Consider the following 144,179-nt stretch of genomic DNA (forward strand, 5'->3'; position numbering starts at 1 on the left):
TTGATATGTTACAATCCAGCAGAGTCTGAATACGGAATATATCTCCCAGTTGAAACGATATTCCAGGGCTTGAATTTCCTATCATGATTTTTTTTATAGAGGATTGCTGCTCACAAGAAAGCCAATAAACCAAGAGTTCCAAGTAGTGAAGTTAAAATCGTCCCTTTGTAAATTTTACGGAAGCCATCACGTGTTGGTTGATCATTATGGAATATTCGTTTCACAAATGATAGCACAAAATGATGCACAAAAAAAAAAAGAAATTATAAACTAAGATTTTAAATTCAAAACATAATTGCATATTTTAAAATATATTAGTATACTCAAGCACTGACTTCTCGATGGTTCATATGCGAATAAACACAATTGTTACCAAGTCAGGAATATGACAGTTGTTATCAATTCGTTTGATGTGTTTAAGCTTCTGATTTTGCCATTTGATTAGGGACTTTCCGTTTTGAATTTTCCTCGGAGTTCAGTCTTTTAGTGATTTTACTTTTTGTTATATCCTACAAAGGGGACAATCGAAATGTACTTATAATACACATGAATATTGGATATGTGTCTGGAATAAAACTCAAAATATAACAATATCGGTACTATTTTTACCAAATTAGTAATAAAAAGTAAATTCTAATATGCTTCTTTCGCTTTATGAATAAAGCCATGCTCTAAATCCAATAATTGTTTTGGGCACATGCGTGTACTGAATACTGCAGAATAATGAATTTTATTAAATTGGCATGCATTTAATATATTTCATTAACTTAAAACACTACCAAACTCTTAAATGATGCACATGTTGTTACTAATTCATTTATTGTGACTGTAATGTGTTACATTCCGAAATTGACATATTTGACCTAGATACGACAACCGTTCATACTGGCTTTTCAAAAACTCCTTCCTCTGAAAAATCACAGTGCCAGCCCTTATGTTCTTTACAAACAAAAAAGGGAGGTTCTTGGAAGAGCCTACACAATCGCTTTACCCTAATACACATCGGACATAGACATTACCTTAATTGTCCTAATCAGAATCGAAATAATTGATGCAAGCTATACTTTATTGTAGTTTTAACATGGGTAGGCATTATATTCGTGTTATTTTAGTCCTCACTATCGCTCGGGCAAAAATAATCACGAATATAATGCCTACCCATGTTACAACTACAATAAAGTATAGCTTACATCAATTATTTCTTGAATAACAAAAATACCGAACTTCAATGAAAATTCAAATAGAAAGTCTGTTATCATTTGGCAAAATCAAGAGTTCAAACACATCAAATGGGTGGAAAACAACGGTGCTGTTCCTGACTTGTTAATACACGCTTTTTAGCCATTTGCATAAGTCTTTCTACCAGTACCAGCAATCTACCGATTTCGATTAAGAAATCAAGACGCTTATTTATGATAGATAGTCAGTCAGTTTATTTTCTTTTAAAACTATTGATATACATTTATTGCAAATATAATGTTTGTCATGTTGTACAAATGGTGTAATCAGTACTTATTTGGCTTGACGCAGGTACATCATATGTGACATTTGGCTTTTTTTTAAAGGTTTGAGTAACTTTACCTTTGATTCTATTTCACTTTTATTTTTTATGTGACAAAACTCACTATGCACAATTGCTATCACATGTTCTATACGTCAGAGATTACAATACATAGATTTTGTTTTATTCAATTATTCGTTGCTTTACTCATTGCTTAATGTTAGTCATCAAATTTAATAAGTATAGTGAAATCGGTTTAGTCGGCCATGCATGGTATTTCTGCCACAAATATTTGCCTTCAGTAAAAAATATATATTCAACGCTACACTTTGAGTATGTTAATAATTTTGATAAAGTATAATCATTGTGAATAAACATACGAATATGGTCGAACTTTTAATAAGTTTCTTGCAATTTGCACATCAAAATTGAATCATTTAACTAATGTCAATATGGAAGCACTTGCTACTGATCATGTTAATCAGTGGTCGTTGCCCTATCTCTTTGACTGATATTAATTCCACAATCTTTGGCACTCCCTCCTATTGATAGTAAAAAAGTAAATTATGTATATAAATTGTCGTGCGTAAAACACGTGTATCTTAATGATATGCATCAGACAGCCTCGTCACGAAAACATTTGTTTATGTTGATTAAAGCTAAAAGAAGATCTAATTAGAACAAATAAAACCGTTTAAGCAAAATTTTGCATATTTAAGTTTAATATAAATACTAAGATAAGCATTCTAGTTATACCTTTTAAAGCATGCCGGTCGCATACCATTTAAAAAAGTGGTTTCATTAAGATTAATATGAATCTAACTTGAGTCTCTGTTCTTTAAGATTGTCACATTCCAGCAGTGTATACTCTTGGAGGTGAAGAAATATTATCGATAAGTACCAGAATCAACAGATTGATATACCTGACATAACTTTTAGCGTGAAACCATAATTTCTATGATGTCAACGTACCCCTGTAATTGTAAGTTTTAGATTCACAACTGAGGCAACTGCATGCACTTGCCATATTCCCATATATATAATTATTGTGGTTGCGAAATGGGGAGTAGCTGTTGCTTGTTTATTCTTTATACCGCAATTAAAAATGTATCTCTAGGTATTTATCCTGGAGAGAAAATATTGCACATTTATTTGACAAAAAACTTATTATTGTCTTAGTATTGGGTCAACTCTAAAATTGTTCGCGCTTTCACTTTAATTCCTTATGTTGCTCATAATCTCGAAGCACGTAGATAGTAGCAAAACGTTTAAGCCATCAACAACAAATCAACATGAAACAAGAATGTGTCCCAAGTACACAGATGCCCCATCCGCACTATTATTTTTTTTTATGTTCAATGGACCGTGAAAATGGGATAAAATCTCTAATTTGGCATTAAAATTAGAAAGATCATATTGTAGGGATCATGTTAAGTAAGTTTGAAGTTGATCGGACTTCAACTTCATCAAAAACTACCTCGACCAAAAACTTGAACCAAAACTTGAACCTGAAACGGGACAGACGGACGAACGAACAGATGAACGAACAGACGAACGAACGAACGGACGCACAGACCAGAAAACATAATGCCCATAAATGGGGCATAAAAAGGATAAACTAGAAAGAAAATCATCAGAATTGAAAACCAATGCTGCCGCTTCCGTAATAGACAGCAAAGCAAGTATACATAGTACAAAAAAAAAAAAAAAAAACTCTCAACAAAACTGCTGTCGATAGAAAAAAGTCCTGATTTTTCGGATATCTTCTCAACGCCGTTGATTTATTGTTGGAACCAGTCTGTTTCTTGAAAAACCATCATTTGCTCTTACAATTAATTGTGAATGGTAAACACTAGTGTAAAGCTGGTGTTGAAACTTTTTTGAACGGTTTGATCTCACGGCAAAATTGTAAATATTGCATTGTGATTGGATATTTTTGAGTATTTCTTTGGAATCTTTGATAATTAAGATAAAGTAAACACTGCTATAGTTGCAAAGAGTCATTTTGCAACATGCTGTTCACAATTTGACCAATAGGTCTTATAAAACAAATTTCCAAATGTGCCGGCTCTTTTGTTGAGATTGGCACATTATGTCATATGAAAAAAGTAAAATTACAAAAATACTGAACTCTGAGAAAAATTCAAATAGGACAGTCGATCCCTAATCAAATGGCAATATCAAAAGTTCAAACACATCAAACGAATAGATAACAACTGTCATATTTGGTACAGGCATTTTCTGATGTAGAAATTATGGATCTAACCTTGTTTTATTGCTAGCTTAACCTCTCATTTGTATGACAATCGCATCAAATTCCATTATATTGACAACATTGAGTAACAAAACAAATACTAAAGAGGTAAAAATGTCTCATTTTAAGTACAGCAGCTAGTCAACATTGTGTTCTTATCTTAATCCCTATAAAAACAAACAAATATGTAGCAAAGAAGCACAAAAATGCACAAAGACAAAGCAGATTAGAAAAAAAATCAAGACAAGAATAAAAAAAAGCACCATAGCACAATAACACAATGACGGGATGTATATTTTGTTTATTCTTGAAGATCTAGGTACATCTACATTATTTTCATACTATATTTTACATGACATGTATACCTATGTACTTTAATTATCGAAAGAGAACAAACAATATCTTTGAAGGATTAATGGAAACATTAAAAATATAAAATAAAAATTGCTTTCCATTGGTCTTTTTTCCCCATGGAAACCAAATCCGAAAAGAGCAGTAACTTGACATCATGTTGAAAGGGGAATAACTCAAAAGTAAAAAGAAACAAATTTTTATCCCGCCAAATCAAATACGTTCGGAAATACCACAATCGATGATAAATGTAGAGAACAATCGAAAAGCAGCACGTTGACATTTGACTCGGAGATAATTTTTGCAGGTGTTGTCAGGTAATTAATTGAATAATCACCTAACATTTAAGAGTCTGAGTAGAATGTAAATGTAAAAGAAATTAAAACCAATTAAATAACAAACAAGAATCATGAATAGCACATTCACAGCATTACACGGTTCACAGTTTGTTCAGTCAAAATACATCTGAAATATTCTCCACTGGACGTTAACAATCCACATTGTAGTGATTAACAGATTTAGTGTAAATCTTATCCCTTTTAAAATCCTGTGTTGCATCAGTTGTTTGCAACCAAATCAGAAAAATGCTGCTGACAGAGACAGATCTAAGCCCTTGTCCAGAAATTTAGTCCAAATAATTATGACGTCTTGAAAGGCTAAGTAAGGCGTCAAAGAAAAAAATTATAATAGCCTTTCAAGACGTCATAATTATTTGGACTACAAAAAATTATGGGGTCTTGAAATGATATTTTAATTTTTTATTTCTTTTACGCCTTTGTTGATGGTGTCAACGTCACAGAATATTTTTTAAAAAGCCTTTCAACATGTTCTAGACGTCATAATTAGTTGAGATGCCATAGTTGCATGAAAATAGGTTCAACATGTTCAAGACTATATTTTGACCTCTTTAATTTATGTTTTCGGTTTTACAGTTTCATTGACAATATGTTAAAATATTGAAGTTATTTCAGATCTCCTTTATTCACAATCTTGTCCATTATACTTTTGGCTTTCTTTGTTAAGGCCAAATAAAAAAGTATGTGTGGTTCCAGTTACATCTGAAAAAAAGTTAGGGTAGGTAGGTTTTTTTTGTTTTTATGTTTTTTTTACATTGAGTCTATGGGAGCAACATTTTGACTTTAACAGTGCTTAATGAAAAATTACAAAATCTTTAGGATAGGCTATTTTTAAGCCAAAAAAGTAGGAACGGTAGGGTTACTGGAACCACACATATATTTTTATTTGGCCTAATTTGTATTGTTTTAATTATAACTGATGAATTATTAGGCCTGAGAACACAGTAATGTAGTGCATTTCTTCAGGAACATATACATGATATATATATATATTGACAGGACTTGACACTACCTGATTTAAGGTGGCACGGTAGTATTTGCATTCCAGAATTTAGGGTTAATGTATCTAAACAGTGTGATTGGACAAAAAATACAGTATCAACTGAACATACTTTCCCAAACTGAGGGATGAATCAGGTGTAGAAAAATATGAAATAATTTTACATACAGATGAAAATGAATTTTTGAGATTTTTTTTAATTTTGTATTCACTGCACCATAAAAGACCTAAAAACACTAGTGGCCTTAGGTATTTAAATATAGCAAAAAAAGTAAACGGTCATGATACATATTCAAATTCATTTCTAAATAGTAAAATGAAAGTACTTCAGTTAACTGTGAATGTAGAATTTTTTGCAGTGTTAGAAAGTGGTGAAAATTCTAAAAAGGCTATCATTATCCCTATGGGCCAGGAAATACTACCGTGCCATCTTAAGGGGGATATATATTTTAACACTAAATCAATAAAAGAAATTTTTTTACCTATGCAATTTGTAAGTTTATCAATAAAAATTTGATTAAGGGCAACTATGATAAAAACAAGCCTTAAATTCCACCCTAAGAGTAAAAATTGCTGATTCAGCAAATTTTGCTTGATCTGTTGGTAATAATGTTAAAATTTACCTAAAAAGTAGAACTTCATTGTTTTTATGTAACTTTCAATACATTTTTAATTATAAAGGCTCGCTTTAACTTTTCGCAGTGTCTGACACATGTGCAACCACTGGAATTTGAGACGCGACATTCTTTGATTGCATGTACATCCTATTATTTTCACCGAAATAAATAAATTGCATAATTTCTTATTTTTTTCAACACAAGTACAGCTATACTAGTTTTCTTCAGGTTTTATTTGTAGTTCTGAGGTATCATGACACCAGTAGGAGCATTTTGGGAACCAGTAAGTGGTTAAGGGGTCCTTACTTATTCATTTAGCCCTCATATTTGGCTGAAATAGAGATAGCAATAGGGGTTGCTTTACATTGACAAGACATTATTTTTGACAAAGAATGTAATTATAATGTTATATCAGCATGATTAAATGATTTATTCATTTTCCATGCAAATGCCATTAATTGTTAAGATTTTCTGACAGTGAAAAGCAAAATAAAGGCAATTTGATTATGTAAGGGGACATAATTTAACTTAATGCATACATGAGAAATAGACAAACAGTCAACTTAGAGATGTGTTCTAGTACATGTATTGTCAAAAACATTTTAGAACAATAGTTAACTGTAATCTAAAGACTCTTGTTGTATTGCCTTTATAATCTGGAAATGCTTAAAATAAAGTAATATAAGGCATGCTGTAAAATGTGGAATGGACTTTAATATCATTTTTCATGATTTGGTGCTTAAACTGTTTCTTTTAGTCAGATTAACCATAAATAGAGTTGGCAATCCAATAATTCCTCCTAAATCACCATGTTTGACTTCTGTGTTTTGTTGAACCATCATAAATTTGGGTTTTGTGCACTCCTTAGGTTAAAATGGTAAGATAAAAAAAAAGTGAAAATCTGCCAGATGGGGTAGGGTTGTAATCTTTCATTTTTTTTGGTAAGAAATGAGTGCAGACAAGTATTCTTTATTGTACTATGTTCAAAAGTAAGAAGTCTATGCATCTTAGGTGTCATGACTGGTTTCAACTTTCAAGTTTGTTATGTCTTGGTTAAGGTGGCACGGTAGTATTTGCATTCCAGAATTTAGGTTGCTCTTTTGTGTACCCTACTTAGGTTAATGTATCTAAACAGTGTGATTGGACAAAAAATACAGTATCAACTGAACATACTTTCCCAAACTGAGGGATGAATCAGGTGTAGAAAAATATGAAATAATTTTACATACAGATGAAAATGAATTTTTGAGATTTTTTTTTAATTTTGTATTCACTGCACCATAAAAGACCTAAAAACACTAGTGGCCTTAGGTATTTAAATATAGCAAAAAAAGTAAACGGTCATGATACATATTCAAATTCATTTCTAAATAGTAAAATGAAAGTACTTCAATTAACTGTGAATGTAGAATTTTTTGCAGTGTTAGAAAGTGGTGAAAATTCTAAAAAGGCTATCATTATCCCTATGGGCCAGGAAATACTACCGTGCCACCTATAGTCGATTTTATTGTCGTACCATAGTAAATAAAGATACGATACAGAAACGGACATGTGTTAAAAACGTACTCGCTATTATCCTAATAATATCTGATATTATCAATAAAATGTCATTCAAACTAGTTTTAAAGTGATGCTAGTGTATCAAACTTGTATTCTGCCACTTAAAATTTGTTAAAATCACAAGCATTTCATCACAGAATTGTCCAGAATGCAAACAAGGTAATAAAAAAAATGGCGGACATTGTGCAATGATTTACAACATACAAATTCCCAACTATTATAAAACACTTCACATCAAATAAATCAAACTTATTTTGTTAATTTTATATGACAAAATATATCTACAATTTAACAGATTTATAAGACTTGTATTTATTTACGATTAGAGTTATGTGGTTTATTTTTAAGTTGTTTTGATAGTTTTTCAGTCAGACACTACCAAAATCAGTAAATCTCGGAAAGTGTCAGGGAGTCTGAGATTTTATCAATTTTAAACTGAAAAGCGTATCAGATTCATTTCTTGTTTTATATACTGTTCCCAGATTTCTTTAAGACAATAAATTCAAATTAGAAAAATCACACATGCTCTATCTCATAAAGATTTTTACAGTGTAGTGTACTGCTATTGGGACAAATAATGTCAAAATAATAGAAGATTGTACCAGCTCTGACTCAAAATATTGCCAATTCTGTGTTTAAAATTCAGTTTGACAGCTTCAGACATAGTATTTTTTTTCTTTTTTAACTTGACCAAATCACTACTGCATGACATAAAGATTCAACACACAATTTGTTTAACATGTAATTTCATCCCCTTTCTTAATATTTCATGCATTAAATATCAAGAAATAAGTTGCGAAAGTGTATAAAAAAATACAAGTTATACACTGTTCACACTAGGGACTATTAATAAACAACAAAACCAAAGGACGATAAATGTGTCCTTGTACCAAATTGTACTACCATTATAAAGATACCAGAAAGCATGTAAAGTATGAATAATCAGTTACAACTTTAAGCAATGTTAAACCAGATCAAAGGATAACAAAGCTTTGTTTTAATTGACCATGGAGAGATCAGTGATAAAGATAAAACTATAATACCTTTGAATTTATAAACCTAAGCAAAAAATTGTTAAAGTTCTGTTTTAAGTGAAATTTATGTATTGTCCTGTAAAAAGACTATTTTTAAAAGAGAGTCCTGTAAAAAGACTATTTTTGTCGAGCTTTTGACTTTAGTCGAAAAAGCGAGACTAAGCGATCCTACATTCCGTCGTCGTCGGCAGCGGCGTCCACAAATATTCACTCTGGTTAAAGTTTTTAAAATTTTAATAACTTTCATAAACTATCCTTGATTTGTACCAAACTTGGACAGAATCTTGTTTATGATCATAAGATAGTATCAAGAAGAAAATTTTGTAAAAATAAATTTCCACTTTTCCGTATTTTACTTATAAATGGACTTAGTTTTTCTGCGAGGAAACATTACATTCACACTGTGGTTAAAGTTTTTAAAATTTTAATAACTTTCATAAACTATAATCCTTGATTTGTACCAAACTTGGACAGAAGCTTGTTTATGATCATTAGATAGTATCAAGAAGAACATTTTGTAAAACTAAATTTCCACTTTTCCATATTTTACTTATAAATGGACTTAGTTTTTCTGCGAGGAAACATTACATTCACTCTGTGGTTAAAGTTTTTAAAATTTTAATAACTTTCATAAACTATCCTTGATTTGTACCAAACTTGGACAGAAGCTTGTTTATGATCATAAGATAGTATCAAGAAGAACATTTTGTAAAAATAAATTTCCACTTTTCCATATTTTACTTATAAATGGAATTAGTTTTTTTGCCAGAAAAAAAACATTCACTCTGTGGTTTAAGTTTTTAAAATTTTTATAATGTTCTTAAACTATCCTGGATTTCTACCAAACTTAGACAAAAGCTTGTTTCTGATCATAAGATATTATTCAGAAGTAAATTTTGTAAAAAAAAAATTCACTTTTCCGTATTTTACTTATAAATGGACTTAGTTTTTCTTCCAGTTAACATTACATACAGTCTGCAGTTAAAGTTTATAAAACATTTATTAGATTCATAAACTATCCTGGATTTTTTTACCAAACTTGGAAGCTTCTTTCAATCATAAGACAGTATCGAGAGGGAAATTTTTATTGATGTTTTTCCTCATTTTTGTTGAGTCTGCGATTAACAGCAAAAGTAGGCGAGACACTGGGTTCCGTGGAACCCTTACAAATTTTTAAGGGTAAGAGACTATTTTTCATTTTGAAAAGTTATATTTTTTTTCAAGATTCATATCATGACCATAATTTAATATTCAATGCAATGAAGTTGAATACCGCCACTTTCAGTAACTGTTGGCTATCTGGTGGCAGTCAGTTTTATATATTGGGGAAGCCTGGAGTGCATATACTGTGGATTCATTTATTTTCGTAGGTATCAATTTTTCATGAATTGCTGAACACTTGCATATTCCTGGGTATTTGATTTCATGGTGGTTTTGTAAATCTTTGTATACAGAGCCTATTGAAAATATGGTATTCGTTGAACATTTGAATTTGTGGTTCACCTGTATCCACGAAACCCACGAAAATTGGTATCCAACGAATAATAATGGATCCACAGTAGTTAAAAGCAGAGTTTGTTCATTTATTGGTAATAAACCTTCATTAAAAAAAATTACGAAAAACGCATTCTATTTGAAAAAGAGAATTTCTATTTTATTCTCTTTTTTTAGTGGTTTCAAATTCGGTTGACGATGTGAATTGAAATAAACACTTTTTGTCAACAAATCTATAAGTTAATGGAAATGCGCTTACATGATTTTATCAAATTTGAGGAAATCTCCCCACTCAATGAAGAAAACTAGTATTCTTGAATTTTCCCCACGTACCAGTGGGGAAAATCCCCACATACACTACACATATAAAACCAATAACATTAGAATGGGGAAATATCCCCACATTCACATCTACAACCAAAAACATCAGAATGCCGAAATTCCCACGATAAGATTATTAATTGGAAAATACAAGCTTTAATATTGCTGACCATCAAATGGGGAAATTTCCCCATAATCTCATTATGTTCAAATCATAGAAAATATTGTTGACTATCAATTGGGGAAATTTCCCCATAATCTCATCATGTTCATATTAGATATTGTTGACTACAAATTGGGGTAATTTCCCCATAATCTCATCATGTATATTGTTGACTTCAAATTGGGGAAATTTCCCCATAATCTCATACGATTCAAATTTACGGCAAATCAAATAATTGTATGTACTAAAACTGTCATCCCAAGTCGTGAAATTTAGACAGTGTTTAGACAGTTGACTACTTATGAAACAAATGTGTACCAATGAGACAACTCTCCATCCAGGTCCCAATTTGTAAAAAAAACCAACTTTATAGGTATAAAAAGGTCATCAACACGGAGCCTTGGCTCCTACCGAATAGCAAGCGATAAAAGGCCCAAAATGACTAGCGTAAAACCATTAAAACGGGAAAACATAAGGTCTAATCTATATCAAAAACGAGAAACGAGAAACACTTATGAACCACATCAACAAACGACATCTACTGAACATCAGATTCCTGACAAAATGTTTGAATATTTTGTGGTTATCCGTATGAAGAAGGCAGAATGTTTTGAATACAGATTGCTTTTAAACACGAGGAGCTTATTTTAAATCGTCATCATTAGGAACAGACCTCCTTAAAAGAGAGGCAAATGATACCAGAAGAAAATTCAAACTCATAAGTCGAAAATAATCGGACAACGCCATGGTTTAAAAAGAAGACCAACAGACAAACAATAGTAAAAACACAACATAGAAAACCAAAGACAAAGCAACAAGAACCCACAAAAACACAAGGGATTGTTATATTCTTACGAAACCACAAAAACCACAAAACGCACACAAACAAGGAATTTAAATCTATGGTTGTTTAAAATGTAATAAGCAGACACTACCGACCGCACTACTAAAAAGCAATTCCAATCAATTTGTTATACCAAATATCGATATTTTCAAATTTCAAATAGTTTTCCTGAAGCTGTTGATGTTCAGAAAATATCTATCCTGTATGTAAACGGTGGTTATGTTTTAGTGAATTTATAAAAGTAATTCTGTTAATGATGAAACTCAATAACTTGCACAAGTACATCATCATAAATTTTAATATGCTAGGATTGTGTTTACTAATTACTATAAAAAGTGCTCTATGACACATTGTTACATATTTTAATATTGCAACTATATTGAACAGCTTTATGTGCATAATGTTGTAACACACTTGGCGATTCTACGCACATCTATCTGTTGTTGATGATTTTTGCATACTTTTTCATCTATTTATTTTCGTCGTTGATGTTGTCTCATTGATGGTGTGATAATTACTTCTTATTCTACATACAGTTTGTCATATTAAATTACAAGCACATTCAGACCAAACAAGCTAATTATGTGAATGTTTGTTTTTTTGTCATTAAGATACCATGATAATGTCCCAATATAGATTAAATAACATATATAACCTTGTTCATTCTTGTATACATGTATAAATATATAGGATCATTTGACTGATGTTAAATGTCTTTTGTTCAAGGACAAGGAAATACAGCTTCCTTTTGTTGTTGATATTGTTTATTATATCCTGTTTTGAGAGCATTATCAGATGACTTGTGAGTTTCTTGTAAATTCATATATATATGAAAGTGTTTTGTTAAACAAAACGCCTTCAGCTGAATTCATCTCGATGTCTTTTGTCGTAGATTCTGTAGACCTAACACTATTACTAAGTTGTCGTCTGCAAATACGACTTTGTAACCTGTAAAATAGAGACTATCCAATCAAAGGGACAGAAAACCAAACACAAATTATGCATATACAATTAGATCAAACATATATACATCTTTCCTTTCATATGATGTTTCCCTAGACTTTATCGAAATGTTGACTCCTTAGTGAGTCTTTTACTTCGAATGATATGTGCATTGTTTCTGTTGATTGGACATGTGATGCTCTGTGTTCTCTCCAGATATGCCAATTTTCTCAGCCAATAAATGCAAACGGTCATTTTTATATAAATTAGACCGCTCTTCGTTTTCCTGTTTGAATTGTTTTACACTAGTAATTTTTTTGGGCCCGTTATAAAAGGTGTCAGACCACCAATTAAAAGTCCCTATCTGTTCAACCAAATTTTGCAATTTTCATAGATTTCTAAATTTTTTATCTTAAGTTTAACCTCTTACAAACCAGGTATGTCCTGAATCGTACAGGTATCACCTTTCTTCATTCCAATTTTCGACATACCTTTAAAGCCATATAAAAAAGAAGAGACCTTCCGAATGGATGTACCACTAAAAATAACCCCTGGTTTTCTTGAAATCTTAAATTAGTATGCTATGGAGCGCATTAATCCTCAATTTTTAATTTCAACTCATAGACAAGTAAATTTGGGCTCAAAATGGTCTTAATATATTTCTCTTTCACCAAAAGTTTCATTTTTGCAAATTTGTTGTGTAGTTTAAGTAAACAATGACATCAAATGCACTATTTTTTGTCCCGAGTAGGCCTACTTTTACGTTCTAAATTTGAGGGAGTAATTGGTGGTCTGACACCTTATAGCTTGCTGCTCGGTATGAGCCAAAGCTCTGTGTTGAAGGCCATACCTTGACTTATAATTGTTTACTTTTATAAAAAAAATTCATGGATGGAGACTTGTCTCATTGGCACACATACAACATCTTCCTATATCTATGATATAGCCTAGAGTGCACTATGTGGCCTTAAACAACAACAAAAAAAAACTACCTGACAATCAATCAACTCATTACTCATCGTTCTTTTGTAATCTTTCTTTAATGTATATCATGGTTTACCTGATTTAGTTTTTTCTAGGACTGTTGCATTATACCATTTCTTCTCCAGTTTCCAGAAGCCCATTACTTTTTCGTTCATTGCGAAATCCTGAGAAAAAAATTTAAACAATGTAATCTTCTTTAGAATTTCACCTCTTTTTGAATGCTGCTTTTAATTTTATTAAAATGATATGTTTTAAACTAAATAGGAATACAAAGATGTGGTATGATTTCTAGTGACAATATCACATAGACGTAAATTGATTTGGATGTAAGCAGCTATATTTTACTGTACAATATTCAACAATAAGCAATCATATGCCGTAGTGTAAGCTTAAAAAATACGATTTAACATAATGTCAAACAAGAATGTGTCCATAGTACACGGATGCCCCACTCGCACTATCATTTTCTATGTTCAGTGGACCGTGAAATTGTGGTCAAAACTTAAAATGAAGCGAACGGACGCACGGACGAACGAACGGACGTACGGACGAACGGAGGCACAGACCAGAAAACATAATGCCCCTCTACTATTGTAGGTGGGGCATACAAATTTAAACGTGAATATCAACGGCCGATAAATAGAAATGCTTCATAGATCACAAACAGCAACCAAAACGACCACTAAATTACTGATTTGGGACAGACATTTAACATGTACAAATGTGGCCCAATTTAACGTCAAGTAAAAAACAAACAAATATTTCAATTAAGTGTGAAATCATTCCAGCAATGACACATTACTGGAAATAATTATTAGATTATTTTTGAAGTTCACAAAAAATGCAAATGTATCATGATGTTCCAGGTTTACACCCCCTCCCCACCTTTTCCGCGAACTGGATCCCAACCGGTTTTCCAAAGAAAGCTGAATTATAACACAACGTGCAAATCTGAACTTAAAAATAATATAAATATATGTTTTTGTTTTAGGTGCTCGTTGATATTTTGCGGAGAAGACAGAAATATAACGGTTGATAGCTTAAAACTACATTGCATACACATGTTATATATTTCACTGATTCATTTTGCCCAAGGCATTACAATTTTGTAATCTAAGTTTCAGTAAATTATTTCATAATCCACGACATGGGACTAGCAGAAACAAATAAAACATACTCATACTTCATACTCACATTTGTTACTTCCAATGATCTGATGTTTATCTGATTCTCAGGTATCTTCATTTCCTTTGAAAATAATTGAGTTTGTAAATCAAAGTAATCAGTGTTTTGTTTAATTGACTAACCACACATACTGAAACGTCTCGTCCGATTCACTAATCACTGATTTCATGTGGAAATTATTAAAGAATAAGCTCTAACTACAAGTATCGCATAAACTTGACATTTTAAAGTATGATGACAATGAGCATGATGAGGTGAATGTCAGATAAATCCTGTCAGACAGATATATACACAGAGTTCGAGTCAGCCTTATCCGGCCATCTTTTAAAAATCAAATATCTCGAAATGAGCTCCATGACATTTCAATGTATTTAGCTTATTTTGAGGCTTATCTAATGCTCTTCCGGGTAATATTAACAATCTTAAATTCTTGCTTTATTTAATTTCACCTAAGTTCATCCTCAACTTACCTCGTTTGCATGTAAAGTTCTTGACTCGAGCTCAATTGTCATCTCTGTTTCCTATCAAAATAATATTTTGTTTTGATAAAAACTGTCACATTTTTACAAATAAAATCCTATTTTGAGGTTCAATTTATCATATTAAAAAGGTTAACCGCACAATCAGCAGTAAGCATACACTACAAACTGCTCAGAGTCTGAATTGACCAGTTTTTGTGCTCGACCAGTAAAATCGAGCACACATTTTACTCGACTAGTCTCGACATTGTCTCGACTGTATTTAACTGTACTTTAGTGTACTCGACTATGTCTCGACTTTACTTAATTAGTCTGATTCAGTACTTGATGATCTTTGTGTAGTCTGAAAGGGTCTTGACCAATGCTCGACCTGTCTCGACCTGTCTTGACTAGTTTCGACCTGTCTCGACTAGTCTTGACTTCAAATTTAGTTTTGACTGGTGTAAATCAGCCCATCTAACTAAATTAAATATTGATCTTACAAAATTTAAGCTTATTAGGTAGTTTATTTTATTGCTGTGAAATGAAAGAATTTAATTTTACAATAGGTAAAAATTAAAATTATTATATAAATTCAGATAGGCATCTTTAATTTTTTTTATAACTTTTTCAAATCAACTTGGATTTTCATCAAACTATGTAGCTATCTTAGATATATATTAAGCTTACTAAATCCCAGGTCATTTTATTTTTTCTTGTATTGCTGTCAAATTCAAGAATTAAATTAATCTATTTATTTTTATCTATTTGTGTTACTAAGGAAGCTACCATTTAATTTCTACATGTTCAATGACTAACAACATGAACAAAAGTCTTACCACGGATATGATTCCACGCCTTTAAGAAGGTTGATCTTGAAAATAAAGTCCCTTTGAACTGGTCTTTAAATAAGGATTTCTGTGTATCGAAATCTTTAAGCTGAACACTTTGAACCTCTCCATCCACTCCTAAAACCTGAAATATTCAAATAAGTCAACGAAATGTATTGCTTGACCCTTATAGGTGTAATTTTGCAATAAAGATTAGTATTAACAAAAACCATAAAGCCTTGAACCTGATCGCGTTCAGTTATATTTAGAAAAAAATATATGCTTTGCGAATTGATGTATATCATGTATTTAGGACGCCAAAATCTAGGACGCAATTACATCGGACATTTTAAGGGCAAACGTATTTACCCATTTCAAGGCAAATATTTGTAGTCAAATATAGTTAAAAGTACAATTGCATCAATGCCAATTTTACAACAACATAAATGAATTAATATCTTCCTTTTCTTAAAATTTGTTTCACCTTTTAAATTTTTCTAGCTATTGTAGTTTTCAAGATTATAGGAAAAGTTAGCTTACTACCAATTTAATGCTTTGAACTCTGGTGGATAGCTTTCGCATTCGCATTTTCTTAAAAACGTAAAATATTGGTAAAACTCATCCTGTTACTGATAATTTGAGTATTTGTAACTTATGTGCAAATTGCATATTGTTGATCATTTCTTGCTACATCTATTTTAGATGTTAAAATAATTGGCTATAACGCAAAAGTCATTATTATATATCATGTATATAGTGCTATAACTAAACTTCTAGATTTGATCTTTTCGGTAATGCATATGATGCCTTCCTTATTATTTTTAATGTATCTTTTATAGTTACTGTAGACTATTTTGAAACAAAATGAAACTAGAGGCTCTAAAGAGCCTGTGTCGCTCACCTTGGTCTATGTGAATATTAAACAAAGGAAGCAGATGGATTCATGACAAAAATGTGTTTTGGTGATGGAAATGTGATTGTACATCTTACTTTACTGAACATTCTTGCTGCTAACAATTATCTCTATCTATAATGAACTTGGCCTAGTAGTTTCAGTGGAAAATGTTAGTAAAAATTTACAAATGACTACTAAGGACAATAACTCCTTAGGGGGTCGATTGACCATTTCGTTCATGTTGACTTATTTGTAAATCTTACTATGCTGAACATTATTGCTGTTTACAGTTTATCTTTATCTACAATAATATTCAAGATAATAACCAAAAACAGCAAAATTTCCTTAAAATTACCAATTCAGGGGCAGCAACCCAACAAAGGATTGTCCGATTCATCTGAAAATTTCAGGGCAGATAGATCTTGTCCTGATAAACAGATTAATTTTGATCTAAATGCTTTCAATTGGTTTTTGAGTTATAAGCCAAAAACTGCATTTTACCCCTATGTTCTATTTTTAGTCATGGTGGCCATCTCGGTTCGTTGGCCGGGTCACCGGACACGTTTTTAAACTAGATACCCCAATGATGATTGTCGCCAAGTTTGGTTTAAGGTTCATCATAACAAATGGACAAATATGGCCGTATTTTCACCTCAAAAACTACTCTGTGTACAGACTAACCTGTGCTATATGAAAAGTTTTAATGCCTAGCATCCACTAGATATATAAAAGTTATATGCATTTTGTGTTTAAGAAAGATAAAATCTTTCTTGGTTTTTGATGGGCATTTTTTTTCCTTTCTTCAGAAGGTGCAAAAATAAACAAACACCTGAATTACTTTGATACTGTCCACTCACTGACTCAGATAAACTCTTTAACTCACCTATAGTTGTGAAGATACCTGGTGTCCATGTCAATTAAGGACAATGAAAACAATACAAACCGGTTTTTTACCTGAGGGAGCATCTCCTAGTTGTATCACAACTTAGTCAATTTTCACACCTTTTGCATGAAGGAAAAAAAATGCCCATCAAAATCCAAGAGAGATTTTATCTTTCTGAAACACAAAATGCATTTAACTTTATTATATCTAGTGGATGCTAGGCATTAAAACTTTTCAAACTTTACAGGTAAGTCTGTACTCAGAGTAATTGTTGGCATGTAAATACAGCCATATTTGTCCGTTTGTTATGATGAACCTTAATTTGGCCCAGAAGTTTCAGAGGAGAAGATTTTTGTAAAAGTTAACGACGACGGACGACGGACGCAAAGTGATGGGAAAAGCTCACTTGGCCCTTTGGGCCAGGTGATCTAAAAAAGAAAACCTGTTAAATTCGTCAATTAAGAAAAATAAAATTTCTCGTTAACACATGACCAGTACTGAACCATTTCCGGTCATTATCGCACCCTGGTGGATAATGACGTTTAAAGTCTTTAACATTTCTAAAACAATAACTGAAACCAAGCAAAATGTACTTTCTTGAAAGTGAATTTTAATGAACTGTTGAAATTATAAGATTTATTGATTACTTGTTGGTGTTTAATGCAACTTTCATCACTTTTGGCTATAATATTATAGTGGATGTCAGCTTTTGATTGCCCAAACGCTAAAAATAATTGTCAATCAAAACTACAAAATGTTTTGAAAAATGTAATTTTAAATTAGAAAAATGTGAAATTATAAAAAAAAATCGTTCTCATTTTTTTCTGCATTGGCATAAGCCAAGACTAAGTTAACTTAAGCTACAGTACCTTTTAAAAAAAATCCTAATCCTCCAGGTATGATATATTTTATTTTTTCCCCATTTGAAACGTCCAAGCACAAGATAAAAATCACCACTGTTTAATACAATGTCCCAACTTGCCATAATGAATATCCTACCAATGAGTGTTTAATTAATAATATGTTCACACTAATTTATACTTCTCACCCTAGCCTGCATGTCAATCACAATAAAAATTTGACCCTTCTCTTGAAAACAGCCGGTATTTGACACGCCCACATCGGTCTAGATGTGTACTTTGAAATAATCGTCGATTTTATAATTCCACCATGGTTTTCCTAATTTAAAATGTGTTCTTTTTATTTCTTTCAATGCTTATGATATCCGATGCCGTATTTAGCGACAGCAAAGATGAGACAGAAAAGGGACAGGTATGTATAATTTTATTTCAACTTATTTTCAAATTAAAATCGTTATCATGGCGAATGTACGCATAATATGATATACACTTTATGAAAAAAAGCAATAAAGGTTACGTTCAAGTGCGTAAAACAAGTATTACCATTCCTTAAAACCACAAAGGAATTTCCAATATTGCAAACGTGTATTTTCAGCACATTTTTCATTCCACGCATGTATCTATTTTCTCCCCGAGTGTGATAGATATATGATATATGTACATTGTCGGAAAATATACAACTTATGTGTATGAGCATTCGAAACATGACGAAAAACTAACTTCGCCGAGCTTTTCTCAGACTCGTAGCAAGTACTTATATTTGTTTTCTCCGAAAATAAACGTATATTATTTTTATCCTGAAATTTACACCACTCACTTGAAATTTTAGTTGTATAAAATCTAAAAAATGTGTCCCTTATTTTTCAAAGAATTTGACATGTAGCTTAACGCGGACCCCAAAAATTAACTGTTACGTAAAAAAAGGAATATCCGCATTACCGCTCGTTCAATATGGAAGTCGGACAACAGAACATTAATTTGAACAAGTAGAAATAAAGCAACAACAAAAATATTAGTGTACCTGTTGTTTGTACAATAGTTGGCTGATTGCAGGATAAAGGAAATATAATATAAGCGAATATAGAAACACCGTTTAACTTTATTTAAAAACGTTGATCGATTAACTGATAATTGCATGCTTAACGTTTAGTTGCATGTTTTTGAAATACAAAAAAGTAGCAGTTTATACTGTATAGCTGTCCATTATTAAGTATCCTTCAAGGCAACGTATTTATTCGTATACTAGATAACATTTTACAAATAGAACTAGACAGATGCATCTTATACTAGATAAGGGATCCTCCATTTGATTTTTATGGGGGGAGGGGGGGGGGGGGGGGGGGGGGGGGGTGCTAGGATGAAATTTGAAAAAAATAGGCAGGACAGGAGTTTGGAGTTAAAAAAAAAAAAGGCAGGATGAGACACTTGCAAAAAAGTCAGGATGACAATTTATGTAAAAAAAAGTCAGGATAAACTAAGAAAAAAAAAGCAGGACCGGATAAAGTGAAAAATAAAAAGGCAGGACAGAGATTAAAACTAAAAAAAAATGCAGGACAAGATTTTTCATCCTACCCCCCCCCCCCCCCCCCCCCCATAAAAATCAAATGGTAGCTCCCTAACATTTTACAAATATAACTAGACAGATGCATCCTGATACCTCTGCACGCAGAATACATATGTATAGTATGTGATTCTAGTACTGTCAACGGTACAGAACATTTTCTTTTTTCCCATTGCAATGAATAAAGACGATAGAATGTCTATGTTGTCTAAAATTGCTAAATTGCAAAAGTTACTGACAGGGCTTTCAATAATGGCTAAAGTCATCCCAAAATAAATTTGCTATCTAAGAGCTTAAAACGTGTGTACATTTAGAATATATCATCTTTTAAATGCGTATATCTTAAAAAGTCAAATATAGCACATGAAGTTGACTATAGTCCTTAAGCGTGATAAAGATATTTATTATGCTAATGTTTTTAAATTGGAAAGGTAGCAATGTTGATACGAAACTCTACTAGTACTGCCAAGCTTATGTTTGTAATGTTCATGTAAAGCCCCAGTCCCACTAGACCACGATCGTACCACGCTCACCGCGATCTAAAATAAATTTAGATCGTGGTGAGGTCGCGGTATGAGCGGCATGAAAATGTAAATTTTCGTTGCTTTCACGATGCTACTACGTCCTCTCTACGCTTCTACAAAGATCCCGCTACGATTATACCATGTTCTCACCGCGCTTATTCTGCGACCTCACTATGCTTATCAAGATCTTTCTACGCTCTTCACGTTCTCACTACGACCATACCACGAGTTATCCGATTGCAACACGATCTTACTGCGATTATTACACGTTCTTACCACGATTATACTACGTTCATAGCGCGATCTTACTACGTTCTCAGCAATAACATCAACATCGTGTTCCATATCAATACAGTTCAATTCCTTCTATTTCTGATTAAATCGTAGATTTCTCGGAAACAATACAGTCATGCCACCAAAATCTGCCAGAACACGTGGGCATGGTGATAGGAGTTGATGTAGAGGCAGAGGGAGCAAAGTAACGAATCCTGATCAAGCAGAGATGTCGGACCGACCAATCAAACCTAAATTACAACCTATTGCTGGTCCATAAAGCTCAATGACGATATTTTAGTGAACGATACATGTAGCAGAGATGACATAGATGTATCAATATATATAGGAAGATGTGGTATGTGTGCCAATGAGACAACTCTCCATCCAAGTAACAATTTATAAAAGAAAACCATTATAGGCCACGGTAAGGCCTTCAACACGGAGCCTTGGCTCACATCAATCAGCACGTTATAAAGGACCCAAAATATTACTAGTGTTAAACCATTTAAACGGGAAAACCAACGGTCTAATCTATATAAAAACGAGAAGCATGGTTGAACCGTTAGAGCAAATGGATAATTACATTCAAACAAACAAAATCTAGGGAGCATTTTTTATATATTTTATGTGAAAATGACAATGAGAATGATTGTCGTAGTGTGAACGTAGTCAGGTCGTAAGAAGAGCGTGATGAGGACGGCAAGGGCGTGCTAGAATCGTACTATGGTCGTGAACAGCGTGGTATAGTCGTAGTGGAAGCGTAGTTGGGTCGCAGTGAGAACGTGATGGTCGTAGTGAGGTCTTTATAACGTCGGTGTGCGATCGTAGCGCAGTCTCTCCGAATAGAATCACGCTTTCGCTACGCTCTCGCTACGATTGTACAGCGACCTTTGCGATCTTACTACGATCTTAGTGCGCTCTCACTACGCTTCTACTACGACCTGATTTCGCCACGACCGCACCACGATTGTTTTGAACATGTTCAAAGTTGGCCACGCTCTTCATGATCTTGAAGACCTCACCACGACCGTGATACGACCTTACTGCGATCTACACGATCGCACTACGATCATCAACATTTGCATTTTTTTCACAGATCGTAGTGCGATCGTGGCCTAGTGGGACTAGGGTATAACCCCGATTTAAACTTCTCATGGGCGGATCCAGCCATTTTAAATAGGGTAGTTCATGACCCACGACAAAAAAAAGGGGGGGGGGGGGGTCCGACTACATGTCCCAATTCAAATGCATTGATCGTCCAAAAAAAGGGGGTTCAAACCTTGGATCCACCACTGCTTCTCTTCTCTTCTCTTCTATTCTATTTATTCGATAGGACACATTTCAACACATTTAAAACTTGACGGTGACACCGTCAAGTTTTAAATGTGTCTAATGTAATTTAATTTTGTTTTAATCTTTAATGAGGTCTTAAATTATTGATGTTATTGCATTTGTCTATCGGTTGTCCTTAATTTGCACACAGCTACAGTTAAAATAAAAATAAGAATGGTTATGAATAAAGGAGGAATAAAGGTAAAACGATTAGACTGCCAAAATCATCCGTGAGCTAATATAAAAAAAAGGGCAATGAAAATTTGGCGGGAAATCATTCTCTCTATATTTTTCATACATTTAACATTTGCACCTTTTTTCTTACAAAAACTTTTTAAAAAATAACAAGGATTTTATTAGATTTTTAAATAGAACTTTGTGTAATAACATTATGAAAATATATAAAAGTAGGGGTTAGCGGGCAAAATATTTTGGGAAAGTACATAAAAAAAAAACCCAGAGGATTCCGAATATCTTGCAAAAATCCTAAAAACAACATGAATAAACATCCTAAGACGCTTAAAAAACGTTTTACTCACTTACAAACGATTTTTATGAATTAATGTATAAATACGAATAAGCATAGAGTATTACATGCATGGTATTCATTTGTTCCGCTCTTTAACGAATGGCCAGTTTAGGTGCATGTATAATGAACCTATCTGGTTTTCCAGATTTTTGTATACTAGTATACAAGTGGACAAATGATGTTGATGTTAATGAAATAAGTATCCCAGGTTTCTGCTTTGTTGACAGTAATAATAGAAAAAAACATTATAAAGCCAGACGCAATTCTGGTGGAATAAATATTTTTGCTAAAAATTCCATTTCAAAAGGAATAAAAAAATTACCAAAATATCACACTGATATCCTTTGGATCAAAATTGACCATAATTTTTTCAAATTAGATAAGGACATATATATTGCTACAGTATATATGTCTCCAGAAAGTTCTAGCACGAACACTACCGGGTTAGAACCCATTTATGACAAGCTACTAGCTGATGTTGTTAAATACTCTAATTTAGGGCACATTATAGTCCAAGGCGATTTCAATGCCTATACTAATACAAAACCAGATTTTATTGCCTTTGATAATTCTTGTACTTCAAATCAAGATGATTTACAATATATTTCTGATCAAAATATACCAAGGAATAACCTTGACACCAAACTTGTCAACAATAGTGGAAAGTATCTACTGAATTTATGTAAGGAATCAAGTCTTAGAATACTAAATGGTAGAACCATAGGTGATTTTCATGGTAAACACACTTGTATTACATACAATGGATGTAGTGTTGTAGATTATATGCTTGTGTCTAAAGAATTATTACATATAGTTGGTTATTTTGAAGTACATGACTTTACTTCTTTGTCAAATCATTGTATAATAAGTTGTTCTTTATTAATAGGTTTTATTATGCCTCAAAATACACCCCAATATCAGTTGGATCCTATCCCAAATAAATTTATATGGACACCTGAAGCAATAAATCTATACACATTAAATAGTAATAGTATAGAGAGTAAAAACAAATTTGAACAGTTTTTGAAATCAACTTTTAAAGACTCTGAATCAGCAGTAAATTCATTTAATAATATACTATATGAAAATGCTTTGAAGTCTGCTAAACTAGTAAAGAAAGTCCCAGTCAGAAATAAAAATCAAAATAGGTCAAAAAGACGACCTTGGTACTCTGAATCTTGCCGTGAACTTGGCGTTACAGTAAAAAATTATGCAAAGTTAGTTAATAAACATCCCTATAATTCTGAATACAGACATAAATTTTATTCTTTCAGATCTAGACTTAGACGTCTATGTAAATATGAAGAAAATAAATACAAAAAAGATATATTTTCAGAACTTTATACATGTGAGAAAGACCCAAAGATGTTTTGGATCATCTTGAATAAATTAAGTAGACAAAAAAGTAATAACAAAGAAAATGAATCTTTACCACAAGAAGATTTCATCCAGTTTTATAAAAAATTGAATAACTGTGACATAAATCACAATAGTTTTCACTCTAAAATTATTAAAGATTTTGACTCTCTAAAAGAAAAGTTTAATTTATCACATGTTACAGATGACTTAACTCACTTGAGTTCAGAGATAACAATTGAAGAGATAGTAACAGCTATTCGTTTAATTAAAAATGGCAAAAGCACATCAGCCGACATGATTTCAAATGAAATGTTGAAAAATGCAATCCCCATCTTAATAAAACCACTTCATAAACTCTTTAATAGCATATTCGAATCTGGTCAATTTCCGAGAATATGGAATGAGAGCTTACTTGTTCTCTTGCATAAGAAAGGGGACAAATTTGATCCAGGGAACTATAGAGGTATATCTATTAGTTCCAACCTAGGTAAACTTTTTAATAAAGTTTTATATAAACGTTTAGTAAAATTTATGGATATCAAAAATTTAATAAGTAAAAATCAAATAGGTTTTAAAGAGAAAAGTCGTACAGCTGACCACATATTCACTCTTAAGACCATAACTGATCAATATAGACAAAAAAAGAAAAAAGTTTTTGCTGCCTTCATAGACTTAAAAAAGGCATTTGATACTGTATGGCGACTAGGTTTATTTTCTAAACTCATAAAACATAATATCCCCCAAAAAATGTTTAATGTTATTTATTCAATGTATACTGATACAGTAAGTAGAATAAAATTCTCTAATGGGTTGAGTCCTCCATTCCTATCAGAAAGGGGTGTTAAACAAGGTGACGTATTGAGTCCACTTCTTTTTAACTATTTTATAAATGATCTAGTAGGTAATCTTGATAACAAACATACGGATCCAGTTGCTATTGGGGATACCTCTTTGAACATTCTTTTATATGCAGATGATATTGTTTTACTATCTGAAAGCAAAGAGGGTCTACAAAAATCTCTTGATATTTTACATGAATATTGTTCAACATGGAAACTACAAGTTAATACTGATAAATCAAAAATTATGATATTTAATTCTAATGGCAAGACATTGTTAAACCATTTTACTTATGATAATGCATATCTTGAAACAGTAACAAATTATTGTTACTTGGGTATTGTTTTAAAGTATAATGGCAATTTTTGCCTTGCTGTGAATACTCTAATGGAAAAAGCCAGGAAGGCATACTATAAAATAAAGAAAACTATAGGTCTCAACAACCCATGTAGACTTCTTGAAAAATTGTTTGATTGTTTAGTTACTCCCATTCTTACATATTGTAGTGAAATTTGGGGGGTGGATTCACATTTTAAAGACTCTGATCCATTTGAAAAACTTCATGTTAAATTTATCAAAGACATATTAGGGGTTCACTGTAAGGCATCTAATGATGGATGTCGAGCTGAACTTAATAGAATTCCCTTGAAAAATAAAATATTATATTCAATATTCAACTACCTGAACCATATAGTTTCTTCGGAAAATTCTTTGGCATATGATATATTCACTAAATCTGTAGATTCAAACCCTTGGGTCATAAAGGTCAAGAGTCTTTTGAATGAACTTGGAATGTCTTATATCATCAATAACTTTAATTATGTTAAAGGTAATTTAAATTCTATTAAACAAAGAATTAATGACCAATGTTTGCAAGTTCAAAATGCAAATATATTTGAATCCAAAAAGTTAGACTTTTTCAAAAGTGTCTACATAATGGGCAGAAGACCACCCTATGTTGATATATTAAAAAACAGAAGTGACAGAGCTGCAATATGTAAGATCCGTATAAGCGCTCATACACTGATGATTGAAAGAGGGAGACATCTAAATATTCCCAGAAATGAGAGATACTGCTCTGTATGTAATTCTGGTCAAATTGAAAATGAAAAACATTTTCTTTTACATTGTGAAAAATACTCAACTAAGAGGGACATATTTTACCATAAAGTTTCAAATATAATCGTTGATCCTACAAAATTTAAAAAACATGAAAATAATATAATCTTTTTATTAAATAATAATTCATACACAATCCTAAAATTAACTTCCTCTTTCATCTCAGACAGTTTGAACCTGCGTAAAGCAGAACAAACTCTATAAAATTGCTAATAATCATTGTTCATAATATTACATATTAATATTGTCATTATTTTCAATACTTAATATGTTTGACCAATTATGTAATTGATATATTTTTTTTTAATCATTTACTGTTGATGATATTGATATCGTTCGATGATATTGTTCTAAATATGCCTATTGCTATTCTATGCATTATTACTATTTGTATACCAGTTGTATGGGCCATTGCCAATTATTGTAATTGTGTTTGTGCCAATAAAATATTTGTATTTGTACATAATTGTTTATTTATGATTACGATAAAATAGCTTGTGTTTGTATCACAATATGTTTACTGTCTCAGACGCGAGATGTGGTAATGTTGTTATAATTTTTACTACAAGCTTTAACTTGAGTTTTCATCGCAGATAAAGATCAGTAATTTTACATTTACAATGATTCGTTCGTTCATTAGAAACTATATTATCTCTGACATATATCAATACAATAACTAGTAATCGACTTGTCAATTGGTTTTACATTTTACATCATCTGAAAGGTGTATGCACTACACCACTCCTTTATTCAGCTACACAAGAAAGATCCCATGTGGTTTGATTCTTCAACTGCCCGGAAACGTTTAATATTAAATGATATCCGTGTTATAAAATGAATGAAAGCTAGTGTATATATGAGTGGTTTACCATTTTCGACTTTAAAACTATTTCCATTAAACAACCATCTATGATGCATAATACATGTAATACTGTGCTAGCTATCAAACACATACAAAACAAAAGCGTAAGAAAACTAAATATTATTTACGGTATTAAACTTTTTTCAGAGAAATTTTATCTATATAATATCATGGTAAAACAGCATAATTACTTTTTAGGATGTTTTATAGTAATTAGTCTAGATCTGATGTGTGACATGGCACAGTATTTAAAAAAAAAATGAACAGAACGACTGATGAAGATATTACATGTAAAGAATAAATATATGACGACATGTTTTTTTTTCATAACTATTACTTTTATGTATGCACGTTTTTTAAAATTAGTGTTATAAAATAGTTATTCTAAGTTAAATTTTGGGTTTGTTTTTTTTTTGCGTAGATTTAACATAACAAATCACTGCATTGTGTGCAAAGTGGCGCAAATTTCTGTATTTTGAAAATATATATATTGAATAAAATTAAGGGATATCGAGATGAAAAATATGATCGAATGGAGCTATAGATTGTTTAAAAATAATTTAGATTTAAAAACTCGTTGGAAACGCTTTACTTCATTCAAAAAACAAATGCATACATTTTACGAACTGAACTCGACGATCTTTCAAATCGTTCCCTCAAGATACTATGTTGTTCCCACAAGATAAATATCTCGTTTCCTAAAGATGATATGTCGTTCCCTCAAGATGTTATGTTGTTCCCCCAAGATAGTCATCTTGTTCCCTCAAGATGATATGTCGTTCCCTCAAGAGATCATGTCGTTCCCTCAAGATATTATGTCTTTCCCTCAAGAAACGATGTTTTCCCCTCCAGATGATATGTCGTTCCCTCAAGATGCTATGTTGTTCCCTCAAGATAGTTATCTCTTTCCCTCAACATAGCAATATCAATACAATGTTAAAACTATGTTGAGGGAACAACATAGTATTTTGAGGAAACGACATAATAACTTGAGGGAACGACATAACATCTTGAGGGAACAACATAGTATCTTGAGGGAACGACATAGCATCTTGAGGGAACAACATAACATCTTGAAGGAACGACATAGTATCTTGAGGGAACGACATAACATCTTGAGGGAACAACATAGTATCTTGAGGGAACGACATAGCATCTTGAGGGAACAACATAACATCTTGAAGGAACGACATAGTATCTTGAGGGAACGACATAATATCTTGAGGAAACGACATATCATCTTGAGGGAACGAGATAACTATCTTGTGGGAACGACATAGTATCTTAAGTGAACGACATAGCATCTTGAGGGAACGAGATAGCTATCTTGTGGGAAGGACATATCATCTTGAAGGAACGACATAGTATCATGAAGGAACAACATATTTTTTTTTCTTTCATGTTCGCATTCTGCCACCGTAGTTTCATGACCAAACTACAATCTGAATGTTTTTTTTAATTGATATACATATTTAGACTAACTTAAAGAACTTATTGCTAAACAATTGATAATTCAATAAAAGGCTATTGTTACAGTTTTCAGTCATGATTTACCTCAAAATTTAGTGAGTCAGGGGCCTGGTTTTCGAAAGTATCTTATGACTAAGACATGTCTTATGATGGTCTTATGACATGTCATAGTCGTAAGATATGTTTTCGAAAGTGTCCTAAGTTACGAATTGTCATAACTTTTGTGGTAAACTTAAGACCCCTCGCGACATGACTTATGATGGTCTTATGATTGTAAACTAAAATTTTAATTACTTTTCATGTTTAATTTCATGTTAATTGCAATACAAATATTTGTTGTGTATCTCAGTTAGCTTAATAGTAAGGATTTTATTTTTCTCAACTACGTGAACTAAAATTTGAATCTCCTGCGACATATAATTTTGAATTCTTTTCTAATAGTCATGGTTTTGTATAATACATATACATATTACTTAGTTCCTAGTATAGTTAATAGAACCAGAGACATATATATGTCTCTGATAGAACTATATCAACGTATGTGCACGGGCATTTCGATAAGCGGGTACTCGATGTACCGAATCTAAAAAGTATTCACATTTAAAAAAAGTATGATTATACACGAAAACGAAGTTCAAGTTTATTATTTATCACAAACTAATTTTTAACAAATTTTCAAGTCAAATATCAATTCCTTTTTATATAAAATTTCATGTCCATTATATGAAAGAAATAAAATATTCGTAAATATTAATATGTTCATACTTTTCATTTTAATTTTTATATTTATCACTTTTTAATCATTACTTAAAATATTAGAAAATAATGTTCACTTATGACAGTCATAAGAGCACCAAAGCTACGACTCTCTTAAGACAGCTTTGATTTACATCCTATGACATATCATACGATAGTCATTAGATGATCATAAAATATGTCCTAAGATATATCTTATGACATATCTTATGATACTTTCGAAAACCAGGCCCCAGGACTCTAAATTTTTGTTGAATAATAAATGTTTGAATACAATATATATATTTCTATCTTTATAAGCCTCTTTTCGTGCTTTTAGTTTGTTAAAGGAGAAATAGTGAACAAAATTAATAAGAACAAATAACACATTATACGTTTTTAGTAAGTTTAGGTAATTTTTTTTAACATTATATTTTTGTAAACTCCATGGTATATAATGCTACTTTGATAAAATATAATCTCCAAAGTCATGAAATAGTAAATACAGAAATGGTTTGATCCTTTTGGTAATTCGGTATTTTACAGATAAATGCATGGATTCAATTTTACAGTCAACATTACGCTTTCAAAATGACAGCAGAAATCACTATTCCGTTGAAGCTTTTGCGATTTTTTTTTTTATTTTCAAGCGTCATAAGTTTATTTGTCTCTATAGATTTGACCACGATGTTTATCTAGAAACAATATTTAACTTATTAAAACTGCAAGTATTCTGCATGTATGATTTATTTATCATGCCATAGTTTATTAATTTAGAAATATTTACATAGCCATGCAGTAGTGAACAGACAATTTGTGTAGTAATCAATCCTCCTGAGAAAATAAAATGACCAAAGATTGCATGATAGTTATTAAGTAATGTACGAGATAACTAATGACCGCAAAATCTGAAGTTTATCCCAACAAATTCCCATCTGCTAATTCCTCAATGTCTTGTTTCATGATTTACATGAACGATCAGATTCAGTATAATTATTTCCGGAGTTACTAACATGACTAACATGTTTAACCCCGCCACATTATTTATGTGTGTGCCTGTCCCAAGTCAGGAGCCTGTAATTCAGTGGTTGTCGTTTGTTTATGTGTTACATATTTGTTTTCATTAATTTTTTGACATAAATAAGGCCGTTAGGCAGCAACCATTTGATTTTCTGGGGGGGGGGGGGCTATGGTTTTTTTTTGGAAAAAAAAGTTTGTTTCCAGATTTTGGTGAAAAAAATAATTTGTTTTGGACCCTGAGTAAAAAAAATTGTTTGTTTCACCCTCAGCTGCCACTATATGTAATGCTAAAATTGAAAGAAAAAAATTGTCTTCGGTTTGTCGCTAAAAAAATAGATTGTTCTTCGCCGAAGGCGAAAAAAAAAGTTTGCACAGAAAAAAAAACCATAGCCCCCCCCCCCCCCCCCCCCCCCCCAGATGGTTGCTGCCTTAGTTTTCTCGTTTGAATTGTTTTACATTGTCTTATCGGGGCCTTTTATAGCTGACTATGCGGTATGGGCTTTGTTCATTGTTGAAGGCCGTACGGTGACCTATAGTTGTTAATGTTTGTGTCATTTTGATATTTTGTGGATAGTTGTGTCATTGGTAATCATACCACATCTTCTTTTTTATATTCTCACTAAACATGCTCAGTATACAATATATGTTATTTCAATTGAACACAACACTACTGCACAAAAACAAATACAAAATAAAACCGCGAAGAGCCTTAGGCCGCCATCATCGTCATTGTATTTAACTAAAATATTTAAGTTATAATATGAAATCTACTTCAACATAATATGCTACGAAATGAGGCCTGTATGGTTTATTGCTTAGGGCTACGTAACGTTTTCCCTTGACCCAAAATTATCCAGTTATGCAGGGTTCTGTTCGAAGAATGAAACCAAAGTACTGAAATACTGAAAATCGGATGACCGCAAGTTCTTGTGAATGGTCCGAGAAGCACTTGTCTCAGAAAAAAACCCATATCTATACCTGAAAATGAGGTTTTATGTGCAGATATAATTTTTTTCTTGGACAAGTTCGTGCGTAGATAAATTAATGACAGGGAATTCATCCTCGCCGTAATGACTATTATATTGAAGTACGTGATACAAATCCGTATAATTACTCAGGTATATTATTGATATATAATATATTAATACTTGTATATTACAGTTACGTGTATTTTCATTGTATATCATTCTATTCTTCTATATTAATAATAGTGCAGTGCTAGTGCATGGTTGAGTTATCGTTGCTTAAGATTGCAAACGTTCTTGAGATATTCTACCGCATGCGTGTGCATATTTATTTTGAATGATTTTTCACTAAATGTTTATACGTATAACAAAACATTTTAATATTATTAATTTATCTTTTTAAAAAAAGTATGTGATGAGTATTCATTGAAGAAATGGATTTTTAACAAGCGATAAGGAATATAAGTTTGCACTTGATGATGTCTTCATCATGTTTATAGATCGGTTCAAAAAACCAAAACGAATATTACGTAATGGAAATCTAGGCGATAGCAATACACCGGAATGCCCTCATCCGCTGTAAAAATTGATAATTTACAACACCTGGCATTCTTGACCTTGAAATACATTTTAAAGAAACTAATTATTATATCTATACACACAGAAATACAAAAGTAGCTGTCAATCACAGCATGTATTCCGAGGATATATTATAGGTGAAGCAATACGGCAAATAAGAAATATAAGTGGCCATAACAAATCAATAAACGATGTAACTAATGTCAAAGTGAAATTATTAGATAGGGGTTATTATAACGTCTAAATATGTGAAATAAAATTGAGAATGGAAATGGGGAATGTGTCAAAGAGACAACAACCCGACCAAATAAAAAAACAACAGCAGAAGGTCACCAACAGGTCTTCAATGTAGCGAGAAATTACCGCACCCGGAGGCGTCCTTCAGCTGGCCCCTAAACACATATATGCTAGTTCAGTGATAATGAACGCCATACTAATTTCCAAATTGTACACAAGAAACTAAAATTAAAATAATACAAGACTAACAAAGGCCAGAGGCTCCTGACTTGGGACAGGCGCAAAAATGCGGCGGGGTTAAACATGTTTGTATTTATATTGATGCTTTTTATCAATTGACGTAGTGAATTATTACAACAAAACAAATCGAAACCAAAAAAAATATTCGGTTTTAATGATCTTTAAAAACTAAATATAACCCATATACATGTATACGTAAGATTAAGAAAAGTAAGTACTAAGTAAGTAAATTTTGTTTAGGGTCGGCTTATATATACACAATAACAGACAAAACATGAGCTCTGACTACTGATGCTAAATTTGGTTGATTATGATATAGGGAATTACTGAAGCAGGACCGGAGCGGGCCCCCTCTTAGGCAGTCAGTGGGCCCCGGCTTGTGAAAAATTCTGGATCTGCCACTGATCAATGGTATAGTGTTTCATGTATACAAACCTTTGGATATGGTAATTAGGTGCAAATGTCAAAATAATCGGATTTATAGCATCTATGACTAGCATCAGTGGAAATACTACATTAGAATAATAGAGATTAATTAGTTTGACAAATAGCTAATGCATTTACAAGTCGACTGTGGTTTAACCGCATTAAAAATAAATACTGGCATCTGATTTGTTTCAGATACTTCTGATATTATCAAGCAAGTGATAATATGAACCCATAATTGATATTTGAATTTATCAACTATTATATATCATGTAGCAAGAAATTTTAACCTATTCCAGCGGCCCATTCCTGTCACTCATTGCATAGTAAGTGCCCCCTCTCCACCCCCGAGTAAACTTAAAGCATATCTTACGATATCATTTTATTAATGATTTTATATTAGACATTGACCATTCATTTTTTGTGGAGGTGGAGGCGGCAAGAACTTTTTAAATAATTATTGTGGGTTCCCATTGAAAATAACAGGATTTAAAAACAAAATTGTTCATATTGAGATAAAAATCGAATGTCGAAAAAAATGATAGTCCGAGAATCAAAAATTCCTTAACACGCATGATAGTAACTACTTTCACAACGAGAGGATTTCCCTCAATAATCGTGGTTAATCCTTTAATAACAGATAGAAATATTAATATACCTATTCCAATCAAAATGTACAAAAGCATTAATTATTTTGTTTATATAAAAGCTTTAAGAAGTAGGCACTTCACATCGGTGTTAATATTTACGCACCCAGCGGCAAGTTGTCATAAATCACGCACTATGAAGCTGGGGTTATAAAACGATTTTTTTTGGCACAGACATTTTATGAAGATAATATGGTATTCAAAATTAAAACTATGATTAATCTAATTGATCGATGTGTGCAGCCGATATGTTTTATTACTAGATGCTTCGTTCACTCTGCATTGTCATAAAAGGAAAATTAACATAGTTTACTCAGACCTAATAGGCCTCAAAAGAATTTTCTACTTTTTGCGTGATACTTTTTTTATTGCATAATTGATAGGCATGGGAGATACTTTTATTAAGTACAAATTGCGTTAAAAAAAGCAACAGCAACCTATATTTTTTTTTTTACTAAAACATACTACAATTTTCTTTAATACGGTTTCGTTCTTAAAATCAACATTCAAAGGCTCGAGAGAGAAAAAAAGGCTACAGTACTATTGTACACGTTTATGACTGAGAAAATAAAATAGTTTGTCTTGTCTTGTCGTTTTATGGGAAAATCAATTGTTTGCCCCCCCCCCCCCTCCCCGAAAATGAAATGGTTGCTGCCTAAGACATGTACTAAAAAAAATGGCGATGGTCAGTTTATTTTGCTGTTGAGCATAGTTAACAAAGTCATTGCATATCGGTTTTCTTTAATAAAATAAAATAAATATATTTGGGCTAGTGAACAGGATAAAGAAGAAAAAACGGATTACTTTTGAAAAGTCACAAAATACATTCTCATGTTGTACCGTTGTACCACTGTCCCAGGTTAGGGGAGGATTATGATCCCGCGAACATGATTACCCCCCCCCCCTCCCCCCCTCCCCCCCCCCCATTATGTATGTATGTGCCTGTTCCATGTCAGGAGCCTGTAATTCAGTGGTTGTCGTTTTTTAATGGGTTACATATTTGTTTTTATGAATTATGACATGTGAGAAGCAAAATGTATGTTTAACACGCATATTCATTAGAATATTTTTTGTATGGAGCGCGAGATGGTCAAAAAGCGGAATTGAGTATTGTGTTATTCAAAATCAATTTCTCGACCATGCTTTCATGGCATCACTTAAGTATTGGCAGGCACACCAGCAGCTGCCCTTAGTCAATGCACTACTGTTGTGGCCACAAAAAACTTGTCCCGTGTTGACGTAAAGCGAATGTAGCGCTCCTCCCTTGACGATGGTTGTTTTTGGTCTACGACATATTGACCTATCCAGTGCTGTGTGTTGCATTGATAACTGTTTTTTAGTCTATAAACTGTTGACTTATGCACATTAAATCGATCCACTACGTCAGTAACACTCATGCAAGCAGCAACCATTCCAAGAGCCATCTGACGGTCATTTTCGGAGAGGCCTGGTTGACGCCCCATGCAATTTTTTCAAACGTTTATGTGTTTTTCTTACCAATGGTGTGTTTCTGAACGTTAGTGCAAAAACAAATTAAATTTCGTCTTAAAAGTACAGGTACAGAAGGTAAAACATCAATTACACGCGTAAAGCTAAAATGGCGCAAAATCAATCACCTGGAAAAAAGTACGACTGCTTAAAAATACAGGTAATACTAAGGATTATATCAATGATGTTTATTAAAAAAAAATCCAGAAACAACCAAAAAAAATTTTAAAAAAAAGTGTTGCTAAACTTTTTTGGCTCAGTATAGGTTAATTTAATTATTTAGGAATTGTTTAATCATGTCATTGTTTTAATGTCATTTACAATGATTATTTTATTTGACGACACATTTGTTCTGCTATTTTACACACGATTATCTCTGCCTTTGCCTTTACTTGTATTGATTTATTTGAAATAGAAAAGCATGTATTTCATAATCATAAATGATAAATTTATAGAAACCACCATTGCAGAGTGCTGGAATGTGACAAGAGATCAATGCCACCAAAAATTACAATTATAGATCACCACACAGCCTTCAACAATGAGTAAAATCAATGTCCATAATCAGCTATAAATATTACAAAACAACAATGCAAATATAGAACAATTCAAACTAGAAAATTTCAAATAGCCCTCAGTAGAAATGTTCCGAAATAGTGCGATACACAGATTATCAGTTTTGTGCATACATAATTATATTGACTGAAAAGATTCACATTATGACTGACTAAATTATGCTATTACTAGATAGTAATATCTATTAAACCGATTATCTTTACTTTTCCACTTTAAGGATGAACTACATATTAAGTTCATGGTTAATCATGAAGAGACATAAAAAAAGAAATATCATTTTTTTTTGTTATCTGTTAGATGTCAAGCCTACTAAAATGGTACAGCCTCGGTGGTTTAGTATTCTTATAGAATATTTTGCATTATAATTGAATATAAAATCTATGAAAAATTTATATGTGTTTACATGCATACGTATGTGTTTAAGTCGACTTCTGCGGGTGTCTGGGACATTCTTAATACAATGTATTTTGATATACAAAAAGCAACATGGATTTCAACCAATATTTTGTCTTTTCATAATTAATATCGAAGTTTAATTCGGTTATGTTACAAATATAGCATATACCATACCACATCAAGAAGGGGGAAAACATTACAACTACGATGACAAAACAACTAAAAGCAACACGGTAGGGAGGAATAACACATATTGGTGTGTATGTTCATTGAACATACTGTACTTGCTAAGGCAGTATTATATACTTGCAATTATTTTAGTCAGCTACAGCTATTTAGTGGACAACAAACTCCTGTTTTGACACATCAAGTAATGAATGAGCAAGATAAATAAAATAACATGTTTAAGGTTTGAATTATAATTTTTGCAGGGTGGAACGTTGCCTCCAGTATTGTATATTCAAGCGGACAACTGCTGGCGGGAAAACAAAAATAAATATGTTTTATCGTTTTGCGAGTTACTGGTGCACATGAAAGTATTTCAAGAGGTAGACATTTGATATCTTATAGCCCACAGTAATCATACTACTGTTAGATAATAGAATTCCTATCTAAAAAAATTCAGGGAATACAATCATGACAATGGACACACGTATTTTTATGCCCCACCTACGATAGTAGAGGGGCATTATGTTTTCTGGTTTGTGCGTCCGTTCGTCCGTTCGTCTGTTGTACCGTCCGTTCGTCCGTCCGTCCGTTCGTCCGTCTGTCCCGCTTCAGGTTAAAGTTTTTGGTCAAGGTAGTTTTTGATGAAGTTGAAGTCCAATCAACTTCAAACTTAGTACACATGTTCCCTATGATATAATCTTTCTAATTTTAATGCCAAATTAGAGTTTTTATCCCAATGTCACGGTCCACTGAACATAGAAAATGAAAGTGCGAGTGGGGCATTCGTGTACTGAGGACACATTCTTGTTCCTACTGAATTGATCGGTGATTCCTCCTACCATTTTTATAAGGGTCGTATCAGTATGTATTAACATGAATAACTGTATCCAAATGAACATGATGAATAAGATATAATAAAGCGAGAAAATATACCGACGGAGAATCATAATGAAAAGTCGATTAAAATAAATCATCTCAATATTCAACAGTAAAACAACTAAGACAAACCATTACATAAAAATATAAAGTAACTCCAATACCACCGGAAAACTCGGTTAACAGCTCCTCGAGGGACACCCGTCGTATTTGTAGACTAACTGAATTCATGATATGGAACACCGTCCCTGAAATAATGTATCAAGTGTAATATATAAATACTCCACATACATCCACTATCATGACTGTCGCAATATTGCTTCAGAGAAATGTCAAAACAATTAGCAAAAGAATGCACATACAAGAATCGTAATGCGGACAGTTTTAAAATATAAATCAATATAAAATTTGATAGAATTTTTTATGAAAATATTTTTTTTTGCAGGTTCACCTTTCTTTTCTGTATGTTGGACACACACATGAGGATATTGACGCCGGTTTTCAGCAAAATAGTAGATTCCCTCCGTCGAAATGACGCAGAAAAAATCCCTGAGCTTTTGGATCTCTTACCAAATCCAAGCAACTTAATTTGGCAATACAATATTAGGAACTGGCTTCAACCATTTATTGCTGATGTACGGAAACATATCAAGCCATTACATTATAGATTTACAATGGATGAAGTATCTAATAAGATTAAACTGTGTTACAAATCCAATCATGCGGGGCCTTGGAAGATTTCAACAAGTGGAATGTTCATGTTTAACGATAAAGGTGAAGTAGAATTGCCAAAGGGTGTACCAAAAGTATCCACGCCAGTTTTTGACAAAATATTTATCGAAAAAATTGAAAGTGGAATTAATGACTGGAAATGTCTCTTCACGGATCAAATATCAAACGCGTTGTCTTTGCTTGCTAAAGAGAAAACTAAATATATATCTTCTTTTCAAATTAAATATTTTTCATTTGAGCAAAACATCTGGACGTTTTAGTAGCAAACTCAACTTGAAATCGTTAATTGACTACTGAAATCGTTAATTGACTACTTTATAATATTTATTTGTTTTTCTTTAATCATCAACTAACAACATTTAAGGTCGAAATCAATCGTTGTTTTTTTTATGTATTTTCAGGAAATACGAAGAACATGACAACTAGACGCACCATATATAGCTCATATGTATATGGCTATATATGTCAAAAGAAACAGATATTTTATTCTATAATACAGGAACTAATAGAACTTTTTTTTTTATTTGTTATATACATGAGGTATCATATTTGTTGTGGCTATTTTACCTAGCAGTTGAACAACATATGGTTTCAACAGCAACAGTACAATTATGTTTTATTCAAAATAATGTGCATGCTTTAATATGTAATTTTCAAGAGTTTAAAGTTTCTACTTGTGCTGTACTGACATTAAACAGTTTGTAATTATGTTTTCTCTTGAAAAAACATTGATTTCTATCTCGTTTACTTTCCTTTAATTTGATGGATACACGAATACGTGGTAGCGTGATCACCCCGAGTGCGAGAGGTCGTAGTTTGGAACCCAGCTGGATGAAAACGGAGACTTTAGAATTTGTATTTGTTGCTTCTCCGCTTAGCACGCAGCATGAAGGAGTTTGATCAAAGGATTGATTGGCTCGAAGTGATAATGCTATGTCCGTTTCGCTGGACTGTTATCTTATGAACAACGTGACGGTTGTCACATGTGAAGCAGTATTTTCTTCCCTTTCGGAGTTGCCGAGATCACCCCAAACTTTTGGTGGGATGCCTGTTGCTTGTAGGTTTTAATTTCTTTGACGTTTCTTCCTCACTATTGTTTGTCTTTTCTTTTGTAGCCATGGCGTTAGTTTACTTTCGATTTATGAGTTTGAATGTCCCTCTGGTATCTTTTACTCCTCCTTTATGAATTAGCTTGTTGAAAATCCGACTCTGCGTGTGGTTCAAGTGAAAAGTAAAGTTATTTTTCATGTTACATTAACTTGTTCTTGTCCTGAATATGCATATTTATTTCCCACTGGACAGTGCGAATCACCAAGATTCATCTTTTATTTCATATTTGAATGTTTCAAAGTCATTTAAAGTCTTGCACATGTACATTAGTTAGTGTTAATTATGACCTTCAAATCTAAGGCCCGCTATCTAACTTTGCAAAAAGAATTTAAAGCAGTATTTTCATTAGCTTGACTTGTTTGCAATATAAAAAAAAATCAGTCGAAAAGTGCATTGAGAATCACACTGCTTTTCCAAGCTTCACCTGATAAATGTTCGTCATTTTTATATTCAAGATTGACATTTTTAGACGGAAAGTAAATATTTGCAAAATGCTGTAGAAATGGATAAATACACATAATGGGGACATTTCCCCATTCCATGTATATTTTTTATTTCCTCGACATAGAAAATGACCAATTACACAGCTTGTTTTAAAGATTATTTTCATGTGGGGCAATTTCCCCAATATTGTTAAGTGTTCACGTATATGTGTTGTCTTCCTGTATGGATTTTTTCCCACTACTTGTAATTTAATGGGGAAATTTCCCCATTTCGTATTCTTTTATCCCCATATTGAAAGTCATATTTAATTTGGGGATATTTCCCCACTTTATTCATGATGTTAATTACAGTTACTTACACATACTTCTCAAACTTATAATTATATTTGAAGAAAAGTGGGCATATTTCCCCAGTCTGAAGGTCTTTTTTCTGGGGATATTTCCCCAGTCTAAAGGTCATTTTATTCCGGGGATATTTCCCCATTTTCATTTATTTTTAAATTCATTATGATAATAGATGAGGAAAAATTTCAATGAGTTTCATCATTCTTTGTTGCTGCATGAATATAAAGTTAACATCAGGTGTAATTCTGGATAAATTTTCACTAATTTTTAGCAACTGAATCGCCTCGCTTCTTCAAATAAAGATGTTTTTTACAATAAACGTTGACAATCTTTTTGTTTACCGAACTTGAAACCACACTAAAAAGAGAATAAAATAGATTTTCTCTTTTTCAAATAGAACGCGTTGAAAGCATTTTTTTTTTAAATCAAATAATCCTATTAAAAAAAATCCTAAATCATAACTAACTACAGAGTTATGTATCATTTGTATACTTAGTCAAACTAATCTAGGATTATCTCAGGTCATTAATACCATAAATCCTCTTAACTTTTAATGTGTATTTATAAAAAAAAATATTACCCCTTCCAGGTGTTTAAAAGGTGTCAACGTGAAGTATGATTTTTGAAGACGAGTGACAATCTCTGTAATGATAAACAAATATTATTTGACCATTCAATATGATGTAACATACATCCATCAAGACCAGAGATTTACTTGACCCCAGTTTTACTTGACCAGTTATTAATCATTTCCCAATTTTGTACTTGTAGTGATTATTTCTAAACAACATGGACTTGAAGTGATGATTTGAAAACACGGAAGTTTATGATTTTTTTTTGGATAAATCTGAATTTGTTAAATTCTTGTCTATGGAGATTTTTACAAGTACATGTACATGTAAGTATTAGCTAAGGTTATTTATTTATTGTGTCATGTTTGTGGTCGAAAGGGATGGGAACATCTTTAATCAACATTATGTGGTTAAACTAGGAGATAATTGAACAAAGGTGTCTCTTTTCAAGCTGCACTTCAACCGTGTTAAATATAATTGTGAGTAAAAAGATGCATGGATTATATATCAATTATATTGAAAGACACAGCAACCCAACAACATTTGAAATATAAACATTGCTCTAGGAGGTATGCCTGTTCAGTAAAATGTACTTGTACTAAGATTGATTTTGTTTATGAGTTGATAGGGTTATTTTAGTATTTTGCAAGTTTTGGTGCTGTATTTAGCATAATTAAGACATTGACAACATCACTTTTTATGTGAGTCTATGTAAAAACGTACAGTTCATGTTTGAAATTTTTTCGTATTTGTGCAGTTACAAAATCTAGATATGATAATGTTTCAAAGTCTTTTTAGTAATTAAAAAAATACCAAAAATTCAAAGACACACAAACATTCATAATTAACCACAGGCACTTGTCTCAGAAAATAATGTCCTACATGTACATGTATACTTTATTATAACCATGATAACAGTTATATTATGGAATATATAGGAAAAAAAATTCTGAGACAAGTGCCTGTGTAAATAACCCAAAAAATGTGACAATGAATTAACTGTGAATTCTAAACAAGTTTCATTATGCTTGGTAGGCAATTTTAGTATTGATAAATGAAGTTACAAAGAAATTATTGTAATTTAGAAGTCGTGTTCAATAATAATTATACCTTATTATTCATATTTACATGATTATTCTTGCCAATGTAGCTGAAATAAATGATGCTTGAAAGGCATTGTTTATTACAATTTACAAATTTATTTAAATGACTCTTTGTCTCATTAATTCTGTAAACAAGATCCCAAAGACAATATATATAATTACAAAAGTCGACATACAATAACATATGTAATACTAGCAAACCAAGCATATTTTTGAGATGAATATATGGCTGATTAACATTTTTGATCAGTACAAACAAACTTGAACTCTAAATATGATTTTAAATTGAGACTATTAATTACGTTACTTTATTGTATATATATATATATATATATATATATATCTTGAAGAAAGGTTCATTTCACATACATTTAACATTATCAAGTGCATATTTTTGAAATTCCTAAATGATGAATTTGCTAGACATTTATATTTAGATACAGTTCAGAAATCAAAAAGAAAGTAGATAGGGGAAATTTAAATGAAACTACAAATGACAAATTAAAAGTTTTTTTACCTGAAGGTATATTTCAGGTAAGTCGTGTCAAGGGAATTACCTGAAGTTATTTAAGGTAGCGTTCATTTCGAGAGGTTGTAATTTAAACTAGGTGCGTGTGACTCTGTGAACTAGCCAAGCATTTATTATTTACTGTTTAGTATGCATGATCACATGCGATTACATTTATGATATTTATGTATAATTGTCTGGAAGGATTTGACAAATTAATTATTTGGGATTATCTCCCTTGTTGTTGTTTATTTTAGAAAATAGATTACATGTATGTGTGCAATTAAGGATTATATATGGAGCTGAAATATTGAAATGAAACAGATGAAAATGGAATATTTGTGATCTTCAATAGGATTAACTTTCTAGTGAAGTCGTAAGTACATATTAAGTAGATTATGCATGTACATGTAGTTAATTAATCTCTTGATCGTATAAGGAATGAATTAAACTATAATTGGATTAGAAAGTTGAAAATGTTGGCACATATATGATATTATAAATGTAAAAATATTTGGACTGAGACAATGAACATTGGAATGGGGAAGTAAAATAGATTCAAATTCCGTTAGCCAAAAAAAACATATTGTGACATAATACTTGTAAATCATTAAGGTTTATAACCTTCACTTTCTATAAACATTATACAGATTGTCATGCTTTGCTGGTGACAGGCTTTTTTTAAATGTCTCACAATGAAATAGGGACTTTGTTTCTTTGTATAGATACAAAGTTTTTGTTTATAAAAATAAGAAATTCTCCCTAAACAACATTACAGGCAGAAGGCCTTTATTTAATAGAGTAAAATGCGGACAGATAAAGAATTGTGATGCTGGTTTGAAATGTGGGGTTTTGGTGAATTTTTTTTTTGTCTGCCTATATTTTTTTTTTGAGGGATGGGGCTTAAAAATCTAAGCATACTTTTATGAAATTTTATAGATTTGTTTGAAGGACTTGCAGTCTAAAATGTTTGGAAACTATCTTTCACAAAAAAAGAAATGACTCAAAACGAGTGAAAAATATTGAAACTACTCAAGTATACTTGTGGATTTATTTCCTTTAACTCTTATATTGGAAAAGTCACAAATATGTGTGGGTACATATTCACTTAACATTTCAATACACAATACATTTTTATGATGTGAAAATTGTCACAAGTTCCTAAGGCTTTTTATCCATTGACATTGTCAATTGCTTCCTAATAGAATTTTAATGGGTGTTCAATAATTCACAATGTATGTAAAGGTATTAAACTTCAGTTTTATCCTGTTGCGGATAATATATATTGCACTTATTGACATTTTAATTCAAAGAAAAATTGAACTGAAAATGATTCATCTGGGTAAATATCATGTTTATTTACTTTTGGGGACTTTTTAGTAAATGAAGACCAATTTATCCACATGATCCAGCTTTCTTTCAAAGTTAGAAGAAAAAAAATACCATTTTGGTCAGACACATATCACTAAATAGTAAAAATGAAAAAGAAAAAATGAAATGAAATGAAAATATTGAAAAAATAAAATTAATTTGGCCATGATGTCGATCCATCTTACTTGAGCAAAATGATTATCACATGTTCACAATATTCACTTATTTTTTTTCTCAAGACACCGACATTTGAGGAACTAAAAAATGAAATAACACCTTCACTACCAATGCAATATACTGCCAAAAGTTTCAGATTAACAACAGCGATTTGGAAAATCTTGGCTTGCATACAAATAGTTTAGAGATGTCAACCCCTTTTAGTGGCAAAGGTTCTTCTTGATACTATTTGTGAAGATGAAATCTTAAACTTGCACTCCAAACAATTCTGAGACACGAGTGTGTCCTTGTGAAAATGTATACTTAAGAAAAACTTCCGCTACTAGATATACATGTATCATTAGTATGTTTTTTTTATACATGTGCTGGTAGATAAGAAAATACTTAACATGTAATTTCAATAGCTAATTCTGTCCCTCTGCATATGTATTACTTCATGTATATTAATTAAAGGAAATTCATATCTTTTCATTGAGGTTCATATTATCCCATATTCTCTTTTATTCATATTATATGCTTTAAAATTATGATTTCTCTAAAGTTTTTATCCAAACTTTTCTGTAGTTGCTTCATGTTATACAGATTTAGGAGGGATTTAGTTAGGATCTACATATTCAATTTATCATATTTTAAGGGAAAACAATTGTCATTTCATTCAAGAGAAGCAGGTATGAGAATTTAAAAAGGGTAAAATAATGATAAAATGATATGTTGATAACAATTTAATGATTTGTTAATCAAACACTAAAAATCTTGTGAAACTTGTAATCTGGGTGAAAAGACCATGTGTCAATCAAATTACAAGTCTAGATCTGATTATAAATAAATCAATCAAATGTTTGCCTCCAGTCCTAAAATACAGTAAACAAAATACATTATTTACACAATTGATGTAATTGACCTGTGTTCCCTGTCAACATGTAATATTGTGAGGATTGTGTTACAGACATCCATTCAAATATTTACAAGTTGAAAAAAAGTGCATGGTGAACACCTTTAGGTTTTGTGGTCTTTGTTCACACCTGGATTAACAGAAATTGTAGCAAATGGAAGAAAGATAAGATAGGTAATTATATAAAAAAAAACATCATTTAAAAAAATTATGAAGGGATATTTAGGTACATAGTGAGATCATCGTACATGTATTAGATATGAGTGGCAGTTGCTGCCGGTGTCACATTAAAATACCTCATGTAGATTCACCAAACTTGTCATGTCATTTTTACTTCATACAGATCTGAGGTTTGTCTGATTGCAAACTGTTATTGTTATTTTTACCATAAACTTTTCAAGATAAAAGAAGTTTCATATTTACCACTTTTTACTTTTAGAATCTAAATTTGAAAAAGAGAACAGCTATTGCAAGGCCTTTTCATTAATTGGCACTTAAATTTAAAAAAAAGAATTATGAAAATATGTGCTATTTACAGCTATCATTTTCACTAAAATAGATAATAATCATGATAATAGAATGTCATTGAAAAACTTTATTGGTGTCTGTATGTCATGCAATTTGTCATTGAAACTTGTTGGGAAGGGCCTTGATGGCAGAGTGGTCTAACAGGTAATCTCTTCCTATCCACAATGCAGATCCAGGGTCAGGGTTCCAGTGGTTGGAACCCCCCTCTTTTTTGACAATCAATGCATTAATTTAATGGGGACATATGGCTGAAACCCCCTCCTTATCCTGGGTTGAGAACCCCCCTTTTAAAAATGACTGGATCCACCCCTGCATCTTTTATAATTATAAGCAGATGTGGTATCATATTAGGATAGTGAGCATTATTTGATACATATAGTTCTATATAAATTAGTGTTCAACCTGTTAGTCAAAAGTGTTTTGTTAAAATAATTACTTGATCACTGTTTTGGTCTTTTGGAAAATGTTGTTCGTGCTGTAATGAGACCCCTCTACAAAGAAATTTGTTTTACATGCACATGTACATGTATAAAAATTGCGTTTTTTATCCAATGCTATCATAGGTTTGAAGGTAGTTTTCAATTTAGACTTGTTAAATATATATGAATATAAAATTGAGAATGGAAATGGGGAATGTGTCAAAGAGACAACAACCGGACCAAATAAAAAACAACAGCAGAGGGTCACCAACAGGTCTTCAATGTAGCGAGAAATTCCCGCACCCGGAGGCGTCCTTCAGCTGGCCCCTAAACAAATATATACTAGTCCAGTGATAATGAACGCCATACTAATTTCCAAATTGTACACAAGAAACTAAAATTAAAATAATACAAGACTAACAAAGGCCAGAGGCTCCTGACTTGGGACAGGCACAAAAATGCGGTAGGGTTAAACATGTTTGTGAGATCTCAACCCTCCCCCTATATGTATATATATACTAGATTTCTTTAGATCCCCATTTCTGAACTTACTTTCCAACTGATTTGATTGTCTTAAATAATTAAACACAAAAATTACCTAATCAATAAAAGTAATGTTACACCCATGTTTTATTGTTTTTTTGATAATAGATTACTGAGAAATTGGCAATACTGCATTGTCATTGCAAAATATTTCCTTTTTGTAATTTTCTAAAAGAAAGCCTCTGAAGGTCAATAAACACTGAACTATTACTCTAATAAGGAAAAGAATAATTAAAGTTGTAATAAAATAAGAAGGCTTGATGAGAAGGAACTTTTAATCTGCTTATGGGTGACGTTATTGTTTTATTATGTGCATGTATTTTAAATTTTTTATGCACTGTAAGATTCACTCTTTCTCTGGAAGATTCTGACCACAATTATCATTTGGATATCTTATAGTATAGAAAATGTGTCTGATGTAACACAGAAGCAGATCCAGGGGATGTGGCCCCCACATTTATGGGTAAAATTTGGTTGCTTTTATATAAAGAATCGCTGAAGCGTAACTGGAGCGGCCCCCGTCTTAGGGCAGTTAGTGCTACCCCCTTCCCCTTTTGAAAATTTCTTGATCTGCAACAGATAGAGAAAATTTGATGGCTCACAAAAATGTTAAGAATTGAAATCTACATACTGTTACTGTAAGTTACTTTACGGATGTACTTATAGGTGAGGTTAGGTGAAAATTAATAAATTAAGAAGTTAAAATTGATACTATAACCTGGAAGAGCATCAATTAAGGATAAATATAAGTTAAAATTATTTATAGGGAATGACATGGACCTCCTTTTCGAGATATTTTAGATTTAAAATATGGCGGGAAAAGACTGACTCGGATTTTTACCTTATATTTGCATTGGTATTATTGGGTCTCAAAACAAAAGAAAGAAAATGAAGAATCTTCTAAAATTTTGGTAAATAATTAACCTTTAATGAGGTATTAAATCTTATATGAAAAAATAAATGGGTGTTATAGGACAAAATTTTTTACATTATGTTGTATGGAAAAACACCAAGGAGTCCGAACATTTGACACAAAATCTAAAATCTCACCTAAGTACATTATTAACACTGTCGGATGCACCTTATAGGAGTTATTGCTGTTAAATGGTAATTTGTACCAAAGTTTTGGTGTTTTTGTCCATTATCAAAAATACAAAGAATAATGGTGTAATGTTGACCAAATACAGAAAGTGTTAAAATTTTTAGGCTCACTGAATAGTTAAAATATTGAATTCAGTGAAGTTAGATTAGCATGAAATTGTCTAATCAGATTATTTTAATCCTGCATAATGCAACTTTAAAAACTTAATTCTTATGTAAAAAGCTAACAAGATTTTTTTCTTAGGAACAAAGTAAATATTTTTATAGCCATTTTAAAATTTAAATGATTAATAATATAAAGTGTCTTTATTACGTGAATAAGTATATGAATTCGTCAGATTTGTATTTATATTACAGTTTCAATTCATGATCATCTGACCATCAATAAATTGTGATTGTTTACACGTATTGAAGTAAATAACAAACAATAACGTTCATAAGTACACAACAATATTTAAACTTCGAGTTAATAATAGACAGTAAAGTTCCCAAATACCTGTTCAATATTTAAATCGCATATATGTCATGTATGTTAAGTGTGTTATTGATACTTGTGTAACTAAATGAGACAAAGAATACACACAACAAACAGTAAGTAATTTTAAGCTTATTTATGGTTTATATTTTCAAAATGAAAAAAAAATTTAATTTAATTTCTGAAGAAGATTTTGTCCTTTCTGAGAGTTTACTATCCAATTTAAAACAGACTGTTACTTTTGACGAGTGGAAGTCCAACTTTATTGTCTGACTTGGTATTTTTAACAGTTGCATTATTTTATAAGGAGGATTGTTGTCCTATAGGAAGTAACTGTTACATGTATAACCATCACTTAAACCAAGCTGTTTCATAATGATTTATACTCCACTCTTTATGATCCTTTCATTCATATGATTTTGTCAAGTTATGTGCCAGATATTCTTGTCATTATATACTTATATATATATATTTATCGCTATTTTGTGCATTTTTCCTTTGTTCTTTTTTGTGATAATTTTTCATATCATGCTAATCGCTTGAGATGGAAAATTATCGCTAGAAACTATGCAGGCACGTGGCTCTGCTAACGAAATTGACATGAAATTGACAACGTCGTCATATAGGTAAAATAGCGATAAACAGATTATCATTGGTCATCTCAACTCGATTGCCTTTCTCGCTTTCGCCTTCCCGGCTCAAGCGAGAAAATCAATCTCATTGAGATGATCAATGATAATCTATAAATATATACAGCATTATCTTGTTGACAGCTCCCCAAAAAATCCTATCCAGTTTTTCATGAAAAGGATTTACAGCTTGAACATAAACAGATAGAAATGGCCAATTCAAAATTAGTTTGGAGAAAATCATTGTAGTATTCTGAAATTCTTTTTGAGCAGGGTGTAAATGAAAAATTTGGTACACAATGCATTAATTATAAGTAGGTTCTAGATCTCTGTAAGGAGTGAAATGTGCTATATAGTTTACAAAAGTTACATGCCCTTTATATGAAAAAAATAAATTCAAAGGAGTTTTTCACAATAATGCAATTGTAAATCAGTGCTCACATAGGTAAATAATTATGATGTAGATATATTAATCCATTTTATATTGAATACCAAGTCTACAACATGTTGTGGGATATTGATTGGTCTTTTTGTAACAAAAACAAATAAATAAAGGGGTTACTTCATGTAGCAACGAATTTAAATGGTTGTTTCATGTGAAAATGTGCAGATATGTACAATACATGGTATCAAATAGCAATGTTTGCATGTATACAACATGTTAAATATTAAACTAATAGAGACAAATTATTGGCGAAAAAATGCCTTTATTAATTTATGCATTTAAAGTTAAGGGTAAATAATGGTGTTTCGAAAAAATTCTCCAGTCTTATATCATTAATGAAGGGTGGATTGCACAAACAATACCCTAAACTTTAGATCAAATTGTCTCTAAAAAAAAAAGCACTCACCTAGTGTATTGAGAAATTAGTCTTGGTGGGACTACATATAATTGGTGTAATTGAACTAAATTTTTATTATGTAACATAAATTAGGCTTTTGAAGTTATGTGAAGACTCAACAATTTGTGCAAAAGAAATGCAGATTATAAAAAAAATGCAGTATACTTTATTGATATTTAAATTCCTGTCTGGCTTCTAGACACATATTTAAAGTATTAAAATTATATAAGCTATTAGATCCACATAAAATATAAGCCAAAATAAGCTAAAAAATTGAAAAATAGTAGGATTATATACATATCATGCATATACTTATATAGACCAATGCGATTTTTGTCAGTATACAGATCTACAGTTACCTTAGGAATTTGGATTGGATTGTTAAACCTAAATATAGATATAAATATGTAAAATAATATATACCCCCAACACAAAAAAAACATAAAACAAAACTTCATAAAGAAATGAATGGATTTTAATTCAAAAGAACCTTTTTTAATCCCTGTGAAGTGTAGGTGTTGCAACACAAAGCTTACATGTAAGTAAAATAGGTAAAAAATCAGCTGATTCACACCTGTATAGAGGTGTATGTAATAAACATCTTCATTTGTTACCTATGGGAAATCACTGATTTTAGTAAGGAATTACCTCATTAAATATAAATTGTTTCATTTTGTTATCACCTTTTGAGGGGGTTGGTTTTAAGAAAGATCAAAGATGCATTACAAGGTTTTATTGATTTATTGGCCTTGTTGTGATGTTGGATTGTGTACTGTATTTGTTCAGTGATCATATTAGTGATGTAAAAGGATTATATAGTTGGGTTTGAATCATTTGGAATGTATTATAAGTGTTTGGTGCATCAGGTTAATAAAGGTAGGAATGAAAGTTAAATTTTTAAGTTGATAACTTAATTTTTTGGCACCTTTTCTTTAGTCCAAGATTTCTTTGTTGGGACTGATAACTTACATGTTACGACCCAGCATTTCTCCTTAAAAGACTGTTAGAAGTCATTATAAGCACTACAAACTATGTACCTTTCTTTTTTTATGATGATCTATGATATGCAGTGATTATTTTCACTAATACTTAGCTTGGGGATATCTCTTTTGCAAAGAACTATAGCAAAGTATCAGCATCTGAGGCGGGGGTAAATACATACACCTTTTATATTTTACAAGTCCCTGCAGTCCTAACTTTCTTTTGTTGGTTGAATGATGACAGAAATAGAGTCCATCATGATCAGAAATACCAACCTTAAAGGAAAATTCAAAAGGGGAATTAAGTCTTTTAAAAGTGAAAGAATCATATGTTATAAACCAATTGAATGAGTGAAAAACAACTGTCATGATGGACTAAATATACAACTATCAACCAAAGTTCAAATGAAGTTCTTTTTAAAGGCAATCATGCTGCCTTCAACAATGAGAAAACTCTATACTTTAGTTGGTCCTGACAGGAAAATTATGAAAGAATTCTATTCCAACTAATGGCCTAATTTATAATAAACACTTTCCCAAAAACAAATATGACAAACATAAATCAATGACTTAACCATTTTAAAAACTGCAGTAGCTGCTTATTTGGGGCAGGGACATAAAGAACTTGTTTGAAGGCAGCAAGCTTGTGTGACAATTGTTTATAGGTCAGTAACATATAGACAAAACTGGGTGAGCATTTACCTAAACAGACATAATAGGTTAATGTTACAATAATTAGGATCCCACATATATCCAATTATCATTCCTGTTCATAATTCAGACAGTTTCATATGAATGGAAGTTATGCAAAATATGTATGAAATTTAGCCTTAATAATTCTCAAGGCTAAAAAACTGTAAAAGTTCAAGTATTCTAATTACTTAAAAAACTGTAAATTAGATCGCAAGTATTCTAATTACTCAAAAAAACGTTTAACAATGTAAGGGTGAATCTATTTGAACTAGAACATAAATTTGAGCTACTGTATTTTATTTACAATTTGCTGGCCTCTTGTAACACCTGGTGTCAAATAGATTATTTTCTAATCAATTTCACTCATTATCAAAGATCGATGTCAATTTCACCTTTATGTAGGTTTGACCTTTTGATCTGCAATTTTTATCATAAAGAACTAGTCCTTATACTGTTAGATGTATAGGTACTATTTGAAGTTTTTATGTCGATATCTTTAACAGATTAAAATTTTGAATGATTGGTGTTGAATTTGGCATATATGTTTAATATTTATCGAATTCTTTAGTCAGCAGTTTCAAATATAAGGAAGTGGTTGAGACAAACTTTTACTTTTTAGACAAATTAATTTGATTTTTAAACTAATTTTGGTCTATACTTTATAACATACATTTTCGCAGCCTGAGTAACAAAAGTTTTGATTGAAACTAAGAAATTAAAAATAAAATAAAAATAAGGTCCTTTAAATGTTTATTCTAGAAAAAATAGAGAGAGTGCTACTTTTTATTATGAATCAGTAATATGGCAACACAGTGTAATGAACTATTTATAGACAGACCGTTAGTTTTCTTTTTGAATTATTTTGCATTTGTCATGCTTGGGTCATTTATAGCTGACTATGCGGTATGGGATTTGCTCAATGTTGAAGACCGTAATGTGACTTTGGTTTTAAACTCTGCCGTAACTGCCTCCCCTGAATTTTCGACACCAAAATTTTTTTTGAAGTAAGAAAATGAAATATTGACAATATGTACACGAAGAACTTGAATTTATATAATAAACAACACATTTTTTTAACGTCTCCCGGCCGATCGTACAAGAACATTATGGTCAATGCCTTAGTAGTTAAAAACACTCCCATTTGTTGAAGCAGACAGACTTTCTTAACTAAGTATATACTAGCTTAGAAAGTCCCTGGTTGTAGTTATATACATGTCTGTTCAGCTTTAAATATTAAAATTCAAGGTCCTCGACAAAAAAAATATCTTGCTTTCTATGATCTTGCTTTGTTTTTGCATAAAAATTGCTTCCAGGTTCAAGCAATACTGATGTTTCTTAAAGTAAGTAAATCGAAGGAAAACGGGTCATTTGTAGCCATTTTACTGCAAGAAAAAAATCAGCGGGGGGCTGCGCCCCTAACCCCCTCTCTCTAAGGGGCCTCAATCGGCGGCCCCAAACCCCTGCCTCCCCTGAATTCAAACCCTAGTTACGGCCCAGAAACTTCTATGTCATTAAATTGTCTAGATCGATGGACAGTTGTCTCATTATGGCCAACACCATATCTTATATTTAGTAAAAGGTACTTTGTATAAGAAAAGTAATGCTGGTTAGAAAGAAACCTAAGAATTACCGCTCAGACCAAAAGCTTAGGGAATCAGTCTTTTAAATATCAATTGTATATGTTTTCATGATTAATCTTAATCGCACACAAAATAATCAGAAGCATAATCTTAAACTTTATCCAACGTTCAAAAATTCATCATGTTTATACGGATGTTTGCTTGTCATTTTTTGGATTTTTTGTCAGATTTTCGAAATCCTCTGGTTTTATCCATTTGAATGCCTTAAAAAATTTTTGCCCACGAACCCCCATTTTTCTCTTTAAAAATCTTTTACATGTTCAATTATATTAAGCCATTTGTAAAAGTTTTATAAAATTTTATTTATTTTTTAGTAGTTTTTGAGAACTCTAAGTGGTCAATGATAAAGCTATGAAAAATCAAGAGAAAACATCTTCCCGCCAAAATTCCAATGGCTAATATCTTCAAAACAAGCACATTGACCCCTATATTTTTTTTGATTTTTTATTCCTCAATTGATCCCCTATCAATATATACTTGTTTTATGGAAAGTTATTTATTTAGAAACTGAGCAGCAAACATCCTTAAGTAAAGTCCTAGGGAAATGAAGTGTTAGATTTTCATAGAAAACAACAATATATATAATCATCGTATTTAAATTAATAATAAGTAAATTAATTAATTTAGACATGAAATTCAGTAGAAGTTGTTGCTTATATGGCTATTTTTAAGTTGGTTGTGATAATTTCGTGAAAGGACCTGACTGTACGTACCCAGTGACTCATACAAATTTCTAATTCATTAAATTAGGAAATCCTTAAGTTTTGGTCAGTGTGACATAGTATATTTTCTACCACTTTTGAACACCAACGCAAGAGTATTTACTTTATCTTTATAAATAAAAGTTAGATAACTATGATATCATTTGTTTGATAACAAAGTCTCGCGTATGTTTGTAAACATCGTGGAACAGGAAATATTTGGTCAGATAAAGGGCTTGTTTCCTAATTTGATACTGACACGATTTACGTGGAATGCAGTTGAGCTGAATTTATGAGACATTATAGTTTTTAGAAGATTTTTTTTATAGAAATTTTAAAAAGATATTTTGTGCACAAATAAATTTGGACTAAATAATGATGGATTATTATTTCTTGGTGTTTATATGAAACTTAATGTTATAGGTAAAGTATTTAAATAAAACCTTATCAAAAGAAGTACAGCAACTTCATTTTTCAAATTTTTGAATTCAAATTTTTTGAATGAATAGTTATGTAATATTGTAATGTTATATGTCCTTCAGGGAATTTGATTTTGAAAGGCAGATTTTATATTTATCATATATATCATTTCTAAACTAGGGTTTAATCACATGTTAGATGATCATATACCTACTTTTAATTTATTCCAACATTTTTGTTGTTGTCCTGAATTTTCAATTATTATGATAATTGCACATACATGAATTAATTTTAAGAATTTACAATATGTATATGAAAACCATGTTGACTACAAAGCTTATAAATATTGTTTATTTTGCTTCAGGCCAAGTTTCTATTGTTATTTTAACAGGAACTATTTGGTGACATCTTGCTCTAATAGTTGACAATCGCCATGGCAATGACAAAAGTAAAGAGTTTACAACTATGGTGTAAGAAGATGACTGATGGCTACAGAGATGTGGAAGTTAAAGATATGACAACTTCTTGGAAGAATGGCCTGGCATTCTGTGCTCTTATACATAAATTCAGACCAGATTTGATGTAAGCATAAGTTCAGAGCTACTCTTATTTTGGAAATACTGTGAATTCATTTTTCAATTCCAATTTTCGTGGATTTTGTGGGCACAGAGGAACCACAAATTTAGATATTCAGCAAATATACAATTTAAAAAAAAATATATGCAACCTTTGCCAAAACCATGAAATTAAATAGATGTATCCACAAATATGCAAGTTTACTGTAATCCACAAAAAAATGGTACCCACGAAATTAAATAAATCCACAGTATGCTTATTTAGGGAAAAGAAGTCAGAATATAAGTTGTGTAGATTAATTGTGTTACACTTAAAATAACTTCTTGAATATAAAAAATGCCAAAGATTTTCATACTATTATTTGACAAAAAATTTATAGCTGAAAATGGGTATGTGTGAGCTCTTGATCTCCACACTTTTTCATCTGAATTTTTATATTTATGGTTAACGCTAAAGTCTAAACAGATTTGTCCGACATGATAAATACATATAGTGTATTATACAACTCATTTTATATATAGGCTGAATAACTTTTGTTGACTTTAAAAATTTTTTATACAAGAATTATAACTTGTGAAGTGAAGTCTGGGACAATTTCTGTTAACCCTACAATTTCTGTAACATGCACTGGTATATTTTATGTTTACTAAATATATTGCATTCTGATACTATCTAGAATACCAGTAGGCACAAAAAAGTTAGTTTTAGGAAGAAAAATGGGAACATTTGAAGATAAACAAACAAATTAAAAAGACTAGATTTTTTTTAACAAAGTTTGTCGAACGACTTCATCAGTTCTTAAGTGAGGCATATATACATATAAATTGTTCAAATTTTTCTCACTTCACTGTCTATGCATTTGGTATGCAGTACAAAGTGCAACAAATGTTAGATGAATATTTAGACTTAAAAGTCTTCAAAGGAAGTACAGTTAATCTATTGTTTCACCTGTCTTGTAAAGATATCACAACTAGTTTCCTGCTTTGAAGTGATAAACAAAGATTTGAGGTCCGCCAGAGGTTTTAAATACGTAGTTATGTACAATACAAAATTTACTCATTGTTAATTAAATTTGATAAAAAAAATATGTATATTCAAAAAAAAATGCTTTATGTTTATATAACTCCTTTTGAAAAAATAAAAAATATGACAATTTGGTTTCTTGGTTTCTTATATCAAGGACACAAAATATATAAACAACTGTTCAATTGTTTAAGTCTACATCAGATAAAGGCATATTTTTTGCTGCAAATAGAAATCACAAAAATATAAGGACACATGTACAGGTAGAGTAAGTTGTAATTGAGTCAACTAGTTTTCTCGTTTGAATTGTTTTACATTATCTTATCAGGGCCTTTTATAGCTGACTATGCGGTATGGGCTTTGCTCATTGTTGAAGGCCGTATGGTGACCTATAGTTGTTAATGTCTGTGTCATTTTGGTCTTTTGTGGATAGTTGTCTCATTGGCAATCATACAACATCTTCTTTTTTATATAGTAGACAAATAAGAGCAAAATCTACCATTTACTTCAAAGGCATCTCAGACTCAATTAAAATTGTTCGTTTTTGGCATATTGTGTTTAAATTTTTTTCAAAGAGGCCATGCATGATCACATTAGGTTCACCTAATTCTAGTTTTATTCAACCTGTGTGTACCTTACTAGGGTGCTCCACCCAATGTGTACCTTACTGAGGTGCTCTACCCAATGTGTACCTTCACTGAGGTGCTCCACCCAATGTGTACCTTACTGAGGTGCTCTACCCAATGTGTACCTTACTGAGGTGCTCCACCCAATGTGTACCTTACTGAGGTGCTCCACCCAATGTGTACCTTACTGAGGTGCTCCACCCAATGTGTACCTTACTGAGGTGCTCCACCCAATGTGTATCTTACTGGGGTGCTCCACCCAATGTGTACCTTCACTGAGGTGCTTCACCCAATGTGTACCTTACTGAGGTGCTCTACCCAATGTGTACCTTCACTGAGGTGCTCCACCCAATGTGTACCTTACTGAGGTGCTCTACCCAATGTGTACCTTACTGAGGTGCTCCACCCAGTAAGATACAGTTACCTATAATCAGGATACTTGTAACTCAATTGAACAGTCTGCATTAGATAACGGTATATAATCCCTCTGTTGTCAGGTTTCTTACTTTATAAATTATTCACCATAAATTAATTAACAACCGAACCTGATACCATCTGTTGCCTCCTTGGGAATTACTTAAGCATGAATTTAAAAAGTGGTGTTGTTTAAGATAACACTGCAGGTAACCTTGGTCTTAAGTTGTTTGTTTGATAGAAAATAAAATTTAAATATTTTACCGTAATTTGGTCCAAACTCTTTTTATACCCCACGCAACGAAGTTGCGGAGGGTATAATGTTTTTGACCCGTCCGTCCGTCAGTCCGTCAGTCCTGTTTCTTGTCATCGCAACTCCTCTCAAACCACACAACAGAATTTCACGAAACCTTTTCAGATAATAAGGACATACTATGTAGTTGTGCATATCGACGGGAAATTGCGATTCAATTTTTATACGACCGCAAATTTTGAAAAAATTTTCGTCGTATATTGCTATCACGTTGGCGTCGGCGTCGGCGTCGTCGTCGTCGTCGTCGTCGTCGTCGTCGTCGTCGTCGTCGTCGTCCGGCGTCCGAATACTTTTAGTTTTCGCACTCTAACTTTAGTAAAAGTGAATAGAAATCTATGAAATTTTAACACAAGGTTTATGACCATAAAAGGAAGGTTGGTATTGATTTTGGGAGTTTTGGTCCCAACATTTTAGGAATAAGGGGCCAAAAAGGGCCCAAATAAGCATTTTCTTGGTTTTCGCACCATAACTTTAGTTTAAGTTAATAGAAATCTATGAAATTTTGACACAAGGTTTATGACCACAAAAGAAAGATTGGGATTGATTTTGGGAGTTTTGGTTTCAATAGTTTAGGAATAAGGGGCCAATAAAGGGCCCAAATAAGCATTTTTCTTGGTTTTTGCACAATAACCTTAGGTTAAGTAAATGGAAATCTATGAAATTTAAACACAATGTTTATGACCACAAAAGGAAGGTTGGTATTGATTTTGGGAGTTTAGGACCCAACAGATTAGGAATTAGGGGCCAAAAAGGGACCCAAATAAGCATTTTTCTTGGTTTTCGCACTATAATGTTAGTATAAGTAAATACAAATCTATGAAATTTAAACACAAGGCTTATGACCATAAAAGGAAGGTTGGTATTGATTTTGGGAGTTTTGGTCCCAACAGTTTAGGAAAAAGGGGCCCAAAGGGTCCAAAATTAAACTTTGTTTGATTTCATCAAAATTGAATAATTGGGGTTCTTTGATATGCCGAATCTAACTGTATATGTAGATTCTCAACTTTTGGTCCCGTTTTCAAATTGGTCTACATTAAGGTCCAAAGGGTCCAAAATTAAACTTAGTTTGATTTTGACAAAAAATGAATCGGTTGGGTTCTTTGATATGTTGAATCTAAAAATGTACTTAGATTCTTGATTATTGAAGTTTTTTTGGTCCAGTTTTCAAATTGGTCTACATTAAGGTCCAAAGGGTCCAAAATTAAACTTTGTTTGATTTCATCAAAAATTGAATCCTTGGGGTTCTTTGATATGCCAAATCTAACTGTGTATGTAGATTCTTCATTTTTGGTCCTGTTTTCAAATTTCAAATTCTACATTAAAGTCCAAAGGGTCCAAAATTAAACTAAGTTTGATTTTAACAAAAATTGAATTCTTGGGCCTCTTTGATATGCTGAATCTAAACATGTACTTAGATTTTTGATTATGGGCCCAGTTTTCAAGTTGGTCCAAATCAGGATCTAAAATTATTATATTAAGTATTGTGCAATAGCAAGTCTTTTCAATTGCACAGTATTGTGCAATGGCAAGAAATATCTAATTGCACAATATTGTGAAATAGCAAATTTTTTTTTAATTAGAGTTATCTTTCTTTGTCCAGAATAGTAAGCAAGAAATATCCTATTTGTGCAATAGCAAGAATTTTTTTTAATTGGAGTTATCTTTCTTTGTCCAGAATCAACTTAAATCTTTGTTATATACAATATACAATGTATATACACTTTTTACTACCAACTGATAAATTTAAATAATCTTTACCATTCAGTGATAACAAGCAGTTTTTTTTACATCTTAATATTTTATGATGTATTTAAATGAGTAGTTATTGTTGCAAACTCCATTAGAAATTTGAATTGATATCAGTTTTGAAAAAGGGAAACGGGGATGTGAAAAAAAAGGGGGGGGGTTAAATTTTTCTCATTTCAGATTTCATAAATAAAAAGAAAATTTCTTCAAACATTTTTTTGAGAGGATTAATATTCAACAGCATAGTGATTTGCTCAAAGGCAAAAAAAACCTTTTAAGTTCATTAGACCACATTCATTCTGTGTCAGAAACCTATGCTGTGTCAACTATTTAATTTTAGATTTAAAAAGTTTGAAGAAGAAATCTTTAATTGATTTGTAAAATCTTGGCATTTGTTTTGTGTAAAAAAAAACCATGTAATGTCAAAAATTTGATCACAATCCAAATTCAGAGCTGTATCATGCTTGAATGTTTTGTCCATACTTGCCCCAACTGTTCAGGGTTCGACCTCTGCGGTCGTATAAAGCTGCGCCCTGCGGAGCACCTGGTTTTTCTAGGAGTTACGCCCCTTTGAACTTATTTACTTTAATGTACTACTGCAACAGTTTGTCATCGCAACTCCTCTCAAACCACACAACAGAATTTCACGAAACCTTTTCAGATAATAAGGACATACTATGTAGTTGTGCATATCGACGGGAAATTGCGATTCAATTTTTTTTCTAGGAGTTACGCCCCTTTGAACTTATTTACTTAATGTACTACTGCAACAGTTTGTCATCGCAACTCCTCTCAAACCACACAACAGAATTTCACGAAATCTTTTTATATGAAAAGGACATATTATGTAGTTGTGCATATCGACGGGAAATTACGATTCAATTTTATTTCTAGGAGTTACGCCCCTTTGAACTTATTTGCTTCAATGTACTACTGCAACAGTTTGTCATCGCAACTCCTCTGAAACTACACAACAGAATTTCATGAAACCTTTTCAGATAATAAGGACATACTATGTAGTTGTGCATATCGACGGGAAATTACGATTCAATTTTATTTCTAGGAGTTACGCCCCTTTGAACTTATTTGCTTCAATGTACTTCTGCAACAGTTTGTCATCTCAACTCCTCTGAAAACACACAACAGAATTTCATGAAATTTTGTAGATAATAAGGACATACTATGTAGATGTGTATATTGACAGGAAATTATTATTCAATATTTTTTCTTATACAATTTTTTTTTCTTGTACTTATTTAATTTCTCCAATGACAATGTGGGGACGTGGGGTATGTGAGCGTGCTCACTAAGGTTCTTTAATTTAGAGTATGTTTAGACTTTGTTTTTTTCATTCAAATTTAAACAGTCAACAATGATTTTCTCTTAATGGTATATTAGAGATATGCTTTGACTAAAAACTTTTTAAACCATAAAATGCAGTTGAATTTTGATTTTCCCTGTAAATGCACTTTGAATTTAGTACTGTAAATATTTTAGAGATAAAAATGATAAATGGATTATTTCCGAAAGAGTATTTTTGTTTGCTTAATTTATACAATGTTTTAGCAAGGATTTGTAAACTATATATACAAATCCTTTGGTTTAAGAAAAAGTAAATAAAATTACACATTTATAAGGTTTAAAGTGATTCTCGAATCTTGTGATGCAGATAAAAAATGTCTGCAAAAATCACTCAATATTTCCACGAAAGGCCCTTCATTTATAGTTAGAAAAATCACTGAAAAAAAGCCAAAATGTTTAAAAATACTTCAATTTTAGTATTTAGAAAGAAAATTAAGTGTTCTCCAGTTAACATTGTTGAAGATATTAGCAGTTACCTGCAACACGAATCATTAGCTATAGTCTTTACAGATCACATTTAGCATGCATGTTTAGTTGTTTTAAGTGTCTATTATGTAACATAGTGTGCAAAATTGATCCTTTGAAGTTGTTCCAAACTTAGAATGGCCTATCTTGAATAATATAGTAGTACAACTTGACAGTATCTGCAGGAAGCACTTTATGATTAAATAAAATAAGCCCAGCTGTCTGTTATAAAATGTCTATCACCCATCAATCTTTAATATAAACTTTAATTTTCAATCTGTTAGATAATTTTGACAGCTTTGACATTTAGTAGTTAACATTTTGTCATATGACTTGTTGACATTTTGCCTATTTGTTGACAAAGACTAGATATATCTACTCAGTATCATATGTAAACAGCAGCGTATAATCTTGTTCCTCTTAATATAAGTACTCCAAAATGACAAGTATATGCAAAAGGAAATTTAAACAAAAATATTCAAGTTATTTTGTTTGTTTAAGTTTATGAAAAAATAATGTATCAACCAAGCGATAAATTTCTTATGAACGGAAAATTACATTTTTTTGTTTTGCTCTTTTTGATTGAAAGAGAATGTGTTTGATATAGGCAGCAAAGCAAGAAAGTTTCGCTACCATTGTCTTAAAGATTAGGTCGTCACTTATTTTCTTTTCCAGATTCTTTTTCAAATACCATGTTTCATATTACAACCTTTTATATATGGTGACATATTTTGAAGGTCAAGGCTTAAACTAGATATATAAATATTTGTTGGAAAGATAATTTAAGGATGCTGAACCAAATAAAACATATGGGATGTCAAACTTTTATGGATGTATTGTGATCAAACATATTTATATAATAAAAGGAAAATCCCTTTTGCACTTGGTCTAAGACTTTAAGGTCAAGGACATAAATACTAAAAAAAGTTGAAATGAATAATTCCTTATGTAAACTGAAATAAACTATGCCCTCACAGTGATATTGTTTGCCTTAAATTAATGGAGAATAAAGGCTTTTTCCCCTGGAGAAGAATCCCAATTTGAAAAAAAAATGGCTCAAAATTATTCCCAAAAAGACAACTTTTTTCCCAAACAGTGCAGTTTCAGTAGTAATTGTTCATGAATTCAAACTGAAAAACACTCATTTATACATTTTTAATGCCTAAAATAACTATATGTGCAGATTTGAGGGTCTATTTATGTATCATCACTGACAATAAGGAGTCTTATTTCAAAGCAGGGTTTGGCTCTTGAAAAGGGGTCTGTAAATTGAAGTTTCAGTCAAATTCATGGTTTATTCTAAATTTCCCAATTGGATGAAAATTACGCATATTTTCCCAATAAAAAAGGGTAGAGGTAGTTTTGAAAAAAGCCAACAATATCACTGCCTCACTGTAAATTTTTCTCTTTTATGGAAGGTGAAGGCTTACTTTCATAAGGTTCTTTGATGTGTCTCTTATAGACATACGAGAAGAAACAATGGATAGTTTAAACCTAATTCAAATTGTTTGCTTTTTCTTAACATTGTTATCGTTTTCTTCAGTAAAACCTGTTGAAGTGTTACCTTATAACAATTTTAATATTTTTTTAATTTTTATTGCAGAGATTATGACTCATTGTCAAAGGAAAATGTATTTGAAAACAATCAATTGGTAAGTTATGGAAATATGGACAAGTATGGTCATTTTATTGGTACATGAGCAATTTACTTTACTTGCAAATAGGTATCATATAAAAACAAGTTTTGATCACCTGTCATAAGAGCAGTATCCAGGGGCGGATCCAGCCATTTTGAAAAGGGGGGTTCCCAACCCAGGATAAAGGGGGGGGGGGAGTTCCAACTATATGTCCCCATTCAAATGCATTGATCGGCCAAAAAAAGGGGGGGTTCCAACCCACGGAACCCCCCCTCTGGATCCGCCACTGGTATCACAGAACATGGTTCAATCAGACCTGCAACCCAAGAGGTGTTTGATGGGGGACATTGTGATCTGATGTCTAATTTAAAAGCAACTTTTAGAATGATCTAAATATTTATTGGGTTAAAGTTAACGGATGATCAACAATTTAAGGCAATTTTTAAACACAGCCTTGTGACCTCAAGGGGTAATAATATACTGGAGCCCTAGAATACATCAATGATGTAAAAAAGTAATGAAAAACAAATCACCACAAAGTCACCTAGCTGTAGATAGATATAAGAAAATTTTGTATGAGTGCCAATGAGACAACTCTCCATCCAAGTCACAATATATAAAAGTAAACCATTATAGGTCAAAGTACGGTCTTCAACACAGAGCCTTGGCTCACGCTTCACAGCAAGCTGAAAAGGACACTCAAAAATTACTAGTGTAAAACCATTTAAACAGGAAAACCAACAGTTTATTATCTATATAAAAAACGAGAAACGAGACATAGACATAGAAATAGAACAAAAAAAATATCTGTGAAAATATTTTGGTATTCCAGATAGTTTTTTATAATATTATATAACATGATTTGTAGGATAAATGAAAGGAAATCCATACTAGTGAAGTTTTTTTTATTAATCTCTTATTAAAACATGGTCATCAACAGTGTTATAGATACATTGTGTAAAATTATCTCTACATTGCAAACAAATATGATAGCAGTTTATAAATTGTGACTTGGATGGAGAGTTGTCTCATTGGGCCTTATTTGGCACTCAAACCGTATCTTCTTATATCTATTAACACTTTGCTTCTCTAGAGTTAATTCATTAACATATTTACATGTTCTTTTAAAATATATTTAATTTATTTCAACAAGAGTTTGATGTTAAAAAAATACAAAATTACCTTATGTACAGTAAAGTGCATAAAAAAAATGTAATAACAATAGAAAATATATTTACATGATAATGCAATGGCCATGATAGTTGCATGGTCAACATTTTAAACCTGACAGGACTCTGAAAATGTCACCAGTGAAATGTCACTACAAGGTGCCCATTGGTTCACAATTTCATCAAATCATGTAAAAAAATGTCAGGTACTAACGTTTTCCTGGTATGACTAATACATGTAATAGCTCAGTTGCCAAAAATTAGTTGTTCCAAATAAACACCTTGGCTTCCTCCATTATTTATTGAGAATGCCATTTACATGGAAATGTATGAAAGCATGTTCATCAAGTAAACTTGTTTAATTTCTTGGTTTCAGATACAATTCAGGGGTGGATCCAGCCATATTTTCAAAAAAGGGGGGGGGGGAAGGGTCCCAACCGCGGATTAGGGAGGGGTACCATCTGTCCTCAATCAAATGCATTGATCATAATACAAAACAAAAGGGGGTTCCAGAACCCTCCCGCTGGATCCACCACTGCATTTATATTCAAGAAATATAAAGCAGGGAATGTTGTTAAATCTGTTTCATCACATTTTTCACATAATGTGGCTCATTGGTAAAAAAGACGATTTCCTTATACATATCATATAACCACAGGACACTTAGACATGAAATGTGTGAACGAAAAAAATGTTAGATTGTTGAATCATTTATTTCTTAATTTGTTTAAATTTTTCATTCGCTTGAAATGAGATTGATTACTTGTAAAAAAAAAGTGCATATTTAACATGATTAGATCTATATGTTAATTTGCAGTGATTTTAATGAATGAAATAATTGTATGGAGATTACACATAAAGTTTCTTAATTAAGTAAAGCAAAACTCAGGTAATTTTTTTACTTTGATATTATTATTAAAACATGAAACAGCAAAAAGTGCAGCATATTTCAATTTAGAGCTAATTTCCTAATGCATGTAGCGCAAGACTTTCAGTTAGCTTGGTTGCTGTGTTTGTATATTGTACAATTGTAATCAAGATAAGGTCCAAACAAATTAAATTTAATATATACAGGTTAAAATATCCCAATATGTATTGTTTAAAGATGTCAATCTATATAACAAAGCTTGAGTAAACATTTATACAAACAGCAAGCAAGCCTACCAAAGTTGTACTTTACAAGATTAGGAAATTAGCTGTAAAACACTGATTGAAAGAATGAATTATTTATTTTTTCAGGCTTTTGAAGTTGCCGAAAGAGAGTTAAATATTCCAGCATTCCTTGATGCCCCAGACATGGTGGCCATTAAAGTTCCTGACAGACTCAGTGTTGTCACCTATGTATCTCAATACTACAACAACCTACATGATAAACCTCAGTGTAAGTCCAGGTCATGCTGTTATAAGTCACATGGTGTGGTAAAACATAATGTCAATGTGATGGAGGCAAATATTTTGTAAAAGGAATATGATAATATATTCAGGGGTGATTCCAGCCATTTTTAAGTGGGAAGGGTTCCCAACCCAGGATAAAGGGTGTTTCCAACCATATGTCCCCATTCAAATGCATTGATCATACCAAACAAAGTGAGGAGGGGTTCCAAACCCAGGATCTACCACTGATATATGTAAGTTGCTGCAAAAAACTGAAAATTTTCTGTTTCGTTTACTGAGTTTTGAATACAAGTATCTAATAGGTCAATGTAACCCATTTTCACATTCCTTTTATAAAACCTCTTTTTTATAGTTTAAATATATGATCTATACTTGTCAGAATCTATATCACAGGGTGTAAAAACACTCAACCAATGTCAGCTCCTAATATACTTATCTTCTGTCCTTCTGGTTTATACATAGTCCGTAAATACTGGTTGATACTGGTTACTAGATGAAATATGTTTTGTATGATTCTTTCTCGATGTGAAAAATGTCAAAGACATTGAATATCCAAACCACAAATAATGTTTTATTAACAAAACATAAAACAAACAGAGATGGAAAACTGAATGATTTATTGTTCTAAATAAGATAGGCTTGTATAATAGATATTTCTGATCAAATTATGACTTTTATTAATCATGAACTCATAGTTGAAATAACACTTTTTATTAAACAACAACTTCATGAATAGGATTGTAAGTTTTAGCTTGTATTTAATCATCATCATTTTCGACTGGTCAATGTAATCCTGAAGGGGATCTATCTGGTTCACATTGCAAAGTATGCTAAAAATTAAAAGTATTTTATTATACCTCTGTGTTGATAAAAAACACATGCATACCATAGATATCAATTTCTAGGATAGCTTCTACATGTGTGTGTATTGGTTCATTTAAATTTAAGTCATTGAAAATGATGTATCATTTTGAAATTCCACCTAAATTAAAAAAGAAAAATGTTCTAGAGTCTGGGCTCAAAAGTGTTTTACCATTTGAAAATTTCACTGTATATTTTGTTTAAAAACACGTTTTAATAAAAAAAATTCTTTAGTTATTTCTTGTATGAATTGATTGAAATTTGATGAAAATATTTCCTTATAACCATAAAAAACTGCACACATTTAATTATGAATTTTTTATTGCAATACAAATCTAGCCTGAAGTAAGTTTATGACAATGTTTTAAAAAAAAAAATTGTTTTTATATGAAATATTTAGGGAAATTCACATGCGGTGAAACACTTTTGACCTATGTTTGTTGACACAAGTCTTAGAAATGTAGAGATAAAATTGAGAATGGAAATGGGGAATTTCTCAAAGAGACAACAGCCATGGCCACCGATGGGTCTTCAATGCAGAGAGAAAATCCTGCACCTGGAGGCTTGCTTCAGCTGTCCCCTAAACCAAAATGTATACCAGTTCAGTGATAATCGATGTCATACTAAACTAAACTAAAAAAGATGGCTACCATAAACAGATTTTTCTTCTGAAGATAAATTTCCCTGTTTTTTTTTGCAGTAGGAGGTCCAGGGGTGAAGAAAGCTGTAGCTACAAAACGACACCAACCTGATGTAGAGCCTGGTGGACCAGAGGCCAAGAGACTAACACCCAGTCATCAAAATGCTAGAACACCTGTAAGATTTCCATGGTGCTGGGAGTTGTGTTACAAAATAGACTTTTTTTTATCACCTAAATAGAAGTTTGAGAAGTATTCTTTTTCTAGATTTATTTGAACAAACTGAGCTGCTACATGAGTAACATTTCTAAAGTCAAATTTTTTATAAACAACAACTGGAAGATTTTGATTATAAAAGTCAGCTTTCAAATTAAGAAGTAAATACTGTAGCAAAAACTTGTACACACACAACCAAAAGACAGACCAGGATATATATTATATAAGATAGACGAAATAAAGTTTAAAATCGTTAAAAACACAGTCATCAATCGTAATGAAAACAAATTGAAAACACATTTTTGCCCCAAAAAAGTATATTAGAATATGTAACGGATTTTGAATTAGAACAAACATTTATATAAACAGAACATAAGTATTTGAACAATCAAATAAAAAATAAGATGAAACACCATAAAAAGAAAAAAAGGACAGCCCAAATAACTTGAAAGCTTGCACAATATATAATTTCCACTAACATATATGAATGATATCAAATGAAAAAAGCAAATTATAGTTTAAAAGCAATACAACACAACACAAGGACAATGAATATGAAAATAACAGCTTAAGAACTTGTTTTTCTTAAGAAAATCACTAACAAAACTTTAATCACAAGGGTGTATTAAGAAATGTAAAAACAGTATTTTATTTGTTTGTAAACTGGAATTGTTTAAAAATTAGTTATTAACGTTTTGTAATAAAATTATTTAATTTCAGTCAAAAGACCGACAATCAATGGGAGATAAGTGCCACATCTGTGGAGATAAAGTTTATTTAATGGAACGCCATGTGGACAAAAATAAACTTTTCCATCGGCATTGTTTTAGGCATAGTGAACTTTCACCTACCAGCAAAGTATTCAATAAATCTGAACTAAAAAAAATTAGCGACAAAGTGAAAAGTGAAAATGAAGCAAAGAAACAGAGTGATAAAGTTAAAAGTGAAAATGACACAAATAAGGCTGCAAAATCTGACAATAAACAACCTGATTTTTGGCAACGGAGAAATGAAGCTAAGAAAATTGTGAAAATGGACACGGAAGAGTCTATCCCATCCAAAGGGACAGCAAATCATGATAAAATCAGTTCTAAGTCGACAACTAGAGATATTAGTAAACCAGATATAACAGTAATCAGTGATAAATCTATTTCAAAGGATGCTGCTAAAAGTAAGAAAGAAAGACCATCAGAATTGAATCTAGAAACGAAAGTAGATACTAAAAAAACAAGTCCTATTCCGTCACCAAGGAAACCAAAAACTAATCATGTTGAACCTATGGACACCAGTGAAATAAGTGAGGTCAAGTTAAAACCAGTGCCAACTCCTAGAACTGGGCGAGACGAAAAAGAGAAATCACCATTAAATGGAATTTTATCTAAAAAGAGAGAAAAGTCTCCTGGCAAAAGTTCCTTTTTGTCCTCTAATCATGGACAGAAATTATCTTCAAGTAGTGACATATCCCCTTTATCCCCACCCCCATTACCATCACAACCACCCCCTCCACAACTAACCAAATCTAATTTATTATCACCTGAATCAGATGCTGTAGGTACAAGTTCTAAAGTGACTGTTAATTTGGGAGAAAAATCAGAACTGTTGACATCTCATGGGAGAAAATCTCCACAGACTAGTGCTAAAAATGAAGTAAGCTCTACAAAAAATTCTAATTCTCCTGATAGAGGAAGTAATGTGTTTATTTCTCCACGGGCAAAACAGTTCTCCCCTACGTTCTCAGATTCCAGTGCATCGTCGGACAGTTCTAAATTTAGTTCTAGTTCTAAGGAGAATAAAACTTCTCCAAAAACTACACATCAAAGATCATCAAACTTTTCTCCACCTTTATCCAAACCTAAATACGGTGACAAACGACAAATGAGTGTGGAGGAAGCCATTGATTTAACTAAAAATGACACAAATAGAAATGAAATGGTAGCAGTTGTGTTTACACCTAGTCCGAAAGAAGATGACAAACAAGTTCTTGGTGGATTGTTGTCAAATCTTGCCAACATTCGCAGGAAACAGAAATCAAGTGATACTAGTCCAAGTGAAGATTTGTTCAATCAGAGAAACACAACTGGGGTTCTGGATAATCAAAGTAAAGACCAAAAAGGCCGTGTGAAAAGTGCAATATTGACAAAGCCTCTCAGTGATAGTGATCAAAATAAACACTCTGGAAACAAAGAATCTAATCTTAAAACTGTTTCAAAAGCTGATGATGATATTCCTGAATGGAAACGTCAACTAGAAAAGAATAAAAATGTACGACCAAAATCAGCAGATTTATTATCTGATAAAAAGACTTCTGAAACTTCAAAGACACAATTTGAGAAGGATCCACATTTAAGACCTAAAACAGAAACGTCTAAGGTGTCTCCTAGACCGAAAACTGTGGACGTACTGTCTGATAAGTTTAAATTAGAACAGAAGCCACAGTGGCAAATAGAAGCTGAAAAACGAATGGAGGCAAGAAAAGGGGGATATGTCGATCCTGAAAAAGTAAAGCCACAAATAGATGTTAGCAAAGATCAAATGAGACCAAAAGAAGAGACAAAACTTCCTAATGATAGAAGTAGTGTTCCTTTAAAACCAAGTAGGGTTGATATCAAAATCACAGACGATAAACGGGAAAGTGCAAATGTTCAGAAAAGGATTTTACCAGCAGTTCCAAGTCATACGGAAAAGGAAGATAACAAAGATAATTTACAAGATAAAAAGAAAATTTCCGTTAATGTTAAATTTAATTTCTCACAAGGCAAAAAGGAGGAAGAAAAAGATGAAAAGTTAAAACCACCTAGACCACCAACATATATCCATGGTAGTCCCAAAGCAGGTTCACCACACAAACCAAGCAGACCTCCTCCACCCTTAAAAGATGTAAGTTTATTTAGTTATAAAATTAAGGAGAAACAATTCAATAACTAACCGCCTAACTTTTAACAAAATAATTTACAAAAAAAACAAATATGACAGATAAGAACCAGCGACAACCACTGAACTACTGGCTCCTGCTATACCACAAGATAACTCTTCACAACAGACCAAATGACACAGAAATTAACAACTATAGGTCATTGTACAGCCTTCAACAATGTTTAAAGCACATACCGCATAGTCAGCTTAAAAAAGCCATAAAATGACAAACGTAAAACAATTCAAACTAGAAAACTAATGACCTAATTAAGCATGTATGGAGATTCTATTATAAAACTTGGATGGTTGTACTAAAGTAAAATTGTAAATTTTTATGTCATGTAAGTTATAATATTTTAATGATAGGGAGACCAGAGAAGATTATCACCATCTGAGATACAGAAACAGTTAACACAGATAGATTCTCGACTTACAGAACTGGAGATCAGAGGACGTCAACTTGAAGATTCAATCAGAAAAGGTTATTTTTTTTAGTGATTTTCATTTAATTGATTATTTATAGAAGAAAAAGAAATTTGGGCGATTATTAATTGTAGTTATTGATAATCAATAAGAATGTTAGTATTTTTGAAATATATTTTTTATGGAAGCCTTCGTCACTCTCTTTAGAACCTTTAACACCCTCAAAATATACATTTTGTACAAATTTAACACTTTTGTGGTGTACTGTACTTTTCATATATGCATCTTTATTGTATGTTTGGGATATTATACAATAATACTAAATATATATATACATGTTGTATTGGAATATATATAACATGGAAAATTGTGTCACTAAATTTCTACATTATTTACATATAAATCAAGATATGATTACAATTCAAAACTGAATGTGAACACACTAGTTGTTTATTCTGATTATATAGTTTTGCAGCGAATGACCAAATTTTTTTTTTTAGTTGAGATATTTTTATATGGCTTTTTTGATGTGATTAGAATCATTGATTATCTTCATTGTTTAATGCATTGCAGCATACTAATTGTATTATATAGTGGTTTAAGGACCTTTTTTACGAAACAAATTCATTAAGCAACAATTTAAATTAAATAGAAAAGATAATGACAGCAGTTTATAGAAAAACTTTTTCATTCTGAAAATACCCAAGTAATAGTAAAAAGGGACATAACCCTACTTATCTAGAAGTATTTGTTATTTGTCAATATAAGACTATGTCTCTAAATGTGTTTCTATTTTACTAGGAGTGAATATTTGAAATTTGTATCTTCTGTAAATTTACTAATGCTCTTTATCATTGCACATATTTATTTAACATAGGCTATAGTCAGTTTGGCAAGAGCTTTTATATACATGTAGCCAAGATTTTCTTCATGTGTGAGCTATTTGATGCTTAATACTTCAATTCATTTAAAAACATTGATCTTTACTAGATCATTTGAAAGATAAGATACAATTTGATAGAAAAAAAAGAACTATAATTTGTATTATTATATGAAATGATATAATTTTTTTAAGTCAGTTGTTTTAAAATCACTGTCGATCACTTTAAGAAAAAGAACTTGAAAAAATCTTGTGATTTGACTGAAGGGGATGTTTGTTATAATTTTTCTTCTTGAAATACACATTGTTTCCCAGTACGTAGACACATATCTGTTTGGGACTATTCTAAAAATATGTAAACATGGTAGATGATTAGAATCATACAACTGAAAAGCAGTAGAAAAGAATCTCATCTTTTTCCCCAAAAAAATATAAATGATTAAAAAGATTTTTGTTATAGATACTGCATAATATAAGTTTTTTCCTGTCTTATCCTTAAGACATCTTAAAATATCTGGATGGCCATAAAGAAAGACCTCCCTCACTAATATTTTACAGTTTGACTATTTTCACATTTTCAATATGGAAATTTGTTATTTAAGAGTCACAACAAATAAGAAAAATTTAACAAATATTTTGAAATTTGAAATATGAAAAGATGGATGGAATCCTTGATAATAATAAATATACTGAATTAAATATATTGTCTTACAGACAAAATGTTACAAAAATGTTAAAAACACAATCACTTGTTGATATTAAAATTTCTGGAATAGTCCTATCACCTGTAGATTAGTACATGAGATTATTAGTAAACTTTTTCTCTGTAGTGGTACATAGGTAAGGTATATAGATCATTATCATAACTAACAAAATTCACATTAAAAATACAGCATTAGTAGTCGGATCAAAACCTTTCATATTTTGAAGCAAAACTTTAATACTACATAAATACTTTTTTTGAGAACATCAAGTTGCAATAGTGTAATTTAAAGATACCCTTTGGAAATGCCAATTTCTGCCATTACATGAAATATTGGTTGCCATGGAAATTAGATGGAAGTATTAACTAATGCTGTATTTCATCATTTTGATTGTTGAGTTTTTCAAGAAATCATTAATGAGAAAATATTTTTAGAAGCATTTCTAATAATTATCTTTTTTCAGAAATACTTAAAGATATCAGCAGTCAAAAGTCAAAATATTGTTCATTCATGTTCATGTTCTGTGTAAATTCAAAGTTATACTGTATAAAACTTTACTGATACCTTGTTGAATTTTTCCTTAAGCAGATCAGTAACTCCCTGTACAGATGACCAGCAATTCCCTGTACAGGTGACAAGTAACTCCCTGTACAGAGCACTGTTCCTATGATCAGTAACTACCTGTACAGATGACCAGCAATTCCCTGTACATGCGACAAGTAACTCCCTGTACAGAGCATTGTTCTTGTAGCTAATCAGTAACTACCTGTACAGATGACCAGCAAATCCCTGTACAGATAACAAGTAACTTCCTGTACAGAGCACTGTTTCTGTAGCTGATTAGGAACTTTCTGTACAGAAAACTTAGCCACTCACATTCACAGTTCATTCTTGCCATTTGCAAAAATTGCAAGTTGGTCTAGAATTTACAAAATGTGTCATTTATATATAACTTTGAATTTTTTGAAGAACTAAGATAGAACATGAATATGAATTAACAATCATTATATCATTATATCATGCAAATTAATAAATGTGTATTATGCTTTTTTTCGCTGAAACAGATCACAGTCAACCATGCCATGGAATTGTTGGGATTCAGTAGGGTAATACACGGCTTAAGCCAATCATTTCATTTAATGTCGGTTGCTATGGTAATGACCTTGAGTAGATGTTCACTAACATATGTAGTCACTTTCACTAACAAAGGGTTTTAATCAGTCCAGTTTCTGGGCAATATGAAAAGCAAGTTTAGACAGTAACGTTAGCCGCATAATTTGTAGAAAGGAAAATCAGAGATTACTGCAAAATTTATCAGATTTCTTGTCAGAAGGTTCAGAAATGTTCATATTTTGATGTTAATGTCTAGGAATAACTTTCTTAGGGAAATTGCCACATATTCTTGGAAATTTTAGCAGTGTAATTCATGTAAAAATAACAGGAATAAATTCAGAAGTTCTTTATTTAGAAGTATTTATAATTGAAGAGAAAATGGTGTGTTCTTATTTCTAGTAGATATTGATTTGAAATTGACTTTAGACTTTCAATAAGAAGGTGAATAATTAAAAAAAAGCATACATTCTCAAGATGTTTGTGGTAATTAGACAGTGTTTATTCAAAATAAATATTTAAAATGTTGATAATATTCATAACGTTCTATTATTGTACAAATTTTTTGACAAGAATCAAAAGGTAAAATTTGTGTGATCTTTGACATTTATGGAAGAACTACTCAACATTGCTCAATGATATTTTTTAAATGTTGTAACTTTTGCACTTTGTGTGCCTTGAGCATTAAGCATCTCGAGTTCTTATAGAAATTAAGTAATAGGTCATCACCAAGCTGCAGCTTATTTAATGCAAAGCCATTCAGCTTAACAAGCAGATCAGTCATATTATGCTTTTTAATATAATAAGGTTATACATTTCATTCGGATGAACAAAAATCTTTAATAGAACATTACAGCAAAGGAATGCTCTGCATATTTCCCATTTAAATTTCTTATTGAGTTATACCAGTGAGCGATTGGTAGACATTTCAAAAAAAAATTTCAGATTTTTATATATTTTTTTGAAGTTTGGTAGCTCTCATCATTTGCTCATGGCAATGGTTGTTGAATACAATTGATTTAATTTTATGTGATACTTATTTAACCTTGAAATGAAAATTTGAGTAGGGGTGCATAAATGGTAAAAACAAATATTCATGTTTATCCCTGGTCTTGATAAGAAATAAAGAAATATCGATATTTCACTTTTTTAGCTCACCTGGCCCGAAGGGCCAAGTGAGCTGTTCTCATCACTTGGCATCCGTCGTTGTCCATCGTCGTTAACTTTTACAAAAATCTTCTCCTCTGAAACTACTGGACCAAATTTACCCAAACTTGGCTTCAATCATTATTGGAGTTTTTAGTTTAAAAAATGTGTCCAATGACCCAGCCAACCAACCAAGATGGCTGCCATGGCTAAAAATAGAACATAGGGGTAAAATGTAGATTTTGGCTTATAACTCTGAAACCAAAGCAAAAATGGTCCCTTAAGGAGCTATTGCCCTTTATAGTCATTTTTACCAATTTTTCATAAATTTTTGTAATCTTCTACAAAAATCTTCTCTTCTGAGACTAATGGGCCAAATTTACTCAAACTAAGCCACAATCGTTATTAGGGTATCTAGTTTAAAAAATGTGTGCTGTGACTCGGCCAACCAACCAAGATGGCAGCCATGGCTAAAAATAGAACATAGGGGTAAAATGTAGATTTTGGCTTATAACTCTGAAACCAAAGCATTTAGATCAAATTTGACAGTGGTGAAATTGTTTATCAAGTCAAGATCTATCTGCCCTGAAATTCTCAGGTGAATTGGACAACTGGTTGTTGGGTTGCTGCCCCGAATTGGTAATTTTTAAATGTTGAAGTTTTTTGGTTATTATTTTGAGTAATATTATAGATAGAAATAAACTGTAAACAGCAATAATGTTTAGCAAAGTAAGATCTACAAATAAGTTAACATGACCAAATGGTCAGTTGACCCCTTAAGGAGTAATTGCCCTTTATAGTCAATTTTTAACAATTTTCATTAATTTGGTAAATTTTTTGTAAATTTTTACAAAATATTTTCCTCCGTAACAAAAGGGCCAAGTTTATTATAGATAGAGAAAATTGTAAGTAGCAACAATGTTCAGTAAAGTAAGATCTTCAAACACATCAACATCACCAAAACACAATTTTGTCATGAATCCATATGTGTAATTTGATTAATATGCACATAGACCAAAGTGAGCGACACAGGTTCTTAAAAAGCTCTAGTTGTCCAGAAATGTGCTCAAGGGTCACGACTCACAAGTCACTTTTTTCACTGTCATTACTTTATTTTGTAATATTTTTGTATGTATCTTTTTCTGTTTAAACAATGAGTGTTGTTCAATGTAACCAATGATACCGTCAGAGTTGAATTGTTTAAGGACCATACTTCTCATCTGAACAATTGAATTATTGGGTCGTTGAAAAACCTTGATATTAATTTGATGAAATTTCCTTATTTTTTCATGATTAATACTGTAAATGGTGATTATAGAACTCGTTTAAGTTCATTCAACAGATTTATATTTAAAGGTTATAATATAGGGAATTAAAATAGATCATTACAATTATTTGAAAATTTTAAGCTAGATTGTAGCTAATTATGTACTTCATGTTTTCATTATTGCTTGTTGCTAGTCATTTCCGTTGGCTATTCTAGTCATATAGCTTTTTGCTAGTGAATATACATTGTTAAATACCCATGTATCAAAACAACAAAAATCCTATATGTGAGGGAAAAGTTCTTACCAAGAAGAGATTTTTGTCTTTTTGCCATGACATTGCCATGATATTGCCATGATATTGCCATGACATTGCCATGATATTGCCATGACATTGCCATGATATTGCCATGATATTGCCATGATCTCTCTAAAAACTTGTAGAATTTGGATATTAAAAAAGGGGACAATATTTCAACAACAATTAATGGTTATAATGGCATGAATTTTTTCTTGTGAAGAACTTAACTCCTGGTAGGTCACCAATACCCAAACCATGCTGACATTATTACATTCCTTGCAGACTTAGATGAGTTAGACATTACTCCCAGGGGTAAGAGATAAAAGCCTTTCACAGTGTGGGTATGCAGTGAAAACCACTAACAGTAAATTTTACATTTTAAATTAGTGCATGGAATGGGCAAAAAGAGAAATTTTAGTTTGGTTTAGAGATTAAATTCATAAAATGTAGGAATGGATTTAAAGACAGTATATTTGGTTTAGTAATGTATTTATGAAAAAATACATATTTGCACTATATTATCATTAAATTTTTCACTATTTTAGATTTTTTTTTATGTTTATAAGACTCCTGTAAACAGTTTTTACTTGATTTTATCTTATTTTTGTAGCAATTCAGATTTATTTACAATTATTGATGATAAGAAGAAGTCATTTATTAAATAGATTTTCTTTTTTTGTAGTTTTTATGTAACTTCATTTTTAGCTCACCTGGCCCAAAGGGCCAAGTGAGCTTTTCCCATCACTTGGCGTCCGTCGTCCGTCGTCGTCATCGTCGTCCGTCGTCCGTCGTCGTCCGTCGTCGTTAACTTTTACAAAAATCTTCTCCTCTGAAACTACTGGGCCAAATTAAACCAAACTTGGCCACAATCATCATTGGGGTATCTAGTTTAAAAAATGTGTGGCGTGACCCGGCCAACCAACCAAGATGGCCGCCATTGCTAAAAATAGAACATAGGGGTAAAATGCAGTTTTTGGCTTATAACTCAAAAACCAAAGCATTTAGAGCAAATCTGACATGCGGTAAAAGTGTTTATCAGGTCAAGATCTATCTGTCCTGAAATTTTCAGATGAATCGGACAACCTGTTGTTGGGTTGCTGCCCCTGAATTGGTAATTTTAAGGAAATTTTGCTGTTTTAGGTTATTATCTTGAATATTATTATAGATAGAGATAAACTGTAAACAGCAATAATGTTCAGCAAAGTAAGATTTACCAATAAGTCAGCATGACCAAAATGGTCAGTTGACCCCTGAAGGAGTTATTGCCCTTTATAGTCAATTTTTAACCATTTTTTCGTAAATCTTAGTAATCTTTTACAAAAATCTTCTTCTCTGAAACTACTGGGCCAAATTTAAACTTGGCCACAATCATCATTGGGGTAACATGTTTAAAAAATGTGTGGCGTGACCTGGCCAATCAACCAAAATGGCTGCCACGGCTAATAATAGAACATAGGGGTAAAATGCAGTTTTTGGCTTATAACTCAAAAACCGAAGCATTAAGAGAAAATCTGACAGGGTTTAATTGTTTATCAGGTCAAGATCTATCTGCCCTGATGTTTTCACATGGATCGGACAACCCGTTGTTAGGTTACTGTCCTGAATTGGTAATTTTAAGGAAATTTTGCCGTTTTTTGTTATTATCTTGAATATTATTATAGATAGAGATAAACTGTATACAGCAATAACGTTCAGCAAAATAAGATCTACAAATAAGTTTACATGACCAAAATAGTCAATTGACCCCTTAAGGAGTTATTGCCCTTTATAGTTAATTTTTAACATTTTTCATAAATTTTTGTAAATTTTTAGAAAATATTTTCCACTGTAATTACTGGGCCAAGTTCATTATAGATAGAGATAATTGTAGCAACAAGAATGTTCAGTAAAGTAAGATCTACAAACACATCACTATCACCAAAACACAATTATGTCATGAATTTATCTGTGTCCATTGTTTAATATGCAAAAGACCAAGGTGAGCGACACAGGCTCTTTAGAGCCTCTAGTTTTAAACTTGAACTTTTGTTTAATAATTAACACTTATAGCTGTATAAAACCTTTTTTTTTTAACTTTCAAATTTTTAAAAATAATTGATATTAAATAAATAAAACTAATGAATTCTAACTATAAAAACAGAGCTTATAACATTAATTCTGAATTGCGTTGTACTATTAAACATATGGTGAAGGGTAGTTGGTGAATTAATCGGTGTGCACAATCGTCAGTATTTGTGGTGACTGGTTATACAACCCCAATTTTTCTTGCCTATTCTAGTGTATGGTTTTCAACCCCTCCAAAATATTTGGGTTAAAATGAAATAAAGAAGTCTTAAAATTTGTCATAAAAAAAACAGAATTTATACCTTAGAAATCTTTGATTATAATTAATTATATTCCAGTTACCTCCCTTTGAAAAGACAAATTTATTTATAAAACCTTAATCTAAGTTAATATCTAGTGTGTTGATACTACATAATTTTTGGATGATTTAAACATTGTTAATCAGAATGCAGTATATATTTCATAGGCCAAATTATTGACAGTAATAATATCCTGAAGTATACAGACCAATTAAGGGGAGATAAAAGAAATAATTTTTTATAATTCTTGGAGTCATTATAATATTTTTTGTTTTTCAGTTCAAGAAGAAGAAGATGACAAGATGATGGTAGAATGGTTTGAATTGGTTAACAATAAAAATGAGCTTGTCAGAAAGGAGGCTGATCTGATCTATCTGTAAGTAAGGGGAAATAACTCTTGAATTGGTTAACAATAAGAATGAGCTAGTCAGAAAGGAGGCTGATCTGATCTATTTGTAAGTAAGGGGAATAACTCTTGAATTGGTTAACAATAAGAATGAGCTTGTCAGAAAGGAGGCTGATCTGATCTATTTGTAAGTAGGGGAAATAACTCTAGAATTGGTTAACAATAAGAATGAGCTAGTCAGAAAGGAGGCTGATCTGATCTATTTGTAAGTAAGGGGAATAAATCTTGAATTGGTAAACAATAAGAATGAGCTTGTCAGAAAGGAGGCTGATCTGATCTATTTGTAAGTAAGGGGAATAACTCTTGAATTTGTTAACAATAAGAATGAGCTTGTCAGAAAGGAGGCTGATCTGATCTATTTGTAAGTAAGGGGAATAACTCTTGAATTGGTTAACAATAAGAATGAGCTTGTCAGAAAGGAGGCTGATCTGATCTATTTGTAAGTAAGGGGAATAACTCTTGAATTGGTTAACAATAAGAATGAGCTTGTCAGAAAGGAGGCTGATCTGATCTATTTGTAAGTAAGGGAAATAACTCTTGAATTGGTAAACAATAAGAATGAGCTAGTCAGAAAGGAGGCTGATCTGATCTATTTGTAAGTAAGGGGAATAACTCTTGAATTGGTTAACAATAAGAATGAGCTTGTCAGAAAGGAGGCTGATCTGATCTATTTGTAAGTAAGGGGAATAACTCTTGAATTGGTTAACAATAAGAATGAGCTAGTCAGAAAGGAGGCTGATCTGATCTATTTGTAAGTAAGGGGAATAAATCTTGAATTGGTTAACAATAAGAATGAGCTTGTCAGAAAGGAGACTGATCTGATCTATTTGTAAGTAAGGGGAATAACTCTTGAATTGGTAAACAATAAGAATGAGCTTGTCAGAAAGGAGGCTGATCTGATCTATTTGTAAGTAAGGGGAATAACTCTTGAATTGGTAAACAATAAGAATGAGCTTGTCAGAAAGGAGACTGATCTGATCTATTTGTAAGTAAGGGGAATAACTCTTGAATTGGTTAACAATAAGAATGGGCTAGTCAGAAAGGAGACTGATCTGATCTATTTGTAAGTAAGGGGAATAACTCTTGACATATCTGTAAGTAAGAGAATTAACTCTTGACAGTAATCTTTGTACACAGAAGAATAGTTACTACCTTTATGAAAAGTCAGTCATTCATTTTTTTTTAGTAGAGCAACAACACAATACATTGTAACAATTTCACTACACACATATCGACAATATAATTATGTCTCTTCAATGACATAGACGTAATTGAATATAGGAAGCCATGGTTCATTTAAGATAATTTAAATGTAAAATCAATTAGACTTTTTAAGATGCAAATAAATTCCCATTAGGTTTTATACTTGAACAAGATATATATTATTACTAACCACATTTAAATGCATGACTTTGAATTAGATTTAAATAGATATAAAAAGATGGTATGAGTGCTGATGAGACAAATCGCCATCCTTTAGTCATAATAAGTAAAAAGTAAACCATTATAGGTCAAAGTAAGGCCATCAGCAAGCTATAAAGGGCTTAAAATATGACAATTGTAAAACCATTGATCTTATTTGTATAAAAAATGAAAAACGAGAAAATTATGAACAACATCAACAAACAACAATCTTCATACCACTGTACGCAATAAAAGCGTGAAAACTTTCACAGAAATTTGTAATCAAATTTACATATTTAATTACAGATCCAGGGCACAAGAATTGGAAGGTGAACAGAATGAAATCGACAGACAGCTGAGGGCATTATTACTAAAGAATGGTAGGTTCTTTTTTATAGATGACAATGATACAAAAGGAGGCTGGTACTATAAAGTGATGGAGCAGTATTATAACCTCAAATGTTGGCTCAGTCTGCCGAGGGTGGGGACGAAAGGACTGGATAGTAACCTTTGGCTAGAGAAGATGCTAAGTTGTATGAAACAAAAGGAACCTAGGTTCCAAATTAAGATAATACTGTGTTTATTATTAACAGATATTCAAGTTTAGGAATAAATTCATTTAACACAACATTGTAAGGTTCCAAAATACATACTGCTGTTGTTAACAGTTGCTTTGTTCTAGTTATAAATATGTTTAATACAAATGATATTAGGTCCTAAAAGTATATCGTCGCTGGGCTTCTAAAATGTCGTATATGACTTTTTTGGGTAAAAATACTTTTTGACACCAATGGTCTGGGCGGGAGGAAATCTTTTGTATTACAAAATAACATACAGTTAGACCAATCAAAATGTGTGAAATAAGACATATTACAAAGTTGCCAATGTCAGTAGTTTGTAAAGTTTGCTTACAAAATGTTGTATGAAAACTTGAAAATTGTTGTAGAATGGCTGAAAGAAAAAAATAAGTGTACATTTCTTTAAGTTCTTGGATAATCCAGAAATGTCAAAGTTTTTATTTCACTGTTATTTAAAAAATTGTACAAGTTCACATACGACATTTTGGAAGCATGCATTTTGCCAAAATTTTCAAAGCCTGTTTGTGAGATATTTTTTTCTTAAAAAATTTGTAATTTACAACATTTTAGAAGCCCAGCGACGATATGCTACATTTGCACTGATGTGAACAGATGCTTAAGGTAGATATTAGTGTATTAAATACAAACTATAGGATATTAGGTCCCAAATATACTTGTTATTGATGTTAACAAATGTCCGGTCTAGGTATAAATGTGTTTAATACAACTGGTGTTAGTTCCCAAATATATTTGTAACTGATATATGATAAGGTGTAAATGTTAATTTTTATTGATTCAACAAATATCAGTTTCCAAATATAAGTTCTGGTGTGTAAACTGTCTTCAGATACCAAGGTGTAAATGTAAAAGTTTTAATATAACAGTTGTTAGGTTTCCTTAAAAAATCTTAAATCTATTGGTGTAAACAAATGTTCAGGTCTTAATATAAATATATTGAATAAAACAAATGTTAGGTCCAAAATATACATGCAACTTATGTAACAGGTGCTGAGGTCTAAATCTTATCATGTTTAATCTTAGATCCAAAACAAATTCTGCAAAGATGTAAACAGATCTAGATGTATAAGGTTTAATACAACAGTTGTTAGATCTCAAAGACAAACATTCTATAGATGTTCTGTAAACATATGTTGAGATATGAATTTATTTACTAAAATGAACTACATGGTAGGTCCCAAATATACTTGGTACTAATGTAAGCAGTTGTTGAGGTCTAAATCGTATAATATTTAATAGAACAGGTGTTAGGTCCAAAATATACTGGCTACTTATGAAAACGGGTACAGAGGTCAAGATTCAAAGGTTTAATACAATAGATGTTAGGTTCCCCTAAAAAAAGTTCTTCTGGTATAAAAAGATGTTCAGGTCTAAATATAAATTTATTTCCTCAACAAACTGCATGGTAGGCCCTAACTATCCTTGCTACTGATGTAAACAGGTTCTAAGGTCTAAATCTCAACATATTTAATACAACAGATTTTAGGTCCAAAATTTACTTGCTACTGATTCAGATTCTTTATTAAGATAACTAAAAGTACATACTGGTTCTCCATTACAAAACATATGATAATTACAAAACAACATTTCAAGTATTTGTATATATCGCTACATTATGACAACAATACTTTCAAGTAAACTGCATCTTTTATTGTCAGACAATGTAGTGGTATTTGAATTTTATCACACAACTGTAAATACCATCTGGGGGAACTTAGGGAACTCTGCCAGCACAAAACATAGGAGGCGTTAGTTCAGCAGCTCTTTATACTTTGCTTTATATATATAATAATACAATTGTACCAAGGCGTCCAAAACTGTCATATATTCCGGACAATTGTATAATGTCTGGTCAACGTCTGGCTGGGCAAAGCATGAAAAGGTCAACGTCTGGCTGGGCAAAGCATGAAAAGGTCAACTACTTTTTAGTTTTAAAGGCTTTCTTAACAGACGGTCATTTTAACATAATTCACGATCTTTTTGACCCAACCTTTTGTTTTAAACAGCCACACATTTCCTGTCATAAAAGTGACATGATGATTATCTACTATCAAAACAACCCCTTCTTCAATACTTTCTAATTTTAATCAAGGCTAATTAGTTATTGGACAGCTGAAATCTACCTGTTCAGGTGATGGGTAAACTATTTTCAGTAGTACAGTACCAGACATCATATGAATTGATCGGTCTTTTCACAATTATTTTCCTACATTTCAGCGGTTTATATCTAATTGCTTTAGTCCAAAAGATTAAAATTATAAGAAATACATTTATAAATATGATTTGATGAAAAATTTAAAAAGGTTTTAAATGAAAAATCATCAGAACTGCATTGTATGTCAGAACTAGAACACATGTGTGCATGTGCCCTGGTGGGAAATTTAATTATGCATTCTACATTTCTTCAAAAATGCTGAAATTATCACTGAAACCTGTATCTAACCTTCATTTCAAGTATTTTATTGAAGAAATAAAGTGTAAAGGGAGCTTCTTCACTCAGTCATGCTTTGTAAGATTACACAGATTTTACGTATCCGTTTCTGGTCCATGTTTTACCATTGTCAAGTTAACATCCGGTATTAGAAAAATGTGATTTTAGATACGAAAGTAAAGTTTTTGACAATGTCTTTTTGCACAAATAAAGAGTCTAAGGCAGATATCATATGAGCAAGCTGATGTGCACACTTCGAATGATGCACTGCCAATTTAACAGTTTAGGTCAGAACATCAAATTTATATCAAAGTAAAGTTTAATATCGTTTTTTTTTTAATCTAATGTCAATCATTGGGATGGTCATCTGATTAGCATAATTGCCTTTTGTGACTTAGTCTTAACTTAGTCTTGAAGTATTAAAATCGGGATCAGATATAAAATGTCCGGCTGGCTCAAATATTTTTGGAAGCCCTGAATTGTAACCATAATTTTCAGAATTGATTCTCATTTCTAGTGCATTTTCTAATAAATTTTATATAAAAACAGATCCAAAGGCTAAGATATAAATCAAATGAATTCATTTGTTAGGTCCCAAATATACATGCTCTTGATGTAAACAAATGCTGAGGTGTAAATCAAAATTATTTGATACAACAAATGTTATCTGCCAAATTTAAATGTTTGCTGAGGTGTTAATTAATATTATTGAAATTATTCAATACAACAGATGTTAACGCTCAAAATTAACAGATGCAGAGATACAAATTTTAATTTTTTTCTACAAAAGATGTTCGGTGTTAATTGTAAATGCATGAATACATGCCTCTAGTGATAATTGGTTAAAGGAGAAGGTTCACGAAGGGTTAAAATTGGCCCTGATTTTTTTATGCTTTTTAAATTGGGGCAAAAAATTACAAATGTCACATAGAAATACTTGTGATAATACTACTAAGACAAAAAAAAAATTTCTGGCACTTTCCTTAACTATTTATGGAGCAATAACCACTTAAATGAGCATAATTTGTATTAAAAGGTCAATTTTGGTACTTTTTGTCCATAATTTTAATTGTTTTTGGCATAATTAACTTTGGCCTCCATCTCCGATCTAAAAAGTTTTTATATTGATCTATATCAAAATTTGAATCTTTTGGTTACAATACATTCTGGATCGTAGGTGGCGGCCAAGGTGTTTCAAAAGCTTTTAGGTCTGAAAAATGCACAAAATCATCATATTTTGACAAAATGTCAAAAATGGGCTTACTTTGGCGAATGTCTTGTAGTCTTATGAAAAGAACTGATATATTTAGCATTTATACTTTTGAAATAGACCCATTTACGAACAAAATTGAGACCTTTTTGGTGTTTTATGATAAAGTTGATATTTTAGGCCATTTTGTGCCATTAGTGAACCTTGTCCTTTACATTGCAAAGGAATGTAGGTTCCAAATTAAATGTAAATGATGAATTCTATACTGTGAATTTATTATTATTTGTTGGATACAATTTTTCGTGGGTTTTGTGGGTATGGGTGAAAATCAAATTTACATGTTCAACAAATTACAAATTTTCTATAGGCTTGTATGCAAAGATTGGCAAAACCACGAATCAGATATCCACAAAGATGCAAGTTTTCCTCAATTTACGAAAAATTAAAATCCACAAAAATAAATGAATCCATAGTAATGTCTGATGAGTGAAATGATAAATACTGATCCAATTTAATTATTTTATGCATTATTATACTATTAAACGAGAAGACCTCATTTTGTGTGTCGCTTCTATTCCTTCCAAAATAAATTAATCAACATACCTCTGTGTCCTATAGCATGTATAGGTAACATGCATAGTCGCATTCTTATGACTATTCAGTTTGAGTTATTTTGGGAGAAAAACGAAAATAAAGGTGTCCGAATATTGTTTCCATTATCAAACCGACTTTTATGTCAGACATGACTTCCAGATTTAACATTGAGAACCAATCGTATGATAGATAACAAAAATGATAAATAAATAAGCCAATCAGAGAGAGTGTTGTCCATATCGTGGTTTTTAGAATGTAAGAACCTCTATTATTGTATTTGGTTTTAACTTACACAAAATTTTCATAAGTACTCCGAAGGGGACAGGACAACTATTTTTGCATTTATCTGCATGTATACTATGATAAATACTACTATAACATATAGAGACTCTCTATATAATATAGCAGTGATGGCCAAGGAGAAGAAACTATGAATTAATAGTTAATAGAAAATTAAATACTCTTTAATATTTATAATATAGATACGTATGTTCAAAGTATACAGACATGCGAAAATAATGGAATATAACAGAAAACAAATTAATAACGGACTTTGAAAAAAAAGAGGGCTTAAAAATATTGTCCCGTCTCCGTGTACCTATATGACTTTTTATATAATTTCTTAAATTCTTAAGACATAAAATCTTTTACAAAAATTCATCCTAAAATAGTAAACATACTTTCAACCAAGCATAAAATGCCTGCTATTTCGTTTTTAAGTCAAATAGGACTTCTGGTTTTAAACTTGCACATAAATTTCATTAGAGTACTCGGGGACAGGACAATAATTATTGTGTTGATAGAGACTCTCCAAATAGCAGCGATCGTCTAGGAGAAGAAATTGATAGTTAATGGCAAATACACTTTACTTAAAGTATATGTATGTTCATAGTATACAGAAACACAAAAATAATGGAATTTAACAGAAAACCAATAACGGACTTTGGAAACAAGGGAGAAGGCTTAAACTGTTCCAAGTACCTATGAATTTTGATATTTTTTCTGAAATTCTCCAGATATGAAATCTTTTGCTGAAATTCTCCAGACACAAAATCTCACAAGATCTAAATGCCTTCGATTTCACGGGTGTGTTCTAGTAGTTAATGAAATTTAGAAACAATACTTATGTAGTAATATATTTACATCCTTGATCAGAGACGTAAAATAAATTTGTATCATATTGATTTGTGGGTTGATAATCTCAAGTAAGCAATTTTCAGATCTGTCATGCAGCTATTCCTGTTTGTGTTTGAAATTTCAATCAGTTAAACACAGCGACACAGGTCTGGACACAGTATTGGTCTTGTTTACTTTCTATATGCAATGCAGTACAAGATTGGTTTTGTTTTTTTTTAATTAAGCTGTTTGGAAAGCATCTGTTTATTTTATGTATTTTTTTTTCTAGAAAAATACAAAACTGAAAAAGATAAAGTTGAAGAAGAGCAATTAATACAGAAGTTACTAGATGTTGTTAACCAAAGAAATATAATTGTTGACAGTATAGATGAAGATCGAATAAGGTAAGAAATAGAATATTTGTATTCAATGTACCATTCATTTGTTATTGTTCCTGGGGGAACTTATTTGTGGATTTTGTGATTACACATTAACCACAAGTCCAAATGTTAAAAACTTTTTAATAGGTTTATATGGAGAATTTTCTAAATCCCCAAAATTAAGTTTCAAGGAGAACACATTTTTTCCTGAACCACGAAAATTTAAACCCATGAAAATGATTGAATCTACAGTATTTATTATAGCCTAGACCCTGGCTCACTGGTTAAATCTGAGTCAGAAGGATTAAAATGTCATGTTTACATTTACAAGGTGTAAGAATGATGCATTCAAAGACAACGGCTCCAACACAGTTACCCTCCTTTGATTTTTGTTGTCCACAAATTTAGCCCGTAATAGGACAGTATATATTACTTGCAAATATTCCTTCCATACACTTGTCAAATTATTTTTTTCATTATTTATGCATCTTTAAGCAAAAAGGGGTGAAATTACACCAAAACAATTAAAAGGTAAATAATTTCAAGGTGAAGAAGTGATTTTATCAAGTTGAAAAAGGTAAACAAATTAGTTAAGTTCAAAGCTGACAAAATAAATTCAAAACCCCCTTGACTCACATGGAATTATCCATTATGAAGTTTTCTATCATTTTTGTCATAAAAGTAATACACCTTACTATAAAAAATCTTATCACCAAAACACAGGTGAGATTTATTGTTAAAAGGAATGCACTACAATATTTCACACATGGCAGGGGTACTCTAACACTAGTTCTGTTAATTGACTTAGGATTGCCAGATTTCCTGCTGAAGGTAGGTGATTCTCTCCAGGTACTCTAGCACTTTCTCAAGCAATTAAAACCTGCTGCTACAAAATAGCCAATAGGACTGAAAGGGGTGTTAAACACCCAAAAGGAATCTTATTTGTTTCACCCCCAATTGAAAATCCCTATCTGTTCAACCAAATATTGCAATTTTCACAGCTATCTCAATATTTTACATTAAGTTTAACTTCATAGAAACCAGGTATATCCTGAATCATGCATATCTCGCCTGTCTACACGCCAATTTTCAACCTACCTTTTAAATCTAATAGTAAAAATTTGACCTTCAGAACACATGGGTACTACCAAAACAAATGCAAAATAACCCCTGGTTTTCTGGGAATCTTAAATTCATATACTATATGAAGCGCATTAATCCATAATTATACCCCCGCTTTAAAAAAGGGGGGTATACTGTTTTACCTCTGTCTGTCCGTCAGTCCGTCCGTCAGTCCGTCAGTCCGTCCGTCAGTCAGTCCGTCCCATGAAACTTTCGTCACATTTTTCTCAGGAACTACACATCCACCCTTTCTGTAATTTGGTATCAACATTTATATATGTTAGCCATACCGTGTGATGCGTTTTCAGATTCATCACTTGACAACTTCCTGTTTACCGAACACTTGTATGATTTTACACATGATAGCCAAGTTGAAAATTTTCGTCACATTTTTCTCAGCAACTACAATACAAGGATTTCTGAAATTTGGTTTCAGGATTTATATAAGTCAGCTATACCGTGTGATGCGTTTTCAGATTCATCACTCGACAACTTCCTGTTTACCGAACACTTGTATGATTTTACACATGATAGCCAAGTTGAAAATTTTCGTCACATTTTTCTCAGGAACTACAATACAAGGATTTCTGAAATTTGGTTTCAGGATTTATATAAGTCAGCTATACTGTGTGATGCGTTTTCAGATTCATCACTTGACAACTTCCTGTTTACCGAACACTTGCATATTTTTACACTATTAATATTATCCACTTGCGGCGGGGGTATCATCAGTGAGCAGTAGCTCGCAGTTTCACTTGTTTTTAATGCAAACTCATAGACAAGTGAATTTTGGCTCATATTGGTCTAGATATATTTCTCTTTCACCAAAAGTTTCATTTCTTCAAATTTTTGGGTTAGTTTTAGTAAATAATGACATCAAAAGCGCAATATTGTGTAGAGTAGGTCTTATTTTACATGCGTTCTAAGTTGGAGAGAGCATTATAATGACAAGGAGCTGAAAGGAAAACACTTTTTGAGCTCATCAGTTCCAAAGAGCCAGAATAAACTTTTGCTGGCTCTTGGTGACCATCTTCTGTTGTCTGTTGTAATTCATTGTTGTCCTCTTCCATGTTTGTATTTTTGGGGGAAAGAATAGAAGTTGTTGAACAACTGTTACTAGCAAAAATGATAAGAAAAACATATAAAATAAGTCAACATTTTAGCTGAAAATATTCAGTAAACAGAGTTATTGCCCTTTATGGAGGATTTTTAATTATTTTTGCATTTGAATATAAAAAAAAAAAATCAGTTAAAAAAGACCAAACTGTATACTGAAAAAAAATTCAACAATGCAAAATATTAACTTATAGAAGGTGTTAATTTGTCTTCATAATGTCATTTTCCTAATATTGAATTGTTATTACAGTGCTAAATATCATCGGCTACCCTTTTAACAGCCAATTTTTATTCTGCAGGACATGTGTTAAATTAAAGATTGTTAGTCTACTTATATAACATATGATTAAATAAATATCTTTTTAGTAAAAACTATGATAAAAGTACTTAGCTTTTTATAGATACAATCTGGTGTTAGTTAGACATCAATTACTTGACTAACCTTCATAGAACTTTATTTGATTTGCATAAGATTTTTTTATGATTAAGAGATGAAGCAAAATTTATAATTTTTTTTTTTTTTTTTCAAATGAACTGATATACAGACTTTTTTTTGCAATTAACATTTACAGACAGCCTTGGATTCCTTTTTTTTTAAATGATCAATTAGTAAACTGTTGATTATTGTTTAAAAAAAGATTGGACGAAAGCTAATCTTCAACACAAGAAATATAATCAGCATTGCAATTTTACCCTTACAGTAGCAATTGCAGGCGAAACACAAGGTGTAGGTGAAACCCTGTAAAATAAAAAAAAATGTATTAATTTTTTTAGATAGATTAAGATACAATAGATGGGATTCCAATTTCGTTTCTATTAGTAAACTTGGGACTAGGGGTCATTTGTCACAAAACACATCATTGGATACTACAATACAAGGATTTCTGAAATTTGGTTTCAGGATTTATATAAGTCAGCTATACCGTGTGATGCGTTTTCAGATTCATCACTCGACAACTTCCTGTTTACCGAACACTTGTATGATTTTACACATGATAGCCAAGTTGAAAATTTTCGTCACATTTTTCTCAGGAACTACAATACAAGGATTTCTGAAATTTGGTTTCAGGATTTATATAAGTCAGCTATACTGTGTGATGCGTTTTCAGATTCATCACTTGACAACTTCCTGTTTACCGAACACTTGCATATTTTTACACTATTAATATTATCCACTTGCGGCGGGGGTATCATCAGTGAGCAGTAGCTCGCAGTTTCACTTGTTTTTAATGCAAACTCATAGACAAGTGAATTTTGGCTCATATTGGTCTAGATATATTTCTCTTTCACCAAAAGTTTCATTTCTTCAAATTTTTGGGTTAGTTTTAGTAAATAATGACATCAAAAGCGCAATATTGTGTAGAGTAGGTCTTATTTTACATGCGTTCTAAGTTGGAGAGAGCATTATAATGACAAGGAGCTGAAAGGAAAACACTTTTTGAGCTCATCAGTTCCAAAGAGCCAGAATAAACTTTTGCTGGCTCTTGGTGACCATCTTCTGTTGTCTGTTGTAATTCATTGTTGTCCTCTTCCATGTTTGTATTTTTGGGGGAAAGAATAGAAGTTGTTGAACAACTGTTACTAGCAAAAATGATAAGAAAAACATATAAAATAAGTCAACATTTTAGCTGAAAATATTCAGTAAACAGAGTTATTGCCCTTTATGGAGGATTTTTAATTATTTTTGCATTTGAATATAAAAAAAAAAAATCAGTTAAAAAAGACCAAACTGTATACTGAAAAAAAATTCAACAATGCAAAATATTAACTTATAGAAGGTGTTAATTTGTCTTCATAATGTCATTTTCCTAATATTGAATTGTTATTACAGTGCTAAATATCATCGGCTACCCTTTTAACAGCCAATTTTTATTCTGCAGGACATGTGTTAAATTAAAGAGTGTTAGTCTACTTATATAACATATGATTAAATAAATATCTTTTTAGTAAAAACTATGATAAAAGTACTTAGCTTTTTATAGATACAATCTGGTGTTAGTTAGACATCAATTACTTGACTAACCTTCATAGAACTTTATTTGATTTGCACAAGATTTTTTTATGATTAAGAGATGAAGCAAAATTTATAATTTTTTTTTTTTTTTTTCAAATGAACTGATATACAGACTTTTTTTTGCAATTAACATTTACAGACAGCCTTGGATTCCTTTTTTTTTAAATGATCAATTAGTAAACTGTTGATTATTGTTTAAAAAAAGATTGGACGAAAGCTAATCTTCAACACAAGAAATATAATCAGCATTGCAATTTTACCCTTACAGTAGCAATTGCAGGCGAAACACAAGGTGTAGGTGAAACCCTGTAAAATAAAAAAAAATGTATTAATTTTTTTAGATAGATTAAGATACAATAGATGGGATTCCAATTTCGTTTCTATTAGTAAACTTGGGACTAGGGGTCATTTGTCACAAAACACATCATTGGATATTGGGACACGAAGTTATTTGATCTTTGACCTCAAAGTTTTAGGAAAAATTTCCATATCATTCACAGATTTGTTATCCCAAGAACAACAATTAATTGTGCTAAAGACTCTGAATTGTTCAAACCATTTTGTAGACTTCATCCAAAAAATTTGTACTGCGACTGTGTATGGAAATGTATGGGGGAAAGGGGGAATTCATGTCTGACCTGGTTATTGTAGGTTTGACTTTGGATATAACAAGCTCATCCAAGTTCTATGAATCACTTGTGCCAGTAACATCATGGATCACATAACACAGGTTTACAGTTTCAGACTTGTTATCATCACTTCGTTCTGTAATTGATACATATTATATTTAAAACGTACAATTTGCCTTTGAAAACAGCTGTTAAAAAACTTGATTTTATTTCAATCTTATTTCTATTTTCAGATATGAAGAAGAAGATAAAGACATTGCTTTGGCCTTACAAGGTATTTTGATATACAATTATTTTATAAAGATATTGCTTTAGCCTTACAAGGTATTTTGACTTACAATCATTTTAGTTTTACAATGGCTCTAAATGGTACCGTATAGCCGGTTATTTTCGTGGGTGTAAAATTTCACGATTTTCATCAAAGAAGTATACGAAATATTTTGGCGGGTATTATTTTGGCAGATTCAAAACTTTTATCAATACCTTTGCATGTACACTTTAAAATTGACGGAATTTATTTTGGTGATTTTGTTCTATCCGCAAAAATAAGCGAGAATTTACACCCCAAAAAAATAACCTGCAGTAAGGTATTTATATTAAAATGGATATTGTCAATGAGGGCATAAAAAAAATTCATAACATATTTTGCTTTTTTTTTAATTATTGCAAAATTGGTTTTACAAACATTTAAGATGCATAATATAGCATTTTGAGCTCACCTGGCCCAAAGGTCCAAGTGAGCTTTTCTCATCACTTGGCGTCCGTCGTCCGTCGTCGTTGTTAACTTTTTACATTTTGAACTTCTTCTATAGAACCACTTAACGGAATGAAACCTTTGTAGCCGATCCATCATCCAAGATGGCCGCCAGGGGCGGGGGGGACTTAGTTTAACATAGGACCCTATGGGAAATGCATACAAATGACTTCTTCTAGAGAACCACTGAATGGAATGAAACCAAACATGGCATGAATGTTCCTTATGAGGTGCTGACCAAGTGTTGTTACTTTGTAGCCGATCCATCATCTTAGATGGCCGCCAGCGGGGGACTTAGTTTAACATAGGACCCTATGGGAAATGCATACAAATGACTTCTTCTAGAGAACCACTGAATAGAATGAAACCAAACATGGCATGAAGGTTCCTTATTAGGTGCTGGCCAAGTGTTGTTACTTTGTAGCAGATCCATCATCCAAGATGGCCGCCAGCGGGGGACTTGGTTTAACATAATGGGAAATGGGAAATGCATACAAATGACTTCTTCTAGAGGACCACTGAATGGAATGAAACCAAACATGGCATGAATGTTCCTTATTAGGTGCTGACCAAGTGTTGTTTCTTTGTAGCCGATCCATCATCCAAGATGGCCGTCAGTGGGGAACTTAGTTTAACATAGCAACCATGGGAAATTCATACAAATGACATCCTTTAGAGAACCACTAAATGGAATGAAACCAAATATAGCATGAATGTTCCTTATGAGATGCTGACCAAGTATTGTTACTTTGTCTCCGATCCATCATCCAAGATGGCTGCCAGCGGGGGGCTTAGTTTAACATAGGACCCTATGGAAAATGCATACAAAAGTCTTCTTCTAGAGAACCACTGAATTGAATGAAATCAAACATAGCATGAATAGTACTTTCTTTATGAGGTGCTGGCCAAGTGTTGTTACTTTGTAGCCAAATTTTATCTGTTTTTATATGATTTCAAAAACCCAAGTAGAGTCAGGTGAGCGATACAGGCTCTTGAGAGCCTCTAGTTTGTATGCCACATTTGTGTGGCCTTTTCAATGAAAATTTGTTGACAGCTTGTAATAAATCAAGCTATGAAAAAATTGATGAGATATAATTCTCTCTATATTCTGATATTTATTATACATCAAATTTTGGAACCTTTATTTCCCAAAACTTTGAAAAATAACAAGAATTTTTGAAGATATAAAAAAATGATTTGTTTAAAGACCCATTGGTGGCCTTCGGTTGTTGTTTGCTCTTTGGTCGGGTTGTTCTCTCTTTGACACATTCCCCATTTCCATTCTCAATTTAAATTGATATAATAATATTATTAAGAAAAGATTTGGTTAGTATGCAACATTTTTAAAGGCGCTCATAATTACATGGATAAAACCAGAGTATTCCTAAGACTTGGCCAGGATCAGCCGACATCCTTATTTGACTCATGTACAGCACAGTGACCTTATTTAAATGATGTACTGACCTTTCTAGTTTTTAATTGATTAACACACATAAAACAGCTGTTGTACAGTGACATAAAAAAATATATTACCCTCCCATGCAGTTATGAAAGAAATGTACACCTTCTTAGCTTTTAATTGATTGACACACATAAAATAGCTGTAGTACAGTGACATAAAAAAAATATATTACCCTCCCATGCATTTATGAAATATTGAAACCTTTTTAGATTTTAATATCTTGACACACATAAAACAGCTGTAGAACAGTGACTTCAAATAAATGTATAACCCTCCCATGCAGTTATGAAATTAATTTACACCTAAATCTATGAAAAAAAAGTTGTTACTGCAAATTGACTTCATTTAAATGTTATACTGACTGTTATTTTTTAGTTGATTGACACACATAAAACAGCTGCATCAAATACATATATATTGTAAATTAACCCTCCCCGTTATCAGTTTTTTAATTATTTGACACTTATTTTGGGGTCAATTTGGGGTGACCTTCATGACAAATAATAGTAAAAAAATCTTTCTAAGTGTTAACAGAAATTTTGTATGCAGTCTACACAGCAACTAGTCCAATGCTCCAGACAAGTAAAGTTTTATGGAACCTAGTCAGTTTTTGCAAAACTTTGTTTATACCAGTAAGAAAAATGCAGGAATATTGCTATTCAGACTACTAATTGGAAAAGATTGTGGTACAGACTGTTTTGATGATCAAGTGCACATTTTCTTCATGACGAAAACAAAAATTGACTGATTTTGACTCATCACTTTAAGTTTTTTCCATGAATGCATGGCAATAACTGATAATTATTTAAGAACTCAGACAAATCTTGATAAAGATATTTTGATGAATCACTATAAAATTTTGACTAATTTGACATTAATGTCCTTAAAAAAAAACCCACCATTTCACACCTACCCTCTTATAGGAAAACTGTTACTGAACAACGACCCCATTTATATGTTGTACTTTACCTTTTAGTTTTTAAATTAGTTTACACTTGGTTGGAAACTTTTACTATGCAAGATCCTGATTAAATGTTGTACTCTTTCTTTTAGTTTGTAAGTTAATTGACACACATTGGATTTGTCAGTGATGTCATACATCTATACTATTAAACGAGAAGACCTCATTTTGTGTGTCGCTTCTCTTCCTTCCACGATTAATTAATCATCATGCCTCTGTGTTCTATAGGTTACATGCATAGTCGCATTTGTTATCCATTCTCATGATTATTCAGATTGAGTTATTTTTGGAGAAAAACAACAAAAAAGGAGTCCGGATATTGATTCCGCCATCAGACTGACTTTTAGTCATAGAAAAGACTTCCGGTTTAAAACAACCAATCGTATGATAGATAACAAAAATCGAAAAATAAATAAGCCAATCAGAGCGTTCTCCATATCATGGTTTTTAGATCGCAAGAACCACAACTATTATACCTCCTTAGAGAGGACAATTATTTTACACGTTTTATCTACATGTAAACTACAATTATGCTACTCTCTGTATTCTGTCTACTGTTTTCTTTGAAATGTTTACTATTTAAGGGGTCATACCAGTTGCATATTTATTAAAATAAGTAAAACATGTGGAAACAAGAATGTGTCCATAGTACACAGATGCCTCCTCGGCACTATATTTGCTAAGTTTCGAGTTGATTGGACTTCAACTTCATCAAAAACTACCTCGACCAAAAACTTAAACCTGAAGCGGGACAGACGGAGGGACGTCACGAACGAACGAACAAACGCACGGATGTACAGACTAGAAAACATAATGCACATAAATGGGGCATAAAAAGTGAAGTAGTGATTTGGCAAAAATGAAAGTAGGGTAGACACTAGAGGGAGGCAGGACCTTTTTCGGGACTTCGGGATCTGTTGTTTTTAAGCTCGGGATCTGGGGATTGATCAATACGGAATCCGGGAATATATTTTTCAATTTCAATATTTCGGGATATGAATTTCTTTAAATTCTGCATCTCGGGATTTCATGTTTTTAAGACCGGGATTTCGGGATCAGGACCCCTCCAACCACCCCTCAAATTAGCCTTAGTCGGTCTTAGTCATTTAAACAAGATTCATATCCTACACGGCATTGGCATGTTAATAAGGCTCTTAAAAGAAAAAGCAGTGATGGATCCGATTGTCCTAGAAGCATATTTTATTAGACTAATAATGGTCTATATATAAGTAGATACATTTATTTAATGTTTGAAGTGGTGCAAATTTTTAATTTAGCAGAAACACGAAAATAGTTAATTTAACAGAAAAGAAACAAATATCGAACTTTGGAAAAAGGGAGAGGGCTTTTGATACCTTTTCTGAAATTCTCCATGATACATAATTATCTTTTACAAACATCATCCTACAACAGTTCACAAGCTGTATATGCCTGCGATTTCGCGGGTGTGTTCTAGTGTTATATAAGATTAAGTTCTTGGTCCATGGTCTTACTGACAGCTTGTACTAAACATGCTAAATATGCAGAAAGAAAACAGCGTAAATTTTAAAGTTGTTTATGATGTCAACTTTCACAAGACATATAGTTGCTTATAGTGAGGTGATAACTGTGATATAGATAAAGACATGTTGAATGTGCAAGACTCTCCTATCCGGTCTTAAGAGGGAATGGACCAAATGTTAAAAATGTGACAAATGGAAGCTCACACCTTTGAGTGCTAAACGTTTCATATTGTTTTAATGCTGTACAACAAATGTGTAAAAAAAGAAAAAAATGTGTAAAATGGCAAATAAAAGGTCTTAATTTCATTGCAAGGAGTGTTTGATTTATAACATCTCCATGGGAAAATGGTGTCCACTTAAACAAAACCCTACATATATCTGAGACCTGATCCTTCTATGCTTCATAAAAATATATATGCTGAATGCTCATTATAAAAGTTTTTTCTCTGAACCTACAGTCATATATAGAATGAAATTCAAAACAGTGTGGCTGTGGCCATTGATTGACACATTAAATTCATCCATTGACTGGGACAATTTACGTGAACGTTTGTCTGTAACGACCACTGTTCACGACGTACCTACGATAGACATTTAAACTGTGGGGTCACCAAAGGTTTCTTAACGCCTTTAATTATAAAATACATGTAATTCGAAAAAATAATCAGGAATAACCTTGATGTTTTGATTTATATAATTGATTATAAATCAAAACATCGTGTTATTTCTGATTATTTTTTTCGAATTACTTTATTAAGGTGTTGAGAACCTTTGGTGACCCCATAGTTTAAGTGTCTTTAAAAAGTACACAGTGAGCAATGGTCGTTACATACAAACGTTCACCTAAATTGTCCCAGTCAATGGATGAATTTAATGTGTCAATCAATGGCCACAGCCACACTGTTTTGAATTTCATTCTACCATTGCAAACTTTATGGAATGATGACAAGGAAATCCTCTGCATTTAAATGCATTTTATATGTATGAGGGCTGGGACTATATGGGGATGATTTTCAATCACATATCCTATGCAAATTTAAATGTTCTTTTCCTGCAAAACTTATGGTCAATCAGAATGAATTATCAATCTCATTTATTGTTTTTCAGAGACCACATTATTCTTTTTTCTAATAATTTTGAGAAAAAAAATCCTATTTTATCACATTGGCCATAATTTTTAAGTTCAAATTTCATGTTCTCTGAAATTAAATGACTAAATAAATTCAAATTTTATAGAAGTAGTTATTACAAAAAGATCCTTTATCATATATGATATGCTGATCAAATGGCATACTTTCTTGAAATGATAAAAATTACTGATCTCCATTGAATTGTTTCTAAATGTATTACTCAATGACATATATATAAAATTGAAATCTTATTTCCTAGATTTTATGAAAGTAAAGGGTAAGATTATATTTATCAATAGAATGATTATGCTTTTCCCAAAACTTAAATTTCATTTTAAATGACATTATAGTGCATTATACAAGGCCTAGTAGATTTAATATGAAAAGTAATTGTAAATTACAATCTTGCTTCCACTGTTTATTCTTATATCTTTGAAATAATTTTGCATGCCTTCTTGAACTACCAATGAACAATATTGTACACCATAAACAAAGCTTTGGCCTGTAGATTGCTAGAATACTTATGTAAGAGCACAATTAAAATTTCAGCCATGTAGATTTCTTTATTAGTGTTTTATGACCCCTGTGTCAATTTTATAAGGGTCATGGTACCCTTTTTAGAATAAATTTAAGAGTTTTGTTATATGATCTTATATGCCTTCTTTTAAAGAGGGGTATACTGTTTTGTCTGTTTCAAACACAGTTGGTTTATCCTTTTTGCCATCGAACTAATCATTTTTGTCTCTTTTTTCAAAGAGTCTACTCAAAACGGTTGTTATCAATAGTGAACAAAAACTGTCGCTTACTTGAGCTTATAATTTTTTTCTTTGACGCCTTTTCGACGAAGTAAGGCGTCAAAGAAAAAAATTATAATAGCCTTTCAAGACGTCATAATTATTTGGACTAGATATTTTGATAACTCAGTATTGTCAAATTACCTTCAAATAGTAAAAAAAGAAACCGACCATAACTGTGTCACTCTCACTATGTCATGTTTAATTTAAAGGTGAGTATGGAAAAATATTTGTTAAGTGACCTACATATTGTGAAAAAAAAAGTAACTCACTGATCACATATCATGGGGTTTTGTTGTGAGATAAATTGAGGTCAGATATGAAAAAAATATTTATTATGTGACCTACATATATTTAAAAATTTGCAATGACTAATTCAGTCACATTTTATTGTGTTTTGAGGTAAGGTATGAACAACTATTTGTTAATTGACCTATATAATGGTAAAACACAGTCAATAACTGTGTCACTCACATTTCACTGTGTTTGTTTTGAGTAGAGAGCTGAAAAAGTATTTGAAAAGTGACCTACATATGGTAACAAAACAATGGCAGTTGTTTAGAATTTACAATTTGAGATATGAAAGGATATTTGATACTGGAATAAGATTCTGGGTTTTAGACAAGTCTTCTTGGAAGGATTATGCTATATCACTAAATTGTTTAAAAAATGGGCTCTACTTTTGGTAAGTTTGTTGCTAAAACTTTGCAGCTTTTTTATGTTTACTGTTGAAGCCAAAGAGTATGTGTATTTAATACACATACTCTTTGGCTTCAACAGTATACATAAAAAAGCTGCAATAGTGCCTCATACAACTTATTAACATTCTGTCATGGCATAGGTATAAGAATGATTCATACATAACATTCAAGAAATTCATGGAATTATTAACAATGTAGGGACAATAAATACACTTTTTGATTTCATTATCATTATCATTTTCATTAAATTAAATATATTTTAGAACAATGAAATTTGATGAACCAATTTATTACGTAATTGCTGCAGAATCATTTACATGCATTAGTAATTGGATTATAACTGACTATTATGCCCTTGACAAAAAGAGCTTAGACTGAAAGAAATTCCCATAACTTTATTAAACTTCTATTTTTTTCATCAAATTTCTCAACAACATAACTATGTAACAAGAAACCTCTTAAGATAGTTTAGTGTTTTTTTTTTTTGCCTTTTCTCAATGAAGAAGAAAAGGGAGATTCAGGCTTGTTGTCAACAATATATTTTTTTGATGATGATAAGATAAGATTATTTTTGGGGAAACAACTAGTGGTAGGTCAATTATATTAGGTACACAGTTGAATTAGCATTGGCACACTGCATTTCCATGGAGATTGTTTGGCTCCCTCCTAAGTCACTGTTCATTGTTTGGCTCTTACCTAAGTCACTGTTCATTGTTTGGCTCTTACCTAAGTCACTGTTCATTGTTTGGCTCTTACCTAAGTCACTGTTCATTGTTTGGCTCTTACCTAAGTCACTGTTCATTGTTTGGCTCCCTTCTAAGTCCCTGTTCATTGTTTGGCTCCCTCCTAAGTCACTGTTCATTGTTTGGCTCCCTCCTAAGTCACTGTTCATTGTTTGGCTCCCTCCTAAGCCACTGTTCATTGTTTGGCTCCCTCCTAAGTCACTGTTCATTGTTTGGCTCCCTCCTAAGTCACTGTTTATTGTTTGGCTCCTTCCTAAGTCCCTGTTCATTGTTTGGCTCCCTCCTAAGTCCCTGTTCATTGTTTGGCTCCCTCCTAAGTCACTGTTCATTGTTTGGCTCTTACCTAAGTCACTGTTCATTGTTTGGCTCCCTCCTAAGTCACTGTTCATTGTTTGGCTCTTACCTAAGTCACTGTTCATTGTTTGGCTCCCTCCTAAGCCACTGTTCATTGTTTGGCTCCCTCCTAAGTCACTGTTCATTGTTTGGCTCCCTCCTAAGTCACTGTTTATTGTTTGGCTCCTTCCTAAGTCCCTGTTCATTGTTTGGCTCCCTCCTAAGTCCCTGTTCATTGTTTGGCTCCCTCCTAAGTCACTGTTCATTGTTTGGCTCCCTCCTAAGTCCCTGTTCATTGTTTGGCTCCCTCCTAAGTCCCTGTTCATTGTTTGGTTCCCTCCTTAGCCAATGTCGATTGTTTTGCTCCCTCATCAGTCATGGTGTATTGACATTTAATGTTTTGTATTATTTACATATTAAAGGTAACATAAGTTTAAAATGAACTTCTAATGGTAAGTCAATGATATTTGGTATGCAGTTGTATATTAACATTTGTAAGTCATATCTCCTTGTTGATATGTCCATACCCCCTCATCATAGGTTTTTGACATTGAAACTTTTACATAATTCATACTAAGTGGGAGTTGTTTTTAGGTTACTTTATGATAAGTCACTGGTACAATGTGGTATTTGATATGCAGTTTTATAAACATATTTAAGTTGATTGACTTTGAATGAGTGACATAGTTTACATGTTAGTATTGACATTTTAATTTCAACATAATAAATATACCATTAAAATTACAAAACAGGAGACATATCTCTGTGTCAGTTTTTGTTTATAAAGAAATGGTGTTTAGGGTTTATTTGTGTGTGCTGGTTAAAGATTTATTTAGTATTTAGTTGAAGTTACAATTGTATTAGCTTGATACAGGCACATGTCTATGAAATAAGAATTTAAAAAACCCTTCTGCTATCTTTATTGGATTTATTATTTTGTTGGGTAGTTTGATGATTAACTCACATTGCTATATTTGATTGATTGTTATGAGTGTATGTCCACAGCTCAATCTCACTCTTCAATTTAAGATAAAACAAATGCACGCAAAAGGAGGAATATGTGTTGTTTAAAAGTTTTAAGAATTTTGATTCAATTCATGGCAAAGTAAATGGCATTTAAACAGGTAAATTTTAATCCCCTTTCCCTCCAGCTAACAAGTTGAAAATTTCACCAACATTTGCATGATTATCACCAACTAACTGTTCCATCAGAATATTTTTATGTCCAATGTATGATAGTAATGGATTATTTTTGTGATCTGTCAGTACATCTGTGTAGGACCAAGTTAATGTTTGGGTTTGATTAAGTTTAAAGTGTTGGTTTGGGGTAGTTTGTTGTCACATTACCTTGAAACTTACTCTATGCCAAAGTAGGTCTTTGACCTAGTTTTCATGATTCACTGAACATAAAAAAGGACAAGAGGAAGAGAGATCATGAATGGTGTTTTTTTGATACATATTCTTGTATGAATACCTTCTTTTCAGTACCAAAGTAAATTTTAGGTTTTGCTTTGTTTAAGAGATAATTGGACATAAAATAATGGACCCTGTTCATCTAATTGAGGAACTTATTACCAAAGCACATCCCTGCATGGGAGCTTGTAAGTTTGTGTGGAATTATCCAATTAGCAACACATGATAAGTGATTGCCACACACCTGTGACATAAACACACCTCCAGGGTCTCTGCGGGTTAATGGTGTTGATTTGTTTTATTCTACCCAACTATCTATGTATTGCTAGTTGTTTGTCAAATTTGCCCCCCTTTGAATCCTTTTCACAGCTTTCATTTGTTGAATTGTTTTTGTATTGATATATTACCCCATTTTTTTTTATAAAAAGTAATTCCTTTTGAAAATCTCTCATTTTATCTTATACATTTGAAAATAGTGAACTTTCTTTACCAAAACAATTTAGGGTTTGTAGGAATCATGAATATCCAAAATGATCAGAAGCTAAGAAATGGCTTTAATATAACCATGGCAACTTCTTTAACAAAATGGATCACTGGACTTGTTTATTAAGAAAAATGAAAAAAGAAAAAAGAGGTTTTGCCCTTTGAATTGCTTCCTCTTGTTGGTCTTCAATGAAAGTCAGTGACCGCTAGCAGATGTCTTGACTCCCTGCTAGAAAAAATGCTTGAAAAATCATTATTATTATAATTCTTGTTCATTTACATTCACCAGGAAAGCTCATCATTTACATTATACCTTCAAAATGATATACAGTTGAGACACATCTCTGTGTCTGCAGTTGATTAAAAATAGTTACAGTGTTTGATTAATTCTGAATATCTTATTCAGTATTTGTTTTTAAACTAAACTTTTCTATTTTCTCCAATTTACTAAAAACAAATATGTTCTCTCCCTAATTCAACATAACATTGTTACAAGGACCTTTTCCAATAAAAAAAAAACATAACAGTTTGTTTTGTCACCTTGATTCTTGCATGTTTATAATGTTGGTTTTTCTATTAAAACCTTGACATTTTTATGTGAGTTTTTTAAATGTTATATTTGTATTTATAAGTATTAAACCATGGCAACTTAACTAAATATACCATCAAAATTACAAAACAGGAGACATATCTCTGTGTGTTGATTTAATAATGAAAAACAGAGGTTTTTTTTAACATTAGAAGTAGATCGAATGATAATTTAGGATGGTTTGATTGCCAATAAAGGCTCTTTATTAGAGACAAAATGAAATAGACCTAAGCAACTATAGGTGAAAACTTGACTTCCAACAACACAACCTGCTCAAAAAGACATTAAAATTATAAATCTAAATCAATTCAAATTAGAATTTATGAACAAAACATTTTGATAAAATGAAAACTAAAATTATATACACCAACAAGCCACTATAAATGAATTACAGGCCACTGACTTGGAACAGGCACATAGTGAATGTGACTGGTTAAACATATTTGCAGGCTTCTAATTAATCCTCTGCCAAAAACTTACAAAATCACAAAAGGTACAAAGGACAGATCTGAGAGTACTAACAGCTACTGTATCCTAGTTCAAGCCAAAAAACAACTAATGAATAAAAAAGCATTTTTATGGTTCAGTGGTCAAAATTGAATTTGACTAATTGCCCATTAGGTCTGAGAGGTTTAGCTAGCTATAAAACTAGGTTCAATCCACCATTTTCTACATAAGAAAATGCCTGTACCAAGTCAGGAATATGACTGTTGTTACTCATTTGTTTCATGTGTTTGAGCTTTTGATTTTGCTATTTGTTTAAGGATGACTATTTAATAACTATTTAAGGATTTACTTTTTGAATTTTCCTCGGAGTTCTGTTTTTATTTTGTTGAGATTTTACTTTATTATCATATCTTAAGACTGGAGATTGTATGTTATTCTACATATTTAGTCATATATGTTTATTTTTCTTTATAGCTCTCTCACAAGAAAGTGGTCATGTGACAATCCAGTCTACAGAAGCTTCTAATTCCAAGAAAAAGAAAAAGAACAAGAAAAAAGGAAAATTGCTGTAAAACCATAGACAATGAAAAAAAAAGGAAAAACCATAGACAATGAAAAAAGGAAAAAACATAGACAATGGAAAAAGGAAGATACGTTTTACTAGTAAATGCAAATTATTAATTCTTGTAATTTTTCTCAAAACTTTTTTTTGTGAAAAAAGAAAGATTCATTATAGGCTCAAATGAGGTTTTTGAAAACAAAAATATATTTAGTAGTTCTTGTTCATTTTTTTTTTAATTTTAAACTCCTTATAAACATATGTTTTAGATTTCAAAAAATGGTTAAGTTCACATTTAACTCAACATGAATTAGTGCTTTACTTAAAAAATAATGTTTATGTATTTTTAAATCCCCATAAACTAGTGCTTGGAAGCTGTGTAATGGTGTATTATAAATGTCTTCAGAGAAATGAATTTTAAGCTCTATTTTTTTCTTTCCCAAGAAATAAGTCATATGAAAAAAAGGAGAAAACGTATACCATGGGGACCATTTGTTATATTGGTACGGAAAAGTTAGCAATTATCCAGATGAGTGCTGTGGATCAAAATACTTTGCCTGTACCATATCCATTTGCATATCAAATAAAGTAATTTATTTAAGCTATATATATCTAGCTATTTTGTAAAGTTAATTCTAATTTTGTCAAGGTCTTGCAAAATTCTATTCTTCTGAAAAGGAAATTTTAAAATTTACTGTTGCTTTTTCAGGCAGGAAGGGGACCATTGATTTTATTGTCATATTTTTAGGGAAATGTAGCAATTTTCGAGACTGGTGCTGTGATTGTTTTTATTTTAAATTCTATCATGCTTTATATTTTATAAGAATCCTGTTAAAAGGATTTTGTTTTTTTACTTTTACATATGCATTGTTGATCTGTAGAATAAATATCATGCTTGAAATGTGTCTTACTTTACTTTCATAACAAATAAAATTGAGAATGGAAATGGGGAGTGTCAATGAGACAACAGCCCTTATGGAAATAGGGAATGTGTCAAAGAGACAACAATCCTACAAAAGAGCAGAAAACAGCTTAAATCCACCAATGGGTCTTCAACACAGCAAGAAAAACCCTGCACTGTGAGGTGTGCTTCAGCTGACCCCTAAACAAAAATCTGTACTTGTTCAGAGATAATGGATGTCATACTAAACTCCGAAAAATATAAATGAACTGCAGGTACAAAAATGCTGTGGGATTAAACGTTTTGTGAGTTCACCACCCTTCCCTTTTACCTCTACAGACACATCAATAGGAACAGTAAAACTCAGTTTAAAAGAAGTCAGAGTCCGATGTTAGAATAGGTTACAAAAGAAACTAAACAAAATGACAATGATACATGAATGAACAAAGGACTACTATCAGTTACTGACATGCCAGCTCCATACCTCAATTAAACTGATTGAAAGATCTGCTAAGACACCATGTGTGTTAATAGAAAAAAAATATGTGTCACAATCTATCCTCAAAAATGGGGGAAAAAATGCCATAGTTAAGTTCTTCTGTCTTGTGTATCCTTAAGCCCCGGTCACAACAGATCGTAAGATTTTTTGTCGTGGAGGATCTTTAAAATAGTTATCGTGACACTGTTGTGCAAATGTCAAAAAAAAATATTTCGAGTGGTCACATCAGCCATGACATGTCCTCGATGGGTACATGACAGAAAAAAATAATTGTAAATGCACGGTCTCAATGAAGAAGAAAAGGGAGATTCAGGCTTACTGCATTGTCAACAAGACAATATATTTTTCAGGGTTACTTCATTGTCAACAAGACAATATATTTTTCAGGCTTACTGCATTGTCAACAAGACAATATATTTTTTGGTGATGATTAAATTTTTGGGAAATAACTAGTGGTAGGTCAATTATATTAGGTACACAGTTGAATTAGCATTGGCACACTGCATTTCCATGGAGATTGTTTGGCTCCCTCTTAAGCCACTGTTCATTGTTTGGCTCTTACCTAAGTCACTGTTCATTGTTTCGCTCCCTCCTCAGTCATGGTTTATAGACATTGAATGTTTTGTATTATTTACATATTAAAGGTAGCATAAGTTTAAAATGAACTTCTAATGGTAAGTCAATGATATTTGGTATGCAGTTGATATTAACATTTGTAAGTCATATCTCCTTGTTGATATGTCTACACACCCTCATCATAGTTCTTTGACATTGAAACTATTACATAATAATTACTACGTGGGAGTTTGTTTTTAGGTTACTTTATGATAAGTCATTTATTTGATAGTCAGTTTTATAAGCATTCTTAAGTTGATTGACTTTGAATGAGTGACATAGTTTACATGTTAGTATTGACATTTTAATTTCAACATAATAAATATACCATCAAAATTACAAACAGGAGATATATCTCTATATGGAAATGGGGAGTATCAAAGAGACAACAACCCTAATGGAAATCGGGAATGTGTCAAAGACACAACAATCCTACAAAACAGTTTAAAGCCACCAATGGGTCTTCAACACAGCAAGAAAAATCCTGCACTGTGAGGTGTGCTTCAGCTGACCCCTTAACAATTTTTTGTTCTTGTTCAGAGATAATGCATAATTGTAAATGCACGGTCGTGGGTTTGTCGCAAGTCGGTCGTGCGATAGTCGGAGGACAATTGTGAGTTTTGTTGTCAGGTTTTCATGTCATTGGATGCGCGAGTTGCTGTCGTGTCACTGTGGTGCCACTGTCGTACGACTGTAGCACGACAGTCGTAGGTCACTCGCGCATTTGACTCCCAACTACGTGTATATAAAGAAGGCCCGTGTATGAAAAAAAAAATAACCACTGTGTCCAACTTCAAACAAGATCTGGTAACATTTCTGGAACATTGAGATAATTTCTGGTTTTTGATATAACTGGTGTTGATAAGTCTAGTTTTCTGTGTTGTGTTGTTATATGTTTGTCTTTTGGTAATTTTGTTTTCGTTTTAAGCCATGGCATTATTAGTTTTTTTCGACTTATGAGTTTACACATCCCTTTTTATACGACCGCAAAAATTGAAAATTTTTTGGTCGTATATTGGTATGACGTTGGCGTCGTCGTCGTCTTCTGAAGACATTTGGTTTTCGCACAATAACTTTAGTATAAGTAAAAAGAAATCTATGAAATTTTAACATAAGGTTTATGACCACAAAAGGAAGGTTGGGATTGATTTTGGGAGTTTCGGTCCTAACAGTTAAGGAAGTAAGGGGTCAAAAAAGGTCCCAAATAAGCATTTTTCTGGGTTTTTGCACAATCACTTTAGTATAAGTAAAAAGAAATCTTTGAAATTTTAACACAACGTTTATGACCACAAAAGGAAGGTTGGGATTGATTTTGGGAGTTTTGGTCGCAATAGTTTAGGAATTGGGGGCCAAAAGGGTCCGAAATTAAACTTTGTTTGATTTCATCAAAAAATGAATTTTTGGGGTTCTTTGGTATGCCTAATATAACCGTGTATTCAGATTCTTAATTTTTAGTCCTGTTTTCAAATTGGTCTACATTAAGGTCCAAAGAGTCCAAAATTAAACTGAGTTTGATTTCATCAAAAAATGAATTCTTGGGGTTCTTTGATATGCCTAATATAACCGTGTATTCAGATTTTTGATTATGGGCCCAGTTTTCAAGTTGGTCCAAATCGGGGTCCAAAATTAAAATTTGTTTGATTTCAACAAAAATTGAATATATGGGGTTCTTCAATATGCTGAGTCTAACCATGTATTTAGATTTTTAATATTTGGGCCCGGTTATCATATTGGTCCACATTGAGGTCTAAAGGGTCTAAAATTGAACATTATTTGATTTCATAAAAAATTAATTCTTTAATTCTTTGGGTTCTATGATATGTTGAATCTAACCATTTATTTAGATTTTGGATATTGGACCATTATAGGTAAATGTCCAATTTAAAAAGTTTAAGTTCAGGCGCGTAGCTCCCTATACGCCAACACGCAGTTGCGTGCACATCGATTCGGCATGCAAAAAAAAATATGTCAAAATAAAAATTTAAAAACTGAATGTTAAAGGAAACACCTATGTTGTCACTCGACCAAATAAAAAACAACAGCAGAGGGTCACCAATAGGTCTTCAATGTAGCGAGAAATTCCCGCACCCGGAGGCGTCCTTCAGCTGGCCCCTAAACAAATATATACTAGTCCAGTGATAATGAACGCCATACTAATTTCCAAATTGTACACAAGAAACTAAAATTAAAATAATACAAGACTAACAAAGGCCAGAGGCTCCTGACTTGGGACAGGCGCAAAAATGCGGCGGGGTTAAACATGTTTGTGAGATCTCAACCCTCCCCCTATACCTCTAGCCAATGTAGAAAAGTAAACGCATAACAATATGTATCTTTTACAAGATTTGAATTTGTAATACTCAGTCTATGACATGTAGTTTTGGAGCACATAATACAGTGTACGGTTCATCAGTTTGGAATGATATGTACCAATCGGCATTAGAATTATCAGAACCTTCGATATCGTTGAAAATATGCCGAGGCGATGTGGTCGACAGACTACCGGAGCCAATGACCCTGAAAACACGCCAAAACAGTATTGGAAAGTCTCATTATTTTTTGCGTTCATAGACCATATGATAAGGGAACTGGAGAGTGGAGTTGCGTCTAGTATTATCAGAAAATCGCTTCTTTGCACTGTATGTGCTTCATCGTGTTGTAGGAAATATAACAAACGAAAAAATCTCAACATTGTCTGAGACATAAGAAACTGACCTGGCATGTAATTTTTGACGAATTCAATTGGGAAGTCGCTCGATGCCGAACACGTACGCTGCCAGTATCACATCTCGCGAGTGCCGGCTACCATGGAGATCTATCAGTGTACTACGTATGTTGAAAACAAATGTACGATCAACAATGAACAACGACAGTAGCATTTACGGCAGTAGCATTTGCCGCATATTAATCGGGATTTCAGTGTGGATATTGACAAAGTAATAGAGAAGTTTGTTTCTGCCTAGACCCGAAAAGCAGATTTTGGACAATTTTGAGTTAATTCTGTATCACAAATGATGTGTTGTTTATATATTACTCTATTCACATGATTCAGAAGACTAATAGTTTTACATTCATATTTTTTTAAAAGTCCTATCTACATAAAGCTCCTCTTTTAACCGTCCTACGACCGAAAACCGAAAAAAAAACCATTTTTCTGCATAAAAGGGTCCCAAAATTTTTTCGACTCGCTCCGCTCGGCGGTAGATGCTTGCACATCGTTTCATTCTAGCTACGCCCCTGAAGTTCTTAGACCTCATTCATTCTGTGTTAGAAACCTATGTTGTGTCAACTATTTAATCACAATTCAAATTCAGAGCTGTATCAAGCTTAAATGTTGTGTCCATACTTGCCCCAACTGTTCAGGGTTCGACTTCTGTGGTCGTATAAAGCTGCGCCTTGCGGAGCATCTGGTTATTCTTTGACTCTCTTTTTCCGATTTTTCGAAATTTAAAAAAAAATGAATATGTTTCATAAGTGACTTATTGAAATCTAAATTAGTCATTTATCCTGATATTTAACAAAATTAAATATGGTTGCATCACCAAAAAAGAAATTTTTACCACAATCCTTATCTTTGTAAAAGATATTTTTATCACATTCTTATCTTTGTAAAAGATATTTTTATCACATTCTTATCTTTGTAAAAGATATTATCACATTTTTATCACATTCTTATCTTTGTAAAAGACAAGTTACAAAATATTTGTTATGTTTGCATTATAGCTGAATATCAAAAATAAAAAAAACTATGACAAACAGCAGTAAACAAAACACAATATAGAAAACTACAGATTGAGCAACACTCAAACTCCCCGGGAGTTCCAGTTCCGATCCGAATACGGGTCCGCATACTACTCTACACTAATTGATGGAGTAAAGGAAAATAGTTCCGGAACGAAAACGATCACTGTCCGGAGTTTGAGCAACACTAACACACCATTAAAAAAAATTAGGGGTTTGAGCAAATTTGCATTTAATACACAAAATATGAAGTCCTGAAGCAAATATGTAAGACAAATAAAAAGTACTGATGATTAATGTCTTGTGGACATCTGATGGATGTTATTTGAACTACTAGTATTTTGATTTTTCAATTTGAAAAGGAAAATTAAAGGTGTAAAAGGTTTAGATGTAACAAGGACCTTATCATACTTTCTCTTAAGGGCATACGATACAGTTACAGTGAAGGTAATGACGTTGCTAACGTAAAATGTTATTTTCGCGACGTCAAACTCTGACATATTGGGAATAGATGCATTTTTCGACTGATTTGTATCATTCAAACTGATTTAAATTGAAAACGAGTGCATGGACCCCTATTTTTTAAAACAGCAATTTGTTTCATTTTGCAAGGAGATTATGTGATCCAAATTTTATAAAACTGTAAATAGCGCATTTTTTTTTAATTTTGATAAACATGCAGCAAAAAATGACGTTTTTTCCTCTATTCATGAACATTTGATAAATATAGAGTTATTTCGGAATAAAAATTGCATAATTTTTAATGATACTTATAAAATACAGAAATTACCGATTATTTAACAAAAAACATTTTGTGTTTATCTTTTAAAGCAAAAAAGTTATGTCTTTCTTTCGAAAAAGAAAATACGGACACAAATCTGAATTTTGAGCAAATATACAAAATTTCGACCTTATTTTACTCAAAAAGTAGCACATGAAGGTATATTTTTTATTACATATTTGATTTAATCAGGTAAAAAATAGCCTATATGCAAATTTTCATCAACTTGTAAATACAGGTTCAAAACTGTATCGTATGCCCTTAATGTCATCTTGATACCAAATCCGGATACTGACAGACTATTGTATGCAGTTATAAGCCAGAATAATACTGATACAAAGTAAATTAAAGTCAAATGAAAAATATAGATTCCTACACTGCAACAAGTGTATTACGATATTTCTCCACTCGAGACAGTTAAATTTTATTATTTAAAGCGCGAGGCTTGCCGAGATCTTTAAATAACTAAAATTTAACTGTCGAGAGTGGAGAAATATCGTAATACACGTGTTATAGTGTAGGATTCCGTTTCTCTAATGATTTTTATCCTTCTTTTTCAAAGATTTTTATAAACTTGTGTTCTTTATATGCGACGTCATCAGGCATGGTCGCCTTTTCTCATGACGTCACAATAGGAAAATTCAGAAGAAAACTAAACATTTAGACGTCATAATCAAATTTCGACTAATCATTTGCTGAGAACGGATTGCAAAACAATCATTTGAAGGAAGTTACTATTTGTCAAGGAAATCATGATAGAAAATACCAGCTTTTGAAATTTGTATCAATCGCATCAACTGGGAGAAACATATGTTATGCAGGTAATCTAGATGTGCAGTTACCTAGAAACGAAAGTTCTAACTAGGAAAATTGAAATCTAATCATTAGTCGTAACGGTTAGCTCGCCAACGACCCTTGTTATTTATTCTAGAAGTTTGTCAAGATATGAAACATACTTCATGTACCAGTCGCACAATTTATTTAAAGTCACTTTGAATTGTTTAGTTGAAGAAGGTATAGCAGAAAGTAAGATTAAAACATGATTTCGGAAAAGCGTCTATATGAAGTATGCCTCATAAAAATAAAGGAACAAGACGACAATCAAAAGAAACTCAGCTGGTTCTGTATGATATGTTGGGAACGACATGCTCTCGGATGTTTTAATACATATGTGACCTACATGTAGAAAACCATTGGTTTCAAGTCTAGCGGACGAAAGTTATTTAGGAAGCATGGTATCTTATAAATCTAATTTAACAGTGTTTGGACCTGATTCATCATCACTATAATTATAATGTTACACGGTTAGTTTCAAAGAACCAGCCATAATGCACTTTTCGAATAAGAAAGAAATTGAATTAAATCCAATGAAACAGCAATATAACGACAACGATAACCAAATGACTTCTGAATGATTTTATTCTCACAAACTAATTAATGACATAGTTATGGAAACTAACACAAAGATATAATGTACAAATTTAGAACATTTGCGAAAGAATGGTCTATCGTTCATTATCAAGCTTAAGAAGGGTGACTTTCCCATTAACAGCTTTGGTATATTAACATATATATATCTTGAGCAAAACAGTTTACATAATATTAAGGTGTTTGCATTGTTACATCAAAATTCCGGTAAATATGTATTAAGTTCATCGTCTTAAGATTTACAAAACATAATATATACAGATGCCACTGCCAGACGCGTGTTTCGTCTACAAAAGACTCATCAGTGACGCTCGAATCTAAAAAGGTAAAACGGCCAAATTAAGTGCGAAGTTGAAGAGGATTGAGGACCAAAATTCCTAAAAGTTTTGCCAAATACAGCTAAGGTAATCTATGCCTGAGGTAGAAAAGCCTTAGTATTTTAAAAATTCAATAGTTTGTAAACAGTTAATTTATAAATATAACCATATCAATGATAATTCATGTCCGCACAAAAATGCTGACTACTGGGCTGATGATACCTTCGGGGGAATAAATCTCCACCAGCAGTGGCATCGACCCAGTGGTAGTAATTAACTCATCATAGATACCAGGATTAAATTTTGTATATACGCCAGACGCGCGTTTCGTCTACAAAAGACTCACCAGTGACGCTCGAATCCAAAAAGGTTAAAAGGCCAAATAAAGTACGAAGTTGAAGGGCATTGAAGACCAAAATTCCTAAAAGTTTTGCCAAATACAGCTAAGGTAATCTATGCCTGAGGTAGAAAAGCCTTAGTATTTTAAAAATTCAATAGTTTTATTTATAAATATAACCATATCAATGATAAATCATGTCCGCACAAAAGTGCTGACTACTGGGCTGGTGATACCCTCGGGAAAATAAATCTCCACCAGCAGTGGTATCGACCCAGTGGTAGTAATTAACTTATCATAGATACCAAGACTAAATTTTGTATATACGCCAGACGCGCGTTTCGTCTACAAACGACTCATCAGTGACGCTCGAATCCAAAAAGGTTAAAAGCCCAATCAGAAATGTAAGGCTTGTCAATATATCTTAATGTGAAATTAAATAATCTTGCTTCTGAAGGAACTCGTACTCATATGAAATTAAGAAGAGGTCGACCAGGAGAGGTGCACAGCTCGTTCCCATATGAATGCCGACAATTTGTCATTGACATTCAGGAAAAAGATTGGGTTTTATCATTTGGTAACAACCTATATATTGCTTTTGTAGCTTTTTCTTGAAAATATTGTTTTGCCCTTAAAATTAGAAACTTTTCAAAAGATATAATTTAAAGATAGTCATATTCATTTACTTTCTTTAAATCATAATTATCAATATTGAGTTAAAACTTTTTAGCAGTCAACCTTTTGAAAATATCATTTCTTTAGCACATTTATTGTCAGTTTCAATTGTTTAGAATTTTATTCTCATGTTTTAAACTTTACAATACCATTATCCATTGTTTTATTTTAAAAAGTTCACTAACAGTTAATGTTTCTTTAAATATATTTGAACTATTTTTTTTTCAAAATATTTTTTCTTTTCTAAATGTTTTTATTTTACTTTAATCAATCGTATTCAAACCGCTGCTTTTTAAATGTCTTTCATGGGATATATTACTGATGATTCCGAAAAAAATGTCTGCAGATTTCAATAAAAATTTCATAGATCAAACACTAGCTTATCGAATTCCCATTTTAATGCGTTTTGTTTGGCATTATATATAGACTGTATTATTTCTCAATCATTTTCCATCTAAAAGATTACTTAAATCCGATGGTTCTATTTACCATTTTTTGTTTAAAATTTGACTCCAAGTTTAAACAGGTTGAAGTAAGTGAAATAGAAAAGGGAACATTTCAAACTCGTAAATGAAAAATTGAGCATACTCTCAATAATATAACAAGTCCATATCATATAATCAACTTAACTTTTTATAAGTCATTCTACAAATATTATCTTTCCCAAAAATACCATTTATTGAGATAACCATATTACTTTTTCTACAAAAGTCAATCAATTTTACTTATTAAAAATAGTGTCAGGATTTTTTAACAGACCTTGGAATGTCCAATTATCAAGAAGAATACATAAGCATTTGATCTGGAAATAGAATTATATTTATATTGGAAATTTCATTAGTTAGAGTAACATTGGTATTTTCGGTTTCATGGAAATCTTTGTGTGTTGCATTTGACTATTGAAATCACTACGTAAACAGATGTAGTCCTTATTTTTACAAATTTTGAAATTGTACGAAAATATCGGAAAAGGCGTCAACAATGATTGCGTTGTTATTTCAAAGGGTATTTAAATTATGGCAAATGTTATATTCTAGAAAATGAAAAAAATCCCAATATACTGAGGTAGTCATGCAAAACTATTTCTTGTCATGATTTATGCTGAAAATTGCATTATATATTTGATTGCATATTTGTGCTTACTGGTTCCCGGAAGGTTTATACTACAAAGACAGGTAATTGTTTTCTAAACACCAGGGTAAATATGCCCACCTTTTATTATATTATTCAATAGAAACTCTAAAAAAGTGTTGAACAGTGATCCCAAGTCTCCACGCTTTCATTTAATACCAAACACTACCCAAATATTTCACCTATTGTCAAAGATAAAGCTATGCGAAGGAACTATTTTGATTAAAATATGTACTTTCTTGTATTTCCTTTCCGAAAAAGTTGTTCAAACCTTAATAGACTGTCTATAACAGATATGCAACGTTTTGTATAATTTTGCAAACTATAGCAATACTACCAGATTTGTAGTTCTAAGTTTTATTTCTATTTCTGTACTTGAAAATAAAATTTTCACAAGCTATAATGTTTAAATTATCAAGTTATATTTCTTGTCAACAAAAAATATCACATTTATTTATTAAATATCTAAATGTCGAATGAAATAATAGTTTTACAATAATGTTTTAGTATATGAATTCTTGTTCACTGTATAACAAGTTGATTCGTGACAGCAACCCGAAACGCATTCCCCGTTTGAAAAAAGGGTTTTTTGTTTTGGTCTCGATCTTTTTAATAAGATGGCATCTTATATTATTGTTATCTTTCGTAAATTGTTCTTAAACACTATATTGGGTTTCCGTAAGATTAGTTGCAGATTTTCGTAAATGTTGTGTCGTGTGTGCTGTTGTTTGTTTGTCTTTTTCGTTTTTAGCCATGGCGTTGTCAGTTTGTTTTAGATTTATGAGTTTGACTGTCCCTTTGGTATCTTTCGTCCCTCTTTTTTCGTACTATTTCTCTGTCCTTTCGGGGTAGTTGTTTCTTAATTTCTGCTGTCATAGAAATTCTCGCGAGCGTTAGGTTAACATCGACAGAAGCTTGAGATCCTGGTGGTATTCGTGTAGTTTATTGTTATTCTTGTAGGTCTCTCCTGGTTGCTCTCATGTCGTTCATTAATATTCTTCAAAGTCTCTGCATTTTGTTCAGCTATTTCGGTGGTTTTAGATTAAGTTACCAAATAAACATGTAATGTAATTAAAAATTATAGTATATCGGATTTACTTACACAATGTTCCCAATGTTGTTACTTTGTTAAGGGAGATGGATTTATATAAGTTCTTTATGATTAAGAATCCCTGTATATCCATAGAATGATTGTAAGTTGTGTCTTTTTGAAAAAAAAAGTTTTAACTAATCATTCATTTCTAATTAATTCAAACTGTGAGTCTTAAAGTCAAAACCCTTTTCTTTTTCTCCTACTCTTTCGGGTTTTGGTTTACTCAGTCACGTTAGTTTGAATTAATTTTTTGAATAGCACAGATCTTTCAAAGTATTTAATTTTTTTACCAAAACAATCCAATTTTGTTTATTATAATGTTTGTGTCCTATTTAACCGAAGAAATCATAACTGGTTGACTATTTGAAATAGGTTGTTGACCATAAGGCTAATGCTTTATTTTTGAAGTGAAGTTCTAAGCTGACATTTGCAGCGTCGTATGTTGTGATATATTAAAACTTACAGGGATTGAAGGAGAATCTTTGTTTGATTTGTAAGTCTGTAATATATCGACAGTTTTAATTTATTTTTTCATATAGAGGATAACTTTCTATATAGTATACTACTGTTGCCTTTATTTCTACGACCAAGGACCTAGGAGGCTATTAACGTCACTTTTTTTTTAAATGTAATAGATCTTACTGTGAATTGGTATTCAGATATAGCAGATCATATTTATTCGTTTATAGTATATTTATGTACGTTTTTTTGATTGAGTTAAGCCTGCCAATTGATATTTTATCGTATGTTTTTCTATGTTGTGATGTTATGCTATTGTTTCAGAAAAAGGGAGAAGGTTTGGATCCATTAAAACGTTTAACCCCGCTGCAAATGATTGCACCCGTCCTAAGTCAGGAATCTGATGTACAGTAGTTGTCGTTTGTTTATGTAATTTATACGTGTTTCTCGTTTCTCGTTTTTTTTTAAATTTTATATAGATTAGACCGTTGGTTTTCCCATTTGAATGGTTTTACACTAGTAATTTTGGGGCAATTTATAGCTTGTTGTTCGGTGTGAGCCAAGGCTCCGTGCTGAAGGCCGTACATTGACCTATAATGGTTTACTTTTTTTTAAATTGTTATTTGGATGGAGAGTTGTCTCATTGGCACTCACACCACATCTTCCTATACCTATTAAGCTATTATGAAATTCTTCAAGTACTGAAACACTTGATTGGTTAAACATTTTTTAGATTATATCTCAGCAAAATATACATACAATTTTAACAGAACAGGCGAAGGACGTGGCTCTAAAATAACGGTATAATAGATAAAACATTATTGCTTTTAACCGCAAGTTATCAAAATTGATATGTATTCCCAAAATAAGAGACGCAGAATTGATAAATATTTCGCATTAAAATTAATGTACCACATGGCACATGAATGCGTAAATATTAAAAAGGCCCCTCATGGGGATGTCCAAGTTATAACATAATCACAAATTGTTTGCCAAATTCATCGCATAATCATTAACTTTTTTTAACAAGATAATCAAGTATCACAAATACAAGTGGTATAAAATCTTGAAATTTTATGTATTATGTATTATTTAGAATTAAACTACAAAAACTTGTTTCGAGGTTCAATTGATTGTTTTTTAAATATTCTGACTACCAATAACCTTTACGTACATAATTTATATCGATACTGAGTTAAATTTTTCTGAATATAGCCAAAATTTGACAGTACAAATCAAAACGCAAAATCACGAAAATACTGAACTCCTAGGAAAATTCTAAAAGGAAAGTCATTAATCAAATGGAACAAATAAAAGCTGAAACACATCAAGCGAATGGATAACAACTGTCATATTCCTGACTTGGTACATGCATTTTGTTGCGTGGAAAAAGGTTGATTAAACTGGTTTTAAAGCTAGCTAATCCTCTCTCTTGTATGGTGATCTATTATTTCTTTTGTCTTGGCAAGAACAGATGATTTAATCTATGACACTTAGATTTTATTATGATGATCTTGGCACATGCCTGACATTTGAATAAGAATATGCTAGGTGACGTAAAACATTGACACCAAGGATTGTTTATTTTGAACTTTTGATTTGAGTAAACTATCTGTACTATAAAACCACAGGTAGTCATCATACTAGTTTGAAAATTCCAAAGGACAAGACGTTGTTTTATAAACAAAAAAGAAAGTAAGAAAAGGAAACCAGTTATGTCAAATTTCTTTTTGAACCATAGTTATGTAAAGAATTTTAGAGGATTGAATTTGACATTAGAAAATAAATCTTTTTGGGACAATTATGATGATCTATTGAGTCCAGCAGAAGATGTATTTTTCGAAACTTACGATCTACCGTTATCGTTCATTGTTCTGGTGTTGTTATTATATGGCATGGTAGCTGTCATCAGTTTTGGCGGGAATATTGTCGTTTGTTACACCTTATGCAATGGTAAAGTTCTGCTTACAGTGACAAACTTTTTCCTTGCAAGCCTTTCAGTCAGTGACATTCTGATGACAATTCTCTGCATACCAACTACTATCATCAGCGATATCATTTATAAACATTGGGTACTTGGTTCATTCATGTGCCATGTGCTACATTATCTTCAACTTGTAGCAGTTTTGCAAAGAGCATTTTCAGTTGTAGCCATAACATGTGATCGGCATTTTGTAATTTCTAGACCGCTGAAACAGAGAATGACCAAGAAAACAGCCAGATTACTGGTGCTTCTTCTCTGGATACTTGCATTTATAATTGCTTTGCCCTCGGCCTGGTACTCTCAAGTCATATATCTACAGAATCAGCCAGGATCACATGGACTCTGCATTGAATTATGGAACGACCAGCAACTTCAACACATCTACAGCGTTATACTACTACTGCTTCAGTATTTCATGCCTTTACTGATAATGATATGTGTATACGTTCACATAGGATACATAATTTGGATAAAACCAACTCCTGGTGAGGCAGATAAAGTAAGGGATAAGAGAATTGCTTTATCTAAAAGAAAAGTGAGTTTTATATTTAGGCATTATGATAGAAATATATCATAAGGTGTGTTATAATTGCCAGTGAGATAAATATCCTTCTAGAAACAATAACACGTACTTTATTTTTTTTCACTGTCACATAGCTGGAAAAACAGTATTTCTATTTGTTAATGCACATGGCCATTACCTAATTTTACCAAAATCTTCCAGACAATCTAAATGAACTAAATTAATTATCTTCTTAATCAAGTAAAAATACTCAAATAATAGATAGAATATATGAAAACCGACTCGTAACATGTTTAAAAAATATATGAACCATTTTAAAAGTCGACAAGATGTCCAATTTAAAATGGGAATCATACGAGCTCTAGGTATTACCGTATTTTTCATCGAATGTAATATTTGAAACTAGTTTACACTAGACCTGAATAGTCAGCCTTAGAAGAGAGACGAAAGATATCAAGGGGACATTCGAGCTAATAAGTCGAAAACAAACTGACAACGCTCTGGCAAAAAAAAAAAAAGACAAAAGACAAAAAGACAATCAACATTGTAAAGACACAATATCATAATATAAAGAATGAACAAAAGACCAGGTTCTTATCAGGTGCTCCAGAAGGGTAGGCAGACCCTGCTCCACATGTTGCACCCGTTGTGTTACTTATGTTATAAACCATGCGATAAGTCTTATACAGTAGGTCACATTTAAGGGAAATTAGTCTTAGAGGTAAGTATATATAATTTTCGAAATATATAACACTTCATACCCAAGGACTATAGCAGGTCTCATGTGTCATTTTTAGGGTTCGTAACTACTCACAACAGTGTACAAGTTATAATCTCATTTTGGCAATTAGTCAAAACAAGGAAATAACTGAAACAAAATGATCGTATGATTTCTTTTAATTAGAATTGATCTATATATTTACATGATACATTTATGTCCAATGTTATTTCGTTACAGAGTTTGAAAATTTTATTCATCTTAGTATCTGTCTACGCTCTCACATGGCTTCCAATCCATATCATGACTATCATAGGTGATCTTAATCCAACATTATATGATCACAGGTTTGCTCACATAATATGGTTGTTTTTTCATTGGCTGGCATTCAGTAATACTGGTATCAATCCAATGATATATTGTTGGATCAACAAGACATTTAGAAGTCAGTTAAAACGAGTATGGTGTTTTTCTGTATGTCGTCGTTTAAAGACAAGAAAAGAACGTCGTAAATCAATCGAAAAATCTCTCGAACGAAGAAGAAGAAAAGCAAGTAAACAGAACATGCAGAAGTTAAACAAAACTAGTATTGCTTAGAAGCTGGACTCAGGACCACATATGCATTTAGTCTTTCTTAAATTCTTCGTCTAACTAAATTCATATATATTTTTTGAAATTTTATTACTGAATGTAACTTTCATGGAAAATAACATGTCTGTCAATTACATGTTTCAAATTTATATGTTTGCTTTAATTTGACAAAACCTAATATTCTTTTTTTTTATTCCTAAATAAATTGACGTTGGTTAAGATAAGGCCGACGACTATCATATGTACTCAACATATATCCATATGCCATCAAAGCACATTCGTCATTTGCCTTGAGTATACTTAAATAGTTACCATTGTCCTTAACAAAAGATTGATGGCTTACAAATAGGGAAGTTTTTCTTCAGCGTCTGTCTGTTCTACTGAAACATAAAAAATAAACGGTAAAATTAACCGAAATGACTGTTTAACAAGAACTAAATAAAGATATTCACAGCTGATAAAGCTAGTTTAAATTTGATTGATATCGTGTGTGCCTTATACAAATAATTGTTCAATTGACAATGTATGAAATGTTATAAAGCCGTCGCTTTCAGTTTTGTTTTAAATGAGCTCGGAATAAGTATTCCTACTTTTTACTTGATCGTGCTTGTTTTTGAGAAACATGTATCAATATTATAATGTATATAGATAGTGTTCGAAGTTGATTCTCTTCGTAAATATCAAGTATGCTTGTAGAATACACATGATTTTATATACCATACGGGGAACGTGCTATCCTTGAATATTTATTTAGCACCAGTAAGGCGATGCGAAATAGAGTTTTTTCATTGGGATCAAGACTTGATTACTACGCATGTGCATATTATATAAGCAATACATATATTGATCACGATGTAAATCAGAAAGGTTTTGATTATTATTGATATACTTTTACAGAAAAAAATTATTTTGCATGAATATTAAAATAGTTTTTAACACATAAGTGACTATATAAATACTTCATGTCATGTGTCGAAAAAAGCTATCACTATAAAAGAGGGACAAAAGATACCAGAGCAACAGTCAAACTCATAAATCGAAAATAAACTGACAACGCCTGGCTAAAAATAAAAAAGACAAACAGACAAACAATAGAACACATGCCACACCATAGAAAACTAAAGAATAAGCAACATGAACCCCATCAAAAACTAGGGGTGATCTCAGATGCCCCGGAAGGGTAAGCAGATCCTGCTCCACATGTGGCTTGGATCAACTATCCTATGCACAATTATTTGTCGCTGTCGTCTGCCAATCACTGAGCCAGGATCCCAGAATAAGACTGCAATTGTTTTTCAAGTCAGAGCTCGATTTTTTTACCCTCCATGTCAGAGTTACAGAAAGAATCAAGGTTTTATTCTAAGTTCGCACTAGAACATTCACTTCATATTTGGTTTTTGGTTGATAGTTTTAGATTGGCAATTATTTAACATCTTTTTTCGTTAACAAATTTGCCAAGTTTGAAGCAAATTGTACATATAAACCAAACTTATGTACTTCTAATTTAGATATTTATATGCGAAGAAGTGTCTTCAAGACTGGTTAAAAAGAAATAAGATCAAGCTGAAAGTCCTTGAATATAATATCACATTATTATATATCAATGATTATCATTATAAAAAAAAGCTATGTGTTATTTTTTCTAATTAGACAACTATTCGGCAGATATCAAGTTTGGAAGATATAAGCAGATAAAGTTAACAATACGGTCTACAACAATTGGAAATGAAGGCAATGAGAAAACAAAAACGGTATTGTTAGTTACTAAAGTTACCGATGTGAAAAATGTAAAACCATATCAAAGAAGAAAACTTACGAGTTTTTAACTACAATACGATGTACGAAAAAAGTATATGTCACACATGATCGAAATATAACCATTGAATTACAGGCAAGGGATTCATGACAGACATAAAAAGTAAAATCACAAATATACTAAACTCAGAGAAAAATTTAATCGGAAAGTTCCTAATCACATGGCAAAACCAAATGACAAAACACACCAAACGAATGGACAACAACTGTCATATTCCTGACTTGGTACAGGCATTTCCTATGTAGAAAATGGTGGATTAAACCTGGTTTTATAGCGCTTAATCTCTCACTTGTACGACAGTCTCATTAAATTCCGTTATAATTACAACGATGTGTGAACAAAACAGACATAATAAATACAATAGTCAAAACAGAGTCGTTCTGGTTTTTAAATGTGTGTTGGCCTCCACTATTCCTTAATCAATAATACCAACTTATTAAAAAAAGAAGTTTTGGCCTTAAACTCCTATAACTTTGGACAGTGTTCTCTTAATCAATGATACATAACAGAGTTTATGATGCAGCTGCCATGTTTATTGTAGGTCTATGCATCAGCTTTTAAAATGCCATATCAGTAATTTGGTATATGTCAAACTAGCAAGTTTTAAATTTTGAATTATCTTGATCTAAGCAAGACTATACATCTTTTCGCAACTGTTTATGGAGCTTATATAACTCAGTTGATGCAAGTAAGAATATGCATTTGTCATACTATAAGTTAGTGCTAACTTATAGCAAGTTTTATTTACAGTAAGGAGGTAATATGTATCCAAACGGAATTGTACCTAAAACTGTTCACTAGAAGGTAGTTACATATGATTGAAAACAATTTGGTATATAAGTTGCAATAAAATAAGAGAGGGCATATTAAACTTTATTTAAAGTGTGTGCATTAATATTGCGTGATGAATCGACACACATGTTTCTTTTTTAGTTGGATTGAAATTTGATGTATTTGTACTGGAAGTCTTACATTGGTCCTATTGTCCATGCCTACAACTCGACCAAGTATGACACTACAGGCTTTACACCGTTCCAGCTGATGTTTGGTCGACAGTCGAAGCTACCAGTAGATTTAACTTTCAGGATTCATAGCGATAGAGAACCTAAAAGTATGACAAAGTATGTTGACGATCTGAGACAGAAATTAAAGAAATCTTATGAACTTGCATCATCAGCTGCAGTAAAATCACAGGGTAAACAGAAGCAAGCTTATGACATCAGAGTTAAAGGAGCGATTTTACAGAAAGACGATCGAGTACTTGTGAAGATTCATGCCTTCGATGGAACCCACAAGTTACAGGATAAATGGGAAGAAAACCATATGTTATCCTCGATCAGCCTTATACAGAACTACATGTCTATGTAGTTAGGAAAGAAAATGGTCATGGAAGAAAACGAACGCTTCACAGGAACTATCTTCTACCCATTGGAAGCATCAACGAGGAACTTTTGGAAGAGACCACAACTCACCAGATGCCAGTTCCGTTGCCAAGAAGAAGTAAAAGAAAACCAGCATCACCAAAGAAGAAACCTGCTCCAGTAGAAGTTTCAACAGACTCCAACACAGAGAGTGAGGATGAATCAATGGTGTATGTCGTGGTCGAAGAGCCTCAACAAGCAGTTCAACAAGATATTCAGCCGGATGACGTTATCCAAGCAGATGAGGAAATAGCATTGGTTGAGGAGGAGGCTACTGTTCCCGAAAATGATGATGACGATCAGGACCGCACCGTGGAACATTGTGAATTAGAGGAGGACGCTTCTTTGCCTGGGGAATCCTTAGGTTCAGAGCACGAAACATCACTAGATGATCAAGTACATGATTTGGCAACAGATGCTTTACATGTAACAGATGATGATAGCACGGAAGATGAGATCATTGATGATGATGAAAAAGATGATGATGATACACCGGAACCACAACAAAGACGATCTACCAGAACTAAGATATCAACAGCTACAACCAAGTACAAGGATTTTGTTGTACCACCAGTCTCCAAGAGTGCACAACCAGAATGGATGGTTCGTGCTGACTACCTTAGGACTGCAGCATCCTCTGGAATGTTTATCAACATGGCTGATGAAGTTTCTAGAGCGATGTTGAAGCTGATCACTAAGCCAGATGATTAGATGATTTTTATATTTCAGTTTTGTTCAGTATTAGACGAGGACGTCTTTTCCTCAGACAGGGGGAAGATCATTGTTTATATATTTTTGTTTATTGTCACCATGATTCCAGTTATGTCTTGGAAGACATTCTCGCACCAGGGGGAGAATGTGACAGAGTATATTTTTACGTATTTCATTTATTACTATTTTACATTTCATGATATGCCAGATATTAGACTTGATTACTTCACTTTGATTATTTGATCTTTTGATTTTTAGTTCATTATCTCTTCACACTTTAAAATGTATGAAAGTTCTAGTCAGTCATACTTCATTGGGCATAGTTGTAATAGTATCTACCTGTCCAACTCATTAGTAAATTAATTGTCAAACACTGTTTACCATTATGGTCAGTTCTTATTGGTCATTCTGGACACACCTCAGATTTTTTGAAAAGAAGTAATGGGGGTTCACTCTTGAAAATTGGAGACATACATATTTAATATATACTTCTTATTTAAACCGTATATAGTGATGAAACTTATATAGAAACATTATAGTTAGTGCTCGTTATTATTCACAGAAGTTTCCATACTGTAGTTATTGGAAATTACATTCTTTATATCTGGTAAGTAGATTTTATGTTATTTGTGGTGTATGAAAGGCGTATGCAGTGCATGCTATACAATTCTGCCCGTTTATAGGTAAGTATGCCCATAGACCTGAGATATGATATGAGTAAGATAGTTGGTGTATTAATCTTAGAATATATGATTTGAATCTGTAGTTTGAATGTAGAAAGGGAGATTTACGAATGATTTTGAAAGTGACCTTGACCTTTCAGTTATGGATCTATGAAGTCACATTGACAATTGCATTCATATTGTCATATATAGTTATTCTGTGTAATAGCTTGATTTTATTATATCAGTCTTTGATATGTTTTATTTTATATAAGGGATCACTTTTTTCCTAGATCCTAGTATTAACTATTGGGTATTATTTTCAGGACACATAGATTATGATGTCCCTGTAACATACTGGTTGTACTGTAGATGTTAGATATATAACCTAGTTCCACAGATTGGTAAGGGTCATATTATATTGTACCTACATAGATATTTCACATTACAGTAGTGCATATGAACTTAATAGAATATATACCATAGTGAACAGATAATAACCTTTGGATGTTAAAGGTTTTATGAATGACACTCGTTTATGAAGTACGATACATTCGACTTGTTTATAACACGCTTGGTTGAATATAATGATATGCTATTTGATACGACTTATCAAAAGCATGTATTTGTATTTAGAAAGATATAATTGTAAGTCTATAGCATATTACGAATGTCACTTCATTCTTGATACTCAGTATAGTTTATTGTATACGGAATAGAACATTATATGCGATCTTGTAACATTGTTATTACGCCAGCATAATATCTATATGTTTATAGTATAAGACTTTAATAAGACTGTGATATTAATAAATGTGATAACTATATGCTATTGTTATTGTAGGGTTGTTTATTTCCTATTTTTACTTAATAAAGTGATGTCAAAGAACACTAGACTTGTCGTTTATGGAACCCCCGTAAAACACAACTATCACAGAAGGATCGAGTAACATTTTCATTAACAACAATATTTCTAAATATACCATCGTACGAACTTTTGTTCAGAATTATTAATTAGATTAATTAGCTCTGTCAGCACCTTTCCCTTCAAGTTGTATATTTATATATATGATATGAATTTTACATTTAATTGCTTTTTATAGAATCCTTCGACTCCTTGCACATGATCTATAGTTAAAATGGAAATTTGAAAATAAAACATTTTGATGATTTTTATTGTATTGATAGCTGTCAAAATCTCAAAATGAAACATTTTAATATGCTTATTACATTCGGCATTGTTCAAATACAAAAGCCTAAATAGATAGCTAATGATACAGCAATACTAACCCCCTTCATAAGACAAAAACGGACGACAATTGCAGTTTTTCTGCATGGGTAAGCATAATCTGGCGCCATACGTGACAACAATAGTGGTGCTTATGTAAATTCAAATCGGGCGATGTGTCATTCGAAAACAATAGTATGGGGTTGCAGTTGGGACTTATTTGATGTAACCTTATATATAGTAACAAAGGCCAACCACTTCAGAAGGGATATATTTTTGTCTTATTCTTTTGTCAGTGATTTTTTTCATATCGCATCATAAGAAATTATTCAAAAATGTCCCCGAGGTGATGCATTAAAATGTACTCGGAGCATAGATATACATGTTCACTAAATTGTACATGTAGGTAATGTTTTGGAAAAATTTAAACTGGTTTTGATTGTGAAATTCCCTTTTCCATATTTGTTGAAATTGAAGATAGACTTTTTCAACAAATTGTCGGCATTCCTATGGAAACGAACTGTGCGTCTCTCCTTGCCAATCTTGTCTTTTTTTTCATATGAATCGGAGTTCCTTCAGACAAGTGTTAAAAACAAGAAGCCGGGTCATTCAATTTCATATATTGATGATGTTCTTTCCATTAACAATACGATTGTTTCTGATTAGGTTCCATTCATATATCCCCAGATCTAGAAATTAAAAAAAAACAGCATGCACGGCTCCCTCCGCCCCGTTTTTAGACTTATACCTCGAACTTGACATACACAGTAATCTCAGTACCAGAATATAACAAACGAGACGATTTTAATTTTGAAAATATCAATTCCCCCAACCTTAGTAGCAATATACCAACTTCAACTGCATATGGGATATACATCTCCCTATTTATTCGGTATTCAAGAGCTTGCAGGTCCTACTCAACTTTTATAAAATGTTACCAGTGTCTGAGTAGAAAGTTGATGAACCAGGGGTATGTCAAAGAACGTCTCGTCCTTTTCCTAAACAAGTTTACCCGACGGTACCAAAAATATTGCTATTGTAAAACTTGTTTGTTGCTTTTCTTTCATTTTTGCTTTGTACTTTGTCTATATGCCTTTTTATGTTTCTTTGTTACATATATGACATGGCTCTGTACTTATTCATCCCGTCATTGTGTTATTATACTATGGCAAATTTATGTATTCTTGTTTTTAATTTTTGCTAATATCTGCTTGGTATATATCCCATTTTGTGCTTTTTTGTAACATATTTATTTGCTTTTAGTGATTCAGATTATAACACAATTTTTACTGCTGTATATTTGACATTTTTACCTATGATATCATTTTGGTTTTGTTCACGCATCGTTGTCAATATAGTGGAAGTTGATGCGACTGTTATACAAGTGAGAGGTTTAGTTAGCTATAAAACCAGGGTCAATGGCTGTACCAAGTCAGGAATATGACAGTTCTTATCCATCAGTTTGGCTTGTTTGAGCTTTTCATTTTGTGATTTTACTTTTTTCTTAATTTTCAGGCGAGTGCTAAAATAAACAAGTGCCTGAAATTCATTTTAATCGGTTCACTCATTTACACAGTTCAAATCGTGCTGTGAAGATACCTACTGTCCGTGTCAATTAAAAAGAAAATAACAAAAACTACCGATCTCCGCGGAAAATTCAAAACGTCATGTCTTTAATAAAATTATACATCTTTATAAAATGAACTTATACTACATGATATAAATAAGATTCAGTGATATACAAAATAAATCCTTTCAATCCGTTTATTGGAAGTAGCGTTTACAAATGTGTGAAGAACAAAAAACAAACAACCACATCTCAATGTGTGACACTCGTTGTTAAAAGCAGGGGCTTATGCAAGAGGGACGAAAGATACCAAAGGGACAGTCAAACTCATAAATCTAAAACAAACTGACAACGCCATGGCTAAAAATGAAAAAGACAAACAAACAACAGCACAAACGACACAACATAGAAAACTAAAGAATAAACAACACGAACCCCACCAAAAAACTAGGGGTGATCTCAGGTGCTCCGGAAGGGTAAGCAGATCCTGCTCCACATGCGGCACCCGTCGTGTTGCTTATGTGATAACAAATCCAGTAAATAGTCTAATTCGGTAGGTCACATTCCTGAAAGGGAAGGAGATTGTAGTTACGACGTAAGGAACATATCCGATAACATTTGTGAAACGGTTATTCCATAACGGTCAACCAACTCGTGATGGCGTCCGTAAAATTTACGAAGGGATGATTTCAACTTCACCATTTGGAACTCTTGGTTTAATAGCTTCCTTGTGAGCAGCAACCCTCTATCAAGAAAATCATGATAGGAAATGCAAGCACGGGAATATCGTATCAATTGGGAGATATATACCCCGTATGCAGGTGCTGCTGGAATGTCGCTACTTAGAAATGGAAAGTTCACAATTGGAAAGCTGAAATCATCTCTTTTGTCGTAAAGTTTTGTTTTCAACCGACCCTCATTGTCAATTTCTAGATGTAAGTCAAGATATGAGGCCGACTTAACTGTATCTGTAGTATCCTTTATCTCTAGCTCGATTGGATAGATGCGTTCCACATAGTCACCAAATTTTGAATTATTTAGTGAAAGAACATCATCTATATAGCAAAAAGTAGAGTTAAAGGATATTGATAACTTCTTATCTTTCTTCCTAAGAAGTTCCTGCATGAAGTCAGCCTCATAATAATAAAGAAACAAGTTGGCAAGTAGAGGGGTACAGTTTGTTCCCATTGGAATGCCGACAGTCTGTTGAAAAACACGTCCTCCGAACGTAACAAATATGTTGTCAATCAAGAAATCAAGCATCTTGATAATATCAGTTTTAAAGAATTTTTTGTTCGAATCAGAGTGATCTTTTACAAAGTAGGATTTATCCCTTTCCAAGACAAGATGCTTGTATCTACGTTGGCCATTCTTTTTTTACGAAGCAAAGCAATACCAACTCTTTCAATTTGTCTTTTAGTTTGGAATGTGGAATACTAGTGTACAGAGTAGAAAAGTCAAATGTTTTAATACTGTTACAAGATGAAAGAGAGTTAGATTGTATGTACTTTAAAAGATCTTTGGAATTTTTAAGTATCCACATCTGATTCACGCCCCCTCTAGAATAGGCAGTTTCACAATAACTTTGAAGCCCGTCTTTGATTGCTGATAAAATAGATGTTAATAATTTAGAAAGAGGTTTCGTGGAGCACTTGGAAGATCCAGCAATATACCGTTGTTTGTAAGGATACTTATGTAGTTTAGGTATCCAATACAATGATGGCAGATCCAGTTCTTCATCTTTGGTTGAAACTCCAAAGGAACACAGAACAGACCTATGATTATCCAAGATTTCCTCTTTGGTAAGTGTCGTGAGGGTATATGTTGAGTTTCCAAGTGAATTGTCAATACCTAATTCGTTTATCAAGCAGTTAATGTAATGAGTTTTACATACAAAAACGATGCTGTTTGGGGCTTTATCTGCGGGGACAACAACATATTTGTCAAGGAGGTAGGATAGGTGTTTTGCAACATTTGGGTCTTTAAAGATTGACGTAGCATGGGCATTGATAGACCCATTCAGTTTCTTAATTCTGATTTGTATCAACGACCTCACTGCCTTAATCCATTCGGAAAGAGTGTCTACGTCTTCCTTCTCGCGCTTAGCCCATTGCCTGGCATAATCCTCAACTGAATCCATCAAAATTTTAAAGTTGTATTTCCAATTGATGGATTTAGGCTCACGATATTTCGGACCTTTCGATAACACATTTCGTAGAGAAGTGTTATTAACAATGCTGAGGTCACCGGTAATAACGTGGCCAGACCCCCTAAAATATAGAATTCAACTGGAGAAAAACCCCTTACAGAGTTACTGATATTCAAACAGCACATGTATTAACGGGGTGGTACAGTTACTCTTTGTTGTTTGTACTCTTTTATGTCGTGAATTCTCCAAATGTAAGTAAACTATTAAAACTTGTGTGTACGCAAATTAGACAAGAAACATCTCAAAACTCCAAAACATATGTATCTCAACACAATTAACTATGTGTTTTTCGGTTCCGATCAATTGTCATTAATTCATGTTCGTTTTATTTTGCAGACATTTCACAGATAAATTCAATATTGAAATATCAAATATTGATACGTGTTTAATTGCTTAGTTACTCTGCAATTTGCACAATTTGCTTTGCTAAACAATGTTCCTATACAATGTTTACAAAAATGCATTATCTGTATTTCATAATTTCTGTCAATATAGGCACACCTCAAGAGTCGTGTCTAAATTCATAATTGCTGTAATTTTCAACAAGATTTTTTTATAAAGCATGGGTGTATAACGTACACTCTTAAAGTACATTCATTTTATATCAATCAATATATTAAAACACCACATTTCCAATACTTATTTAAAAACCACATGCACACATATAACCTTAAATTAGTGTAGAGCGAAGCAGTCCAATGCTTTTTAGAAAGCTTAAACTTGTAGAAATTGTTATTTTTGATAGATCTTTTACATTTCTATGAGGTCTTGAAAAACCCCAACATAACAGAAAGTCTATAGCCTAGTGCAAAAAAGATTTTGATCAAACAAAATAGATATAGCTTGAAATATTAAACATAATTCCGAGTTTAAAGGCTGTAAAATGCTGGAAAGCTGAAAATTAAAATGTATTATTAACCAGTTTGATAGTCTTCATAATAAATTAAATTATCATTTATCTCACATAATTTATGTGGTAAAACTGTGAAAAAAACAGTGGATAATCTGGTAGCAAAACACTATGATGATCGAAAATTAGATAACAACTAAATTATCATATAATGTTATAATTTCTGATTTTAAATAGCAATCCATGAGGAAAAAGTAACATCACGAATGGACGGATGTATTGCTTTTTTTTTTACGTCCAATGCTATTAAAATTGAACACATATTCAGGACGAGAACATGTTAATACAACATGAACATAAACCCTGTTTTGTACCAGACTTACACGCATAGTCGAATCTTTAACGTGCTGGTTCACAAGGAGGCAGTCCGTAATAAATTTGATACATATGAGACATTTTGTTCTAAAATTTTTGTTCCCATTGATAAGGAATGCATTTTTAAATTGATATAAGAAATAATGTGGTACCTAAAAATTGTTTTTTTTTATTCATTATTATAAATATGCAGCCCTTATTATTTACCTTTTGTTAAATTTGATCACATATTGCCAATAGATCTTAATGTTTAACAGGAATGATTTACACTTGTTACTACTAGACTTATAGTACCACCTAGCCAGCAGCAAGTGCCTCGGTACTTACATAATTTAAATACTGTGGATTCATTTATTTTCGTGGGTACCAATTTTCGTGGATTAGGGAAAACTTGTATGTTCGTGGATATTTAATTTCGTGGTTTTGATGCAGTCTACATACAAGCCTGTAGCCAATTTGTCATTCGTTGAACATTTCATTTCGTGGTTTATCTGTAACAACGAATTCCACAAAAATTGGTATTCAACGAAAATTAATGACTCCACATTAATACACATATAAATTGCCTTTGCATAAATTATTAAATTGTACTCAGAACTACTTACTTCTTTTACTGCTAAATAGTTCATTTAACGAAATCAATGTCATACGATTTTTTTCACAATATGTTACATAATCTGTTATTTAAGAAAAATCTTTTACACCTTTGATGTCTTGAAAAGTCATTTGAAAAAAACAACTGGAAGTCGTTAATAAAGCGTAAAGAAGATCTTATAAAACAAAAAGATAGGTTACTCGAAAGCTACAAGTTCAAAGGTGATATTAACCAACTTGATATATCTTCATACTAAATTTATATATATATCTGTATTGACTTGAGAGTTATCATTGATATGTTCATAATAATAAATTAACTGTTAACACAATTTTGAATTTTTGAAATACTAACTTAAAGGCTTTTCTACCTTATGAATAGATTAGATTACCTTAGCTGTATTTGGCAAATCTTTTAGGAATTTTTGGTTCTCAATGCTCTTCAACTTAATACTTTATTTGGCCTTTTAACATTTTTTGATTCGAGTGTCACTGATGAGTCTTTTGTAGACGAAAAGCGTATCTAGCGTATATATAAAATTTCAATCCTGGTATCTATGATGAGTTTATTCACATATTTCGAAAAGCTGTGAAAAATCAGCAGTGGAAAATCTAATGTCAAAACATTAAAAGGAGCTAAAATTGAATAAAAATAAATTATTATAAAATCTTATCATTTCCCTCCCTATATAACAATCAATGAGGAAAACGTTACGTGATGTATGGTCGGATGGCTGATTATTTTCCAATGGTTCATTTCATGCATATTCAGGAAGAAAACATGTAATGTAACATGCATATTCACCTTGTTATGTACTAGACCGACATGCTGAGCTGGATCGTTAACGTGCTGGTTAACAAGGTAGCAGTCCGCAGGACGACATGTCACCATACCAGCCACAATGTTCGGACTCAGAGCCGACCAGACTTTCTCGTACTTCTTAATGCCTGGTATACTAAGGATTTTCTCATCTCATGCACAGATTACCTTATTCGTATTTGGCACACATTTTGGGAATTTTGGATCGTCAATGTTCTTCAACTTTGTACTTGTTTGGCTTTGTAACTATGTTGGTCTTAGCGTCACTGATGAGTCTTATAAAGACGACACGCGCGTCTTGCATGCATGTCAAAATTATAAGCCTTGTACGTTTAATGACAATATGAAAATGAGCATCCAATCTTCATAATTAAATTTACTCAAAAACATGGAAGATCACAATTATCAAGAAGGAAATATTTGAGAACTGTTTTGTGGATATTTTCATCTAGAATAGAAAAGATTTATCTTTCTTTATACTGATTGTTAGTATTTGTGCAGCTGAGATATTATATAGATATTGACATACAATGAAACTATGCATTAATCTTAGATATTCATTTTATAATACGACCAAAACAACCTAATTACAAGTAGGATATTAAAATGAGGCTGTGTTTCCGATCTATCGTGTTTTATCAGCTGTTCAATTTCTTCAACGTTTGTAAGATAGGTTTACAATAACTGTCTGACTGGGAGGCGAGTACCAGTAGGACTACAAATCATACAAGTAATCTATTGGGGGTGATCTCAAAATCATATTTAGGCTTATTAATTTTGCCAAGTTCAATCTTTAATTGACGTTTGCTTTACTAAAGGAGGGGCGAAAGTTACCAAAAGGGACAATCAAACTCATAGATCGAAACTAAAATGACAACGACATGGAAATCGAAAAAAATACAAACAGATAAGTAATAGGACACAAGATTAAACATAGAAAGAAAAAGACTAAGCAACACGAACCCCACCAAAAACTGGGGGTAATCACAGGTGCCCCGGAAGGGTAAGCAGATCCTGCTCCACATGTGGCACCTGTCGTGCTGCGTATGTCATTACAAATCCGGTAAATAGTCTAATTTGGAAGAGTCATATTCGTGAAAAGGGAAGAGGATTGTAGAAACGACGTAAGGAAAATATTCGATATCATCTGTGAAACGGTTATTCTATAACGGTCAATCACCTCGTGAAGGCGTCCATACAATTTACGTAAGTATAGAAAGTGCATTTTTTTGTTTCAACTCCCTAAAAGATATGTTCAGAATTTAAAATCTTCCTCAGTTACAAAGATGTTTAGTGGAAAGACATGATAAGAACACTTCTTCAATAGCTTGCGTCCGAAGCGCATTTCTGGATTTACCTCCATCAGATACGCTAAAAGCAGATTACTCGAAAGCCAATGTTCGATGTATAGGAACCAAACCAGTTGAAGATATAATGTCATTACTTTTTCTTTCTTAAATGTTCTGTTGATATTTTTAGAAATTATAAAGAAACCAGGGTACTTATTTCACCTTCTTGACCTCAGGTGGAATTAGCTTTAATTTTTTATCTTACATCTTTTCAAGTGTTTCATTATTTATACACCCTTGATATTTAAAGTTTTTGATTTGAGCGTTTTCAAGGCAAGTTATTCCGCAATGTTCTTCGGACTCAGAAGACGTTAAGAGTGTTTTACACATTAACGATATAATATAGCCCCAACTTTCGTTTTTTTTTATAGATGTATAAACAATTTAATATCATTAAAGATACGCTTTTAACTAAACCAGATTATCATTTCGACAATCTATGATGTTCTACACCACACAATTGGGAGTTTACAGCATAATACAGATTTGATATAAGTTTGGAACTCTAACACGAGTCCGAATACGAGTCGAAATAAGACTATTTAAATGATTTGGGCGATCTCAAAGTAATAACATTATTGTTAACATTGTACATAATAATAGTATCACTCTGGTTGTTTCCGACTAATGGCAAAAACTTGAAATCAACAAACTTTAGATTGGCCTTTCAGTGTGTTAAATGGAAGCCTCCAACGAGTTCGAATGACGTTTTAACCTTTCAATGCGTCAATAACATGTTCAACAGAAGATCGGCAAAACAGTTTCACCTGCAGCTAGCCAGAGCAATATGAATAGCAATCCTGCTAAAAATGTAAGGGTTAAGTCATTCTCTTATTGAGCGGTTTAGAAATTAAACAATGTCTATCACATGTAAAAGCTACTATGGCGAATGCCCTTTGCAAGTTGAAAATAATGTAAAACAGGGCATTTGTATGATCCCATCATCCAATGTTAATAAATGATAAACAGTAATTGAAATGCATATAAAGGTCATCAGAATGTCACTGATTGATAGGTTTGCAATGGAAAAGTTTTTAACTGTTTGCAGACCTTTTACATCACATACAGTATAACAAATGATGATATTCCCGCAAAAAATAATCATCTTCGGCTGTCACCGGACGGTCATATACAAATTGGTCCAAAAGAGATTTATTAAACAATGTCAATTCACAATGACTGCAGTTCATAGCACTTCTTTGTATTAATCTGTACTTTATCTTATCCTGACCTTTTTCAAATACGAAGTTTTGTAATCAACTGTTCAATGAAATATTAACTTGATTCTTGACGTGTAATATTGTATGATAAGTTTGCTAACTTTAAATATCAAAAGGTTCGAAAAACAGCAACCCAAAGTGTGAATTGATATGAGGGTGTCTAAATGACAAGACAGTTTGACTTCGACAAACACCAGATTTTAAAATTTAATTTTGATAATTAAACTACATGAAATTCTCAATATGTCTGAAAATGAAGATAGATGTAGGAAGATGTGGTGTGAGTGCCAATGAGATAACTCTCCATCCAAATAACAATTTAAAAAAAGAGTAAACCATTATAGGTCAATGTACGGCCTTCAACACGGAGCCTTGGCTCACACCGAACAACAAGCTATAAAGGGCCCAAAATAACTAGTGTAAAACCATTCAAACGGGAAAACCAACGGTCTAATCTATATTAAATAAACAAACGACAACTACTGTACATCAGATTCCTGACTTAGGACAGGTGCAAACATTTGCAGCGGGATTAAACGTTTTAATGGATCTAAACCTTCTCCCTTTTTCTGAAACAATAGCATAACATCACAACATACATAGAAAAACACATGCTTCTTTTCTTTTGCTTTTTCAGAAGTTTTGGTCATTGTGCCTTTTCACCATTTCGTTCGTATGTGACGTCATGGTTATAACTTTTTGCGTTCAGGCCTGGTTTGTCACTGAGTCGGGCGTGTCTATTTTCTGTGTTGGTCTTCAATGTATTATGTATTCGGGTTCCGTTTTCTGTAATTAGTTAAGACGTCAGTTTTATGATGTAAATCTTTTATATTCATTTGATTAAATTTACTGTTTGCAATAGCATAAATTGTTCTATATAATAAGGATGTTCTTATCACAAGCAGAAAACCCTAGCCGTATTTGGCACAACCTTTTTCAACTTTTGATCCTCAGAGCTGTACAACTTTTTAGATTTATGAGTTTTGAACAGCGGTATACTACTGTTGCCTTTATTTGGTGTGTACTTTTGTCCATATGAATACAAAACAACTCGGCAGTAGAGTTGGTGTATCTTCTTATGGTTCCTATAATTTTTTCTAGTTTCCGCGCACATATCTTCTCTTTTTATTATTTGCAAGTTATTTCATGTTCATTTATCGCGAAGCTGTCACAAAGTTAATATTCACAACTCCTGTAATTTGCTGTCAAATGCACTTCTAAAGCAACGCAACTCCTGGTTTTGAATTGAAATTCGCATTATCCAATTACTTTGTCCTAATGTTATCTGTTTAATAACGAAATAAGCCTGCGTTTATTGTTGCTCTTGATTTATCATTCAATGTCTTCTTCATTGATCATTCAATCTCTGATTGATTTAACTGTTTGAATTTTATTAAAGCTAGTTTAAGATTTTTATACTTTTTTTGTACAATGAGACACCATTGACACACGGCTCCAGAACAATATTTGTTAATACCAGTTTAATGTCGATGAAAGACTTTATTGTTTGCAAATTTACAATATCCAGTCACCTAATAAAGTATGACGAAGACAGAATATATCAGTTTAAGTGATGTCAGAATCTAGCATTTCAGTAACGGATCATCATAGTTCTTTGTTCATTTATGTTATTGGCATTTTATTAGTATTTTTGTTACTTATTCTGACATTTTAACTGTGCAATTGATGTGATTTTGTTTATTCTACATAGGCCAGAGGTAAAGGGAAGGGTTAAAATCTCACATTGTATGTATAAAAGAGGATAAATTGAAAATAAACTGTCAACGCCATGGTTAAAAAAGAACAAGACAAACAATAGTACACAAAACACAACATATAAAAATAAAGTCTAACCAACACGAAGCCCGCCGTATTTTTTGCGCCTGTCCTGAGTCAGGAACCTCTGGTCTTTGTTAGACTGTTTGTATTTTAGTTAATTTTTTACATTTTGGAGTTTAGTGTAAAGTCATTTTTCACTGCATAAGTACACATTTTGTTGAAGGGCCAGATGAAGCCCGCCTTCCGTTGTGTAATTTTCTCGCTATGTTGATGACCAATTGGTTGTCTACGGTTCTTTTCGGCTCTTTGGTCTAGTTGTTGTCTCTTTTTGACGCATTTCCATTTTTGCTTCTCAATTATTTTGTGACAAATATGTATTTGTTTTTTCAATTGTTTTTCTAACGAGACAGCGTGATCGATACTTCCTTCAGTTGATAATATTGTCATATTTTCTTTTTCCTTTGTTTTGGGTTTATGCTAATTATTTATTGAATGTGAATATATGCACATATTGAAATTAGTAATTGTATTGTAATTAAAAGTGATAAATTCAAGTGCTGTGCATACATCGAAGTACTCTATTGATGCATATTTCTATGCACAGACAATTTGATCCTTGTCAATACGATAACTATTTATCTAGAGCTAGTGGAAATTACATTATAATAGTAATCTACAGACCTGTAGATATTTAAATTCACGTCATTTTGAATTCTTGTGGATTGTTGTTTAATAAGCAACTATACCACGTCTCTTTATTCTTTAAAGCAATATTTCTTTTTTTAAACTTAAATTGTCAAATTCTGTAATGTTTGATATGAATACTTTACAATAATCAGGTAGAAAATATTTCAAATTTCGAAAATGTACGTATGTTCTTACTATCACGTCATTAATTTTAATTTTTCACTAAGTTTAATTGAAACAGGCAAGTTATAGTTTGTTTTTCGGACATCATGCGTCGACAAAACAGATGGTGTTATAAAAATTAACATGTCTTGCTACAATATTTAGTTTGTCGAACCCTGTGCTTTTTTTTGTATCAATTTTCTTGGAATCTAGACAATTTTGTCAATTTTCTCTATTTTTGGTAAGTGTAGTATACATGTAAATGTCAATGATTCATAAAATAATTTCTAACAACACCGTTCTATTCCTCTAGATCTTCTTCCCATGTCTTCTTATTATATTAAAAGACGTTTTTTTGGTCCAGACTATGCCCTTATCGCACCGATTCCCCTGGCTATTTTAGTCTCTTTTTGTCTAGTGTTTTTTTTTTTATTTTGTCATTTAATTTAGGTCTCTCTGTTTTTAATTTTCTTTGGAGTTCGGTATTTTGTTATTTTACTTTTTATAGCGGTTCAGAAAAGGAAAACATAAATGCCGATAACAAGTTACGGATACCACTGGAAATTCCCTTTGATATATGTTTAAGGATTACAGAGCATACGCATTATCCGGGCACCATGGGATTCCTCATAAGAATACAAAAGTCATGTACTCGATTATGCATCATTACCATTCACATTTGTAAGTGCGTTTTGATGAACGTGAATCTAAATTAACTTCAGATTTAGGATCTTATCAATCTAAATTTCATTATAATTCATGTAACATGTTTAAGAGAGGCGAAAATGACATTCAAACTCATAAGTCGAAAATAAACAAACAATACATTTCTATGTGTTTTTCAATGGATCCCAGTTTAAACCGATTTAGTTTCTACCTGTAAATCTAAAATACTTGTAAGGTATTATCTCGTTAGTTGAAGACAAGCTTCATTTTTTTTCAAATTATTGACATCACAAGAGAAAACGCTGTTAAACACATCTCTCTCCCTATTAATAAGAATACAAAAAAAATATATAAAAATAAAACACATTAAAACAAAATAAAAGTATTCCTCAACTTTTCGAAGATTTTCCAACAAAAGGAAAAAACATGAATAAATACAACAAATAAACAAGAAAAAAAAACAACAGCCAAATAAAACACGATTGGTAAAACACTATGATAATTGACGTCATTGGAATGGCACCTGCTGCACAGTTGAAATGTAATTGATCAATTAACACTTTGAGTTGTAGTATTATAACTTCTAGAGTCTACAGTAACCTGTTACTTCTGACATGATCACAGCCAACACATCACGTTTAGAATTCCGTTAACCTTCCAACCACAGGACGTTGGCAGTGAATCAGGAATGTCAAAGACAAATAGCCCTATTATGCATTGTAGTGGATGTAATTTGACATTGTTGAATAAATCGTTTTGGGATCAGTTTACTTATGATAATCCAGGAACGACAGAAGAGGATGTACTTTTTGAAAAGTATCAGCTACCGTGTTCATTTATTGCTCCTTTGGTGTTCCTATATGGAGTTGTGGTTGTCATTAGTTTTTGCGGGAATATCGTCGTGTTTTGTACTATATGTGATGTTAAAGGTCTACATACAGTTACAAACTTTTTCATTGCAAATCTATCTATCAGTGACATTCTGATGACGGTTCTCTGCATTCCGACTACTATTGTAAGCGATATCATTTTTAAACATTGGGTGATGGGATCATTCATGTGTCCTGTGTTACATTATCTTCAACTTGTCGTTGTTATGCAAAGGGCATTCGCAATGGTAGCTATTACATGTGATCGACATTTTTTAATGTCTAATCCACTCAAAAAGAGAATGACTAAACCTACAGCCAGATTGTTAGTTATTTTGCTCTGGGTAGCTGCATGTATAATTGCATTGCCAACAGCCATGTTTTCTCAAATTCACTATTTACAGTATGAGCCAGGATCTTACGGGCTCTGCATAGAAATTTGGGAAACCCATAGACTTCGAAATGCCTATAGCATTATAATACAACTACTACAGTATGTTATTCCATTAATTATAATGATATGTGCATATATTCACATTGGATACATGATTTGGATAAAACCAACACCTGGTGAGGCAATTAAAGAAAGAGATAAGAGAATTGCATTATCTAAAAGAAAAGTAAGTTAATTGGCATAATATTGATTAAAAAAAACAAAACATTGACTTATTGATAAATTGTTCTTCAAAATTATTCAATTTTTTGTTTTGCATTTTAATTTCATACACGATTTGTCAGCAGTAGAATTGTTTTAATAATAACTAAATTGATTTATACAAATTGAACTTTCACTTAAAAAATAATGCACTGCATGAACAATTTTAATCAGACCTGTAAGATCAAACATACATGGTTAAACCATAAGTACAAAGCATACTCAGAATGTGCATAAAAACTCCGAATTGGGATGAAAATAAATTCGTTTGGAATAAAAAGTAAAATCACAAAAATACTAAACTCCAAGGAAACTCAAAAAAAGGAAAGTCGCTAATAATCTCATTGTTTTAAGGAAGAAATTTCATACTGAATACCTAACAAATATTTTACAAGTTTGTTGATCATTATTATAAAAAAGTTTGATTTATCTCGCTATAAGACTTAAAATATCACATTTGTTTAATACAACTTTATAATTCACAATTAAATATTGTTTCATTTATACATGTTAACATGCAATTGTTTTGTTTTAAGATATAGTTGATTTCTTTACAGAGTTTGAAAATGTTATTCACATTGGTATCCGTCTACGCAATCACATGGCTTCCGATTCATATCATTACAACCATTGCCGATCTTAATCCAACGTTATATGATCATCGATTTGCTCACATACTGTGGTTGTTTTTTCATTGGCTGGCATTTAGTAATACTGGCATCAATCCAATGGTGTATTGTTGGGTCAACAAGGCATTTCAGAAAAAGCTAAGGCTACTATTGCATTTGCCTGTTGGTAATCGAAGAAAATCATACAAAGAACAAAAAGGATATCGTCTTTCAAACGGCAAATGTTTTTCCAAAAGAAGAAGAGAAGCATTCAAAGAGAAGAAAAAAGAAACTGTAATTTCTTAGAGGGTGTGTTTCCAAATTAGAAGTCATCAGTTATTGTCAAACTTATTCTGAAAGAAGCAGAAAATTCTCTACCTTGAGTTATGTTCCAGTACAGTCCACTGCATTTTGTAATATATTTTCCATTTATGTATATCTGTTAATTATGAGTTCGGAAATAAAAAAAAAATCACCAAGTAAACAGGTCTCTGACTTTCTATCATGTATATTATTTTATTTTAGTTTTGATGCATTACAGTTATAATAGTCAGCTGCAAGTAATGACTTATATGTAAATTGATGATTCTTACCTTAGGAAAACGCGGCTTGAATAAAATTGAGAATGGAAATGGGGAATGTGTCAAAGAGACAACAACCCGACCAAATAAAAAACAACAGCAGAGGGTCACCAACAGGTCTTCAATGTAGCGAGAAATTCCCGCAGTTATTGATATATATATATATACAGACCTTTTATACAAATGCAGGACATGGGTAGTAGCATCGTAATCGAAAGAAAACTCAAACGCTAGATGCACTAAATAAGTTTTTAATTAATAAAATGTAAAAATACGGTATTACAACTATTATTTTTTTTTTAGAGGAACCAAAAAGACCACGAACGTTTTGAAGCGGGGAAAGTTTATTGAATGAAATATTTTTGTTAATTATATGTTCTTGATTATTGATAAATGTACAAATCGGCACTGGATCATCAATAACTTCTTTAGCATGATCCTTTCTAGAAACTAGTTTCAATTGATTTTAATTGGCTCAGCAATAATTTCCTGCTGTTTAGAAAAATGTATTAAAAAAAGAATGAAATTTGCGTTTTAGAAATTTTTCGTTGTTGTTGAGTAATGAATAAAGGCAATAATACTATACCACTGTTTAAAAGTAATAAATCAATTGCTAGATGATAAATCTTGGTTACAAGCTAAACACAAAAGGAAACACATTAACTAAAAGTAGAAAGCAACGGAACCACAGACACAGTGAAATGCAACAAACACGTCAACGTAAATAAAAACAAACTAATTGATTACAACTGTCATATTCCTGACATGATATGGGAAATTTTAAGAAAGAAAGTGTTGATTGAACGTGATTTTATGGATATCTCAACCTCTCACTTATAAATGTTAAAAAATACCGCTAAAATGACAACACTACGTGACAGAAATACAGAAAAAAAAAACGCAAGAACACTCAGCACATAGAATTGCAAAATTAATTCTATGAGAGCACATTTTGACATTCACACCGCAGAATGACAACGGACATCTTCCTTCAACAACAGCACAGCATACCACAAACAATTACGTATTTATGTGACCTATAAAAAATCTTGAAATTCATACAAGTATTTGAATAATTATCAGTAGTACCAGGATTATAATTTAATACGCCAGACGCGGGCTTCGTCTTCTTAAGACTCATCAGTGACGCTCAAATCAAAATAGTTAAAAAGCCAAACAAGAAACGAGAGCCCAAAATGTATTTTCAAAAATTAATATTCTACGTTTTTGAATTCGGCCAAAAACGTTTTATCTGTATTATCAAACATGGAATTAATATCTTTCTATAATATCTATATCTCACATTGTTAAGATATTTTTCATGTTATTGCAGCACCTTCTTAACTAGGTATATGACACACAAGAACTGTATTTAAAAATATTTCTTTTGTTAATCCAGTAATGCGTTTCTTATTCTTCTAAACATGGAGCATGATAAAATTTAAATCGTAGATATCAGTACAGGCCATTGTTTTCTAAAATAAATTTTGAAGATAACTATTTTGTTTGTCCTAAAGTAAGTCTTACAACATAATCTACTAAATGTATTAGGCGATACAATTAAATCTATGTTCATATACTGGGATGCATTTATAATTCAAAGAAATATTAGTGATACTTATCCTTTTCCTCACTAATTACGCTCATTGTTTTCATTTTGGTAAAACCTTTTTGAATTTTTGGTCGACAAAAAGTAAAATCACAAAAATACTGTACTCCAACGGAAATTCTCTAATCAAATTGCACAATCAAATGATAAAACACATCAAACAAATGGACAACAACGGTCACATTTCTGACTTGGTACAGGCATTTTCAAATGAAGAAAATGGTGGATTAAACCAGGTAACTCACTTGTATGGCATTCTCATCAAATGCCATTATAATTACAACGATGCGTAAACAAAACAGACATAATACATGTAATTGGTAAAATTGTCAAAATAGGGGTATAGCAGTCATTAACGTGTCACAATCCCAAACAGAACAAAAACAAACAAATATTTAACAAAGAAGCACAAAAAGCATATATCAAATTTAACAACCACGTACATGTGCATTGCTAACTCTTTTTTGTATTTCAAATCAACCAATAAAGGATTGAAATCGAAGTCCTGTGAATGAATGGCTAGGATCACATCAACTCTGTAGTAGAATTGTCAGAATGCAGGTAGATATATAAATAATTTTTTCGTTCAAAGTATTTTCAAAATTATGATAGAACAATAACATAATGGGGGGGATGTTTCAAAGTACAGAGCCACGTCATATGTACCTTCGAAACACAAAAGGTCACACGTATAAAGCACATCAGCAAAAATGAAAGATAATACAAACAACACATTGACGGGATGCATAAGTACCGCGAGCCACGTCAAATGGATATCACCAAAAACAGACCAAACAGTAAAAGTAATATTAATAATAGAACAAAGAAACAATAAAAGAACAAAATAACACGTTATTAAGATGATAAACAACGTCAGTAAGCAGAATATATACACCAAGACCATCAGGTATTATTTGTGAAGTTGATACGGAATATTTATCAACGCTCTCCACTTTTGTCTTTAAGTGGCCTTTTGTCTTTTGTAAATTCGGGTGTCAGAACGTGCTTCTGATTTACACAATTTAATCTATGGTCTGTTTGAGACAATATTGTGCGTTTTTTAAAATGATAGTAGTGATATTCAAAATGATGAGTCAATGTTGCAAATGTATATGTGTTGATACATAAAAGGATTTTTTCTGTGCAAATATTCAACTATTCAACTAAACAATTGCAAGGAAAGATGAAGGCTAAATAAGATTAAAAAAAAAAAAAAACAAATAAAACAACAAAATAAAACCCATTGAACTCCTCTAAGATGTTGAAAAAGTAAAGAAGTTGTAAGCAGAGAGGTCTGCTGTTAGAAATGTTCTTAAGAGTATAAACAGAAAAAAATACATAAAATTTCCAAGGACTCACAAGGAATTACATACTGCATGTTCTATAAAGTCCGTGCGTGATCATTCGCATTTTTTTCTCTTTTTCTGCAATTGTCAAAACGTCATACATATTACTTATTGTTTTTTGTTTTGTTCAAGTTCAGTTTCAATATATCGCAGCTGCATGTTAAATTAGATAGAAATCTCTGTAAACTAATTTTGTACTACCATTTGGTTGGAACCGCTAATTATTAACCACAGCCATTGAATGAAAGGTTTAAATAAATATAGGCACCAGTTGTTTCTATACCACTGTTCAAAAGTCATAAATCGATTTTCAATTTTCACTCAACGTGGACAGATCATGTTTGTGGTTTTGTGTAAACCGTTGAAAAAACAGCGGGGAATTCAGTAAACAGATTATATTGTTTAAATGTATGAATGCCACAGCAAATATCTTTCAATGTATTGAAACGACAATTGATGATAAAAACAAGGCTTGCTCCAAGTAATAGAAAAACCAGAAACATTGATTTTTTTGACAAAGAACTAATATCGAGGATTTTTTCAATCAAATTTTATAACATGCATGAAAAAATTACTAAATTTAATGTTTTTTAGCTAGGTACTTTTGTTACTTAGTAACTGATTCATTGGAATTCACTTCAATAATATTCGAACTAATTCAAGTTGTCACTTGATAAATGTTTGTAACGTGGCATTAACACGGTTTGTCGAAGATTATAAATGCATGCAATTGTGTCGGTACCACTGTTAGAGGATTATCAATACAAAAATAACTACTATGTTCACGTAATTCTAATTTGCATGGCAGGATACCAATGATAATTTTGTTTATAAATATCAAATTCAATAGGTTAAAAATGATATTCTCAAAGTTTTACAAATAAGGATTCCAAACCCTTATACATGTATATATATAATTAGTTCCAAGGATACATGTAGAAGCACAATACGTAACAATGTGACCGGCACTAAGAAATAATTATCCTACATAACCTTGAAGAGATCTACGCTATGAAGATATCAGCTGGTTAAGATCGATTTTAAGAGAATAAAAATCAGTAAAAATCAGTATACAAAGCTATCATATCGTTTTTGACATCGCTACAAGCAAATTAAAGATTCATATTTGCGTCTATATGAAAATCGTTGAAAAAGCAGCTACAGTCCCTGTAACGTAAAAGTTAACACTTATTTCGTTCGGGAATCGTACGTACAGCGTTCGGTAATCGTTCGTATAGAGTTCGGTCATCGTTCGTACATCATTCGTATAGCGTCCGTACAACGTTCGGTCAGCGTTCGTTCATCGTTCTTTCATCGTATGGTAAATGTCACCGTTGATGGTTTTGTATAACGTATGGTTCATGGTATCATTAATCGTTTTATTTGTCGTATGGTTTATGGTACGGTTTAGCGTTTAGCGTTTCGTTTATCGTATGGTATATGATATCGTTTAGCGTTTCACCAATCGTATGGTATATCGTTTTGTTAAGCGTCTGATATACACGTATGTTAGGGTTTAATTTCAGAAAGTTATTTCAATTATTAAAGTTATGAGTTAAAGTGATTTAATATAAAAAGATGTGGGATAAAAAAAAAACAATTATTAGTTTGGATTGGATTAAATCTCTAACTAATATCATTATGGAATATATATAAAACGAATGGGAAACGTTTCCTCCAATCACATTTTGACATGAATAACATGAGACCAAATACCGCTATATAAGTAAGGCTCTTTATGTCTCTCTCTCTCCTCCGTCAAACATTTCTCTGATCCAAATATTTCCTTGACACAATAAATTATAAAGAACGTTCTATAAATGATGCTTTATATGAAGTACATGTTTCATATCTAAATGTATTAAAAAAAAAAGACAACACATCCATGGTATTTGTTCTCCTCAATGTGAGAGTCTGATATAAACCGAAAACTGCCAGGGGTATATAAGAATTCGTTGAAGATATCTATGGAACCAGCGTCGCTTGTGATTCCTGCTGTCGGTGTTAAAACTGGGTTTTTTTTACTGTAAAAAGTGCTTAAGTCCATTATGATTAAAATACAGAATTAAAAAATAACTCCACCTTTTTTATATTTCTTTATTTTAGAGGTAAGGTTCTGGCCAAGTTCCACTTATTCTGTCGCAAATCATTTACCTAAATAACCAATCAATTGTATTCTAAAAGAAGTTGATTTATTCTTTGTACGAATACATGAAATATTTCTCACTGGACGTTATGTTTGCAATCGATGATCAAATACAAATCTACAGTATTTATATGAAAGAGACTGAATAATATATTTTTTTATTATTATCCTACACATATTTGAAGGATCGAAATAATCAGTTCTACAAATGGATGTTATTTAAAGACTTGACATTTTACAATTATCACATGCATCCATGAAATTGTTTATCGACGCACCAAACTTTTCCCTTTCATCGTGCATAGCTCATTTTCCGATTCACTTAAGGTTTCTAACGGTCTTCTTACTTATTTAAATTCTAAAATTAAAATCCTACACAAATTGCAAAAACTGTTATTCTCCGGCTAGACTGCGTAAAAGATGAATACTGTTTTGTTTGTGTACAACTGTACACACAATGTTTTGAAGGCCGATATCCAGTTTCGCTAAAAAAGAATTAATTTGCGCCACCAGTTAATTACGCCAATTCCTTTTTTTTTTTTTTGCATCACTTTATTGTAAAAACTGCAACATTCATTTGCGCCAACAAAACAATAATTTTTAATTGCGCAAATATTATAGACTTGTTTTCAAATGTTTCTTCTTAGTGCACTGGGGAGGTCCTTTTCCGGTATTTAAAAGATACCGTAAACTGAAAGGGCCACCTTAGTGCACTTAGAACAAAATAGTGCACTAGGGACCTTATGGAAAGATAGAATTGACACAAAAAACATAGCATACGGAAGGAGAAGTACATAATTTCAAATTTTAGTAATTTTAGTAATTATAAAGTTATTTAACAGTTGAAGTCAGTATTCTAATGTTACATGTACGTGTAAATAGGTTAATCGTTTCGAGTTTAATATGACACAATTAATAAAATTGAGAATGGAAATGGGGAATGTGTCAAGTTCCATTTATTGGCGCATTTCATATTATAAAAAAGAAGAGATGAGCGCGATTCAAACCTTTACAATATGACAAATTACACCTAACCGTTT

The 144,179-nt window shown here is 32.0% G+C and overlaps 2 protein-coding genes and 1 long non-coding RNA gene across 9 annotated transcripts; all 3 read left to right on the forward strand.

Moving 5' to 3' along the window:
- Positions 1–35,662: 35,662 nt before the first annotated feature.
- Positions 35,663–38,002, forward strand: LOC143046785 (uncharacterized). The gene is made up of 3 exons (XR_012969276.1): positions 35,663–36,261; positions 37,203–37,531; positions 37,891–38,002. It is a non-coding gene; the product is annotated as an uncharacterized LOC143046785 (long non-coding RNA).
- Positions 38,003–40,228: 2,226 nt separating this feature from the next.
- On the forward strand, positions 40,229–102,317 carry LOC143044961 (uncharacterized). 7 transcript variants are annotated; one of them, XM_076217234.1, is made up of 15 exons: positions 40,229–40,285; positions 41,828–41,946; positions 53,373–53,563; positions 61,110–61,158; positions 63,552–63,693; positions 65,269–65,384; positions 66,143–68,299; positions 68,702–68,816; positions 74,447–74,476; positions 76,807–76,903; positions 78,644–78,717; positions 84,574–84,688; positions 89,779–89,819; positions 95,614–95,631; positions 101,332–102,317. In XM_076217234.1, exons 3-15 carry the CDS (start codon positions 53,415–53,417, stop codon positions 101,427–101,429), a joined length of 3,201 nt encoding a protein of 1,066 aa, XP_076073349.1. In that variant the 5' UTR covers positions 40,229–40,285; positions 41,828–41,946; positions 53,373–53,414; the 3' UTR covers positions 101,430–102,317. The 7 variants fall into 7 exon arrangements, 6 of the variants coding, with proteins under 6 accessions (XP_076073349.1, XP_076073351.1, XP_076073350.1 ...); XM_076217236.1 differs by lacking the exon at positions 95,614–95,631 and adding an exon at positions 98,955–99,049; XM_076217235.1 differs by lacking the exon at positions 95,614–95,631.
- A 33,545-nt stretch (positions 102,318–135,862) lies between these two features.
- Positions 135,863–137,927, forward strand: LOC143046786 (RYamide receptor-like). Its single transcript, XM_076219860.1, has 2 exons — positions 135,863–136,814; positions 137,407–137,927. The coding sequence occupies exons 1-2, from the start codon at positions 136,014–136,016 to the stop codon at positions 137,761–137,763; spliced, it is 1,158 nt and encodes a 385-aa protein (XP_076075975.1). The 5' UTR covers positions 135,863–136,013; the 3' UTR covers positions 137,764–137,927.
- Positions 137,928–144,179: the final 6,252 nt, after the last annotated feature.

The sequence above is a fragment of the Mytilus galloprovincialis genome, chromosome 9 (assembly GCF_965363235.1).
Source record: "Mytilus galloprovincialis chromosome 9, xbMytGall1.hap1.1, whole genome shotgun sequence".
Taxonomy (NCBI): Eukaryota; Metazoa; Mollusca; class Bivalvia; order Mytilida; family Mytilidae; genus Mytilus; species Mytilus galloprovincialis.

Coding starts and splice junctions, on each gene's coding strand:
- LOC143044961 (XM_076217234.1), top strand. CDS start 53,415: ATGGCAATGACAAAAGTAAAGAGTTTACAACTATGGTGTAAGAAGATG. Junction 65,385..66,142: donor ATCAAAATGCTAGAACACCT/GTAAGATTTCCA, acceptor ATTTAATTTCAG/TCAAAAGACCGACAATCAAT. Junction 76,904..78,643: donor GAGGCTGATCTGATCTATCT/GTAAGTAAGGGG, acceptor ATTTAATTACAG/ATCCAGGGCACAAGAATTGG.
- LOC143046786 (XM_076219860.1), top strand. CDS start 136,014: ATGTCAAAGACAAATAGCCCTATTATGCATTGTAGTGGATGTAATTTG. Junction 136,815..137,406: donor TTGCATTATCTAAAAGAAAA/GTAAGTTAATTG, acceptor ATTTCTTTACAG/AGTTTGAAAATGTTATTCAC.